Here is a 144,179-nt window from a genome sequence, read left to right on the forward strand (position 1 = left end):
CGAAGGGAGTTCCTTTGAAGGATTTGTTTGCCTGTAGGCTTCCAATAGGGAAACCTTGGTGATCTTTGATGAGCACTCCAATTCCTATATGCCCTTCCCTTTGATTTACAGCCGCATCCCAGTTGACTTTAAAAGAACCAACCTCAGGCTTTGACCACTTTTGAGTCCCTACATGAGTTGTGGGATTGACAACTGGCTCCTCTGTGAGAGTTTCCCTGTATGCTACCAGTTCTGCCTTGGCTAGTTGGTGGAGAGCAGTTGGATGTTTGAAATATTTACCATAAAGAGTGTTGTTCCTTCTAGTCCATATGCCCCTCATAGTAGCTGCCACTTCTTCAAGTTCCTCTAAACTAAGCCTCTCCACCATTCTCGACCAGATATCAAATATTAAATCACTTTGAAAAGATAGTTTTTGCACCTTTATAACTCCCTGGCCCCACACATCCTTTGCAGCAATGCAGCCCCACAGAACATGACCAGAAGTTTCAGGCTCCAGCTTACAAATCAGACATGAACTTTGTTCCACTACTTTCCTCCTTCTCAGATTTGCAAGAGTTGGTAAGGCCTCCTTGCATGCTCTCCATAGGAACATTTTAGTAGCAGGGGTTACTCTCAGCTTCCAAATAGCCTTCCAAGCTTGTTTTTCATTAACTTTTCTTGAGGTCTCCCCTTCTCGTCCACACTCTAAACTTTTACTGAGGTGATATCCACTCTTGACAGTATATCTCCCTTGTGTAGTAAATTGCCAGACTAATTGGTCCTCTCTCCCCCCAAAACTGATTGGTATAGATTTAATATCATCAATTTCCTGTTGGGTGAAGAGCTCTTTGAGAAAAGGTTCCTTCCACTTCTGCACTTGGGGGTCAATTAGATCACAAACCTTTTCACACCAACAATCCCCATCTCGAATGGACTAAATCTTATATGGATGAGAGAAAGGCAGCCATTTGTCTGACCAAATATTGATTTGTTTTCCATTCCCCACCCTCCATATGAGACCTTCCTTTAACAGCCTTAAACCTGCATGAATACTTCTCTAAGCAAAGGATGGCCCTGTCCCCACTTTGGCTTCTAACAGCCCCACTTTGCTGAAATACTTTTGCTTAAGAACCCTGGCCACCAGAGAGTTTGGGTTTTGTAAAATTCTCTAACCTTGCTTTGAGAGTAAGGCTAGATTAAAACTTCTCAAATCTCGAAACCCAAGCCCTCCCATGTCTTTGCTGAAACTGAGCTGTTTCCAATTCACCCACTGAATCTTGGAGCTATCTTCATTGAATCTCCACCAGAATTTCCTGAGTAGTTGAGTTATTTTGCTAGTGATGGAGGCTGGTATTAAGAACATACCCATGGCATAGGTAGGTATGGCTTGAAGGACTGCTTTGAGGAGAACTTCTTTCCCTGCTGCTTATAGAAATTTGTTTTTCCAGTTTGTCACTCGACTCCATGTCCTATCAATTAGTGAATGGAATGATGCCACCTTTGCTCTTCCCACCATTGCAAGTAGACCCAAGTATCTTTCAAAAGAGCCAGAGGATTTAACTCCTGCAATCTCCAAAATTTGTTTTTGAACTGCTTGGCTATTATTCCTGCTGAAAAAAATAGAGGATTTGTCTTTATTTATCACCTATCCTGAGGCCTTCTCATATATATCTAGTAAGTTGAGCACATGTCTAAGTTCCTCGGTTGAAGCTTGGCAGAAGAGCAGGCTATCATCTGCAAAGAAAAGGTGGTTCACTGATACTGAGCCTCTTCCAAAAGGGATAGGGGTCAAAACACCATAGCTTTCAGCTTTGTTTAGCAGGGCAGTGAGGGCTTCTGCACATAGAATGAAGAGGTAGGGGGATAAAGGGTCACCTTGTCTAAGGCCCCTTAAAGGCAAAAAGGACCTTTGAGGCTCACCATTAACCAGTATTGAGTATATTACAGATTGGAGACAGGTCTGAATTAAGTTGATCCATTTTGGAGGGAACTCCATTTTGGCCATTGTAGCTTCAACAAACTGCCATTTCACCCTATCGTAGGCCTTACTCATATCTAATTTCATAGCCATAAAACCTCTTTTGCCTTTCATTTTTGAGTTCATGGTATGAAAGATCTCATAGGCAACTAGAGTATTATCAGAAATGAGCCTCCCGGGTACAAATGCACTTTGGTTATGTGAAATGAGCTTAGGCAGGATGGCCTTCAGCCTGTTTGCAAGGGTTTTGGAGACTATTTTGTATACCACATTGCACAGGCTAATAGGTCTATAAATTGAGACTCTCTTAGGGTTTTTAATTTTTGGTATGAGGGTGATGTAAGTGTCATTAACCTCCTTAAGGGATCCACCCTGGTTTAGTACTTTGAGTGCGAAATTACTCACTTGTTCACCCACTACCTCCCAGTGCTTTTGATAAAACTGTGCTGGAAATCCATCAGGGCCAGGAGACCCTAGTGGATTCATCTGAGAAATAGCCTCTGTTATGTATTCTCTAGTGAAAGGGATCATTAACCATGCCTGCATCTCCAAATCAAGTTTTGTTTCCATAGCAGACAGGCAGTTTTCAAAATTTGAGGGATTGGTGGAAGTAAATAGTGAAGAGAAATAACCTGTGAACACACCTCCAATCTCTGCCTGCTCAGTGACATACCTTCCTTGTGAGACCTCGACCCTTTTGATGGTATTGATCTTTCTTCTTTGACTAGCCTGTATATGAAAGAATTGGGTATTTCTATCTCCATGCTTAAACCAGTGTTGCTTTGCCCTTTGGCGCCACTTTAGATCATTTTCTATCAATGCAGACAACACCTCCTCCTGAGCTTGTTTCATGGTAGCTAAGTGTCAGGACCCCTTGTTATATATATATATGGAAAATTCTATATACCATACTACCATCTCACTTTCATCCCACTAAGTATGATGTGGCACATTTATCACTATTAAATGATCATTTATTATATTCTTCTTTATCATCAAATAGTGATGAATATGCCACATACCATTTAGTATGATCAAAATAGGATGAGAGTGTGGTGTATAACATTACTCTAAAATTGTAAAGCATTGGTTGGGTAATCGAATATTTTGTTATATTATTGAATTAGATGTTTTTTCTATATAATTAATAAGGAAATGGATTCAAAATATGGAAAAAAAATTAAGACAAAAATAAATATCAGAAAAATTTAGTTTATTTTTTTGTTTTAGTTAGCTTCGCACCTATTGAAAAAAAAAACTGGCTCCGCCATTAGACAGCATGCATGTTTGGGATTGCTGTAAAAAAATAATAATAATAAATAAATTTATAATTTTATGGCTTATAACTTATAGTCTAAGTAATAAGATTTACTATTAAAAAGTTATTTACTGTTTGATAATCATATGTTTAAATCACTTTCAAACATGTAACATTTGTTTAAAAATAAATTAAAAAATATTTTATGAGGTAGAAATGACGATCATTTGATTTTTTTTTTAAAATATGATCATACCCTTAAAAATTTAAAATTTATAATTATCTTAAAGTTGTATGAATATTTTTATCTATTAACAGATTCTTTTTTAATTTTAATTGCATTCCAGATTATTTGAAAAAAATTAAAATGATATTTTTCCTCAAACATATTTTTAATATTTTTAAGATGAAAAAGTACTTAAATATAAAACACACAAACAACATAATTTTTTTATTAAAAAATTTTTAAAACTATTTAATGTAGCCAAAGCTAGAGGCAGTGGTGGCCTAAGCGGTGACACACTCTACTACTCTGGATTAGTTAACGTAAACAACTATTTTCTTTTTATCTCTTATTAGGGGAAGTGGTAACATTAAGGTTCGTTTGATTTATCAACTCCTCTTAACTTATTTTATCTCATCATTATAATTTTTTCAAATTTTAATATAAAATATAATAAATAATTCAACTTTTTCAAATCTCAAAATAATATTCTAACAATATTTTATCAACTCAACTCAATATCCAAACGCAACCTCACAGACGATTTAAGAAATGATTTATATTCAGAGATGAGTTGAAATGAGTTGAGATGGTTTGTGAATAATAGAATAAAAATTTAATTATTTATTATATTTTGTGTAGAAATTTAGAAAAGTTATTTTGAGATTTGAAAAAGTTGAATTATTTATTATATTTTGTGTGAAAATTTAAAAAAATTGTAATGATGAGATGAAATGAATTGAGATGAGTTTAAGTGAGTTTAGAATTCAAATGAGACCTCGTTTTACCCTCAAAACAAAAAGTCTTATTTGGACATTTAATATGTTAAAATTTTGTAAATAGTAATAAAATTATTTGAATTAAAATGATTTATTGAATTTTGGAAAATAATAAAAAAAAAAAGTTTAATAAAAATGTTATAAAATTAAAATATTGTTCGAATGTTATTTTTATTTTAAAATTTAAAAATGTTGTATTGGAAATATTGTATTGTATTCCGTCTTTGGATAATGAATAGATAATAATTAGATAAAAAAATTGATTAGTTAAAATTAAAAATTATTTTGTATTTAAGTGACGTATAGAAAGTAGATTATAAAATTTTTTAGAATATATGAAAATATCTTATAATATTGTGTAAACAAGCCCTAAATATACTTGTTTATGGTTGTACTGAGATGTTAAGACAACTGATGGGGAATTTAAGGAGCGGTGGCCATCTCACACCGCCGCAACAGATGCTTTTCAACATGGAAAGATTCTGGATCCAGTTATACGACTTACCTCTAAAATGCATGAACAAGGAGACAGGGGAGATTCTTGGTGGAACACTTGGCAAAGTGGTGAAGGTAGAAACAGAGGAAGACGGAACTGGATGGGGTTTATTCCTCAGAGTTCTAATTGAGATAGACGTACATAAACCTTTAGCAAGAGGGAGGACCATCAACTTGAAGGGGAAGACTCTATGGGTCCCTGTAAGGTACGAAAAGCTTCCTTACTTTTGTTTCAAGTGTGGTTGTATTGCTCATAGTGATCTGGGGTGTAAGGGAGAGTCGAACGGGGAAATCCAGTATGGTGCTTGGTTGAGAGCCGTGAGTAGACAAAAAAATAAAGAAGGGATGATGAGGTCTGAGAGCTTTAAGAAAACAGTGAATAATGCTAATATGGAAGACAATGCCAAGGGAAAGGAAGAAAGGCCAGAGAGGGAGAGGAAGGGTGAGTTTTATCAATGTATGGAGGAAGAGGTGGAAGTGGTTCCTGCCACTCAGGAGGTACTGGAGCAAAGGGTTGAGGAGGAGAGCAGTTCAAAGGAGCCAGGGGAAATGGGGATCTCTCAGGGGAAAAGTATAGAAAGGAGTGAGGGGTGGCTGTCAAAGGAACTTAATGAGGGAGATGGGAGTAAAGGGGTGAATCTAATGAGTAATTTGGGAAAGGAACCTTTTGAGGGAGAAAGCACAGAGAAGGGGGAGGGGTTGACTACTTTGGGATTTCTCGAGGTGGAGGGAAGCAAAGGGGTGAATCCAAACAGTAGCTTAGGGAAGGTTAGAGGTGCATGGAAAAGGAGAGCCAGGGACCAAGGAAAACAGTGTGGAAGGGCCTTGAACATGTCACCTTCGAAGAGGTTGCTGAGGTCAGGGATGGACATAGAGGAGAAGGAAAGAGTAGGTAAAAAAGCTAAAGGGAGGGAGGGGACTATGGTTGGGAATGTTGAAGGGTTTGCAATAGTAGAGGTGGAGGCTGTGCAGCAGCCCCACCTATCATTATGAAAACCTTGAGTTGGAACTGCCGAGGGCTTGGGAACCCTCGGACAGTTCAAGACCTTTGCCACTTGGTAGAGGACAAGTTGCCCAATGTTGTGTTCTTAATGGAGACAAAACTGAGGAAGGCTGGTGGGGAAAGAATTAGGAGGAGGTTGAAGTTTGATGGGTGTTTGGTCATTGAACCTTTAGGGAAGAAGGGTGGACTAATGCTGTTATGGAAGCAACCTCTAGAAGTTGAGGTTCTAAACTACTCCAGATGGCATATTAATGCATGGATTAAAGAAGTGCAAGGAAATGACAAGTGGCTTCTAACGGGTTTTTATGGGCAGCCAGAGACAAATTTAAGGGAAGAGACTTGGAGTCTACTAAGCTCTTTCAAACCACAAGAAGACAAGGGGTGGTGTGTAATAGGTGATTTCAATGAGATAGCAGCCCATGATGAAAAGAGTGGGGGAAAACAAAAAACCGAAAGACAGATGGCCAGGTTTAGGGAAGTGTTGGAAGAAGGGGGTTTGTTTGATTTGGGTTGGAAGGGGGATAAGTACACTTGGAGTAATAAGCATGAGGATGAGACATTTACAAAAGAGAGATTGGATAGGGCTGTAGCCAACATCAAATGGAAGGAAAACCATTCAGATGGGTGGGTGGAAGTACTGGTGGCTAGGTGTTCAGACCATAGGCCCATTTTGTTGCACATGAACCAGGAGCATGGAAAACAGGGGCGCCATAAGAAACTGTTCAGATTTGAAGCTGGCTGGTCTTTGGATGAGAGCTGTGAAGAGGTGATTAACTCAGTTTGGAAGGAAAGGTTGAGGGGGAGGGAGCCCTCCTTGGGGTTAAATTTCAAACTTAATGAAACTAGAGAAGCTTTGGTAAGATGGAGTAAACAAAGGGTTTCTGACCATAAAAAAGCTCTAGCTGAGAAATCTGAGTTGCTGAAGGAGCTACAAAAGAATGAGGGCAGTCATAATATAGCAACCATAAAGGTTTTACAAAAGGAGATTGGTGTTTTGCTTGAGACAGAGGATGTGAAGTGGAGGCAAAGGGCAAAGGTTAACTGGTATCAGCTAGGGGATAAGAATACTAAGTTTTTTCATAGCTGTGCAAATGAGAGGAGGAAGAACAACAGGATTCAGATGATTTTGGATGAACAGAACAGAAAGTACACGAGTCAAGAAGGTTTGGAAGGGGTTTTCAAAAGTTTTTTTGAAAGACTTTTTGCCTCTTCTGATCCGAGGAGCTGTGACATTGAGGAATGCCTTAATGGCTTAAAGGGTTGTGTGACTAGCAGTATGAATGACCAGTTATCAAAAACCTTTACCAGAGAAGAAATTGAAGTAGCTGTCAAGAGTATGGCACCTCTCAAGTCCCCAGGGCCAGACGGGTTTGGAGCATGTTTTTTTCAAAAACATTGGAACACAATTGGTGAGGAAGTTAGTGGTAATGTGCTGAGATGGCTCAATGAAAATTCCTTAACCTCGACTACAAACTTTACTTACTTAGCTCTTATTCCCAAGATTTCAGCCCCTAGAGTGGCAAGTGACTTTAGACCCATTAGCCTTTGTAATGTAGTCTATAAGATTTTGGCTAAGGTGCTGGCAAATAGACTAAAGGGGGTTCTTAATGAGATCATATCCCCTAATCAAAGTGCTTTCATCCCAGGGAGATTAATCTCAGACAATATTCTGGTTGCTTATGAGGTGTTGCATTCCATGAAAGTGAGGAAAAAAGGCAAAATGGGGAGTATGGCCATTAAGCTTGACATGTCAAAAGCTTATGACAGGATTGAGTGGTCTTATTTAAGAGCAGTGTTGGTCAAAATGGGATTCTGTGGAAAATGGATAGAGCTGATAATGATGTGTGTGTCTTCTGTTTCTTATTCTGTTCTTGTCAATGGGAAACCAAGTGGCCTAATCAAGCCCTCGAGAGGATTGAGGCAAGGAGACCCGTTGTCTCCCTATTTGTTTATCCTATGTGCTGAGGGACTTAGCTCCCTATTCAACAATTCAGATCTTAGAGGAGAGACAAGGGGTGTGACTGTTTCAAGAGGGGGGTCTCGTATAAACCACCTATTATTTGCCGATGATTGTATACTTTATGGTAGAGCCAAGAAAGAGGAATATGACAGGATCCATGGCTTACTTAGTTTGTATGAGAAGGCATCTGGTCAGTTTCTCAACAAGGATAAAACTGCTGTTTTTTTCAGTTCAAACACTAAGGAAGTTGACAAGAGATTGATACTGGAAGGAGGGGGTGCAGTGTTGAGAGGGAACTATGAGAACTACTTGGGGCTTCCTGCTGTAGTTGGGAGTTCCAAATATAATGCTTTTAGAGGCATTAAGGAGAAAGTATGGAGGAAAATCAACAATTGGAAGAATTCTTTTTTGTCTGCTGCAGGGAAAGAGGTACTAATCAAAGCTGTCCTTCAAGCTGTGCCTACCTACACTATGAGTGTTTTTCAGCTCCCTAAACAACTTTGCAAAGAACTCAATGTCATGCTTGGCAGATTCTGGTGGGGTAATCAAAAAAGTGGCAGAGGAGTGCACTGGTGTAGCTGGGAAAGGATGGGGAAACAAAAGAGAAAAGGAGGGATGGGGTATAGGGATCTCGAGAGCTTCAATTTGGCTCTATTAGCCAAACAAGGGTGGAGGATCCTTCAAAATGAGAACTCTATAGCTGCCAAGATTCTAAAAGAGAAATACTACAAAAACAAGTCTTTGCTTGATGCTAGTCTGGGACATAGACCTTCTTTTCTGTGGAGGAGTGTTTGGAATGCTTTGAGTTTGCTTAAGGAGGGTCTGATTTGGAAGGTGGGGAATGGAGAAAAAATTAAAATTTGGGGCAACAAGTGGCTTTCCACCCCTTCATCCTTCTCTATCCAATCACCAGTTTCTAGTTTGGATAAAGAAGCTAGAGTTTGTGAATTGATGCAAGGCAGAGGGGAGTGGAATACTCTTTTGATCCGAAACATTTTTAACAAGGAAGAGGCTGACCAGATCTGCAGTATTCCAATTAGCAGCATGGAGGTGGAGGACAGATTAGTATGGGGTCCCTCAAAAAAAGGCATTTTCTCAGTAAGGAGTGCGTATCATTTGGAGATGGAAAGAAAGCAGGCCATTAGAGGTGAAAATTCTAGGCATGAGGAGAGGGTTAAAGGCTGGGACAGCATTTGGGAGTTGGATGTTCCAAGGAAAGTTAAGCTTTTCCTCTGGAAAGCTACAAACGACTTCCTAGCTACCAAAAAAAATCTCTTCTTGAAGAAGATAACAGGCAATCCCTTATGCCCCATCTGCAAACTAGATGAGGAGACTATTATGCATGTGGTGTGGCAATGTCCTGCAGCTGGTGATGTTTGGTCAGAATCTTCAAGCATTATGCAGAAAATGAAGAGGGAAGAGCATGATTTGCTGGCTTTATGGGAAAAACTTACTCTAAAGCTGAGTGAATTGGAGTTAGAGGAGGTTGCAGTGGTAATGAGGGGTCTGTGGGTGAGAAGAAATGAGAGTATCTTTGAAGATATCTTTAAGTCCCCAAGTCAAGTTATCAGCATTGCACAAAATGACTTGAAAGAGTACAAGCAGGCTCTACAGATGAACAAGGTAGCACTGAGGAATAATGAGGAAGGAGGAAGCAGAACCTTGAGGTGGGAAAAGCCAAGGACAGGTTCTGTCAAAGCAAATTGGGATGCAGCAGTAGATAAGAAGCAAAGGAGGGTGGGTTTAGGGGTACTAATTCGTGATGAAGATGGAAAGCCTCTAGTTGCTGTTGAAGGTCAGAAGGACAATGTAGACCATCCTGTTGTGGCCGAAGCTCAGGCTCTGTGGAAGGCAATGGTTATATGTAGAGATCTCAGATTGGAAAAGGTCATTTTTGAGGGAGATGCACAAGTGATTGTCAAAGCAGTCAACAATGCAAGTGAAGATTTTTCTGTTTATGGTAGCTTAACTGAAGGTATAAAACATTTGTTAAAAGGAAGGACAAATTGGACAGTTCAATACACACATAGATCTAACAATGCAGCAGCACATACTTTAGCAAAGGAAAGTTTACATTCACAAACTGAATTAGTGTGGATAGAAGACATACCTGATAGCATTCAAAGAATTGTAGAGAGGGAGTGTCATTGTATTGAGTGACATTTTGATATCAATGAAGATGATGTTTATTTCAAAAAAAAAAAAAAGGAGCGGTGGCCATGCCCCCTCCCCCTTCCACCAAAAATATGAAAATACATTTATCCCCTTAATTTATTATATAAATTAAAAAATAATTATTTTTGTCCCAAAATTTTAAAATAACCCGATTGTCCTCCCAATATTTCTTTGAACAATGATTTTTCCAATTAGTTATTTTCATAAACTTAAAATCGACACGACACAACTTATTTAACCCGTTTCAAATGGGTTGAAATAACTCGCATAATTTATGTAACTTAATTAACATAATTTCACATAAAATTTAAAATCTATATTTATTAATAGCCATAATATTTAAAAAAAAAAACAATAAGACTATCTGGTAATTAAAAAATATCAATATTTTTCATATTTTAATCTATAATAAAACCAATTTATAAACCCAACAATAATAAATACAAGCATTGGTCCAGAATTACAATCTCAACAATAAAAAATAAACATATTGAGAAGTACTATTACAATCCAACAATAATAAAATTATAATTTTGAAATAAAATTTAAACGGATTATTGAAAGTTGATTTCGGATTAAGCGGGTTGACTTGTTATTGACCAGTTTATTAATCGTGTCTTAACGGATCAACTTGTTTTGATCTAAACTCATTTATATCAAACTCAAACTTGCTAATTTCATGTCGTAGTTGTACTAGGTTCACGGATTGTGTCACATATTGTCACTCCTATATATTATTTAACAAACTCATAAACTCTATACAAATTGGAGAAACTCCTCCAACCCTTCTACCCTCGAGATCATAGTTCTAATCATCAAAGCAAACTCGATGAAGTGAAGCATATGCAACTCCCCTTAAATAGAACAGGGACCTTCAATTTCCTTTTGGCAAAAATAATTAGTTTTGGAAGGCAACTCTAAAGCATAAAAACCTCATCGTTGATTGGGTCTCTTCCAAAATAGAAGAAATCCACCAAATGTTTCTAGGAACAATGATATGTACATGGGCAACTACGTATGAAGGAAAACAAACAAGGATGAACAGTGTTTATATCCTGTCCTTTTTATTTTATCAAATTGCCTGTATATCAACCATTTTTGTCTTTCTAGCCTTCAATTGATCCATCTGCAGAACATCGTGTAGCCCCAGATACTTGGACGCACAAATTCACTCGATGAATCTTGCTCCTTGACTTTGAAGGATACAAGATCATTAGATACCTCCCTTTCATCCATGTTGTGTCAAAGACCCAACTCAAGTTAGACCTGCTTAACATGATTATGGCTTTTGTGGACTGTGTCGAACTCTTGTATTACGGTTTACATTCTAGGGAATGAAGTATAAATCTTTAGGAACCTCTCCAAGGCATGGCCCTTTGGACCCACTCCTGCGGAGTAAATTCCGGTCCAGTGCACTGTACTCTTGAAAGTTTTCTTACACGAAACTAGTTAAATCGCTGATTTTTCACCAGGAGGTGTGGCCCCAAAGGATACCCCAAGACCAAAGCTTTAACCACTTGGGCCAACCCCTTGGAGTTATAAAGTATAAATCATGCTAAAAAAATTGTAGAAATGCCTCTAGTCAATAAAATAAACATGCTAAGTCACTAATTACATAAGCAAAAATTGGATATTGCCTTTTTAAATGGAAAATTAAAGTTAAGAGAAGTTTAAGGTCAAGAAAATGAATTACAAAAAAGTTTACAAACTTGCAATGTTTAATATGATAAGTTAGATCCACTTTACAATAAAGAGTTTCTAAATCTGACGTATCATATCCAGACATATCAACATGAAAATCAACTTCTTATAATTCTTTATATAAACAAGTGTTTCTCAAAATTGAATTAGGCTTCCATGAGCAAGTTCATGAATGCAAAAACCTTGCCAAACCTACCAAAATGAAGCAAATTACAACAATGCTAGCTCTACTATACCTTCACCTGGCTTAAGCTGAACACAAATCTCTTCTTAAGGATGTTCTCGGACAGCTGGTAAAAACAAAAAAACTCTTCTTCTCAAGGAACCTTCCTGTTTTTGGGTGCAAGGAACCAGCTAATTGGCACTTGTTCTAGACATACATTCATACTTATTAGGAATTCATATATGAGGTTTCAGTTTACTAAAATAACATATAATAATACCATAATAATGCATCCATAACTAAACAAAAGAGCACAATGAAAGTGACAAACGTCTAAACTCAAGATATGACCTACCAAATTTACACAATACACTACCATAGCATACACCATTCACATCACTTAAAAACATCAAGGCAGAGGTTTGAAGGTAAATCCTAACCAATGCCACTTAAAATGACAAGGTACTAAAGTAATTTTCTTCATTTACCCAAAATTCATATTCCTCATCTATCTCCTCTAGGTTTAGATGCTGACGACCATCGTCTAAATCCTTCATTCTTACTCCTCAATTCCCATCATCAGCAGCTTTTAAGTAAAGAGTATCACCTCCATCAACATCGCGGCTCACAGAGCTACCCCCTCGTCCTTCAGCAGACCCAGCATTCCCAATATCTTGCTTACTTCCACCAGCAATCCCCCTACTACCACCCTGCAAGCCTTCTCCGCTGGATCCACGTCCAAAATCAGGAAACCCTCCAAGCCCAAGCGCCCCATTACCTCCAGCATGATTAGCATCATTTTGCAGCATGTGAAGTCCTGCACTTCCACTAGAGCTCATACCAAGCTGGCTGTGCAAGGCTTGCTGCTGTTGCAGTGCTGAAAATGGCTGTTGGCCGTACATGGAGGAGCGTGCTGCCATGAGCGACTGTGATGTCATCTGTTGAGCCTGTTGATGGTGCATGTACTGTGCTCCTGGCTGCATAATTCCACCGGAAGGAAACTGCAGGGCATTGACATGTGTTAAATATAGTTTAAGAATCACTCCATGCTTTTTGAGCCACAAATATGCAGTTCAATACAAAACGCATAAATTGCACCGAAGGGACTATTCAATCCACAATAATTCCTATATAAATTCAGTAATGAGAATCCCGATTCCACTTGATTACCTAACATATTTCAGTAAAAGAGGTATTAAGAACCTACTTCAGTTGCCTAGCCAATTGGCTGTCCCTTCTTTTTAAGGAAAATGGTCTGAGAACCATTTGGTTCAAACGAAATTTTATCACGCTTTAAATGCCACAATCTATCAAGGCTTTTTAGCACTGCATTCATACATGGACTCGAAAGACTTTCAAATGTGATAAATTAGTCTTACCATTTTTAACCCTGCATCTAAGTGAACATTGCCTTGCAGCCTTTGGAAATTTCATGAGGGATCGCCAGTGCTTAATTCTCCATAGTCCCATAAAAAATAATATAAAAAAACGTCTTAACAATCTATAAAATATACTTCAAACATTGTTCTATGGTACAACTTTGCATCCGCATCCGCTTCATGACATGACCCAAGTGTGTTTCTAGTGAAACTCTGTTTCTCCCTCCTCTTGAGCCTGTTGTTCAAGTGGAACTAGGATACTTCAAATGCCAACAACAATTTTGTAAAATTTACAACATTTTATTTCATAAACTCAAACTATTCAACTTTTTCTCAAAACTTAACCATTCGTAATGTGCATTCGATTATAACCTCTTAAAGTTCCAATTCTAGGTTTTCAAGTCCATTTACCTTCCTAGGTTTATGAGATCAATTTGTGGTGCATGACAGTATCTTCTTGAATGCGTGCAATGTCTTTTTTATTTATTTATCAGTAAATAAGAATTTTATGAGAACTACGCATAAACCAGGTACACGGGGCATATACAAGAGCAACACCTAGGCGTGATTGGCTAGGGATACAGGGAACTCATGAATATTCAGACTATTGAAGTCTAAACAATCAACAAATGGAGTAAAGTGTTAAAAAAGAAAACTCTAAGCTCATCCATTAACCTCTTGCGATCTTCAAAACTTCTATCGTTCCTCTCCCTCCAAAGACACCACCATAGGCGAATGGGTACCATCTTCCATATGGCTTTGATATGCGAGTTACCAGGCAAGCCTCCCCAATTTGCTAGGAAATCAACTACCCTTCTTGACATCACCCAAGCTATCCCCATTCTATCAAAGAATTCATTCCATAAGTTCATGGCCACCTCAAATGTGTGGAACTTACAGATTGAGAATTCATCTCTTTTGTTTTTTTTTTTTGCTTTTTTTTTGGTAAGTCAAGAATTCATCTATCTCTAGTAAAAGTATTTAATATTTTTTTATATTTAGTTGGTTTTCATTTTAGACATTGGTAAATATCATAAGTTAGCCAGACTTTTCAAAAAATGTATATATACTTTTTTGACAAGTTAAAACGGAAAATTTAAAATATCCAAAGCTATCTAGGAAAGGAACAGGAAGAGCTATATAAAAGCATCCATTTCCCTTAAACTGCTTAGGTTTCCTTGCTGTGTGCCCCCCCAAAAAAAAAACCACACTTGTGGTGAAATAGCTATAGAAGCAAATCTAGAAACAGCTTAACCCATTATTTCTTTCAAATGAAAGATATAAGCACGGGTCAACTTTCAAGTTTGAAAAGGAAAACAAAAGAAAGAGGAATGCTCAACTAAGTAGCATGTATGATAAGAGAACTGAGTACACAAGTTAGATATAGAAATTATAATCGTACCTGACCGTGCATGGTAGGGGGTTGGGGTTGAGAATCTGCAATTGCAGCCAGGTACATAAGGTTTCGCTGCAGCCTTGCTTGGTTCCTGCAAAATAGATAAAAAAAACTTATTAATCCTCCCATTAGTTCAAATATATACAGGTTCAGTGCATTGGATGCAAATACTAAGCCAAGGATGAACATGAATAACTTTCTAAAATCACGCCTAATTATAGACAGAAGAACTATTATTGATGCGCCAGTTTTACATCCACTGGACTTTTTAAAGGAGTATTTTAATTCATTCATTACTTTAAGATCACAAACATCTAATCAGAAGAGGAATTAAATGTCAGATTGCGTTACCAAGACTAGGGTATTTTCTAATTAAGTGAGTAATAATATTTTTCATCAAGTTATGATAGTGCAGGAGTGATATAAACTTCTCCAGCTTTGGACTTCATTGCATAGAAGCACAAACTTAAATTATCTCAAAAGGGAAATCATGACAGACATTAGCCGGAGGACAAAATTCTTGGTTATTAGGTGGGTTAGTTGCATGCTAAGAAAACAAAGCAATGTCATGATCCATTAAATTGGAAAGTCAAAATGACAACTGCTTACTCTGCACACTCGCTAATTTTTCCTGAATTCTGGCTCTCGACAATCTTCAGAATAAGAGATTTGTTCTCATCCAGATACTGCATTCATAAACAATGAAGTAAGGAACTAATAACCAATACAATGCTAGAATTAACCATCAGTAAATAGCAAATAGCCAACAATAAAAGTCAAGAACTCATCACTTTTACTTCTGCTGGGGAAACTAATTGTGCATACATACTTTAAAAAGGTGACCTAAAAAAAATATGCTAATTTAGAAAGACCACTTTTGCAGCCAATGCTCAGGCTATTTCTTCTTCATAGGGACCACCCATAACAGAATTTTTTATTGGAAAGCTTAAAGTGATTGAAAATCCATAATTGAATGCATTGACTTTCCATTTCTGTTCTTCGAAGCTCATGTACTGCCATTATAAATTATAATATCTTTGTAAATCATAATCATTTTCCCAATATCACTAACCACCTTAAAATTACCGTATGAAGGGTATTATATCTTTCATTGCTCAGGTGTTGTTTAAGAATTTGCTTTGATCAGCAGTCCAAACTTCCACAACTAATTAATCATCACAGTATTTTTCCCAATCTAATTGCTTGATGGAGCTGCTGATCTCTTTTATTGGAGCTCTATTAAGCAAACTAAAATCAAACAATCAAGGTATACCTACCTTATCCCTGCATAACTAAAACTTGCTAAACTTCATGGTTACACCAACAAATTTTTGTTTTGATAAGTAAAATAAAATTTATTAAAACAAGTGAGATGGCATAGCCCAAGTACACAATACAACTAAGAACACCTAGTTACAAGTTCGGATCTAGAGATGGATACAAGAACATCATGAAAACTAGCCCCATTGAAAACAATAACAGAGGCCAAAGAGATGGAAAAAGAAACATCTAAGTTCTTCCAAAGAATGTTTCCAGTGTTCAGAACTCGCTGTTCCTTGCAAGCCAAACACACCTCATGAGACATAGAGAAATCATTTTCCACACGGGATTGCCTTGGAGACCTCCCCAACAAAGCAAGAAGATCCATCACCCTCCTTGGCATCACCCATTCAATTTCAATCTTGTTAAAAATCTCATCCCATAAAACCCTTGCCATTTCACAATGAAATAATAGATGTTCCACAGATTCACCACATTTTTTAACAAATATAGCACCAATCCATAACAATAAGCCTGCGCTTTCTCAGATTGTCCACAGTCAGAAACTTCTTGTGGGAAGCAGTCCAACCAAGGAAAGCAACCTTGGAAGGCATCTTACTCCTCCAAATGCATTTCCATGGAAAATGATGATGGATTTGACCAAACAGAACCTTATACAAAGATTGGTTTGTGAATTTGTTGCTCCCACTATGAACCCAAAAATACTTATCCATTTCATCACAGCCAATGCTCGCAGCATCCAACAACCTCAAAAGTTTGGAAATATCGCCCACTTTGCAATCTTGGGCATAGGGGTGATAAACGGAACGGACCGACCGTTTAGGTCCGGACCGAGACTTAGACCGGTCCGGTCCAGTCCACATTTTAGAGGACCGAAAACATTCGGTCCGGTCCACGGTCCAGGATTTTTTCGGACCGGACCGGACCGAATGAAAAATAAAAAAATATATATTTTTTATATATAATAATTGTACAATTAACAATATAAATTTTTATATATATTATTAATACTTGTTAAAATTCTATAAATTAACAATATTTTATATATATCTTCATCTAACCTATCACTATTAACAATATAAAATTTTAAATATACTATTAACACTTGTTAATATTCTATGAATTAATAAATATATAATATCAATTAGTTAATTATATAGTAATTATATAAATTAATAATATAATTTTCATCTAATTTATTATTATTGACCATATAAAATATTTTTTTATTGAGTTTGTTACATAATCCACATTAATAAGTCACTTAATTTAATTTAGTATTTTAAATAAACTTTTTTTTATTAATTATTTAAAAAAAAATTGGCCGGACCTACTGGACCGGACGGTCCCAGTCCGGTCCCTTTGAGTGTTTGGTCCAGTCCGGTCCTGAAAAATGATGGACCGAAAATATTCGGTCCATTGCCGGACCGGACCGAACCGTTTGCAGCCCTACTTGGGCATATCAATGAATTCAAACATTCCATGGTAAGGAACCATTACAGCTGTCCACAAAATCAGCCACCGACGCATTCCAATCATAAGCTATCTGGAAAAGGGTATTTCCATACGAAAACCCAAAATAACCCATATGAAACAGAACCACATAGACATCCAGTTTATCTAATATGCATTTTAGAATCCTTATCTCTTTTTTCTTTTTAAAGTATTTTTAGGTCCTTATCACAAGCAAGGGGAGACAAATTCAGAAAAAACCTCTGCAAAGGGAAGTCACTGGTCAAAAAGATCATTTCAGAAATAATATTTTAAATCTTCCTGACTTTCAGATTGATATAGATATCCCTTCTTAAGAAGCTCAGCCAACTTCCTTTAGAATGTCTATCCAAGGACCTACACCATGGGATTATGAAACTTGGAAGTTTCTATCCACAATTGGTTACGAAAGAGCTGGTTGCTGCCACTCTCCTTGTGCAGATCCTATTTCAATGGGAACTTTTCTTTTATTGGCACTGGGTGTCCGGAAACAAAGTCCCAACTAATCCTGAGGGTGCACAAGCTATCAACAAGGAGTTTCTTGCGAATGCATCTCGTGTAATTTAAGGGAAAATTGCCCAAGTCCAATGGCCTCTAGAAATTGTTTGCACCTGAGAGGGTTCGAACCTAGACCTCGGGGGAGCATACCACCAAGAACAAGGCCCTCACCACTAGAGCAAACCCTAGGGGTTTTCAATGGGAACTTGATGAGTCAATCCACCTATGCGTCTTGCTTTAATTGCTATGTCAAGAATTACTCCACATACAGCTTAGCAAGCAACTACATGATTTTCATACCTAAAAGTCCCCATTGACCAAATCGGTTAGAACTTAGAAGCAACTGAAAAATGCTTACCTAAGATAGAAGGGACATTAAGGGGATCAGTAGACTAGCCTGGGTACTGAGAATACCTCACTACTATTTATTATTTTATTATTACTTTTCAACTACTATTCACTATTATTCAATATTCTATCGTTACTTTTTCACAACTATTCACAGAATGCCTAAAAATACCTCACTACCCAAACTCAACCTTAATAAGACAAGTGCGAAAGTTCTTAGCATAAAATCGAGCAGGATCAAATGCAAGTTAAGGGAGATACGCCAAAAGATCCATTTAAGCAAGATTTTACTAATTATTTAAAACAGATCATTGTTTCCGCTGCAGGTTTCACCCATAATCATCCAGCTAGATTAATTAGTTTCCCCGAACGGACATTAGTAAATTGGATCAGGCCATCATTCTCCTGAGCACACCCATTATTTGTTCTCCTAATTTTTATCTCGTGCTAGTAATTTTGAATACACTTAGGAATGTCAAAACGCTATTTAGCTATAAACATTATCCAAGCTAATGAATGAACGGGTTCATAATGCTTATCTAGGTCAAATCTTTATATTATTTAACACGATTGACCAGATTACCTAACCGAATCATATGTGAATGAAAGATATTGAATACGTGAGAATAACATTTTGAAGTGATTTGTATAGTGCCAAGGATCCTTTAAAGGTACAAAAATAGAAGAGAAGATCCTCGAAAATTTGAAAAAAAAAAAAAGTGGACCACAGACAGAAAAGACACCGTATCATTCACAGACATTCTAACTATAACTATTAAACAACGCTAAAAGCAAAAGGAAGAAGCATGAGATAATGAGATCACGGTAAGATATCTATATTAAATCCTACATAGGATGTACTCAATACAAATATTAAAAGGGCCCGCAAAAATAAAATTTATAGATCCGACTCTTTCTGAGGCAAAATGGACAATAAGAGGATGTAATATCTGTCTCGATACTAGATTGCGAAATCTTTTTGATAATCTAAGAAAGAGAAAGGTTATGAAAGAAGCACCAAACCTGAACCCAGTCAAGTCACAAACCAAAAGAGAAAAGCATTCGTAAACCCGAAAACCCATTTACCTTTAACCACACTCATTTAGCAAAAGACCAAGTATCCTCAAGTAGCACCAAAGCAAACCAGCTCGCGCACAGAGGATGAGGGACCATAAATGCAACAAAATAACGTGTATATCAAAAGGAAAAATGAAAAAAAAAAGCTCTCAACGAAAAATTAGAACTGAATAACAACTAAAGCTGTACAAAAGCCCAAGAAGCTTTTGGGATAAACCCAAATGAAAAAGATTCGACATAACAAGATAACAAAAAAACTGCATAAGCCAAATGGGAAGGGAAGAGAAAGGGTAGAGAGACAGAGCTGGGAGGGAGGGAGGGAGGGAGGAGAAAGAACCTGTTGAATGTGATCAGTGGTCACGTTGCTGGGGTGGTAGGCTGCCGTCATGGGCATCAGGTGCTGCTGCATTTTTCACTCTCTCTCTCTCTCTCTCTAAGCAGAGTCACAAAGCCAATACAACATTCACTCCGTGCAGGAGCGGATAGAGATGCCTTCGCTTTCTTTTCCTTATATTTCTTTTTATTTTAATTTTTTACGTCCGGATTCCTAGTTCCTACCCTCTTCTCCTACGATGGCACCACCGGCACCCACGAAGAGACAGACGAGACAGAGATAGTACACACTTTGCAGCGACAGTCGACAGAGACACCGAGCTACTTCCAGTAAATATAATGTGAAACAGCTTCCGCTCTAGCTCTATACTCACCTGTCCTAAAATATTCTAAAAATGAAATAAATAATATTTTAAATAATTTTATATATTAAATAATTATATAAAAATTATGAAATTATTGTATTTATATCATCCTCATATTATATATCATGCATAATTTTTTAATATTTTAATTTTTTTATTAAATATATAATGTATAAATTATAAATAGAAGAAATCAATTAGTTTAGATACAATAAAATTAAAAAAAATAATTTTTTCAAATATCAAAATAATAATAATAATAATATTAAAAAATAATATTCTAACAATATTTTATCATCTCATTTCAACTCAACTCAATCAAACATCTAAACGTAACCTAAGTGTGACGTGTGAAGATAATAAATAATAAATTTTTTTTAAAAATATCTTTTACAAGTAACGTTGTCTAGCTTGCAACTCTAGTAATCTTATATACAGTCATAAAATGTATAGCTTCTACGTATTTTTTTTAAAAAGTGTAATCTATAATTAAAAAATAATTTTTTATATAAATCCTAAATTTATCTATTTTTTAAAAAAGAATTAATTAGTGATTGAACATCAATATCGTATTTGATGGGTTAACAAATAAATTTTTAAAAATATATATATAAATTTTTTTATAATTAAAGATATTTTTAATTAAGAAAGTTGGATTTTTCACAATTTTCTTTCTAAATATTTGAATCAAGTTATTGTAATTAAAAATAGCTACTTTATATTTTACATAAGTATGCGAATCGAATTATATTAATTGAAATCCATATAATTAATTGATAGTAGTAAATATCATAATATTAATTATAAAGAAATATCTTTAAAATAATTATATAAAATCTAATCCCTGAAATGGCACGTGATTATAATCGATTTATTTTAAATTTTTTAAATATTTTAAATCATTTTATATCCACCACCGCCCACCGGTGACACTTTATGGTAAAATTTGAAGTTTTTCAAAAACATTTATTTTTTCTCGAGAAATTTTCTCACCCGTCCATAATCACGTGACTGCTCTGTTGTCTGAGAGACGGACACAAACATCGAGAGATAGTGACATTCTTTTAAAGAGATTCCCAAGAGTCTACGCACGCGCTCTTCCCAATATTTAAATCATCTTCACTCATCACATATTATTTTTATTTTTATTTTTTATTTTTTTAAATTTTTTTAGTCATATTTTTTATAAATTAATTAATTTCATCTATTCATTATTCATATATCACATATTTAATAAAAATAAAAAATAAAAAATTTATATGTAATCATGTATTGTGCGAGAATGATGAGTAGAATTTTTCATCTGAAAAGAAAAATAATCTTCATCAAAAGTTATCTAAAATAGAGAAATTCTATTTACAATCTTTAAATGGGAATTGCATGTGCAAACACTTTATTAAATAGAAAAAATTATCATTTTGAAAATGATATTATTGTAATTTAAAAATTTTTAAAAATAAAATTGACTAGACTTATATATACAATCTCTAAACGGAAACTGTATATAGCATTGCTCCCTAAAATAATCTTATATAAATTCGTCTAATTTTTTAAGTTATAAAATTTTTAAATTATAAAACAGATATAATAAATTAGATAAAATCACATTAATTTATGATATTATTTATATAATTTTTTTATAAATATAACATGAATAAAGATATATTTACAACTATTTTACATCTAGTTTATAATATTTTAAATCAATTAATATAATTATGACACTTTATTTAAAGATAATTTCGATTTTATTTAACTACCTTTTATTTTAAATAGAATAATAAACTAATTGTACTCGGGAGGTTTGGATATAAAAAAAATATTTTAATTTATTTTATTTTATTTTATCTAATTATTCTAATTTTTTAAAATTATAACATAAAATATAATAAATAATTAAAAATTTTTATATCATTATAATAATAATAATATTAAAAATTAATATTTTATTTAATTTTCATACAAATCATCTCATATAATTCAAAACTCTGCTTGTCATTTTCCACGTAACAGTACTCATCTGAAAATGCGCCTCTCGTGTGTGGGCCCTCACTTTACTGACTCAAACACATACGTTGGTTGTATTAACTATTAAGTAAAATAATTAAAGTTTTGTTTCTAATAAACGAGAAGAAAATTTATATTTATCGTTTTTTTATTTTTTATTTTTTATATGGTATTAAATAATTTCTTAATAAATAAAATATAATAAATAATCTATATTCATTAAATGCTAATCAAAATGATGATAATAAAAGAAATGGTGAGTAGCACTACTAAATATTAATTACTAGAAGTGTAAGCCTAGTTTATTTTCAAGATTAAAATCTAAAATTTTGAAAATTTTTTATTTAATCATTACAATTTTTTAAAATTTTCACACAAAATAAAATAAACAATTCAACTTTTTCAAATTACAAAATAAAAATAATAATAAAAAAATATATTCTAATAATATTTTATTCAACTTTTTAATTTTAATCTCATCTCATCTCATCTTTAAAAACAAACGAAACCAAATGATCCGGTCTAGTTGGTCTATGAGATAATTTTTTGACTGAATCAAAAATTTTGGTCCATCCATTTTTAATTCAGACCAAACCGATACCCTTATGGACAAGACCAGACAGTTATCTATCAGTCTGAGCCAATGCAAAATGGGTCAAATATATAAAATGTCTAAATTTACTTCTAATTTGTATTTTCAGTCCAATTATACAAAAAAATTCAAAATTTTTCAATTTTAAATATCAACTATTTAACTTTATTTACATTTTCTAAAATTGTATGTACCAAACTGACCAATATCCTTATCGGTCCGGTACGAACCGACGGTCTGGTCAGATTTTCCGTTCGAGACCGAAAAACTTACAGCCAGTCTGCATGCCATCTGTACGAGAGATTATTGCTTTCTACGAATATCTCCTCTGTAGTTACCGTATATAACATGATCGAAGGGCACACTTTTTGGGAGTAAGATGTGCATGGATTTCATGTGCTGACAAAACAATATACGAAAACAGTACTTCTAGGTAAAGAACTGTTGTGTGACCAACAACATTGATTGGAGAATGAAAATTTTTATTTTTTGATAACTAACCATTATCAGTGTTTAAACTTGATGATTGAATGGTGAAAAGACGAGCAAAACTACAAAGTTCTTCACATAGATTATAATGAAACAATTCAAATTGAGAGTAAAGGTTGCGTTTAGATGTTAAACTGAACTCAACTTTTAAATGTTGAACTGAGTTCAGTTGAGCTGAGTTCTTTATAAATAGTACTGAGTTAAGTAGTAAAGAGAATTATGTAGGATCCATTTAAAATGAGTTTAAAGTGTGTTTGAATGTTAAGATAAATTTAATATTTTTTATGAGAAATTAAAAAAAGTTATAGATCCCACGTATTAATATGTTTTAAGTTAAAAAATATTGTGGGTCTCACGTGTAAGAATGTTTGAGTTGGGATGAATTTATTAATTTGATAATTGAGTATTTAGATGTTAGATTCAGCTTAAAATTAGACTGAATTCAATAACCCAAAGAAGCCTAAAATCAATAATTTTTTGATGCACTCAAGAAAGAACATGCAAACAACAAATATGTCATTAGCAATATATTAATAAAACTATCCCAAAAAAATGCTAACATTATTTTAATATACTCTTAATACCACCATGAAACTTAAATAAGCCAAGAATAGTCCTCTCATTGCATATCTGGCTAGCAGCTATTGGTTATACTGATTTGTTTGGTTTCTTAACTGCACTCAGTTCAGTTGAGTTTAGTTTAAATTTAGACCTATTTTAACATCCAAACATTTAACTCTCAAATCACTAAATTTATCTCAATTCAAAATATTTTTATACGTGGGACACATAATTTTTTTCAACTCAATACATCTTTACACGCGGTACTCACAACGTTTCTCAACTTTCCATAAATACATCTAAACTCATATTAACATCAAAACACATATAAACTCATCTTAGGTTGGCCCTACAGAATTCACTCTACTATATCAACTCTCTATTATTCATAAAGAACTTAACTCAACTCAATATTCAAATACAGTAGAGAGCACCTGACAACCCATTCTTTAGACAATCTTGACCAAAAGGTCTGGAAACTTTCTGGTGTGATTTGGATGGTGAAATCAGATGAAATGATTTTAAATGAAAGTTGAATAAAATATTGTTATAATATTAATTATAATATTATTATTATTTTGAAATTTGAAAAAATTAAATTTTTTATTATATTTTGTATGAAAATTTAAAAAAATTATAATAATGAGATGAGATAAAATATTTTTACTATCCAAACGGACCTGTTGTTCGAGCTCCTCCCATGTCACATCATCTTCTCTTGTTTAATTATATTTTAATGGGTCCCCTATTTATTAATGAATAATGCTAAGAATAAATTTTAAATATATAAGTTCTGTGCAAATATTTTGTAAAAAAATAAATAAAGAATGAGTTTTCGCACTTTCATAGTGAGATCTACTTTTTCCTTTTTTATAAAAAAATATGAACAATATTTATACGTTTGAAACTTATATATATATATATATATATATATTATTTCTTAATTCTTTACAACGGTACGATTCTGACGCAGTGTACCATTGTTGAAGATGGTCCACGATTAGTAACTTAGTCTGAGTTGAGTTAGATTGAGTTCTCTATGAATAATAATGAGTTGAAATAGTGAAGTGGGTTATGTGAAGCCTATGTAAAATGAGTTTATATGTTTACATGTATTTATGAGAAATTGAAAAAGGTTATAAGTCTCACGTATAAAAAGATGTTGAGTTAAAAAAAGTTATAAATCTTATATATAAAGAAGTTTTGAGTTGAGATGAATTTAATAATTTAATAATTTTATTTATATATTAAAATATATTTAAATCTGAATCCAACTCAATTGAGATGAGTGCAGTCCAGGAACGAAGCAAGCCAGTATAAAATAATGGGTATTGTAATCATTTCACATCATGATGAAAAGTGAAAACATGCATGTTGAGAACCCTTTTATGTCCGTCTTTCTAGTTTGAAGTAAAAGAACATTGCTACACAACCTCCATCACACTCTACACTTCACATTTTTTTAAATTTTTTAAATTTTTAATATTTTTTTTAAAATTTTTTTTGAGTTTATTCTTTTTAAATTATTTCAAATTTTTTATTCATTATTCATATAATAAATATTTAATAAAAAAAATAAAAAATAAAAATAATATAGAATGTGAAGTATTAGGAGGTTGTAAAGATTTTTTGGAAGTAAAATAGATAATATCCCGTGTAAAATATAAGATATTTTAGTAATAGATAATCGAGATAAATGAAATGACCATTTTTATCCAAAATGCAAAACATATACACCTAAATTTATTATTTCTTGAACCTAGACATTTTTTTTTTTTAATTTGAAGCCATACTAAATTATTAAAATTATGTCACTTCGGATGTTTTTCCATTAAATCATTCTAGAATTCAATTATATATAATTATTTTTACATATTTGTTACGCATTTTATTGATGTGATTTATCAAAATAATTATTTTATATTAAAAAAAAATGATGCGATTAATCACATTAGTATAATACATAAAAAAATACACAAAAATAACTGCATATAAAATTATAAAATTTGTGATCACTCCACTCACACGCAAATGATTATCCAAAGTCACATTTCATATATTCCATGAAGTAATTTGCAAATTCTGCATCCCCGTTAATTGATTGAATTATTTCATATGTCGTTGTTGGGAACAGTATTTCTTGAACTTCTTAAGAATCATACTTTATACAGTACAGTTTTGGAAGCAAATGGCGTGAATATCGAGATTGAGTGGATGTTGGCTAAAAACATAAAATAGTGAGAAGGCTTAGCATTAGCATTGGATGGATTAGTTAAATGTCTTTTTATTTTTAAATTTAACAAATATTATCTATATTTACTTCACATTAAATTAATTAAATTATTTTCATTTAAACTATAAATTATAGTAAATTCATTCCTTTTTTTTAAATATGAAAAGAACTATAGCAAGTCTAAAAATATTTTTTGAAATTATTATATTATAGATATGAGATTTTTATTCATATGAGATTTTACCATCTATATATATATATGAGATTATTATATTATAAATTGTTAGATTGTGAAAATAAAAATGAATATGATTTGGTAGAGGTTATTGAAAATTATGAAAATAAAATAAAAATTAATTAAATAATATAAATAATAAAAAATAATAATATTTTATTATTACAGAGAGTGTGATGACTAATCTAATGTAGACTTCAAGTTTTGAATGATTAGCTAAAAGTAAAAAAAACTACATATTAGTCAAAATTTGAAGAATAGAATGACCAATCTAATACTAATGCTCTGAGTGTACGAAGATTGGCTCGGGCGACAACAGATTAGCTCGTGAACAATTTAAGTTTAATATGTATATATTTGATTTGAATTTGGTTTTTTTTAATAAATGACATGTTCATAAATATTAATATAGATTCAAATATCAAACAATTAAAATTTGTATAAATTCTATTCAATTCGATTTAGATTGTGAATAAAATTTGTATAAGTTCGATTTGATTCGTTAGATTTCGTTTTGAAACTCGTAATATATTTTATATATGTGTTATATTTATTACATGTTAGTTATATTTTATATATTTAATTATATATTATTAATTTATATATAGTTTTCCTTATTTAATATATATATCTATTATGTTTCCGAAATGTATAAAGGTTAATTTGTATAATAATATATCATTAAACTAGAACTATTCATTTATTATATTATCTATATGTATTAAATAATTTAATTTATTACATTTATCTTATGTATTATTTTTTTAATTTATAACTACAAGTTATTTTATAAAATTGAGTTTGAACTCGAGTCGTTCGAGCCAAATTCGAACAACATTAATAGTTAAAAAGCCAAGTTTGAACAAGGATATTAGATTTTTATTCAGGTTTGAGCTGAATTCAAACGAGGAAACATGTTAATTGAGCTCGAATACTCTTCTATTGACTCGGTTAGTTTGCAATCACAAGCATGACCTATTTCAATGCTTAAGTCTCAAAGGATAGTAAACTTGAGAAGCTAAAAGATAGACGTGAATCCAAGAGTTTTTGGGATATATGATATCTGGCTTTGCAAATTGATTAGTATTATTTGAAGACTTTTACACCAAATACCATTCGCATGATATTATTTGATTTGTAAGATTTAAATTTTAAAATTTATCTTTCAAATCAAATTATATTACATAAATAATATGTGATGTAAAGACTTTCAAATAGAATTATTCTTACAAATGAGTAGTGATCGATATATATCCCATCAATGCCCAATGCGGGTAAGCCAGATTTATCAAGAACACACAACGACTAACCATAACCTTTTCCAAAGGGTTGCAAGACCATCAGCAACTCCATTTTCTTCCCGATAAACATTACATCTTTCAAAAGACATATATGATGAGAGATCAAGAATTTCTTCCCAAATCTAAAGATAGCGCCACGGGGCTACTAATTACGATGATTAAAGGCTTATTTGAGAATATAATTATTTTTAGATATTTTCAGACTACTTTTATTATTATTTATAAACAGTTCATTATTATTTATAAATTATTTTACTATTATTTACAGATGATATAAGATATTTTTAACATCTAAACGGAGCGTAAACCAATTCACTATGAGCATAGAATCAATCTCAACAATGATATTCAAAAGCTGCAATTAATAAGACTAAACCAAGCCAAACTTCATGGCAGAAATTTTGACAACAAAACTGTTAGGAGTGGTTTGGATTCAGAGATGAGTTGAGATGGGTTGAGATGATTTGTAAATAGTAGAATAAAAGTTGAATTATTTATTATATTTTATGTAAAAATTTGAGAAAGTTGTTTTGAAATTTGAAAAAATTGAATTGTTTATTATATTTTGTGTGAGAATTTGAAAAAATTATAATAATGAGATGAGATGAGTTGAGTTGAGATTAGTCCCACATCCAAGACTACAAGAGAAACCCATGAATGAAAAGCCCCTCCTGATTCCTTATAACTCTCTCACGGATTGCTAAGCCAGGATTTCCTGTAGATGTACTCAATAGTCAGTGAACATGCCCAAAAGATCAGGACTCCTTGTAAGCAAAAAGTGTTCAGGAACTTGAGTTGCATGAATTTTGTAGCCTTTACCAGATCGAGGACTTTCATCTTGAAGCCATAAGGTGAGTTTCCTACAAATAAAGTCTGCACTTTTAACTTACTATCTTTCCAAGAGAAAGTGGTTGTTACTAAAAGCAGTCCAAGCATGTCAGAAAATTGGATAATGCATCCTACTTGTCCCGACAAATGGGTTCCAACATGTATAAATATATATATATATATATAGTAATTAAATAAATATTTTTTAACGATGTTATGATTTTTTTTTTAAATGTGTAAGAGTATAAATAAATGCATTTAAAAAAAATGAATGAAAAAAAAAAGAAAAAACCAAATGACCTTATCGTGTAGGACCGTCCCCAAAAATTATGTCCATAAATTTCTTGCAATAGAGCAGTCATAAATAAAGAAAAAAGAAAAAAAAAAGAAAAAGAAAAGATGATTTGATGACTCCACATTTTACAAACGAGTAATGTTATAGAGAAGCTACTATAGCAGTGCATACTTTGCACTCACTGCATAGTTGTTTCTAGTTGATTGTTCCCAATACTTATTTGGAGAGATGTGTGGTCTACATGATCCCACATCATGTGTGCAAAATAGATGCTCCCAATAGTGATTTCTATCTATATTTATTCTTTACAAATACCAATTGCATCGAGAAACAAGAGAAATGCTACAAATTTGTACATTTCGGTCTAGAGCATTGATATTGGATGAACTAAATATCTTTTCATCTTTAAATTTAGTAAATATCATCCATATTTACTTTACATTAAATTAACTAAATTATTTTCATCCAAATTATAAGCAACAGTAAATCTATTCTTCTTTTCAAATATGAAAGAAATTATAGCAAGTCTAAAAGTATTTTTTTAGATTATTATATAATAGATATGAGATTTTTAATCATATGAGTTTTTATCATCTATATACATATGAGAATATTATATTATAAATTGTTGGATTGTGAAAATGAAAATGAATATGATTTGTTAGAGGTTATTGAAGATTATGAAAATAAAATAAAAATTAATTAAAAAAATATAAATAATAAAAATAAAAATAATTTATTATTATAGAGAGTGTGATGACTAATCCAATATAGACTTCAAGTTTTGAATGATTAGTTAAAAATGAAAAAGTTACAAATTAGTCAAAATTTGAAGAATATGATAGTCAATTCAATGCTAATGTTCTAAGCCGGCCAATACCATCATTCCAAATTGAGAGTATTACTATATATAATCGTAAAGTGTGCAAACACCACATAATCTTTTTTAAAAAAAAATGATATCTACTATTAAAAAATTAGTTTTTTTTTTTCTCATGTGAATCCTGTATTTACTCACTTTTTTCAAATGGATTGTGTGTTATTTGTGCAGTACTTTACGACTGCAAATATCATTTCTCTTCTAAATTTTTCCCACAGGGATACTGATTTTCAAAGGGAAAATTTGGATTTCAGACAAACCTACCTATGAAAAAACAGGAGAATGAATTCTGAAAAATCCCAGCATACATTGTAGAAAACATTCCATCATTTGAGTGATTTTCCACACTCTTTTCACTTGATGGGAAACTTAAGCACTTCTTGAACCAAAGTTTGGCCACCGATAGCGACTAATTTGGAAGAGTCGTCCCAACCAGAATCAAAACTGTTAAACAACGTGTGTTGATGTTCCTACTCTTTGATTGCCTCCAAGTCTTTTCCTCGCCCTTAGCACACACTTTTTCCTAACAAGAACAAACCAGGCATAGCTGTAAAGTAGGATTAATTCACAACGTACAGAAAAATCTTTACTTGCTAAAGGACCCATTACCTATCCAATTTTCAAACAAAAACTGATAGCGCTCGTGATCACCACTTGATCTAACATTCCATTGCCATGCTGATCTGATCTTGGTGACATGAATAACTGGGAAATGGCAACGTATTCATGATGACTTAGTCATAAGACGTGGATTGAATATATAGCATCAACCCTTGAGCTCTCTTTTAAGTACTACCTTTGCCTAAAAGATTGGACCAATTAGAAGAGTTCCCTGTAATTACTCTCCAAGCCAACTTACGCTGCATGGAGGGGCGCTTGCAAAGAATATGGCTGCCTAAGCCTCCCTCTTGAGTTGGTCTACAAAGCTTTAGCCATGATAGTCCAATGTTTTGAATACCGTTTCGGTCGAGGTCTTGAAACAAGATATTTCTGTACTGGTATCGTTTCGGAATAGTTTATATATATAAATTATAAATAGTCTGATTTGAATTGGGGATTCAAAAATGAGCCTGTAATTTGAAAAAAAAATAAATAAATAAAGGCCAAAATCTGATATATCGGCCGATACGGGTGAAATTCTATCCAGTACGAAACAAGGGTCTTCTATGTACCGACTACTCGGCCAGTGCTGCATATTTCGACCGTACAAAGCCTTTGCGTACTTCTTTTGAGGGGTGATTTTGAAGGTTTCTTAAAAAGAAATGGGTTTTTATGTAGTGTTTTGAATTTCGAACATGACCGAGACATCTTAGCAAAGTAAGTTGTCCCTGACAATAGCATTGAATGAATATTCTTTGCGTCCATTATATTCATTGCTTCCCACGATCCGGCTTTGTTGATCAATAAGTTGTGATAGAAACTTTGATGATGGTCAAGGAAACAACCGTACCTTTACAAATAAAGTAATTTGTAAGGTAAAACTAGCTCGTAAGTTAAGTACTTGACAACCATGCATATCATGTATGTGTTCATCTAAGAAACATTGTATGTATGTATGTATATATGTATATATATATTGTAAACAGTAAACATACTTTTTAGTATGGAAAAAGCTATGCTCACCGTTGGGAACTCCCGCTGGACTGTTTTTATTTTTTTTTAGTTTTTTTTTTATTTCGTGATTAAGTAAGTATTTTTTAATAATATTGTAAATTTTTTTATTTTTTAAAAAATATTTAAAGATATTAAAAAAATCATATAAAAAAAATAAAAAAATAAAAAATCACATAATGTATTAACGGATGCCCCAGCGGGAGCTCCCAGCGGTGGGCGTAGACCCACCCTTTTAGTATTGATTGGAATTAAGCTCCAAAATTGTTGGGATAAAATTAATAGATCCGGCCATGGGTATTAGTCCAGCCCATTGGTATATAAAAGAGCCACTGGTAGAATAGAGGAAGAGAGAGAAATAAGAGAGGAGCTGCCATGCACTTGGTAAGAGCATTGGCAATGGTCTAGTCATTACTAAGTCTAAAATTTAGTTAGAATCTTAATTTTTGGCTATAATATCAATTTTTGATTAAGTGAGTCCACATTGGACTAGTCATTATAAAGTTAAAATAATAATATAATATTATATATATTTTTTATTTTTTTATTTTACAAATACAATTTATATATTTTTTAGATCTTCATACTTTGTAGAAATAATATGTCTACTCTATCAATTAATAGAAATAATATGCATGCCATGCATGTTTTACCATTCAAAGAGAGAGGGAAGTGATTAAATAATTAAATATTACTTTCCATTATAAATAGTAGCTAGCCATATTTGGAGAGGACTTAAGATTTACTATTCATCAAGTCTTAAGCTTTGGACTATTGGCTAGTCCAATGTGAAGGCTTTTTCTTATATCTAGCTAAAATTTAGACTTGCATTAGCATTTGGCTAGCCCATTACAATGCTGAAAATATCAAAACCCAATTCCATGACTTTACCTGTTTTGAAAATTAGACTATTGAGTAATTCAGATACTAAAAAAAAGCAAAAACTGTGGGAAATATTTTATGTTTTTCTTTTTCTTTAAAATTTTTTTATTTCTAATAATTAAAGACTTGAAAAAAAAACACTAAAGAGTGTTGAGTTTTCTAACTTTTCTCAATCATGATGAAAATCTCAACATGAAGAGGGAAAAACGTGGTAAGCCCACATCCTGTAAAACCGAAAAGTCGTTTTCTTGTAATCATGTCGTTTTCTTGTATTTGCAGGACATCTTAACTCATCTCAACTCATTTTACTACTATTTATTATTATTCAGTAATTTTAACTCATAAATCTTATTATTATTCACAACTCATCTTATTACTATTCACAATCTATCTCAACTCATCTTAAGTCATCTTCGAATTCAAATGTCTCAACGAGACTTCTTCTATTAATAGTGATAATGAGATTTGTAACCATTCGATTGAATATGACGTGGCATAAATGGCACCGAGATTATTAAATGAAATGATGCAACTCTCCAATCAAAAGCCACCCATCACACACACACACACATATATATATATATATATATATATATATATATATATACATACTAGGGAGGGTGGCTCTACAGCCTACTATATATTAAAAAATTTATAGTTTCATGCGAGTTATAAATTTTTTAATTATTTAAAAAAATATATGTAAAACTTACATATCTTAAAACAATAAACATAAATTTTTTATTGCATAATTAGTAAAAGTGATAGTCACATAGTCACCTCGAGTAAATAAAAAAACATTTTGTAATTATAAAAGAAGTTGTATCTATTTATCATGATCAGCAAGGAAGAGAAAGTTGTAGTTCATAGAAACAAAATGTGTTGTCATGGTTGAATGTTGGTTTAGTTGTATAAAATTAAATCATTTCATCTCATTTTATATAATGATTATAATTTTTTTAAATTTTTAAATAAACTATAATAAATAATTTAACTTTTTAAAATTTTTAAATATTATAAAAATATTTTATTTAATTTTTAATAAAATATTTTTCCCATCTCATCTAAATTAAACTATTCGAAATACTTATGCCCTCAAAGATTGAAAAAATACTGATGATAGGGCGGGATTTTGGAATCCAACTCTGATGTGAACGGGGGAGAAAAGCTTGAAAAAGTAATGAACCGGATAAGAACAACAAAAATATATTTTTTTTTTCATAAAAATAATGTACGGTATATGTTAAGATATAAAATAATAAAATTTACGTATTTTCATTAATTTAAATTTTTAAGACATGTGATAATTTCACATAATATTAAAGTAAAAATCTTGAATTTGAATTCTGACTCTATATTCTATCCTATTTAATTAAATATTTCACTTATTAAACCTATTTAATAAGAGAAATTTAGCTCATAAATGAAAAAAAATGTTAAGATATAAAATAATAAATTACATTAAAGACATAATAAATTAAAAGCCAAGATCACATACGTGTATGGTCACGGTTGTGAAGAAGTTATAGATCTAGAGGCAAGAATAGTACTTAGTCTAATATCAATTTTCCAAAATATGAATAAGTGTGTGTGCAGAGCGATGTGTAGAACGATCATTTATATTGTTGAAATGATAAGATTTGATTTATAAAATTATAACATATTATCATTTTATTCGATGTACTCTATACTCTAACTTGAAAATATAATTTTTTTTATATTATATTAGCTTTATTTATTTTATTTTATTTTATTAAAATTAATTGAATTCTCTTATACATCATTTATATATCATATATTTGATAAGAAAAAAAATTTAAAAACTTAAAAATTATATATAATATATAGTATAAAGATAATAAATAAATTTTTTGAAGTTATATATGGACATTGGAGTTCATTGAATCGAGAGCACAAACTCAAAGCTAGGGTTTAGAGAAAGGAAAATACTATTTCCACATAAATGTTTTATCGAAAACTTTTATCGAAATTGTATTATATTATATTTTTATTATTTTTTTACTTAGTGATTAATGAATGTTTTTAAATGAATTTATGATTTTTTTTTATATTTTTTAAAAATATTTAAAGTGTTTAAAAAAATGATTGAAAAAAAAAGTAAAAAAAAAAAAAAAAACATTTACCTTTCGGTGGAAGATTTCGGTATTCTGTGGGTTGCTGTTATATAAAAAAAGGGCAAAACCGTAATACAATCGAGGGGAGAGAGACAGAAGTATCAGACAAGTCACAAAATACTATCCATTATTCATATATTTATAGCGACTTTGAAGTATAAAGTGACACAAAAGTGAAAGATAAAAAGTGTCAAATAATATACCATTCATTATTCATATCTCTATAGCGACGTTTAAAATAATAAAAAAGATGAGTAATGTTAGAGAGAAGTTATTATAGCAGTGTATACTTTGTACTCATTACGTGGTTATTTTTAGTTGATTGTTTTCAATACTCACTTGAGGAGATGTGTGGTCTACATGATACCACATCATGTGTATAAAATAGATGCTACCAATAATGACTTCTATCTATATTTATTCTAAAAAGATACAAGAGACAAAAGGGTGTTACGAGAGACTCAAACAATCATCTCTGAAGTAATTAATACAACACGAGAAAAAATAAAAATAAATTCATAAAGTAATCACTTAAAGATCTTCTTTAAGTCAGGACAGTCAGGTTCTGCAATAATTTGATGAATCAATTCATAGAGTATCATGTTCCCTGCCCTTCAAACCCTGCATATGCAAAGAAAAATCAAAGTCAAAACCTACCCCCGGCCACCTTTTTTCATTCGAAGTTAACAAATTAAGTATGCGATCGATCCGTAAACGTTTGTCATCACATGATTTTAGCATAAGAAGATAATTATTACGTACAGCACTTTGCAATATCACCATTCATTACAAAGTTTGCATGCGTATTTTTGAGTTATTAATTCTACTTGCAGACATGAAAAAGATGATCAATATCACTTACTGTTGGAATTCGATGTTGATGGTGGTAGCCGAAGAGTTGGCGATTGTAGCAAATGCGGTGGTGGAAAGAACCATGGTAGTGGGATCCATGGATATTGGCCTAGAAACCGAAGTGAGCGCACGATCCACAATCCTTATCTGAATGGTCTCGTCTGGAACGCAGGTTCTTGGAACAGCCGCGCTAATGCACCTCACCATGTATTGTCTCCCGCAAGCAGCGCCATTATCCCATATCCCATCTCCGGCCGACGCGAACAGGTTGCTCGACGGGAACTGTCCCTCGTCGTTTCCAAAACAAGCTGTGGCTGTACGTGCGTGCGAATATCATAACTGTGTTAGTTTTTTAAAAACGGTAACCATCATCATGTATGGATCGATTTAGTTATGTTGGGATCAGAAGCATAGTAGTCTTCTTCTTTTCCAAACCACTGTGCCGATCTAACTTACGTGTGTATGGAGGCCGGTAGCGGGCAGCTGTGCCAACATCATCAGCTTGGAAGACGGGAAAGAGCTGCAGCAGGAGGAGTAGAAATAGGCACCCAGAAAAGCATAGGTAACGAGGAGGCCGCGGAGACAGGATCCGGCAAAATTGAAGGCCTTAGGAATCTCACTGACGTCCAGATAGACTCACTCTCTCTCTCATGTTATATGACTCAGAAATCCTTTCCAACCTCTCCTGCTCTTAGCATGGGCAATGTCCAAATGTGAATGCAAGTTTATAATTTGATTATATATAAAAAAAATATCTATATTGAACTAGTTAATTAAGGAAGCTCTCCAATATTGGCGAGATACTGTTTACATGCATTAGATTATTTTATAATTTTCATCAGCCTTCGCTTTCTCTTTCCCTCGTTCTTTTCTCTCTCTTCATACCTGCAAGCTTCCTCGTCCTCTTCTCTCCATCGTTTGTCCCTCTTCTCTCCCTCGGTGGTCTTCTTCCCCATTTTCTTCCAGGCCAAATGGTAAGTCTCTCTTCCTTGCTCTTCTCTCCCTCTTCTCTGTACATTTTCTCTGAGTCTCTCTTCTCCCTCTTCTCTTATTCTGTCTCGTGCTCCCTCCCATTTTCTTTTCCTTTCTTTCCTTCCAAACAAACCAAAACTACTGGATCTACGCCTTTGAATCTCCCCGTCCAGCGAGCTTTTGTTGATGCCTGGAGACTTCTGGTTCGATCGGTATAGTTTTCTTCATCTGATTTGCTATTCTCGACAACATTTTTTTTTTCAGTTTGATATATTTTGTGGGTTTTTCGTTCTGATTTGCTTGGTTGGACTTTTGGCTGGTATGGATTTATGAGTCTTTATGATTAGCTTCTTTTCTTTTTTGGAGTTTCTGATTAGGAATTTTGGGTTGGATTTGATTGCTTTGATGATAAGGTTGTTGGTCTTTTTACCATCCATTTATTTATGGTATTAATGAAGTGCCGAATTCTTAAGCCTCATTTCCAGATAAATTTGGCTTTTTCTAATGTAGAATTTGGATTTGAGATCAATGGAACTCAACAGACGAAACTCTTCCTTCCTCTACAACATGCTCAGTCTCTGCTCTTACTCGCTAGGACCACCTCAACCCTCTTCACATGTAATGTTGTCAATTAATGTAATATCTATGATTCTGAATGTTGGTTTTGCAAGGTTTAATTGCTAGGTCTTGTTCTTTTACAGTGAGGTGGAGGTGCTCTGGGGTTCACCCAGATGACCATCCAGTCAAATCAAAGCTTGTAAGTATTCTCATACTGTGGATTTGTGTTTGATTCTTTGCTTCAGCATATGATAATTTGTATATTTGTATTTGATGTTAGAGTATGGTTATCATAATGCTCTGGTTTCTCTGTTGGTCTAACATTTGGGAGATAAAGGGCTCATTATTTGCACTTGTATAATTTGCTTTTTGGATTTGATTGTTTGATTCAAACTATTTTGAACTTTTGATGTTAGGTCTTGCTAAACTGTTTTTTCCTCTGCCCATGTGATGTAGGAAAGATAAGCTTGTATCAGGACAAACTAGAGAGGTTCATAGACTTGAGTAAAGGTACATTTGTCTCTTTGAAATTTTGACATTTGTTGTAAATTTCTCATCTTAAAATGTCATCGTGAATGGTGCTGCAAGTGCAAGGGCACTCCTAATCTTACTATGAAGATTTTACTTTATTTTAAGATGAAAGTGACTGGGCTGGGTCATTTAATATGTAGAGCATACTATCATATGCTCAAATTAGATTTTTTTTTAGAATCTCATTTTCTAATGACAATATTCTTGTGTTGGCTGTAGTTTATTTTCCTCTTAACTGATTGCATGATTTTGAATTTTTTCTTCAAGCACCACTTCGACCCTCTACTACCTTGAATTATCAGGCTGCAACACGTTTTATTGAGCATTCTTTCCCTGACCTGACCCCAGGTTAATTGTTCTTTTCTAATTTTTATGTTCATGAATCTTTAACCATTTTTAGCTCTTTGCATTGAGGGATTGCTCATTTTTTGTGCACCAAAAGCTAAGTATGAGAAATATTAGTAGAGGAGAGAGAGGCCAAAGATGAAGTATCTAGAGGAGTGTCCAATAGAAGCGGAAGTATCAATCATTTGAAAAACAATCGGTTCAAATAGCTGCCAAGGAATTTCTTGAGAAGGTAGCCCGTAAACTTTGATAATAAGGTGGTTTTAGGGGACCTCTACAGATTCTGAGCCTTTTATGTATAATTCTGGATATCATGGATTCATCTTTCCCTGTGACAGTAATAACTCTTTGAAGGGTTGGGTAGAAGAAAGGTTGGCATCTTTGTATATATGATTCTTGGGTGTGAAGGGTTGGCAAAATGTATTTGTTGAATAATTAGGTTGAGAAAAAAAAATATATATGAAGAGTATTTGCAAAATAAAAAAAAATTAAAAAAAAAATTGTCAAATATTTGGGTTCACCTAGCTAAAAGTTGATGTCATAGTTAAAAGTTGAGATTCTAGCTAAATTTTGGACTTGGCAATGGCAAGGCCATTGCCAATGCTCTAAGAGGAATAAAGCTCTTGATCTGACATGCAAACGGGAAAAATGACCCAAAAAAGTAGGTTATAGCTAAAAAGGTCAGAAAATACATAAAGCAAGGTACATAATTTCAAGGAGAAGAAACAAGATGGATAAAAGGGAAATAACTTCTTGACTCTCGGCTCCCTCTCTCTCTCTCTCTACCTGCTTCTGCACAACCAGGAGCTGAGGAATCATCTTCAACCTCTCAACTTTCATTTTTAAGAGCAAAGCAAGTAATGAGAGATCGTAAAATTATCAAATATAATGAATTTAACCCTCAAAAGACTCATGGACGTATATCTTAGTGCTGAATTACATAAATTAAGTCTCTCTTTATTTATATTTTATGCACTTTATTTACTATTTGAGTCATGGATGAGCATCGAAGCACCAAGCACTACTGTGGGCCATTCGACCTTGCTATCGGCTTTCGACCTTGACAAAAAATTTCATCAACCATTAACGCCGTTTGTGGGATGAAATGAAATGTCTTATGAACCAAAAAAAAAAAAAAAAAAGGAAAAGAGATCTCTTCATCAAAGTAATAAGTCATCTATCTAAAACTTTTCATTTTCTTTATGCAATTTAAGTTCAAATTACACGCCATACACAACATGGATAAAGCTGGTGCACACGCAGCGGCAGGTGAGCTCCCCAGCATAACTTGTTCCATGCGATTGGAGCATTAGGCAAGCATCATGCCAATCACTAGAATGTGTATATTGAGCACTGGCTACAACGGCGAGGAGTGAAAGTAACCAACACAACTCATCTAAGGTGGTGAGATACCCACCACAATTTGAGTTGCCCATGCATGGCGAGCTGCCCACCACATCTCACCCACATGGGATGAGTGTAATATCCCGTAATTTTTTTTTTTGCCTGTATTGTTCTTTTTAGTGAATGATTATTTTAATTAATTTAAATATTATTGTTCTTGTTTTAAAATTTATCGAATTTTTTCTCGTTGGATTTATTTTATAATTCTTAAGTTGTGAATTTTACTTTGAGCTTTCTTGATATTAATTAGTGTTTACATTTAAATTACACTTTGCTTTAGTGAATAATTTTATTGTTGGATTTTAATTATTATTTTATTATTTTATTTTATTTTTTCCCACGCACAGCACTACCCATGCACGTCTTTCTCTTTTCAAACTTTAGGGTTTTTTCTTATCACCCGTATAGACACACGTTTTCATCATATATTTTTTGAAGACTGCCTTGTATCCTCGCTGCAACCAGCCTCCAGAGATCACCATCATGCAGCCCCTCCTAGTTCGACGCCAACCTCCATCTCCACGCACGTAAAACTAACGCCCAGTAAACGTCCTTCACCAAGGCTCAACGCCTCACTGTGTGCCATCACCTCTGTCATGGCCTCAGCGCAGCAACATGTCATTATCGTGAGAACGTTCCGCTCTTATGTGGAGGTCGGCAACCATTGCACCACGTCTGGCCACCATCGTAGGCCCACCGCCGAACTCCACGCACCTCCGTGGACAACCAAAAATTATCTGCTTGGCCTTCTTAGGCACCTCTGTTTTTACATCTAAAAAAACAGAGCACTACCAAAAGAATCAAGACCCCACATACCTCCATTGATAGCCACTGTTTCTCGCTGGAAACGGCCACAAGACACGGTTGTAGCTTGGTCATGCTACTTCCGCGTCCACCGTACGTAAGCCCCTCTTTCTCTCCGGGTTCTCTTTTCTCTCTACTGCTCACTCTCCGTGTTTTCTCCCTCTCAGATTTCTTCTCTCTCTCTCTGAATCGCACGCCCCTCTCTCGCCTAGTGCTATCGCGACCATTTTTTTCCTCAGGTGAGCCTCGTCGCACCCCTCTTTTGGTTTCCTTTTTCCTTTTGTCGAGTTTTATGTTTACCTTTAAACAAGCAGAAACTTTACACTCTTTGAAAATATTAGCATGAAGTTTTAAACTTTATGGTCATGATACTCCTAGTAACTTCGAAACTGCCATCACACCTTTGGTCTTTGACTTTTCCGTAAAATACCTCAAACTTGTTTTTAAGTGTTTTTACATGTTGCTCTGTTTTCAGATATATTGTTACGTGGGTTTAATTTAATGAATTTTGTTTTAATGGTCTGTTTTTAATTGGTTGTGTTTTAATGAATGGGCTTGGTTTTCATTATACATTAAAAGATATGATTATATTATTAATTTGAACTATTTAGTTTTCAATGGAACTCATTTTTTTAAGTGGGCCTTATTTTATGAGATTTTAAGTAGTTAGAGTATTCTATTAATCTATAATATGTTATGGGTACTTAAGTATTTTCAAAAACATCGGTATTCATTTAGCATATTATTTATTCGATTACTCTCTTCGGTATGAATTTATTTAAGTGGCTATTGATGAAATTAGAAAGTGATAATATTTTAAGGATTAGGATAATTTTAGAAGTTTAAGAGAATAGGTTATTTTAGCATTTCAGGTTTAAATATTGAGGTACATGTTTGATCGAAATTTATGGAAGTTACGTGATTATTTTATAGGTGACGATTAATATTTGTTCGGCATTTTTGAGAAAAATTCTGAAAAGTTAAGAAGTCCAGATAAGCGGGGTTCCTATGCTAGACTTTGCATTAAAATAAAATGAACCGAGGTCCTTTTTAGAAAATGTGTATGTTTTGTTATGAAAAGAAATCTGCAAACAACCTCAGATAATTGTTTTGCATTACTCATGAGATTCTGTTTAAGAAAAAAGTATTTTCTGTCATGACTGGTGTAGACATGAGCTTATTTTTGACATTCTGTTTTTGAACTTTGAAAAAGAGAGCGAATATGAAATTTTGTGCATAAAGTATGTTTTGTGATCTGATTCTGTTCTGTTTTGTACTCTGTTATGATGTGGCATCTGAAAAACTTTTGGCATGACTTTCTGACTCTGATATGGTGATTCTGATTTTGTTTTGCTCTGATATGTGGCCCTGTCACGAGATATAATAGTGACCTCTGACCCTGTCACGGGATATAATAGTGACCTCTGGCCCTGTCACGGGAGATAATAGTGACCTCTAGCCTGCCACGGGATATAATAGTGGTTTTCTGTTCTGAGTGCAATCGCTTTGGTAACACGGTGATTTATGTTCTGCTTGGCTTTCCGCAGGATACACAACCCTACCACGGAGTTAAACATGGTCTCTGTTCTGATATGATGCTCTGATATGATATGATAAGACGAAGATGTTCAGTCATGTTGTGCCAAAGGAGTCTTTGAATATGAAAAGTTGGTTTCTGAATATTAAATGTTTGAAAAGTTGCTCTGATTTTCTGATAATATGTATTTTTGAGATTTGCATATTAATACTAAAATGTTTTGTTTCTGCATTCTGAACTCTGTGAAAATGCTCATGTTTATACACTAGTATATGTCCTCTGCTTACTGAGTTGTTGATAACTCACCCCTTATCTCCAATTATTTTTCAGATGATTTTTGAATAGACTAGCTAAGGATCATGATTATAGAGCATCGGTGAGATGATTATTTAAGCATAGTGGATTACTCATAGAAGATTTCTGAGAAGTGGCAGTTTTTATTAAGAGATTTTGTAGTATTCTGATGACGTTATATTTTGGAGTTTATAAATATATTGATGAATTGTGAGTTTTAAGTTATAGAGAGTAACTCTTCGATCCCTGTAGGACCGGTGCGTTACAATGAACTTGCCATGCAAGCGAGCTCCCCATCATAACTCGCTCCAGGCAGTTGGAGCATTAGGCAAACATCATGCCCATCACTAGAATGTGTATATCAAGCACTGCCTAGAACGACGAGGAGTGAAAGTAGCCAACACAACTTGTCCAAGGTGGCAAGATACCCACCACAAGTTGAGCTCCCCATGTTTAAAAGGGTTTGACAGTTTGGAGCTGCAAAGTATAATTTTCCCTTTTTGCTTTAATATTATATATGGGCATTTTTATCATTTTACCCCATTTTTATATTATGTAATAATAAAAAAAATTATTCAATGTTGAGAACTTTGTGTGACTTTAGACCTAGTCTAGGAGAACTCTCTTTGATCTCACAAATACCCAAAAGTCTATAAGAACACTAAAAAGCTCATAGAAAACATGAATTCACCTTGAACAACTAATATATATGACCTTCTCTTTGGGTTTTCCTCAATGAGTTTCATATATAGAATCCCTTTAAATAAACTAAGAAACAATTGAACAACTTGGAGACTAAGAAAATCCTATTTTGGATCATTTTCCCTCAACCTGTGTAGGCTATGGTATCTGAAATGTTTATTATCATTGTTCAAACCACAAGTATCTTTGTTAGGTCAATTTTGTTTAGATTTTCAAACTTCTCTTGGCAACCAGTTTTGGCCCATTAAATAACAAAAGTGCAGAAGTTTCATATGCTACAAAAGTTGTAGAGTTTTGAATTATGTTTCTAACGGCATCAAGCTTGTCTTCATCTAGTTTATATATATCAAAAGATATGACCTTTTACTCAGATAAGGTTATTCTTGAACTTCAAATATAAGCACGAGTTTTTCTTGTTTTGTGCCAAATTCATCGCCAAGTTTACTCTGAACTAAAGTTTTGAATTCCGTTCCGGTGACCATTCCAGTTGAGGTTTTGACTAGGTTTTGACTATTCCGGTGAAATGGTCACCCATGTTCCGGTGATCATTTCACTTTCAAGCAAGAAGAGCATGAGATAGTTGACTCTCGAGTCCTCAACCCGGCATGTAGAAGTTGTCATTATTTATTAATTGAGTTTTGCTGTACATAAGTTAACGTGTTAACACATTATTTATTGTGGGATCTATTTAGAATTCGTTTTAATAGTGAGATGAGATGAGATGAATTGAAATTATTTGTAAATAGTAGTGAGATTATTAGTTGAAATGAGATGAGATGAGATGAGATGACTTCATCTCACCTCTGTATCCAAAAGGGCCCTTAATGTTTAAAAAAAAAAAAATCAAAAAATCAATAATTTCTTAAAATAGATGATGCAAGATGCTTAGATATTAATGTTGTGTCAAGTATGTAAAAAATTGAAACTTTTAAATATATTTTTTTCTTTACTACGTATGTTAAAGATTAATTTATAACATGAATTTATTAATATATTACATGAAACTATATTAATTTATTAAATCAAAATTTATTATTCTATTTGTATATTAAAATAAATGAAAGAAAAAAAATGTTTGAGAATGAAATTATAATTGATAAAAGACAAATTATCCAACAAAACGCCAATGAAATACGCCCAAGCCATGAGAAAAGTTTAAGACTTATAATTTATAATTTAAGTAATAAATTTTACTATTAAATGTTATTTACTGTTTAGTAACTATATGTTTAAAACACTTTTAAACATCTTACATTTGTTTGGAAACAAATTAAAAATGTACTTTTTGAGGTAGAAATGATGATTATTTGAATTTTTAAAGATTATGACCATATCATTGAAAGTTTAAAAGTTGTAATTATTTGAAAGTTATATAAATATTTTCGTCCATTGACAATTTTTTTAAATTCGAATTACGTTCTGCATTATTCGAAAAAGTACGTTTGAGCAAAAATATCAAAATGATGCTTTTTCTTAAACGTATTTTTTAGCTTATTTGAGATTAAAAATATTTTAATATGTAACATCCAAATAACCTATTTTTTTTTTATTAAAGAGCTTTTAAAGCTATTTAAGCACTTTTTAAAACTCCTGCCGCAACCTCAAATAGATCCTATATATTCACTTGACAAGCCTATAAACCTTCAAAAGGCAAGCAGAGCCTATTCACTTGATCTTATTAAGTTTGGCTGTAATTACACAAATACAACCGTATAAAGTTTTTTTTTTTTTTGTAATTACTGAAGATATCTGGAATGGGGGTGCTACTCCTAGGGCTGTAAAAATAAACTAGAGAATTGGTCCAGACCTGTTGGTTCGGTCTGGGACTAGTTCCTCAATTTTAAAAACCGGTCATAACTGGTTTGGTCTCAGTTTTAAGTTCCTAGGACCGGGCCAGACCGGTACGCATTTTTATATATTTTTAATATTATATATAACTTTTATAAATTATAATTGTATATGAAATAATGTTATATTATAATTTATAACATAAAATTTTAATCTTAAATATGAATATTTATTTGATCATATGTTTTAAATATAAAATATATATTAATTATATTTTATGGCTTAATAAATTCTTAATTTATTTATTTTGATAAATATATTAGTAATACTAATATACATTTGTATATTAATTACTATATTATCACTAACATATACTAATAATTACCAATGGTATTACTATATAATATTAGTATTAGTGTATTACTAATATATATATATATTAATATATATATATATAAGTATAATAGATTAGAGATTTAATATATATTAAAAATAAAAAAACCGGATCCAATCGGACCGAAACCGATAAAATCAGAAGTACCAGTTTAGGAGGATAATCGGTGCAGTATTGGTTCTTGAAAATGTAAAACCAGTGTATACCGACTCGGTCTCAAAATTTGTCCATAACTGGACCGGTTATACCCCTAGCTACTCTCATCGGGACATTCAGTACCCAACAGTGGATTTTGTTTTTAGTTTTTTTCAAAACAATTTTTATGTATATTTTTTTAAATACTAAAAAACTAAACACAAATGCTTAAAAAAATGCTAATCGGTACATTTTATCCATAAACTTTGTTGATGGGAGTATCATTTTCCATTGGGGAATACGGGTGTCCGATCCTTATGGAACAACCAGAATGGTAAAATATGCAAATCCAGAGTGGGGTGTAGAAGGATATAATCTTAGAATGTACAAATTTAGCGCATTTACTTAAAAAAAAAGTAAAATTCATCATTAAAAACATAATTATTTTCATGTGAATAACGTATTTAATTATTTTTTTCAAATAGAGTGTGCGACGTTCACATATTTTAAGATTACAAATATCATTTTACTTAAACATATTAGCAAGTTTATTCTTTCCTAATGTTAGTCCACCGCCCAACATCTAAAAGATTACGTATGGGAAATATTGAAAGCATCATTTTCAGTAGTATCGGCACTTTTTTTTCCCGCTTTTTTTTTTTTTTATGCTGGAGCCATGTGCTCACAATTTTATTTTCTAAAAAGAAATAAAATAATCAACAAGATAAGAAATATGTGTTTTTGAAAAAAAATAAATTATATTAATAAGTTGGTACTGTAAACTCGTCACACTGTCCTGCCAGAGGTGTAGATACAGGTTGTTAACCCAATATAAGAGTATTAGTAGTGAGTTAGACATAGTCAAATTTTGATAAAAAATTAGCTAATTTACTTAAAGAAAAATCATGTACACTAACTTAAATACATATCATTTTATCTTTTTACTCACGTAATGAAAATTATTCCAGACATATTTGTAAGTAAAATATGATAAAAAGATAAAATGATATATTTTTTAATGAATGTGCATGGTGTGAGGCTTATAGATAATACCGCTCTTACTTAAAACATATCTACATCGAACTCAACAAGTGAAGTTGACTCAGGTCCCCACTTTCTCTAGAAAAGGGGAGATATTTTCTCTCTATGGTTGTTACCGAACATAGAGCCTTACTCTCTTAGACTCTCGTCTAAAGAGTGGTTAGCTAGAAAGGTCATTTACATTTGCCATGGAGGAGGAACTCTCTAGTTTATATGAGGGTCTAAGACTTACGGAAGATGAAAAACAAGAACTACTTACTGATGGGGCGGTAGTATCGATCATTCACATTTAAGTCCCAATCCAAGGGATCTTATTTTTTACTAAGTTGAAGCCTAACTACAATAGATAAATAAATATGACTTGCATTAAAAATTATCCTAATTTGATTAGTATGATCCAGAAAATTACTTTGCATTGTTGTTTTTACGCGAAAAATAAAATTCAACAGCTAGTCAATAATGCCAAGAAATCTGGGAAGCAATGAAATTAACATATTAAGAGCACTAGATGACCAACTTTACAAATGTTTCTCAAAAGAAAAGTAAAAAAAAAAAAAGTGTTTAAACAAAGAAAATAAGAGGAGAAGGGAATGGTTGTCGAGAAGTGGATGGGAGGGGCAGCATGTGTGCAGCACAGTACAGACTGGGAGTAATTCCCGAGACCAATGCAAGCTTTGCATTTAAAGGTTTAAATCCCATCTGATAAGGAATGAATGGAAGATCCAAACGTCAAGAACTATGGAAGTCGAACTCGAAGTGTGGCTTGTTAAATGAATATAATTTCGGATCGAAATGCTTATTTCGGTCGAAACACTTGAATTCGGCCGGAATGGATCGAAATAGGCCAAAACGGTCAAAATTTGACCTAGAACGGAACAATCCATTACACTGTATCAGTTACTGTTTTAGTACGAAAAATTCTAACCATTCCGACCGGAACAGAACGAAATTAAAAATTTTGTTTTGAATTGGATACTTATCTTCATAAATCAAAAGAAACTTATTTTGAAATACAAAATTTATATAACTTAAAAAAAGCAAAATATAAAATATAATTTTTATTTAAGAAAATAAAGAAAAAAAATATTAATATTTATCAAATTAGACTTTTTAGGTGCTCTCAAGTTAGCCCAGATTATATAATGATTATGAGTTTGCAGGAGAGTTTTCCCCCATTATGGATATAGCAGGTAGGGGTGTAAACTTGGCTGCGCATTCGGATCCTTATCTGGGTTTATAATGGAGTCCGATATCCGATTAGTTAGCTTGTAATCGAAGACTTGGATTTGTCAAAGTATCCTTTTAGAAAAGATGACTTCAAACACAAAACGATATCATTTTAAAAATCAAAACAATGTCCTTTCATAAATAAGATTTGTTTTTTGAAATGTAAAAAACAGAACAAAATAAAAGGGCAGATGCCCATCTGGATGAACCCGATTTTTCAGATTAATTTCGGATTAGGCAAACAGCCTGATGCACAATCCTAAAAGTAGGTCTAAGGCCGTTGAAAATGGTGCCAAATTATATGAATAGGTTTTGCACCCAAATTGAGAGCTATGGCTATTGATTGTCAATGACAACACTTTCACGTGGAACATTTTTTCATTCTCAACTTTCGTAAAAATAATATCCCATTTCACTTTCAAGCAAGAAGAGCATGAGGTAGCTGACTCTCGAGCCCTCCTCAATCCTTGGGCTTGTAGAAGTAGTCATTATTTATTAGAAAAATAATAATTACAGTTATAAGTGCAAGCGTCATATAATCATTTTAAAAAAAGTGAATAAATATAGAATCTATATAAAAATAAATTAATTTTTTAATAGTGGATCTCATTCTTTTTCAAACAACTGCATAATACTTGCGCACTCCACGACTATATGTAACATTACTCTATTATTAATTGAGTTTTGTTGTATATAAGTTAACATGTTAACACATTATTTATTGTGGGATCTATTTAGAGTCTGTTTGAATAGTGAGATGAGATGAGATGATTTATGAATAATAGTGAGATTATTAGTTGAGATAAGATGGTTTCATCTCATCTCTATATCCAAACGTGCCTTTAAATTTAATTTGTTTTTAAAAAAAATCAAAAAATCAAAAAATTCTTAAAATAGATTATACAAGATGCTTAGATATTAATGTTGTGTCAAGTAAGTAAAAAATTGAAACTTTTAAGTAGATTTTTTCTTTACTATGATTGTTTGCTCTCTTTGCACAAACCATGTGGTTGGTACGGGGCTACGTCCCACTTCTTTGACACTGGTTTGGGGGCAGTACTTCACTTCCATGGCCAAAAGAATGGGGAAAAAACTAAAAAGGTTAAAAATAAATAAATATTTGGTTCCAACAAACATTTATAAAAAGTAATTATAAATTAGTATAATTTGCATATGATATGTTCAAGATTAATTTATTACATGAATTTATTAATATATTAAATGAAATTATATTAATTTATTAAATAAATGTTTATTATTCTATTTGTATATTAAAATAAATGAAAGAAAAAAAAAGATGTTTGAGAATGAGATTATAATCGATAAAAGAAAAATTACCCAACAAAATGCCAACGAAATACGCCCAAGCCATGAGAAAAGAGGCTATGTGCCTGTTTAGAATTGCATTGAGAAATATATCTTATGGTTTTTAGACTTATAGCTTATAATTTAAGTAATAAGTTCTATTGTTAAAAAGTTATTTACTGTTTGGTAACTATATGTTTAAAGCAGTTTCAAACCTGTTATATTTGTTTGGAAATAAATTAAAGATGTGATTTTTGAGATAGAAATGACGATTATTTGAATTTTTAAAAATTATGACCATATCCTTGAAAGTTTAAAAGTTGTAATTATTTAAAAGTTATATGAATATTTTCATCCATTAATAATTTTTTTAAAATTTGAATTATATTCTACATTATATGAAAAAGCATATTTGGAGAAAAAGATTAAAAAATATCTTTTCAAAATGATGTTTTTTCTTAAATGTATTTTTTAACTTAATTGAGATTAAAAGTATTTTAATATATAATATCAAAACTTTTCAATTTTTCTATAAAAGAACTTTTAAAACTATTTAAGCACTTTTTTAAGACTCATGCCGCAACCCCAAACATACCCTATACATTCACTTGACAAGCCTACAAACCTGTCAAACCCTCACAAGGCCAGCTGAGCCTATTCACTTGATCTTATTAAGTTTGGCTATAATTACACAAATACAACCATATAAAGTTTTTTTTTTCGTAATTACTGAAGATATTTGGAATGGGGAGTGCTACTCCCACCGAGACATTCGATACCCAATAGTGTATTCTACTTTTTTTTAAAGCATTTTTTGTATATTTTTTTAAATATTAAAAAAATAAATACACAAATACTTTAAAAAAACACTAATCGGTACATTTTATCGGTAAACTTTGTTGATGGGAGTATAATTTTTCAATCAATATTTTAATAGAATAGTGATAGATTTAGAGAGTTTGTTATTTGGTGTTATTGAAAAGTGACAAGCTAAATTTAAAAAAGTGAATTTCCTAGTCAAAATTTGACCAAAGAATGGGTAGGCCACTATTCGATAAGGGTGGGTAGCAGGTGCCTGCCACCCACTGCACCACCCTGTTCGCCCCGGCCCTGCCTAGCCAGGGGATCTGCCCTGCACAGGTGGGGGGCCACCGCTCGTATGAAAGGGGTGCTGTAGAGGTGGGGGACGGAGGAGGCTCAGCCCCGCCCTGCCCCCGCATATATAAGGGGAACCCAGATCCCCAAGTTTTCAGTTTTACTTTTCCCCCGAACCTTCTTCAACAACTCAATCCTTCTTCTCTCTCGATCTCTCTCGTATTTGTTTCTCTTGATCAAAACTCTCTTAACAGTTTGCACATGATCTCTCTCGATCTCTCTCGTCTTTGAGCCTCTGCCCCTCCTAGGTAGATGAATCCACTGCTTCAACCCTTTTCGTCTTCTTCCTCAAAATCTCCTTCCTCTGACCAATTTCATTTGCATGACTCTCTCTTTATTTTGCAGGTTCTTGAAGCTTTTGTTTTCCGTACATGTATTTCATAAGAAACCAGATTAATAAGGAAGGAAAAGAAGAAACCAACACGTCCGCGAGCTCCATAGACTACAGAGGGCAGAGCCTGTTTCTAGATCTTCAAACGAGGTTGTTTCGCTCCCTTTCGAGTTCGGTCTGTGCTAAAACTCAGTCCCTCTTCTCTTTCGATCTTCAAACCAGATTTTCACTCTCATTTTCTTTTGGGGGGTTTGATTCCGTCGGCAAGTTCTAGGGTTTGGTTTCAATGGTTTGTCGTTGTGGTTGGAAAAATGGTGGACACTGGACACGGTACTAATCGATTGGGGAGGGGACTGGATGGGCGGGGAGCGGACAGATAGAAGTCCACCCCCGCATGGACGGGGGCGGATTGCGGGAAAGAAATCCCCACCCCCGCCCATGCGGGGGCGGGGGGCGAGTAGCACCCCTACTCTTTGATAGAGCACTTCTAAAATTTAGACTAATGCTCTAAGGTTGCCTATATCTAAATGAGTAGTGCTAGGGCTACGACACTTCTATCGAATAGTCTAATTTTTTTTTTCAAACATTTTTTAAACCCACTTAAACATTTTTACAAATAAAAAAATTCAAAAACTCATTAAAAATATTTTCTTAACCATTAAGTAAAAAAATTTAAAAATATAAATAAATAAATTCGGTAGAAATCCACGCTGGATCTACCATTTCTCTATCTAAATAAAAATAATTTCTTAACACATTTTAAAGAACCAATCGTACTATGAGGAAGACAACCAACCTCAAATGAACATATTAATGCCAAAAATTGCACAACAGACCAGAAGGGAGGAAATAATGATCTCCGGATCACGTTGGTGATTCAAACATCGATATGGTACTCTTCATGTTCATACATAAAATAATAATAAATAACCAAATAAAAATACATAAAGAGAGACATATAGATTTACGTGATTTGACATAAAAATCTACGTTCACGAGTTGTTTGTGGGCAAAATCCATTACAATTGGTGATTTTACAATTTCTCATGGCCTCTCATATTACTCAATACAATGGAAAAATCTATAGTTTCAGGAAGTTGAAGACAATGCTTCTCTTGAGAGAGATCTGGTGGAGTCGCTATATGTGGTGGAGTTTGTACGTAGAGAACTTGTGGAGAGTCCCCCTCCTTGGTAGAGATCTACTCCTTTTATAGAGATCTATTTTCTTCCTTAGAGTGATTGAGTCATACTTGCCTTGTGAAACATTTTCCTTTTAAGAGTCTGAGCCAACTGCTTTTGGTTTATCTCTTCTTTGCCTTATCTCTTCCCTACTTTATCTCTTGGCTTGATCTCTTTCCTTATTATTAGTGATAGGTTTTCAAAGAGTTAGACCTAATCAATTTAGTCCCTAACAGATGCTCGTGATTGTTAAGCTCGACTTTGTTTATCAAAAAGGTCTTGAAAGTCTTCAAGTCAATCGTGATGGAGGTAACCTGTAAAAAACAGCAAAAAAAGCAATTCTGAGAACTGTAAGGGCCTTCTAGGATGGGCCTTTGTGAAGTTTTTTTGTAAGAATGTTTGTGTGATAATTGAGTGTATTGATGATTGTATGTGACTGTTCATTGTTAGTAAAGTGCGCATATTTCCGTGCTCGATGATTGTTTTTGATTTTCGGTGGCATCAATGGATTTTGCCCCGTGTTGCGATTTTCTGTTGGTGCTTTTCTGTTTTGATGTAGATGTAAGAGTTTGTTTATAATAACTTGCACTTAAGTGGTTAGGGTGCCTGTCGACACCCTAAATCCATCTTACGCGGTTGTTGAGTCTGTCGACTCATTCCCAAAGGTAACCAGCTGGCGGCAGGAGAATGTCTCAACCACGTTGATGGTGCAAGTGGAGTCACTTGACTATAAGTGTAGCCGGATGATGCCTCGACTGCATAACTCTGGTGAGGAGAGTGTAGTTGAAGGATGATTCGACCGCGCAACTCTGGCTATGTGAGTGTAGCGGGAGGATGTCTCGACCGCGTAACTCTAGTGAGGAGAGTGTAATAGGAGGATGCCTCGACCGTGTAACTCGTGGCAATGAGAGTGTAAGGATGCCTCGACCGAGTAACTCTAGCGATGTGAGTATAGCGGGAGGATGCCTCGACCGTGTAACTCCGGCAATGTGGGTGTAGCCAGAGGATACTTCGACCGCATAACTCTGGTGATCTGGGTGTAATAGGAGGATGCCTCGGCTAGAGCTCTATCGTACCAACATAAATACCAAACAGGTTAGATTAAATAATCCAAATCACAAGTTGAGATTTGAAAACCTGAGCCATTTCGCTTGAGTGTGGTGAAAGCTAGTGACACATGGGTGATGCCCGTTGGCAACGATGAGGACACGAGATGCCTGCGGTACCGAATGGTCTGTTTTGATGACAACAAATTAAGATGGCGAGTGATGCTTGAGAGGGCCTTCACAACCAGTGTTTCATCCCACGCAGGTGATTCCCAGGGAAGTATATTCTCGAGGCCTACAACCATTAGGTTTCTCGTGGAACCTCAAGGAGCTTTGTTTGAAAATATTCCAAAAATCAAATTTGTTAGTATAAATAAAATAGCAAGTTTGAGAAAGACAAACCAAAGCCATTTGGCTGTTACTCCTAATCCCTTGTTGACTGAGACTGTTTGAGGTTTTTTTTGGGAATCGGGACTTCTGGTTGATATGCGATCTAGGTGCACTGTTAATCAACTCTTTTGTCTTCACGTTTCTAGCCATTGTCTCTACGTTTCTAGCCATTGTCTCTACATCGAATTATTTGATTTATAGACATTCTACATAAATGCATTGCTCATGGTGGAGTTGAGTTGGGTTGGGGGGGGGGGGGGTTCAAGTCGTGTGCTTCTAGGTGGAGACGTTGACCTAGTTGCTTAGTGGATAGGTGCTTGCCAAGGGATGTTGCTGTAAGTCCTTGCCTGCCATGCAACTTTGCTATCTGTGTGAACTGCTCGGGGTTGTCTCTGTGGGTGAGTACTAGTGGCAAGGAACTTTAGTGGCGAGTATTGTGGTCGAGGACCACCATGTCGGCAACAGAAGAATCCGACGAGCTGGGTGTGGTCAAGCTGGTTCTCTTAGGGTCCTCGGCAACGTGCTCATATGGTGCACTACTGAAGCGAGCATTGGTGGTGAGGAACACCGTTGTGGTCGGGAACCACCATGCCAACGACAAAAGAAGCCGGCATCTCAGGTGGTGGTTGGCGACGGTCTTGCTGGCACACGTACATGGTGCAGTCGACGACAGTTTGTGGGGTGACGTGGCAGGCGAAGCTATGGGGAAGAGGGCCACTGTGCTAGTGATAGAGGTCGTCAGCTAGCCGTGTGGCCGTTGCTGACTGGCTCACTAGCTAGCTAGTTGTTGGCGGGTGGCACTGCCTGCAGCGTGTATTGATCCATGCCTCCGTTCATCTGATACGGTCATGCCACAGGGAGGGACGCACCTTTCCGGTGTTAGAAAACACTGGCGGGATCAGTCGTGGCCACCGGCAATCTTGAAAGTCCCTGGACAGTTGATGGGTGGTTTCCCGCATGCTCTTGGGTTCCTGGCGGGGAGACCCCCGTCGACTCTATTCTAGAGCTCGGCCTAGTGGCTGGGTTTGTGCCGCACCACTCACAGAGGTGGTGGGCAACAAGCCCATCATGCACAGCATACCCTGTAGGGGGCCGTGCTGTGTGTTTCGCAAGCTGGTGCACGGGACCGTGTACATTATATGCTTGTACATGGAGATTTCGTAGACGTACCCAGTGCTTGGTGCACGTTCACAGTGCACGCCCCCTTTTTCCTAGGTCCCTCCATATGTAAATATATATCTATATATGATTTGTTCTAACAATATTTTTGAAATAAAATAATAACTGCAAGGTAGAGGAACTTATCTGATATTTTTTGTAGAAGAACTCGTGAGCCATGGAATTATTCTTTTCCCATTTTCGGTATGGATAATAATTGATCCCACAGATAGTGCCAATTGTTAATGCCAAAAATTGCACAATAGACTGTAAGGGAGGAAAGAATGATACCCAGTCATTGTTGGTGATTCGGGCGTCGATACAGTGCTCCTTACGTTCATTCATAACATAATAATAGATAACCAAATAAAAATAAATGAAGAGATACATAGAGATTTACGTGATTTGGCATAAAAACCTACGTCCACAGATTGTTTGAGGACAAAATCCACTATGATTAGTGACTTTACAATCTCTCATAGAATCACATATTGCTTGTCATAGGCCTTATCCAAGAATGTCAAGAATGTACTTCAAGAAGAAAGAAAAAAAGAAAAGTTAGAAAATGGAGATAGAATCTAGAGAGAGAATTTGAGTTTGATTGTAATTCTTCTTATGTATTATTCATAAGACTTTGTACTGCTTTTATACACTCGTCGATATTACTTCAATAATACTAATGGGTTGTAACTACAGATGGGTTCGGTTCCCATACACAGAACACCATTACAATTAAACCCACAACTCTTATTCTTAAGCCCATTCTACCAATATGCATTGCCCTAACTCCCTTCAGGCACCTAATTCGACATATGACAATGCATCCCCCCCTTTAGAATACCTTGTCCACAAGGTGTGGGAAAGTTGCCGTCTACAACCGATAGTCATGGCATCGTCTGCAGATTGTCCTTCCCAATGAACCAATAACTCCGTTAAGGCTCTATTGTTCCGCTTCCTCATCCTTTTCTGAAGTATCTCAACCGGCTCTGGCTTCAATAACCCTTATGAGTCAACTGTGGTAAAACCACAATGGAGGAATCCAACTTCAGCTTCAACTGCGACACGTGAAAGACAGGGTTGAGCTATGAAGATGCTAGAAGTCGCAGACAATAAGAAACCTCTCCCATGCGCTATAGAATTTGGAAGGGCCTTAAGAACCTCATAGCCAACTTGAGAGAAGGACGCTGCGCGACAGAGGTTTGTCTATACGGTTGTAACCATAGGTAAACCCAATCACCTTAAGAAAAAACTCTTTCTTTCCTCTTTAGATCTACAAACCTTTTCATGTGAGTATGTGCTTGTTGAAGATTTTTCCTGAGTAGTCATAAGATTTGGTCCTAGTTAAGAGTTGTTGCTCTACCTCAACCACCTGGGCCGTACCAGGCATGTAAGATAACAATCGTGGCAGAGGAACTCTGTAGAGTGCTTGGAAATGTGTTATCTTAATAAATGTATGTATAGACGTTTATACCACCACTCCGCTACACACACTGACTGCACCCAATCTCTATGCTGATCACCACCAACTGGAGGCAACTGTGGTAAGACCACAATGGAGAAATCTAGGATTTTAAGAGGTTGAAGATGATGCCTCTCTTGAAAGAGATTTGGTGGAGTCACTATGTGTGGTGGAGTTTGTACATAGAGAGCTTGTGGAGAGTCCACCTCCTTTGTAGAGATCTACTTCTTTTATAGAGATCTATTTTCTTCCTTGGAGTGATTATAAATCCACTTTGACTTGTGAAAACTTTTTCTTTTAGGAGTCTAAGGCAATTTTTTTTGGTTTATCTCTTCTCTGTCTTATCTCTTAGCTTTACCTATTCCCTTATTATTAGTGATAGGTTTTCAAAGTCTGAACTTTCTTGTTTTACTTACCGGAAATGCAATCAACTTGGAATAATATATGTATGTGTGTGTGTGTATATATATATATATATATATAGAGAGAGAGAGAGAGAGAGAGAGAGAGAGAGTTTTGACTTTAAGTTCATATTTATTCCAAGTTGTAAAATGCATCTAGTAATTTTATGCAAGTATGTGTAGAATATTGTATAAATATAGTTAATTTTGTACAATATAATATAAAATATGTTGTATTTGCCAATTGCCACGTGGATTATACATTTATGTTATACATGTATAATTTATAATTGATATTATCATGACCTAAGGTTAAATATCACATATACAAATTTATTGAATGGTTGGACTTAAAAAAAAAAAAAAAAAAAAAAGAAGCTTTATATATAGCATGTCTTCTATATTAATATTTTTTTGTTATTTTTTAAGTTTAAAAATAAACAAGACTAGTCGAATTTTATTTTAGTTCAAACTATTAAATATATTAATCAAGCTTGAATACTTTTATTCGACTCAACTTGGTTTGAATTCAGTCCTACTAATTTGTTATTAAACCAAAGTCTGTTAACAAAACCCATTATGTTAAAGTTCCTCTAATTTATGCTATATTTAACCTATAAATCCATATGTGCTCATAAAAGGCAAGAGTTGTTTCGATGTGTTTTCTTAAAATTTTCAAACTTTTATTAAGAATTTTAAAATTAGGTTTTATGAAATTTTGTGAAAGCGGTGAAACTAATTAAACTTATTTTTGAGATGTTTTTATTGAAATTTGAAAAATGATGAGACCCATTAGAAATATGTTTGGAAAGAGAGTTTTTGCAAGACTTTTTATAGTTTTCTGATTTTTTTTAAAATTTTTTTTACACAAAATCGACTCATATAAGCTTGTATGAACTCAAATAATTTTGTATTTATTATTTTTTTATAGTATTATCTCTATATATGATAAAAATATTCTAAGTATTTAAAAGAGATAAAAGGAAATTACGTTTCTAATACACATGTTATTTGAAATCATTATGAATTATATATAAAATTTATAATTACTAAAAAGTTGAACGATTCGTATCAAATTCAAACTCGCTCGAGGATTAAATAAGTTATTCGTTAACTTAAAATGCAATTCAGTGATAAGTTTGAACTTGACTCGCATTCGAGTAAATATTAATTGAAAAAAACTTGACCACCCACTATTCGCTCGAACGCGACTCGTTTACACCCCATTAGCATCATAACCCATGTCTTATATGCTTCTTAGCATACCATGCCTTTGACAATCGGGTTGTACATTGCAGGGCAGGGCACGAGGAAACAACATGAAGCCTGAACTGTTCGGATTAGTGGCAACTCCTGAAAAATTTGCAATGGGTATAGGATTCAAACTGGGGGTGCCCATTCGGAGCAGGACAACGGAACCTCCTATATAAAGGTTGGCCGAAGAGGTTAAGACAATCCAAAATCTAACTCTAACGAATTTACATTCTTTTTCTTTTTATAAAGTTTAATTTATAATTATAAATATTTTTAGACCAAAAAAAAAAAAAAAAATTTTAAACCCAAAGTGTTGGCCTAGGCCGGGGGGGGGGGCCCACCCCCTCATGGTGCGGGGAAGCGTACCCCCATCCCGCACCATGCAGGTATCAGCCCTAATTCAAATTGTAATAAGCTATCGCTTGCCATCTAGATAGTGAAAAAAAAACCCAAAAAGGACATGCAACTAATGCATGAGGAAGTTCTTCAAATCAATAAACTAAACCAGTACAGTGAATCTTATAGAATACAACAATGGGCAGAAGGCTTCTTCCTTCCCTCAATCTCCTACCACATCTGGATTTTCTATTTTTTTTGTCCTATTTTTTTTTAATAAGTAATTTCATTTCTTGACTCTCCAGTCTGAAGCAAAATTGATACTTCCCCTTCACACTTTTTTATTTTCTTTTTCTTTTTCCTCTTAGCATGTCTTTATTAATCTTACAAAATCATGATTCACTTGATACTTGTTATCTGGACATTTCCTTCTGTTCCTTCCTAATATTAGGTCCAACTCGAAGTTCCATAATTAATGTTGAACTCATGAAACCATTGCAAGAGCTGCTTCGTACTCAGGGATTCAAATATGATTCCCAACCATCCTTTTCCAGCTTCTCTGCTTTTTTCAAGACATCATTCTTTGTATCTTCTTGATACTGACTCATTCTGCAAACAATATTAATCCCAGATCAGCAAATGCAGGACATGTCAGATAAATATTTTTTGTTCTTTCTTAGTTTCATACTTGACACAAACTATAAATTATTTCTAACCACACACAGAGAGAGAGAGAGAGAGAGAGAGAGAGAGAGAGAGAGAGAGAGAGCTCAACCTTGCCAGTAGATCAACATCTTTAATCCCCAACATCCTTACAGCAAGCAAACCTGCATTGGTGGCATTGTTTATTGCGACTGTTGCAACTGGGACACCTCTCGGCATCTGCGTTATCATCAAAAGAGAAAAAAAAAAGTTTTTAGAAGGAATTTTTGGAAATCAGATCTAAAAACAAAACAAAATGTAAATACATGCAATGGGGAATGGAAACCTAATTTGAACTTGTAGATTACAGACGAGATATATTTTCTCTGAGGAGTATGATTAATTAAGAGTGACAATATGTGACAGGACCCATGAACCCAACACAAACACAACACGAAATTAGTGGGTTTGAGTTTGATATAAATGAGTTCAGGTCAAAATGGATTGACCCGTTAAGACATGATTAATAAACGGGTCAACCTGAAATCAATCCACAATAACCCATTTAAATTTTATTTCAAAATTACAATTATATCCTCTTAACCCTAAAAACTAAAAAACCCTAACTTATCACTCATCTCTCATTCTCTTATGCCGCCCCCACTCCCCAATATGCTTATGTTTTTATTTTTAGGATTGTGATTTGAACCTATGCTCATATTTGTTGTTGGGCTTATAATATTAGTTTTATTATAGGTTAAAATCTGAAAAATATTAATATTTTTGTTAATAGGTAGTCTTCTTGTTTGTTTTAGAGATATGTGAAATTATGTTAATTAGGTCAAATGGGTTATGCAGGTCAGTTCAACCCATTTACATAAAACGAATTCAAATGAGTCATCTTGTACTGACTCATTTCTAATTAATTATTGAATGGGTCAAAACGAGTCGTGTTGTGTCACCTATTATTTAAATAGGTTGTGTTAGGGTTTGAAGGTTTGACCCGTTTAGCTTAACGGGTTATATTCAGGTTGGCCTATATGGTCGCATGTTGACTTGAAATGACACGAACATGACCCACAAACACAAATTGCCACTCCTGTGATAAATAGTAACCAAAGCAATCTTATTAAGGCAGCTTACAGAAAAATAAATCATTTCCTCGTATAAAATGGACAAATAAATTAATAAAAAAGACAGCTAAAAGATTTAGGCCCCATTTGGATAGAAGTATTTCATCTCATCTTATTTCATCATTCAAAATTCTCACAAAATATAATAAACAATTCAACTTTTTCAAAACCTAAAATAATAATAATAATAAAAAATAATACTCTAACAATATTTTATTCAATTTTCAACTTTCATCATTATACAAACGGCACCTAAGAAAAACAACAAAGATTGTATTTATAGGATATGGAATCTTTACAAAACTTCACATACCATAAATGTGATTATTAAGTTAGAAAATCATATACTAGCATACTAACCAAAAATATGGTATTACCTGGACAATGGATAGAAGCGAATCAAGTCCATCCAATGCAGAAGCACGCACGGGGACACCAATAACAGGCAAGGGAGTGAGTGCAGCTACCATACCTTCAAGTCATGCCAGGGCTTGATTAATGTCGGTGAGACCTGTGATGCATTACAACACTAAAGATGGAGCATAGCTCAGATATAACTTGCCTGGCAAGTGGGCTGCACCACCAGCACCAGCAATTATAACCTGAATGCCTCGCTCCCAAGCAGACGAGGCATAAGAAAACATCACTTCAGGGGTCCGGTGAGCTGAAACTATTTTCACCTGCAAATAATAAGAATTGTCAGGTACAATTTGAATATAAAAGAAACGCAATCAATGGCTCAAGAAGTTCATAAAAGTCAATGGAATTCACCAGAAGTTTACCTCATAAGGCACATCAAACATATTCAAAATCCTTGCAGCATCCTTCATAACAGGAAGATCTGAATCAGAGCCCATAATGATCCCAACATGTGGTGTTACTGCACTCAGAATGGAAGCAACATTAACCCAATTTGCATGTGACCGTGTCACATCTAAATCAGAACAACATATTCGGGATATAAACTTTAAAGGAAAGTAAAATACTTGCAACTATAACAATCCATGACTCCCTAAGAAAATTTTATGGTAATCTCCCTCCCGCCTATAACTTTTCCACCTCAGGAAAGACTTCTGATGCAATATGTATTACCACAGAGCCTATTGCCTGAAAATATATAGTGGCATTAGATAATTATTGCGGAAATTACCTAATTTACACACTATCCTTCTTTTCTATTGAATTGATCATAATCACTACCTGGATTCCACAAAATTGTGCACACATATTTTCACCTATTCAACGTATTTAATCAAACTGATCAACTAAATGCAGACTTTTGATGACATTTCAATTTTTATTTGGATAACAAATTTAATTTTTTTTATAGGTACATTTACAAAAAAAAAAAATTGCATCAGACATCATGAACAAAAACTACTGACCCTTCTAGACAAACTTACTTTTAAATCCACCAGCAGCATGCCATTCAGTAGGTAAATATGAGGACAGTCTAGAGCAACTAACCTGCGGAAGGATAACTGGAGCATTCTTCCTTCAGCATTGCTTTTAATTGTTCTTCCACTTCACCCAACGAAGAGCCAACAATGGTGACATGGCCCATCTTTCGCTGCTTTCGCATTTCTGCCAAGTCATTATCTGCAAGTGAGTTTTCAAGTGGAGAGAGAGAGAGAGAGAGAGAGAGAGAGAGCAGAATCCAACCTGGCTTATCATACCAATGAACAGTAGCCCTTGGAATACTCAATGCCCTTTTGATTAGTTGGTGAGCTAAAACAAACCCAGACTCACCCTGAAATTTTAAAAAATTGGCCCAATAATCAACATCCTACCATTTGCATGTCTTCTGAAGCTGTGTTTATTTCAATATAAAGCATTCGTATTGAAAAAACATTCAGTGAAAAAATGACACAGTTACCATTGTTTGATTCAGAATGGGCTGGACTAACATGCCAGAGATGGCCTTGAGAGAGAAGCTTTAAATGGCGGAAAATGCTTTATGCTTTGAAAAAGCATTAAAAAAAATTCCACTTTGAAAGACATACAATATTTTCTTCTCATTTTGCTAGTTTTCCATTGAACAGGTAAAATTGTTTTTGTTGCTAAAGATTTTCAATGCACTAAACTCCATTTTACGAGATACATTTACATTGACACAAGCAAACCCCCAAACATTATTCTTAGTGATAACTTTCAAGCATTTTGTTCAATATCCATGGCCAGATACACACAAAAACACATAATTTATCAACCAAAACGAGGTTTCCAAGATAAAATAGACGGCAAATGTGTAGTTTGCATCTTGAAGATTTAAGCATCCTTTTATTTTCCTCATTCAGAACAGTACAAGCGTAGACTTTATCGTATAAACTTGGTGCAACTTCAAGAAAATTCAAACATAAAATTGTCAGACTACAAGTAAGCTACAGAATATGTTGTCAACCCCATGATCCACTTTTTGAAAAACGGACTTTATTTTCCAAATTTTCTCCACATAAATAAATGACTTCATACCATCATCACAGGTACATAAGCCCCCCCTCCCCCCCTCCCTCCCTTTTTCTTTCTAATGCAAATCCAAAGTAAATAGGGGAAGAAAATGGGATTATAATAGAAAAAAGAACTTTACCTCATCTTCGCCTAGTATATTGTACATGATGGCAGCAGGAGACTTCATTGATGGATCACCAAGTGGAAGACCGGCAACAGCCCGCAAATGTTGTTCATATTGTGAGGTGTAGCAAGACTCAATTGTGTGATGACCACTATTGTGTGGTCTAGGAGCCACTTCATTTAACAGAATCTGTCAGGAGTTCAGAACATGTATAATTTGTCAAAAGTAGCAAATTGCAGAAATAAGGGATAAAATAAACATTTTTTTCTAGAGAAAAAGGAAGCAAAATGCAGTTCAATAAATACTATAATACGTCAACCAATACACAACCTGACCATCCCCAGTCAAAAACAGTTCAACTGCAAAAACACCAGCACCTTCTAACGAACTCACGGCTTTGTAGGCGACATCCGTAGCACGGTTTCTGATGTCCCATGTCACATTAGCAGGTGCCTTGACTATGTGACAAATATTTTCCCTGCAAGATATCAAAGATCCCCACTGAATATGAACAGTGCAAAGTTAACATGTATTGCCACCAGGTGAAAGCTCCTCACATACTTTTAACACAGATATATGGCAACGTAAACATTGAATACAAATCTTACCTGTGAATGGTCTCAACAACAGGATAGCACAAGATGGAATCATCTCTTCCTCTTGCCACAATGACAGCCAACTCCTATAGTCATTCCCAAAAAACAGTAAGAGAAAATCCATAAGATGCTATCTTTCAGACTTTTTAAAGCAAAGTGAAGAATTAATATTTAAAAAAGTACTTTTCTGTGAAAATACCAAAAAAGAAATGCCAAAGAAATACCACACCGATCATGTGAAAGCATAAAATGAATAGTCTAAACATTGGATTCCAAATCTATGATCTTCACATAAAAGCAACTTCAAAGTAAAGAAATGATCATAAAATAGTAATGACAAAAGCTGCAGCAAGATAAATATGATTAGCAAAATGGAATGCAAATAATCAGACTTCTGTAACAACCTTAATATTGTATAAATGCAAGTAACCCCTAGGGGTTGGCTCAATTGGTAAAGGCCTTGGGCTTGGGGGTATGCTCCTTCTACTGGAGGATTTTCACCTTGAATTACCCGAAGTGCACTTTCGGGAAACTACTTGTCGAGGGCCTGTGCACACCCGGGATTCGTCGGGACGATGTTCTCAGACACTAGGTGCCAATCAAAATATAAATAAAGCAATGAAGTATGAATGCTTAGAATTCAAAATAGATAGGAGAAAAGGCTAAAGAAATTAATTAAAAAGCTCTGTGGTAAATGGACAGTAGTACTTCATTACATTCTTTAGAAGAAATAGCTTTTGAGGCCACAATATCAATTAATTACCTAGAAGGTTTAAAAAAGAGATTTCAGGATTAGCAACTTATGTCTTTTATTTTATTTTATTTATAATTTTCTAAATAGAAGTGGCTACAGAACTTGTTTTCAATTTCACAAGCATCTCCATTGCTCCTGAAGTATGCTAGCAAGCAGTTGATGCATGTGGGATCACACACTCTACACTACCAAAAGAAAAATTGGAAGCTCGCTGCTTCCCTACAAAATAGATGGTTATATCTATTCATGCCCCAGTATCATGCAAGTGAACCAGGCATGCACAATTGTAGAATTTAAAAAGGTGAAGCACTTCGAAGAATACTTACAAGTTATTATTTTGGAAGAAAATTATTTTGCAAATTAATCTTATATGTCTTGCCTAAAGTTTGGAACATGTGTTTCACATTGCGGCATCCATAGAAATTAAATTAAATAAAAATGCAGATTGAAAAAGCAAAATAAACTGTCTATGTTCATTAACCTTTACAAAGGGCGCCCACTTCTCAACATATAAACCACGATCAAATCCTCCAAGAGCTGCAAAAAACAAGAAGTTCAAAGGAAATATAAGTATCCACAAGTACAAATTTACAAAACAGAAACATTGGTTCATGAAACTAAGAGGTTGTACATACATAGCTCTACATGACAATAATGTCCAATACAATAGGAACAATAACGATCACTCAAATGTGATGGAACCATCTAAGGGTAGCAATGTTTCCATCTGATAGAAACAATCTAAGATAAAGAAAGGCTTTCAACATACCAGAATCAGCACGCTGGAAATAGTCATTTAAGGCCTCAAAACCAGGTCACACTGATTTTGTTCATTTGTCTCCATTTGGAGCCCAAAATACCCAACTTAAGTGTGCATAAAGTAAGGAGTTTTATCTCTACAAACCATGTAAATTTATGCCCTCTCTATTTTTATTTTTATTTTTTATGTCAAGGAACCTCTCCAAGGCAGGGCCCTTCGGACCCACCCCTGCAGAGTTAACCCCGGTCCTATGCACCGCACCCTCAGAAGTTTCCCTACACAGAATTGGTTAAATCTCTAGCTTTTCACCAGGGGGTATCGCCCCAAAAGATTGTTTGCACTCATGAGGTGTTGAATCTTGGACCTTGAAGGGAGTGATACCCCAAGACCAAGGCCGTCACCACTTGGGCCAACCCCTTTGGGGTTTACCTCTCTTTAATTGACCAGCCCAGAAAGATTATAAATAATGATGTGGACAAATGCAAGCCTCTTCCCTCTGCATTCTTCCACAAGTATCTGATGTATAAAGCCAGTTAATAAACTGAACACCTTTTTGGAAACGTACTAAATATAGAAAGCCAATTAAACCTAACATAAGAGAGTCATCATCACCTGATCAGATTTCCTAATCTCAATAATGTTGATTTTTTTTTAAGTGAACTCCTTTCTAAACCTTACAACATTAATTACACAAAAAATATATAAAAAAAGCCCAGTTTGAATGACATAAATCTTTTTTGCTGTCATCTACCAGAAATGGTAAGACATCAGCATTTAGATTCAAAAGAGAAAAGAAGGCATAGCAAAAGTCCTTTTTTTCCAGATTAATTCTGATTTCATAGCCCATGTCCTCAGTGCCTCCTACACAAGAAAGCACTATCTACATTATGACTCAGTCTCCTCTGAGAATATATTTTCTGAGCAACTTGCTTGGAGGCCCATAATACTGTACAATATTATTTGAAAGAGGTTGACCTCCTTGCTTTTCTCATGTTACAATCCTCTTCATTCTGGGCCCCCTTTCTTCTCAGTCCAATAAATTGCTGGGATGTATTAAAGAAGACATTGTGAGTAGGGCTATCAAGAAGATCATTTCACAACCTCAAAATGCATTTCTCAGAGATGAATAAATTATGGACCCTGTGCTTATTGCTAATGAATGTTTGGATCATACACTTTGGTCAGGTAAGCCAGGGGTACTCTACAAATTATATATTGAGAATGCATATGATCATGTTAATTGGGAGTTTCTGTATTATTTGCTTGAGAAATGTGGTTTTGGGGACAATATGACGATCTTGGATAGCACATTTTATTTCTATGCAGGCTTTTCTCTATTGATGAATGATACTCCTCTTGGCTTCTTTTTATTTTTATAAGTAAAATATTATATTAATAAGAATAGGCCTAGTCCGAGTATACAAGGGGTATAAAAGAGTTAACACCTAGTTACAAGAAAGAAATAGACACAAGAAAATCAAGAAAATATAGACCATTGAAATCTACAGCTTTAGCCCAAAGGAATAAAGTTTTAACAAAGAAGAATTAATCTCCTCCAATGAATATATATATATATATATATATATATATATACATAGGAACCATCTTCCACACAGCTGTGATTTGTGGAATACCACCCAGATTCTTCCAGCTGGCCAGAAGCTCAATCATAGCAGCAGGCATAGCCAAGGCTAACTCCAATCTTCTGAAGATATCATCCCATAACGCCTTGGCGACCTCACAATGCAATAGAAGATGATCCATAGTCTCCCCATTCTTCTGCACATACAACACCATTCCACAACAATCACCCGGCATTTCCATAAGTTATCCATAGTCAAATTCTTGCCCAAAGAAGCTGTCCAAGCAAAAAATACCACCTTGAGTGGCACCTTATTTCTCCAAATATTTCTCCATGGAAAGTGGTTGTTCTGCAGATCTGTGAGAGTCTTATAAAAGGAATGAACAGAAAAAGTACCTTTTCTAGCACGTATCCACCACATCTGATCAGTTCCCTGAGATTTCAATCTCATGACGTACAAGAGTCTGAAAAAATCAGCAAAGCTGCAGCCTTCCCAATCATGGGCCACCCTGATAAAGCTCACATTCCATTGGATTGAGCCACCAGATATCTCCATGAGGTCCGTCGTTGATGCTTCCTTTCCACAAGTAATCCTGAAAACTATAGTGAATGTGTACTTATGTGCTCTATCTCCACACCATAAATCATTTTTTTTATAAGTAATCTCCAAACCATAAATCATGCCAGAATTTTATTCTAGATCCGTCTCCAATCACGATTCTAGTGTGTTGAGCAAAAAACCCCCAACCTCTTCTAATGTGCTTCCAAACTCCTACTCCATAAACCCCTTGTACATCCCTAGTGCTCCCCCCCCCCCACACATACTCCTATACTGCTGGACTGCCATTCACCAAAACTGAGAACCTCGCTGTAGAGATTCTAAGAGCACCATCTTTCCCCAAATCTACACCTCCCAAGCAAGTATAATTGGAAGTCCCAAATAACGTGATCATAAGCCTCCTCCATATACAACTTGCATAAGATGTGTAGATCAACGGATTTTAATTTACTATCTAAACATTCATTCGCTGTTAGTATTGGATCCAATATTTACCTTAGGGTTGGGTGGCAGGGCACTGCCACCCACAACCCGTCAGGGATCCGCCTGGTTGGGACAATGGCCTCCACCCACAGACAGAGGGCATGCGGAGGCATGCCCGCACTTAGCTAGGAGCAGGGGGCTGGGCCCCTGGGGTTTACCTCGTCTGCCCTGCCCAACCCATATATATATATATATATATATATATAAATACACACACACACACACATATGTTAAAAAAACAATTTTCTTTAGTAAAACAACACCGTTTCAGGGTTAGGTTTTGTCTAAAACTTAACCCTCCCCCCCGCGGCATCTCTCTCTTTCCTCTGAGTCAAGGCCAGTTCTTCCACTAGGGGGCTTAGGCTATATATAAATACACACACACACACATATGTTAAAAAAACAATTTTCTTTAGTAAAACAACGTCGTTTCAGGGTTAGGTTCTGTCTAAAACTTAACCCTCCCCCCCGCGGCATCTCTCTCTTTCCTCTGAGTCAAGGCCAGTTCTTCCATTAGGCGACTTAGGCAATTGCCTAAGCTCCGGAAGAAGGCCCAAAAAAAAATTTTTTTGAGTAAAATTAATTTTAAAAAAAAAGACCTAATTAAAATATATAAATTAACTCAATGAGAAAACATCAAAAGTATCAAATAGATATTATGTTATTACTAGTTTTAAAAGTATTTCCATTGTAATAATTATCTCCCGTACTCTCCTTATAAAAATACATTTCTCTTTTGTCATTATTAGTTTAATATATAAAGTGAAAATTATAAATAGCAAAATCTAATTTTCGAGTGTTCATAAAAAGTTTTTGTATTATCCTTTGAAGAGGCAAGGGCCAACTTTTTCCCAAATGCATAGATTGTTTATAGAACTTTATTGAAAATAATGATTATAATTGCTTTTAAGAGTCTAAAGCATGTCTTGTAAAATTAAATTTGATAAAATCCTCTCTAAACAGATAATTTTCTAACAAAGATGAAGTCGGTTATTAGTTGAAAAGATGATATAAAATTCTAGTAAGTAATTTACTTTGCAAAAGGATAGGAATTATTTTTAAATAAAAAGGTAATGTAAAAATTAAAATTAAAATTATTTTATTTTATTTTTTTAAAATTAAAAAAGCCTCGCTCAAAATTTCCACCTTAGGCCCTACAACATATTGAGCCGGCCCTGCTCTTAGTCTCTCTTCCTCTCACCCAAACCCTCACGGCCCCACCGTCCATCGCTCTTTCTCTCTCTGAGTTTGGTGGTGGATTTTGATTTTTTTTTTTCGGTTGATTTTTGGAGGGGTGGGCGAACGGTCGTGGGGGCCAATCCGTCCCCCGGCATCCGGACGGAGGCACTTGCCCACGGGAGGTGGTGCTGAGGTTCAGTGGGCAGGATCAGGGTGGGCACCTTCCCCTTACAAATGCGTTTTGGGTCTCGAAACAATCCTCCCCAAGACCTCCCCCCAGGTGGTTTGCTAGAACCTTCGACATAATCTTATACACTTCATTCACAAAGCCGAAAATCCTTAATATTCAAAGCTCCAACTTGCTTGGAAATAAGCGCAATAAAAGTGGCATTGAGGCTTTTTCTCAAATTTATCAAATGAGAAAAATTCCTGGAAAACCTTCATCAAATCATCCTCGCCACTTCCCAACAAGATTGGAGAAAACCCATAGAAACCGTCTAGACTAGGTGCTTTGTCTTGGTCTCAAAAGCTAACCCATCAAGTTTTGGCCTCCACACCACCTACTTGGTAAACAACTATTCCAAAAAACTAGCGACATGCTCCTTAATCACTAGAAACTCCGTGGAAACAACTCCATCGATGTTCAACATTTCAATGGCATTAGTCCTCCTAAGTGAGTTGGCCACTCTATGGCAAAACTTCGTACTTTGATCTCCTTTCAACTATAGTACCCAAGATTTTTGACACCATGAAATCTCCTCCAATAAGGTAACCCTCTCAATTTCTGGAACAGGCTGTCTTCTGAGAGAGTTCCTTCATAGATAGTGTCCAACCCCCCTATGCCCTCTCTACCTCATGTAGCTCCTTCAATAGAGACTTCTTCCAATTGCCTATATCTCCAAAAGATTGTGCATTCCATATCTTTAAATCTTTTTCTAAAGCTTTCAGCTTACCTACAAAAATGAAACTTGGAGTGCCATAGCCCATGGATCGTATAGGAGGACCAGTATTGCTTGACCCTTTCCACAAAACCATCGGTTTTAGCCACATATTCTCAAACTTGAAGTACCTACGTCCTCCGCGAATACCTCCACAATCCAACAAGATAGGAAAATGATCCAAACAGAGTCTAGTTAGTCTTTTCTGACATAACTCCGGATAATGAGTTTCCCAATCCAAGGAGACAAAATCTGTCCAATCTAGATCACGTTTGATTGTTCGACCACGTGTATGCTCCACCCATAAGAGGAATATCCACCAAACCCAAATCAAATATAAACTCCGAACTCCATCATTGCAGGCGGAGCCTACTCTCTCCCTATCTTTCACTTGAGAATCTTATAACATTAAAATCACCACTTATGCACCATGGCATGTCCCACCAACTATGCAACCCAGCAATCTCCTCCCATAAAAGACTTCTTCTGCTGTCTAAATTTGGCCAATAAATTCCCGCAAAAGCCCACATAAAACTATCTTCCACATTCTTAAAGTAGCATGCCGCTATATACTCCCCAATGTACTCCTCAATTTTATCCACTACCCTTTGATCGCACATAACTAATACTCTACTTGAGGCCCCAAGAGATGCAAGATAAACCCAGTCAACATATGGACAGTTCCACAAGCTACGAACGATGCTTCATGAAATAATTCCCATCATAGTTTCTTGCAAACAAACAATATCCGCCTTCCACTTACGAAGTAGGTTTTTTATACGAAGATGCTTATTGGCCTCATTAGGCCTTCGGACATTCCAAGATACAATCTTAGGCTTCATAAAGAAATTGTCGCTTTGGCTTTTCCTCTGCTTGAGCTACCCTCATAGTTAATAGACCAGGTCAATCTCTTTAGCTCCCTCTATTTTTTGGAACCCGACTTCTTAATCTAAGCTTGTCTTGCTTCAATGGCAGTGAGCAATTCCATAAATTCAAAACCTTCACACTCAATCCCCACACAATTTTGGATTTTTTTTCTTCACCTTGTGTAACACCTAGTCAAAGGAAAATCCTTGAGGCTTGAGGCAAGGTGAATCCCTATATCCATTGCTTATTGTTATTTTCATAGAGGTGTTAGCATAATGTTATTAGCTATTATTTATGGGGGCTTTCTCTTAGACTTCTCGGTGGGGGTAATAAATCATAGGGTGCTTAACATTTCTCATATCTTGTTTTCAAATGATACCTTGATATTCTATGGGGCAAACCTGGACCACAACACTTTGTAAGGGCTCTTTGTCTATGCAATGAAGTTATTTTTGGGCTGGAAGTGAATTTGTCTAAGTCAGAGATGGTTCCTGTGAGGAATGTTTCTAATGTGAGTAGATTGGCCACATTATTGGCATGCAAGGTATCCTCTTTCCCTATGAAATATCTAGGACTCCCTTTTGGGAGTCTCTTTAAAGGCTATTCTATTTGGGAAGCTATAATTGAAAAGATCGAGTGTAACCAATTGTATAGAGATGTTACGGCAGGATTGTTTATGGAGAAGGCTGGGTGAACAGTTCAAATTTCACCTGGTATGGTGATATAAAGCAAAGTTTTAAAATCCATTCCATTTTGGCCGGAATGGCCGAACCTTCCCGTACTAGATCAATGATCGGAACACTAAACCCTTATATTCTGTTTTGTCCATAATACCGGACTATTTCGGAATTTTTCACATGTTACGGATATTTCGGGGAAAATTTACATTTCGGCCTGAAATAAAATATTTTTAATTAATTTTCCAACAACAGAAACCAGTTAGGCATGAAAGGCGAAATCGCAATTTTAAAGCATTATGCTTTTATGTTTCACATGCCACACAGAGAGGGAGAGGTGCTTTTATAGTTGATGTTGAGTAAATCTTTACTTATTTTTTCAATGTGGGACAAGCTTCCAGCTTTCATGCGTAGCAATTTTGCTTTTTTATTTTTTTATTTTTTTTATGGGTGGTTTCCTTTGCTTAAATGGGACATAACATTAGAGAACAAACTGGAACAGTATATTGCAAACAAAAATTAAAAGAAGAAGAGAAAACGGTATTTTAAACTAAGCTGTTATTAACAAATAATCTTGAGACTGATTAGAGATGAAAAGAGTTTTTTTCCTTAAATAGCTATTGAACAGCAAATATAACGGTCTAAAAAATTTAGAAAAACTAACAAAATGTTGAAGTTAACATACACAATTGAGTAATTTATAGAATTACCGATAAATAGAGTAACAACCAACTATTTAAGTTTCCATTAAATTTCTATAATTTATAAGAAATTTAAGTTTAAATTACATACATTTCTATATATATCTGAGAGTTTGTATAGATACACATATATAAAGATATTCCCAAAATGATACAATGGTATATACCGGTACCAAAATATTCCATTCCAATGCCTCAATTGAAATGGTTACCAAAACGGAATTCAAAACTTCGATCTAAAGTGTGTTTTTGTTTAATTGTGCTCTCCTAGGGAAGCGGCTTTGCCTTACCAATATGAGAGAGAGGCCTTGTGGAAAGCTGCAGTAGATTCAAAATTTGGTTGTGTTTGGGGTGGGTTGTGCACTCATGAGGTACATAGGCAGACTGATGCTAGGATAGATAGATGCTATATGAGCAAGAAGAGCAGAAAATCATTAGACAACCTCTTACAATATTGTGTGATTGTCAGTGCCTTATGGAATGACTTCCTCCTCTGTTGAGTTGGGTTAGCTTGGATTATGCCAAAAGGATAGTGGACCTCTATGCCAGTTGGAGAGGGTTACATGGCAATCCACAAATTGCAGCAGAATGGGAAATGGTTCCTATTTGTCTGGTGTGGTGTTTCTTTTATCATTCTTCCCTGCAAATACACCACATATTGCAAGCGCGTGATGGAAGAGCTTAGAACTTTTTTCTTCAAGACTATTTCTGTGGGCAACCTCTCTAGATTTTAATGGGCAGAGTCTTCATAATTTTCTTGTCTTTTTTCCTATTCCTATTTATTTGTTCCTCTTGCATGCTTCCTATGTACTCAAGGATGTGTTTAAAGTTTTTCTAATAATTTATTAACTTATCAAAAAATATATTTGTACAAGTAACATGATAAAAAAAAAGACCATTATGTACACATGACACCTTCGCCTCATTCAGAGCATTAAAAAAGGAAACCTTTTAGTTGAGGGACAAACCATTAATAGGAAGACTTCCCTTTTTGGATAAGATTGCATTAAAGAAAAGCACACATGGAGTGCAGTCCTAGAGTTACAGGATGTATACAAAAGAAACAGCCAATAGAAAAAGCTAAATAGACATGAAGTTAAACAAACATGCAACATATATGGAGTGCATCATGAAAAAAAATAACAAATGATAACTAAGTTAAGCTAGATGAAAGTGTTGTTATGCATCTTGAAATGTTGAAAAAGTACATTTTCCTCTTACAAACAAAGATTTCAGTACCGACCAAAGAAATCAGCATCCAACAGCCATGGTATTACATTGACATGAATGCATACATGTAACGATCTGGGAAAAGCACTAGCCACATTCACACTAAAACCCCAAAAAGATTTGTAAATTTGAAGTGTCATTACAATCACATTTCCATAATTCAGAATCACCTAGTAAGTGGCCAATGTGGGACTTAACACCTATGACTACCCTTATAACTTACCCACTCTAAGCAGATTATTCATATGTCCAATGTGGATCTGGAGTGCTACAATAAATGCAACCTTCAGTTAACTAGTTTTATTCACCTCATTTGGTTTGTTAGCTCTTAACATAAAGAACTCTATTCCAGCCACAATGTTTTGAATCCTTGTGCATGTAGAACAGCAAACAAGACAAGGCAATAATGTGCTTAATTAACGGAAGAAACAAAAAGATAAATACAGACATTACAAGGCTAATAATTCCAATTGAATACCAAATTATAAGAAATCCCTACAAATATTGAGCTCAATCTTTAAATGCTGAACATGTTACCAGTTACAGCAGAGGGGAGCTCCTCCTCACTGTTAGCAACAGCATTTCCACGCCCATCATAAGCTAATCTTTTGCTCTTAATCATGAGAGGATAACCAAATAGATCACCTGCTCTCTTGGCACCTTCAAGATCATCTATCTGTTTTAGTCATGTTTCATAATAATCAAATTAAAATACCTTCCAAGATATTTAAAAAATAAAGTTAAGATATTAGCAAATTCCTTCAGTTGCATACTGATAAGTAGTCTACCTGCATAAACTCAGGAAGGGGAATGGCATGCTGAGAAAAATGAACCTTTTGGAGATATTTGTCCTGTATGAATCAAAAATGTATCAACTAATTATTTCGATAGAAATGAGTAAATAGCTATGTAAACTTACTTAGAATAACAAAAAGGATAAACAAAATTCTAGCCCATTGCCAACTAAACTTAAATGTGGTCAGAAACAAATTCCTAACTTAGTCCAATTACAAAAAAAAAGTCAAGCCTAGCTCCAAAACCGTGATAACTACCACACAGATCTATTTACATTTGCCCAAGTATTTTTTTAATGAAACCAGAAACACCCCCCCCCCAAAAAAAAAAAAAAAAACTGGAATTGAAACTTTGAAACTAATGACATGATAATAAAGGAAGAACCTGAAATATGTATGTAATACCACAATAATGAAAAAATGAATAAGAGAGAGAAATAAAGATGTGAGCACTGGAGAGCAGATAGTATGCAAAGATGAGGGTCTCTTCAAACAAAGGTACTCAAAACCATCAGTTATCCTAATTCAGCAGTTGAAAACAACTAGATCTTGATTACCTATTCTATTAAAGAGCTATCCTGAACCTAGAATATTATATATGAAATCCAAGACAAATTCAATGTGCACCACATCATATGAATATATTGTTTCCAACCCTAGATGAGAGTGCCAGTTCAGTTGTATAATTGCATTACAATGACAATAGAAGTTAAAAATCAATCCTAACAATTATACACTTCCAAGAAATGAACTCTTTTCACCTCCCCCCTATACCTCAACCCTAAGGAAAAAGGAATGTTATTGAAAATGCATCATGTCTTGGTTAATTTGCATTAAATAGATAGTAAATGTTAAAATGTATTTATAGAGAAACTGCCATTCCAATATATCTTGGCAATTTGTTACCATGTTGTAATGCCAGAAACAAAATCCAAGACTATGGAAAATCCACAGTGGGACCTAAAATCCACAAGGATCTGCCTTTGTAATGGTGCAAAACAAAAGGTATTTCCTATTCCATACGACTTCTTATCTGTGGTCATATTTTGCAAGATGACACGGTAAATCAAAATCTTCAAGATTAAAAAACCATACCTGAATTATTCGGATCGTAGAGGCTTTTGGTTGGCAATCCACTCCTTGTTGCTCAAGCATCTCTAGGGTTGCAACGTCAACATGTTCAATTTCTACAGTCAATACTCCACACCTATCTACCACAAACATAGATATATTATTAGAAAATAATAACAAAAGAACGAAGAAGAAAAAGTGACAGCTATGAACATAAATGTCAACAAATTTGCGAAAATCGAACCTCTTTGCAAATTCCTGGACCATGGAGCTGTCATCAAAGCTTCCAACCATATGATAATAAGCAAGTGCACTCGCTGGGCAGTTCTCAAGTGGATCCAAAACCATTATTTTGATTGCCATTTTTGATGCTGCTTGACATAGCATACGACCTAGTTGGCCTCCGCCCAGGACACCAACTATCATTTCAGATACTCCATGTGTTGGTCCATCATCTTTCCTGCATAAATTAGTATTGTGGGGGCGGAGAGATTTTGTGTTAGAGAAATGACTTCACCTACGGTCAAGATGTGTAAAACCTAGTTTTACATCCTCCAATCACAAATTCCCAACTAAAGGTTCTGTTGTGGCGGCTGGTCTCACCCCAAATGGGGTGGCCGGCCATCCATGGAGTGGCTAGGGTGGCCGGGCAACCCTAAAAGGTTAAGCTGCCACCCAATTTTTTATTTTATTTACAATTTTGACAATGCTGTAAAGATTTTTGATTCAGCATGCGTGCATTCATTTTAGTCATTAATAAAAAGGTGGTGCATCAAGTTTTTATTCAAAGGCGTAAAGGACTGATTGAATATAAATTCTAGATAATCTCACCTCCCACAATTTTCAACTAGTGCTTTCATATAAGTCCATGCTAACAAAAATCAATATGTGAGAAGAGAAATGAAACTAAATCCATATTTCCTTTCTCATCCATTGCCTCGCTTTCAACCTCTTATAAAGAAGCGGTGAAGAAAAAAAAAATGTCAATACGTTATCATAATAAGAAAATCGGCTATCATTTCATAGATAAATAAAATAAACTAAATCCTCTAAGATGAAAAATATAGTTTTTTTTTATCCAAGATGAAATATATAGTTAATCATTAGCCTAATTAAAAACCAAAATTGCTTAGCATTTCCTATATAAGTACAATTTATTATTTTCTTCTATGTGTCTTCTAAAGCCAAAAAATGTACCGAGATTTTGGGTCAAGCTGATAGCCAATCAGTGTCTAATTTATTCAAAATTCCAATATTATCAAGCAGAGAATCATTTCGAAACAATTTAAAAGTTTCAGAAAACATAATGCTTTCGAAAAAGCTTCTCGCAGTTACCTTTTACTAGCAATTTCGAGAGCAGAAATCGTTTGCTTCATTCTTTTTCCGAAAAAAAAAAAAAAAAAAGACGAAATTACTTTACCTGGGCGAGGTCTCTCGAGTGTCGCGCGCAGAAGACCGACAACCCAAGACTGGATTTATGTGCTTCGAAGACTGCTTCGTTAGCGCCAAAGAAGAAGGAAGAGGAGAAGTTCGAAGCTTTTCTTTGGTACCGTGGTCCATGGAGAGGCTCAGTGAGCTTGCGCTTGTTCGCGGAGCCAAACAGGCCCTGAACCTGAGATCCGGAGCCAAAAGAGAGTCGACGCTAGAGCTTTGGCTGAGCATTGCAATGTCAGGTTTGAATTCGATAAGAGCGGCGCTCTCTCTCTCTCTCTCTCTCCGTGTGAGATTTCCGATTTCAGCCTTCAGGCAAGGATGATGAATATGGATCGGGTTTGTATATGGATCGGATGTGATCCACAATATGTTCATGCTTTTTTTCCTTTTCCTTTATTGTCATTCTTTCATACTTTTTATTTAATTAAAATTTAAATGGTTGACAAAATATAATAAATAGCATTTATCGTATCTTTTATGCCAATATCTCGATGCATTTTGTCAAATTCAAATTCAATGTACTAACCTTAATAAATATAAGGACAATTAAATTTCTTATTTTCTGTTTGGGTAGTGAAGTATTCTGAGAACACTCTATTATTATTTATTATTTTATCATTATTTTTCACTATTATTTATTATTATTTATTATTTTATTATTATTTTTCATTTACTTTTCACTATTTTTTATTACTATTTATTACTATTTAATATTTAATTATTACTTTTTATTATTATTCACAGAATATCTAAGATCACTTCATTAATGAGTTGTCAAAATCCTTACCAATTTGAAAACAATGACGAAGTGTTAGTGAAATTCACCAAAAATATCTTGCTCCATTAGATGGTGCTTATTATAATGCCGATGACCAAAAATCTTGAGTCATGCCATAAATGTAATAATAAGCACATAATTGATATGTTAAGAGTTACGCTGATCACAAATTCCTATACTTGGGCCTTAATTCCCTTGTGGGGAGATCAAGAATCCATTCTTTCATAAGTATTTTGGATAAGGTGCGAGATAGACTGAGAAATTAGAAGCTAAAATTCATCTCTCAAGCTGACTTGTAAAGAGCTACTAGTGGGGCCAACAACTTCAAGAGCACAAAATTCAGTGGGTGAGCTGGAATAAGATGAGGAAATCAAAAAGCGTAGGAGGTCTCGAGTTTAGGGATTTTGAAAATTTCAATATTACTTTGCTTGCAAAGTAATGTTGGAGACTAATTCAAAATCCATCCTCTCTAGCAGCACAAGTTCTTAAATGCAAATATTTCCCAACAACCTCTTTCTTAAAAGCAAAAGTTGGGCACAATTCATCATACTTATGGTAAAGTTTTATGGCTGCAAGACACTTGCTTGAAGAAGGGCTAACCTGGAGGATAGGAGATGGGGAATCAGTTGCTATATGGAAAGACAAATGGATTCCTCAACAGAGCACTTTCAAGGTCCAAAGTTCCATCAGATTTATGCCGGTAGATACTAAAGTCTCAACTCTTATTGACAAGGATACCAATTAATGGAAGTACTCTCTAATAGATGCAATTTTCTCTAAAGAAGAAACTAATCTAATCAAAGCTAATCCAATTAGTGCTTATAGCAGACTTGACAAGTTGATATGGAGATGTACCCCAACAGATGAATTTAATGTGAAAAATGTTTACCATCTCAAAACAGAATTGGAAGAGAGGACCTCAGGACAATCATCTGCTGGTTGAAAATAGAAGGATACCTGGACTAAGATATGGCACCTGGGCATCCCAAATGCATCCAAAACCTTCCTATGGAGAGCTTATCTAAATGCTCTCCCAACTAGATCTAACTTAATGAGAATGAAAGTTGTTAACACTTCTTCATTTCCAGTTTGTAAGCAAGAACCTGAAACCACAGAACATGCTCTTTGGGAGTGTCCCTCAGCTGGAGATGTGTGGGGATAATGTGCAACCAAGATCCAAAATTTTGGTTTCTATAATAAATCTTTCAAAGATACAATTGAAGCTTTGTTTGGGGTGTTAGAAGAGGAAGAAATTACTGAGTTTGCTATCACAGCTTGGAAGATTTGGAAAAGAATAAATGATTTTGTTTTCAATAACAGATGCATTCACCCTAATATCCTTGTCCAGCAATCAAGACTACTTCTAGAAGACCTCAAACAAGTTTGACATGAAACAAGGAGTTTGCTACTACTATGGACTCCAATGGAAGATGGAAGGCTCCACCAAGAGGCAGGGTTAAAATTAATTGGGATGGGGCTTTGGCCAAGACTCAATGCAAGGTTGGCTTAGGTGCTATCATACGTGATAAGGGTGTTCAACCGGATCGGTTTTTTTCCGAATCTGGTCCGAAACCCGGAAACCCGGGTGCATCCGGGAGGATAACCGCCCGGATTACACACGGGCGGTTAAAAAGCTTCCGGATCCGGTTATGTGACCCGGTTATCCGTAACCGGGTCCTTTAAAATGAAAAAATTCGCATCTCTCTCGTTCTCCTCGTTCTCTCGAATATGCTTCTTTCTCGAATCCGCTTCTCCTTGTTCTCGAGAATCCGCTTCTCTCTTGCTTAGGGTTTGCAGCTTTCTTGTCTTCTCCAAGCTTCGAAGTGCTTTGCGCATCTGAGTGAGATACGCGGAGGCTACCATCGAATGCTTAAGGTAACTTTCTTTGTACTTAGGGTTTTCTTTGGACTCCGACCAATTACAACTCAAACTCTTCATCACATTTATTAGGTTTTCTGCCTTTTTCTTTCGTTTTGTTGAGGTTGTGGTTTTGTTTTGATTCGAGATGACTATCCTCGTTCGGCGGCTCGAGTTTGGTAATTTTTTTTTACTCCTTTCCTTTTTTTTTTCTCGTTCATTTTTTGTTTATATTTTCTTTACATCTTTATATATATATATATATATATATATATATAAAATTAATCTCTAAATATGCCCATCTGATCTTTTTTTTTTTTGTATTTTTGTTTATTAATCTGGATGACTATATATCCTCATCGAGCAACTTGAGTTTGGAAAATTTTCAACTCTTTTTCCTTTTCTTAAATTGTTATAATTTCTGATCTGATCAGTGTTCATCATGTGTTTAGGCTCTCTGTTCCTTCTGCTAAGGATGTTTGGGCTCTTTGTTGTAAAAAAATTTAAAGTGTAGTCTTCCTGTTCTCAATTTCATGGACCTGGTTCTTACCATAGAAGGGTATTTAGAAGCTGCACATTTTGAACTCTTCTTGGTTATTGCTAGATTTTTGTGGCTAAGACGCAATAAACTTATGTATTATGGTTTTTTCCAACATCACTCTGTCATTTTAGATAGCTAATGTTTTTTTGGAAGAGTTCCAATCAACTGTTCAATCTTCATTTCTTTAAGATTAAATAGAGCTTCCCTTCTTCTCTTTAAGATTAAAGGGGAGCTATTAATTTCAGCAAATGGTCCTGTTCCTCATCTGTCTTCTAACCCTGACTTTCCCCAAAATGAAAGTGGTACATTTCTTTCAAATATTAATTAGTTTATGAACTTCATGTCTTCTAACCCTGCTTCTCTTTTGCTGGATTTATGAACTTCATGCTAGTTCACATGTCAATGTGCACCTAATGATCATACTCTGACGGATGTGGGATAGATTATTAGTTTAAAACGCTGAGAAATTTGTCACAGCAACGTGATGTATGTTAACAACAAGTAAACATGGACCAGGAATTCATGGAAGCAGAATCCAATTTGATATGATAGTAAAAATCACTTTGACATTTTAGGTTGTCAATGGCATATCCTTGCAATAAACTTGCAAGTGTGACCCATCTTCCATTTCTTTTAGTTGACCTCCCTGTTTTTCAACAGCTTTTTGTCATTGGACTTCTTTTTCTTGTTCGTCTTTCTAGATCCACAGTAGAAGCAGCACCATTTTGGCCAACAATTACATGTCTTCCCAGGAGGTTTCTTCTTGATTGGGGCATCATATCCATAGAGTGCCAGCCTACTGAAGACTAATGATGCCATATTCCTGTGGTTTCCATTCTAGATTGCTATCAACATTGATGCCATATTCAAGATGTGAAGACTAATGCATTTTGATTTTTGTAAATATATGTTTTAGTTTAATTAGTTGTGATGTATTATTATTTATTTTGTTCTTTGTAAATTTATGTTTTAGTTTAATTAGTTGTGAAGTATTATTATTTATTTTGTTCTTTGTAAATTTATGTTTTAGTTAATTAGTTGTGATGTATTATTATTTCTTTTGTTTTTTGTAAATTTATGTTTTGCATTGTGATGTAACAACAATATTATTTATTTTGTATTTTTATTTATTTTGTTTGTTAATTGATTTTTTTTATAAAAATATTTTAAAAAGTGTTTAAATTATCTTTTTAAAACAATATGGGCAATTTAAGCATATTAGAAATTTTTTTTTTTTAAAAAGTGCTATATAATCATTTTTTTTAAGTTTTAAAGTATTTTTTTAAAAAAAAATAAAAACCGGATTTATCTGGTTATAACCCGGATTAAATCCGGTTATAATCCGGAACCGGATTAAATCCGGATATCCGGTTATCCGCCCAGATTAAATCCGGATTAATCCGGACTGATAATCGTCCGGATTTTAGCATCCGGATTCGGATCCGGTTATAGCCAGATATCCGGATCCGGATCCGGATGAACACTCCTAATACGTGACTGGGAAGGTAAAGTACTAGCCTTTTTTAGAATGAAAAATGAGTTATTTCTTGATCCTTTATTGGCAGAAGCCTTTGCAACCCTTCAAGCCACTCTCTTTTGCAAAGACTTGGGATACAAGGACATCATGTTGGAAGGGGATGCTTTGCAAGAAATCTAAGGTCTTACATCTTCTGTGGAGATTGACTCTTATCTTGGTATGCTTATTTCATACACAAAATCGACTTTGGCTACGTTTGATTCATGGTCCGTTCAACACACAAAGCGTACTAATAATACAGTGGCTCATGCCTTGGGTAAAAATGCTCTTGGTATCAAGGATTCTATCATTGTACTGGAGACAATTCCTTCATGTATTCAATCTCTTTTACAGAGCAATGTGAATAAAGTATGCTTTCTATAAATAAATAAAATCGCTTTTAAATTATCTCGCATTTGCATCAAACTATTAAAATTGATGCTTTGCATTATCGAACTACTAATAACTAATAAAAAAACCACCCATTAAAATTCAACTTTTAAGATTATGTCACATAAAAAATTGTATTCTAAAGATGAGATGAATGTTAAATTTAGGACATTCTTTAATCATTTTGAGAAATAATCGATGCGGTATAATAGTAAGAAGATTCACCGTTAATTTTTTTTTATCTATCAATGGCAAATCTAATTTTATTAAAAATTAGATTAATTTATAAAACCCAAATAGCAAATATATTTCATTTTATATTTAAAATATAAAAAAATAAACAAACTGTAACACCCCGCTCCCCTACAGTTAATAAAAACGTCATTTCTTGAAACTATATGGGAACCAGAGTGCTACTACTGATCTTGACGTAAATATTTTCTTATTCTTAGTATCAAGTACAAAGATTCCTTATAATAAATAAAATCGTTCAAAATATTGAATTTATAAAAGAGACTATGAGGAAGCGCTTATTAAAACTTCTCAAACTTTGTACTATAAAAATAACTTAAAAGCTCTATACATGATCTAGGCCTCTGTCATGCCTCACTGGACTAAGTTCCATCCTGCAGCTCTACCTTCATAAATTTTCTGACTTGGAGTGGTTTAAAAGCTTAAAAAAAAATTAAAATGAATCGAAGACTTAATAAGAAACTCATCATAATATAAACATACTTAACATAAGTTTTTTCGTAAAACATTTTATGCTGAGAATTTAAAATGTGATTATTCATACGTATGTTTATGACATGCATGACTTGTCTTGAATTATCTTATTTATCTGACTTATCTTATTGGCCGATACACTTAACTATATGTGTAAGGTTATGCACCGACCCCACATTATGTGGCCACAAGGGGAACTGCGAATAATATTCTAGCATACTATGGTAGACCAAGCTTAGGTCCGTGGCTTGTACGTTCACCCATAAATCGCATTAGTACTATGCATCTAAATGACCATCTTATTAACTGTTCTGAACTTATCTCACACTTAATCTTATAAAAGCTTACATATCTTAAACAACGTAAGATGAATGACATACATAGTACGTATATAACTATAAAATGTAGAATTTGAACAAGATACGAAATTAACATGATCGTATGATAAATGACATGCTTGCATATATCATGATACGCGTGGTACATAAAACATGGCTATCAAGGAATGACTTTAATAATAATCTATTTAAACTAACTAATATTTGATAATCTTAATTTATGATCAAGCTACTTACCCCGTAACACTAATTTTAGAATCTTGCCTCGTAGTTCTCTACCTATACGAAATACCATATGTTACTAACTTTCTAGGAAAACTTGCCATAATATTCTATTTAATTGAACACATACTATGAAAAATAATTTAATAGTTATCATGTTATATACTAATATAATATAATTATTCTTTAAAATATCTTCACTTACAAATTATCTAATTAGGATTTATTTAGTGAAGTAATTAGGCTTTATATAATCTATTAAAATAAGTTGCAAAAACCCTAACTCATAAAATAGTTTTAAATTTTCTTATGATTAACATGATTATTCAGTTGTACAAGGAATCTAATAAATACTAATATCATTTAAATATTCTTAACACATTTTTTTTTTAATTTTCAAATTACAACTTTAATAGCATAATTATATCAAAACCAATTAAGGTAAATAGCGGAAATTCATTTTATACAATAGACTTAGCGAATTTAAAGTGCTTAAAATAAAGATTAAACACTTGACTATTTACTATTGAAATCTAAATGTAAAAATCTTAATACTAAATAATATAATTTACATCCTTAATTATTTATGCAGGGAAAAATAAAGTTTTTGGACTAATATGAAGTAAACTAATCCCAACTTAAAATCATTTTTGTAACAATTAAATCAAGCGCAACAAAGAGTCAAGACCACCGTAAAAACCAAAATTTTGAATTCTGTTCCAGTTGAGGTACTGAAACAGAATATTTCGGTACCGGTACGTTTCGGGATAGACATTATATGAATAAATTATATATATAATAACTATATTCTAAAATAAATGGGAAAAAATATTTTGTATTTCTTAAGAGAGAAAAAAGAATGAAATGAAACTCGTTTATCTTTATTCTTTTATTTTTCCTTAAAACCTACCCAAAGTAAAAGCATTTCAGATATCGCCTTCCTATTTAAATCAATCAATAACCATCTCAAAGAGAAATGAAAACAAGCATCAATGTCCAGAAGTTCTATTCCAATGTGCATGAAGAGAAGGGCCTAATTTTGATACAATGATGTGCAAAATATAAATCCATAGCTTAATGACAAATTGACAACCCAAGATTCGTAAAATCAAACTGGAGCATAGGGAGAGAAACTATTCATCACTTCCAAACAAAAATAAACAAAAAAAACATTGATTAATACTAGGTAGTGGGTGGGTGCTTTCAAAAAATAAATATGAAGATACAAAATTTATTTTAAATAAGGGGATATGGGAATGGGGATTCTGGGGTCGTCGACTCGTTGGAGCTGCATCGTTGGTTATGGAGATCGACGATTGTTGAGCGATGTTGGCATCGTTGTGGAGGAGTTGCGGATGTATCAATGGATATTGGATTTGCCCCTTTTCTTCATTGAGATTGGACTTAGAGAGCTACGGGCCATCAACTATCAAGGGGAAGAAATAGAATCGAAGAACCCAGAAGGAGAAAAGGCATCACTTTGCTGGTATAATTACAAAAAAGAAATGGGCATATGAGATATTTACAAAAAGACCAACCCAAACAATTTCGGATCGAAATCATCATTTCGGCCAGAATGCCGAAATCCAGCCGGAATGGACTGGAACGAGCCAAAACACCCAGAATTCTATCCAGTATGAAACATAAAGCTCCATCATTCCGGTCACTGTTTCGGAACGAGAAATTCTGGCCATTCTGGCCTGAATGGAACGATTTTCAAAACTTTAGTAAAAACACTAGTCAAAAACCATTTTACCCTGGCTTACGTACTAAGGGGCAGAAACGTAAAAATATTTAAAAAGGGTCTACAAGATGGTTTACGTAAAGAGCACAGAGAAATAGGTTAAAGGATAATTTTTTTAATAATATTTATTTGATGGTTTACGTAAAGATGCTACTCATCATTTATTTTTTCATCATCATTTCTTAATCCTATGATGATTAGATGATTGGAGACCATTTATTATATTTCACTTGTGAATCTATCATCTAATGCCATATCATAGGATGATAAGAGGATGATGAATAGATTTTTTCTTTTTTGAAAGTCTGAAAATCTAAAAGGCATCCTTAACTTAGAGAGCAGTCGACCTCCACTCAAGAACAAAAGGATGTGTGGCAGAGCTTACCGAGAGAGAAGGGAGAGTGTGGCAGTAGATCTAGGTGGCTGAGCCAAAAATACGATGGTGGCTAGTTGTCTTCCTCTGTGCGTGGTGGTGAGTGTCTGAGGTGAGAGATTTCGGTGTTGTTGGCTAGAGAAAGGAACGGAGGAGGGAAGGAGAGATCTAGTGATAAAGGCTTACCGAGAAAAGAGAAACGCGACGGTGGTTGCTGCTACGGGTTGATGGTGGCTCACGAAGCAATGGAAATGAACATGGGTGGTGTTCCAACACTATTTGTAGCGATGCAAGGTCGTGAGCACGTTGGATACACGGCTTGGCAGTGCAGCAACGCCTACTTGGTGTGAGGTGGTGTTTTACCTTGTGAATGTAGCGACGTGAAGGGCTAGTGGAGGAAGGTGGATGTCGGTGAATACTAATATTTGCGGTGTGGAGGAGAGGACGTGTGATGGTGGCTTGCTCTGGTTTCCATGGTAGGGGAATTTACATGACATTGTTAGATAGAGAAAACCATCCAAGTGGAGAGAGAGAGAGAGAGAGAGAGAGAGATGCTCACGATGCTACAAGTTTGGGCATGCATGGCGTCACTAGCTGTACGTGGTTGGGATTGGTGTAACGCGGGAGTGCCTATGGGGATGCAAAGCACTTCACCGTTCACGTCAATGGCATGTCTTTGTGGAAGGTTGCACATGGTGGTGCTGCATGGCTTGGTGTTCAGGCTTCAATCGAGTGTGGCAATGGAGGATTCATTGGCGGCGTTGCTCTATTTTTGTTGTATAAAAAGAAAGGTTGTGTCCTTATCAGATGTGCTGATTTTGGTGGTTTCCAAATGTGGAGGAGGTCCTTTACGTTGGGTTGCTCCATGTGATCATGGCTGCTCTTGGTGCTTGGAGGTTTTCTTGTGGTGGTGGAAGCTTGAATGTGGGGTTGTGGCTTGTGGCGCCTCCAGAAACTTGCGGTTCACGGGAAAAACGTGTGGGAATGCTTCAATTTGGGTGATCTTCACAGTTTTTTCTTGCGAGGTGGGGGACCTATGTTGGAGGGAGAGGGCTACGGTGGTTCTTGTTTGATGAATGTGTTAGCTGCGTAAGGATGTTTTGTGGTGGTCTAGCCACAAGACCTTGGTTGGCGTAAGGGAAGAATACTGTGGGAAGAGAAAATATATATGTACACACGAGGTTTCTGTGTGCAAGTCGATTACAAGATAGGAAATCTTTCAGACTAAGAAATTATCCTAAAGAAGATGGCAGCTTGAAGGGGAGATAATGTGGAGGGAAGAACAATATAAAAAATGAGAATTACAGTGCGTAAGTTCAGTCGGTTACGAATTTAGGAAACCCTTCAAAGTAGGAAATCGTTTGCGTCCGGGAATACGTGCATGGGGCTTATATATACACGAGTAGATGGGTATTTGAAATGGAGTTTGGGCCTTACATTGGTTTTGGGTCTAACAAATGGGCCACCTCAAATTATCTATTTTGTATAAAGAAAGGGCTACGTCCCAGGAGAATGATTCCTCATCATGCCTATGTATATATATATGTTTCATTGAGAGGACGATTCCTCGCTATATTTTGGGGATACATGAAGCCACAAGAGAGGGTGATACCTCCCCATGCACATACGAACTCTTTCAGTATTTCCATGAAATATATTCCTTGCATATCTAATGGTGATACCTCCCTATCTTCAAATTTTATTGATGGTCTTGTCATAGTTGCCTAACCTACCCATGGTTTCTTTCTAGGGACCATTGACTTTGATGCAGCTTCCGACCTCGGTATGACGCCTGAGGAAGAGGAGTCAATCCCGCTCGAATCTTGACTATGGAGCCTAGTACTCGCCTTTGCACTAGTGTTCGTCGTTGCTACTCTGTACCTTTCGTAGTATGTTTATTAGCTGAGCAGAGTGCTCGTTTGTAACTTAGTCAACCGCCTATGATGACTAACCCTATGTATCTTGAATGATATTTTGAGGTTATGAGGGGCGAGAAACCCATTTTTGCATGATGCCTAGATTCTGGTACATATACTTATGTGTACGTTGTTGTGACAACGTGTTCCATTTATATTTTCGTTGTGATTGAATCAAATTCCATACATGTGTACTTTCCTCTGGATTACTACATGCCTGACTATTCCTTTTTGACCAATCGGTCAGCATTTTTGGCACCACGATACCTCTCATAGTCTTTCATGAGGGATGGGGCGCCACATAGGAACTCGGCATTGCCACTTGGCACTTATGCATTGAGAATTCGTGTGTCCGTTAAGTTTCCAAAAGAGAGGCAATGATGAAGGGAAGCTCGACATTGGTAAGAGAATGCCACTTGGCATCTTTGCACGAGACGACCCTTAGACTACCAAGGTAAGCAATGGTGAGGAAGAAGAAAGAGAGAGGCTCGAGATTTGCAATCCTAAGCCACTTCGCACAAGTTGGTCATTGTGCCCTGTGGAGCAATAGCATTGGAATAGGCAAAGGAAAATTTAAAATTTGGCTAATATCACATGTTTTGCATTTTCCATATTCCATTCAAAATCTATTTCCACATTGGATTATTCATCTATTAATCAAAATAATAATAAGATATTATTAATTTAATATTTTTTATTATTTTTTATCTAATTTATTTTTCTCGTATTTTGCAATTCTATCGATCATATGTTAATTAATAATCAAATTATAATTAAATTATTGTTTAAACAATCGTATTTTCAATGGTCATTTAACACTAATAACTACAAATTTTTATAGTAGTGTTCCATTTGGAGATGCTATAGAGAATGTTAGGGTCTGGGGTGAAAAATAATTATTCAATAACTTTGATATGTTGGTAAGTTTCAAAACAATTATTGATCTAGACAATGTCTTCATAAATCAGCAAGGTATTCCTCCAACGTCCTAGGCCGGTTTCAAAAGCTGAAAAAAATGAAGGGAAAGAGAGATTTTGTGCATGGGACCTGTGAAAAAGAAAGATAAAACAAGTTTTGCTTGAGCTTTAATAGTAGGTCAAATACAATCCAAGCTCTTGAAATACTATAGTTCAAAGCCAAATATATTTGGACTTGCCTAATCCAATGTAGGTGTTTTTGAGCAAATATTAGGCAAACTTTTGGCTAAAGCTTGGTTTAAAGTTTTGGTTCCTTGGAGCCATTTCATCAAAAGCTTGGTCTGATTTAAATGTGATGAGATGATGTGTGATTGGTGAGATTGGAACTAGAAATAAGATGAAAATGGTGTGGGCTAGGGGCTAATTTGGCGTGATGCACATGAAGGTACATATGTGAGTCGATTGGTGGTGATTGTGTAATGACATGTCTTTGCCTCTAATGACATGTGTTGGATCAAGACTAAACTTCTAATTTAGTCTAAGAATGATGAAAAACAATAATAAAAATATTAGGGTTCAGATAAAAAAGGTGAGAAATAATTTAAAAAGGAAATTAAGTTTAAAACATGGTTTAGATATCACTAATTATGTGTAAGTTGATTAATACTCTTAACTCAAGTGGCAAATTTAATTTAGGTCCAAAGAAATCCTTAGGGATGTGAGATACTAGATGGGCTTGAGGGAAACCAATGATATGGTGTATGTGGGCTTCAAATAAAAGTGTAAAAAATGAAAGACAAGGTTTTTGAGCCTTGTTGGGCTTGAGGGCCCTTTTGTAAATCTTGATGTGGGCTTTTGGTGTGGGTCAATGAGTGGGCCTTATGTCCAGATTTGAGGGCTAAATAAAGGCTTTAAAGGCCAACTAAAATTGGGCCCACAAAAAGCATGTTTTTCCAAGGTTGGGCCTAAGGTCTTTAGTACCACTAAGGCTTCAAGTCATTCTCACACTTGGGCCTAATTCCTAAGACTCTTCAAGAGAGGCCTATGACAACATAAATCCTAATGGGTCAGGCTTTTAGGTTCTTATTCTTGGCCCAACACAACTTTCTTTAACACTCTTGGGCTCCTACCTAACACCGTCCATACTTAAGCCCAAAAGAAATGCCAAGTGTCACTCTACTATTGGTCTTATGGCAACTAAACCAAAATAAAATACTAAAACCCTTCCAAGAATTCTAGCTAAGTTTAAAGTGTGATTATAATGCTAAGAATAATCCAAAAAAATTTTTTTTTTTTCCAAAATTGTTAACCAAGATTAAGGGAGCTAATGGCTGAGTCTTAATGGGCTTTTAGGTGGGGTGTTACAGCTTTTCTACCTTGCCTACCATGGTCGAGTTCCTCATCTCTACATCGTTCTGAGATATATCAACCAGATTCCCATAGAGTGCTTACTCGCCCAGATGTTAGACTAGCTGCACTTGGTGTCTCCTGCTGCTGGTTCCTATGACCATTGGAGTGCTTCTCGTCTTTGCTTTACTTCAACTTTACGAATGGTCTATCCCCTTTGGTGATAGGTAGGGCCCTCACATCCTCTCGATCTCTCTCACTCCCTCTTCATTGCCTCTCTTGGAAACTTAAGGGACACAATAGATTCTCATGCATGGGTGCCAAGTGGCAATGCTGAGTGAGTGGAGTGTTCTTTTCCTATGAATGGGGTGTGCCTCTTCCCTTTCCCAACCGTTAGTCTTCAAAGGGACTAATAGAAAAGCTTTTGACACCAATGATTACACTGACTACCTTGAATCTGATTGGCTCCTGGGTGCACGCACGGATCCCCTTTGTTTAGCCTCATCATTAGGTTTTTTAACTTCCCATGTGTCTCTTCAATTTTCCATGGCTTCCATAAGTGTGGTTCAAATAACTCCAACCTCTATAATGGCGCCACAAACTTCCCATGACCTATTAATGGCTTCTTACCTAAGCATTTACTTACCCACAAGCATGTACTTCATTGATGGATGATGGGTGGCATCATGAGTGGATTTCGGCCAGCCTCTTTCCAATTTCCTACAAAAAGAATCACAAGTGATCCCATCCTTTATTCGACCAACCCTACCAACCAAAGTTAAAAAAAACCTTAAATAGCTTGGGTGGTTATCCCTTCTAGATTCCAAGGAACACAAATTAGAAAGATCCTAAAAGTAGTTGTCTCTCTTGCCATGTGTCAAAAGATATGCTATTAAATTCATAATCTTAGTTCATAACAACTAATAACCTCGGTCCATACAACCTAATTAATCAACAATAGTGGAATTGATCAAATGATATCTCTCCCAAATTGAGCTGTTCAATGGCCAACTTCGTGCTACCTCCAAGCCTAAGGTCCAATAACTAATAAAAATTAAATTGAGTCCAAAATTAGTAAATTACGACTTCAACCCTCGTTTTCACTTGGAGTATCACATCAACTTGCAGTTCAAAAATCATTGACTTTGATAAAATAATATTGACTGCCTTTCTTTCAACCCAAAGCCCGTAAAATTGACTTTTAACACGTATTAATCTCAAATACGTCAAGCCTAACATAATATTTTAACCTTATACTTCCAACACGTAAATCAGTAATTTAACAATCTCATAATGTCATGCAAAGCCATAATACTAAAAATCATTACCATGATCTAAAATAATTCATTTTTTTGAAATTTATCATTTCCTCGAAATATGCATACATAAAAGCCATCATTTATGAACATCTCATTTATTAAATGAATCGAGTATATATGAGCTAAGCTCGAACTGTTCACCAGCTGCTTTGTTCATTTGCAGCCCTACGTTGGCGGGATCACGATGAAGATGAACCCAAGGTAGTGGTAGCAACCCAAGAGCTTGAAGATGAAGATGCATGTAGCATGGGTTCACGATTTGGGGTTTTATAGTGTTTTACAAGTCTGGTTTGTGCATGGATTAGGTCTCACGTTTGGGTTTGGTTCATTACACACAAATGGCTAGGTCCAATCTTATGGGCTCGGCCCCAAGTGTCCTATCAGTTTTCTTTGGGTCCTTATTAAGGCTCTAATAAATGGGTTGGGCCATTTAATGGGTCCCACTAAATTCTAGGGATTGCCCATTTACATTTTTTTTCTATTTATTTGTCTATTAAGTCATGTGGCTAAGTTACTAAACAACACTATCTTAAATTCCCAAATGAGCCTAAGTGGTCAAATAAAAATACTTTTAGGCTCTTAAATAACTCTTGGGGCCTAATACTAATTAAATATGGGCCCATTGGTTCCATAAATACTAAATGGGCTTTAATGAAATTCTTGAGCCCAATAAAAACTATTAATCCACCATAATAAATTTTGGGCTTGTGGTCTATTTAAAATTACCCGATAAACCTCAGTTGAGTTTCCAAAAATATTGGCCCATTAATACCATCCAAAGTCATTTGTTAAACCTTAATGCGTCTTAAAATAAAATTTTTGGGCCTATGGTTCTAATTAAAATTTCTTATTATCCGTAATAAATTATATCTCATGAGTTTATCCAAAATAACTCATTAAACTTGATTTAGGTCCAATAAAATTATCTTAATTTTGACCTGATTAATATTGGGCCAAGTGGTTACACAGCCCATCTGCCCGCCTTCCTGCATGAGGTCGGGCTAGCAAGTGGATCCTGCGTTTAACAGGTTCCAGATGGGTATACCCATACGGCTGCCCGTTATTCTGGAGCTTGTTAAACAGGTTCTAGACTCTTCCCTTTGGCACCTACTCAATCTCGATCTCTCTCAACTCTCTCGTCTTTCTCAAATCTCATCATTGCCCGTCGTCGCCACTACTGTCTCTCTCGAGTCTCCATATTCGTTGTCGTAAGCCCTCCCTCTCTCATTGTGATTGAATATATTCTTCGGTTATTATGTAACAAGCCGAGTAACTTGGGCCCAATCCAAGCCATGGACTATCCTTCAATCATTTTACTACTTTTACCCTTGTGTGTTAGGCCTTAGAAAATTTTACTGGATCTTTAGATTGTAACAGGTAGTGGGCTTAGGCCTGTAGCATAAACTAGTTACAGATTCTAGTTTTAGTATCTTGTTGTTACTTTTAACCCAGACCCAATACGTGGGTTATATGTACTGAGCAACTTAGCTCTGAAAAGGCATCTAGAATCATTAATGAAAATGTTTTGCTATTCTCTTTTCTCTCTTTCTCTTGGAGGCTAGGTCAACCTTGAATCTGACTATTTTTCTTATCTTTTCTCTTATATTTTCTAGCCACCCAAACACCTACTATCAGGTGTGTTACATATTAAGGACTTGGGATGTGATTGTTTATGGAATATGGAGGTTGGGACTTGGGATTGTGTTTTGAAGTTGGATTTATTTGATTAAGGACTTGAAATTGATTGTTCAATGTTTTAGAGTTGCAGGTGAGATTTGAGATTTTATTTTAATTTAGGGATTCAATTTGAGTTACGGCCTTAGATTGAATTGCTATCATTTTTGCATTGTTTTCCTATTAATTTAGAGATTCAAATTTCCCTATAAATTGCTTAGCTTGTGACTCGTGAGATTATCACTTTGTGTTGTTTAGTTTGTGAAATTACGTTGTCTTCAGTGTCTAATGGACAGTGAGTGTGCTTAAGATACAATTAAAAATAGAGAAATAATATTTACAATCATAGAGAAATTTGTACTGTATCTAGCAGTAATCTATTACCTATTTTTTGTTTATGTTGAAGTTTATTGATTTTTCAATTTAATAAAATAGCTGGCTTATTTTTAGTACCTAATATATTCAAATATATGAAAACTTAAATTATTCCTAATTTATAATATATTATTAATGTGAAATCATCAGTTGTCCTGAAATCTTAAACTGATGGGAAGATATAGATTTTATTATTTGTATTATATTCTTAACACTCCCCTCACATGTGAGCCAGTCTGTAAAATCACCAGTTGTCCAAAAAATTTAAGTTGGTGGAAAGAGGTAGATTTTGTTATTTGTATTATATTCTTAATACTCTTCCTCACGTGTGTGCCAGTTTCTTCCTCAATGAGTAGGTCAAACATGTGAAATATTTAATTAAATGGGTAAAATGTAGAGTCAGGGTTTGAATTTAGGACCTCTTTTCTGATACTATGTGAAATCACCAGTTGTCTAAAAAATTTAAGCTGATGAAAAGATATAAATTTTATTATTTGTATTATATTCTTAACAATTAATCTATCGATATTAGCGACGCATTGATGTAGCATGAGTGATTGATTCATGAAAAATGTATTTAATAGTTAAATATTTAAAGTAAATCCATTAGAACAGATTTGTACAATTTTGAAGAGTAGCAAAAGATGGGTAACCCAACATAAATTCGTGACTCAACATGAACATGAATTATTTGAACTTGACTTACAAGCTTTTTATTCGAGTCGGGTTAGAGTTGACCGATTGATGATCCAAACCTAAATAACCTGACACGAATCCGAATGACTCGACATGAATTGATACCGCTACATTCAAACTCGCACAATTGATGATTCTATAGTATTAATAGTAGTAATAACAATAGCAATGGTGTATTAAGGAAGATGATGAAGATCTGTCACAATTCCAACCGAAGCAACAAATCAGCAGCAAATCAATAAATCAGCAGCAAATCTGTCCAGCAGTAAATCAAGGGATTGTTTGAAAATTATTTGTAAATGCTGTCAGTTTTTGATTTCCTATGTAAATGCTTTACGTTGTATATTTCCATAGATAGCTCATTCGAGACTTGTATTTAAGGCTAATACGAATTGCAATATTTGTGTGTTCAAAAATAAAATCAAGTGCAGTAACTTGTTTCTTTATAGTGTTCTTTATGAAGCTAATAAAATCCGATTTTACAAGTGGACACCATAAATACTTATACTTTATAGATATATATAAGTTATGTTATGATGCAACCATTTGGGCAATATAAGCTATAAAAAGTCCTGAAATGAACCAATACAGTATTAACAAATATCAAAGATATTTGAAAATAAGTTACATGAATTTCTTCAAAAACATTTTTCTAATATTGGTTCCGATTTTACCAAAATTGACCTATGATTTAAAAAATATAATAAACTAAAAAAAAATTAAAATTCCTTTTTTTAAAAGAACTATTTATACAAAATATAAATATTTTATTAAAAAGTTATTGAGATTAGTAAAAGCCTATATCCCTTACTTTATATAACAATCTTTAGTTATTTAACTACATCAAACAATCTTTCAAATTAATCAAGACTCTTTAATTTATAGTCACTCTTATATGATACTCTTGTAAATGCCACATCATGAGATGATGAGAGGATGATGAGAAAATGAATGATGAATAGATTTTTTTCTAATTAATAAGATATTAAAGAATAGAGTCAAGCTATTTTTTTTTTTTTTTCTCATCAAGCATGCATTATATATATTAATAGAAAAAGATACTACATTGTTCAAGGATGATCCTTTCCACTATCTATATATAGAATACAATTAGGAATACTAATAAGGGGTATTCGACCAAAATTCATTTCAGTCGCTGACCATTGTGCCACAGAGTACGCACACTGATTCTGAGATCGGTGTATTTTCCTAATGCTATTCAAAGGCCCGTTACTTACCCCACACTGTACACCGGTGACGTGGGTTAGCCACATGAGTCTCTCTACTCGGCTTCTAGGCTTTATCAATTAAACAACCTTGGTTCTTCCCCTCAAGTGAATACTAATATAAATCTCTTTCCATTCGAACTCTTATTAGTTTTGTACCTGTCTCCCCAAACTATCTTATTAAACTCTCAACTATTTCTCTCTATATACTTATGTCCTTCACGTCCTCCGCAACATTGATTGAGAAATTTGGAAATTTCGTTCAAAAGCAAAATGCAGAAGGGTTTAGTATTACCCTTATCTCCCAATCCCAGCTTCAGTCTTTGTCCACCTTCAAGCAGATTCGCAGAAGTCACTACCAAAGTTACCGAAGATTTTGCGGCAAAGATTTTGATGCTTTGATACATTGACAAGTTTCAAACGTAAAGGGGGAGAGAGCTTTAGCCTACGTTTGGGTAGTGAGGTAATTTCAGATGACCCATGAATAATGGTGAAAAAGTAATGAAAAAGTAACGAAAAAGTATTGAATAGTAGTGAAAAGTAGGTGAAAAATAATAATAAAATATTGAATAGTAGATTGATTTCCACTACCCAAACACAGCCTAAACTAGGACTCTGAGAACTTCAAACTCAGACAAAAGAACAAGGGGGAGGAAGAACATAGTCAAGAGAGGGAGTCACCAGAAGTTCAAAATAAGGGGGAAAGAGATCAGAGTTCGGAGAGGGAGTCCCAAGTCAAACGTGTTTTTTTTCTTTTTTTCTCAATGACTAACTCGTGATGTGGAGCCCTATACTGGGGCCACAATAATCCCACCAGTGCATAGAAATTTAATTTGCAGTTATTGTATTCATGATGTTCAATTACAGAGTTATGTATGTGATAATTTGCAGTTCATGGTCATCTTGCTTGTGAGACATTTCTTTGATTTGCTTAAAGGTGGAACAGAAGATTATCCATCCCTTTACACTTCTTACAATAAGTAGTTTATTTTCAAATTTGCAGCTGCTTTTGTCCCGCGACTGCGCTGGACCATTTGAACTGAATTCCTACTTCGAGTCGCTTAACTTGATCATGTTCTTGCAATTTGCAGGTACTTATTCCAAAGGTTAGTGGAATTATCCTGCCAATGTTGAGATATTGATGCGTATAGTCACATCAATTCAAAACACCATCAGAAGGCAGTATGAGGTTTGTTCCTTTCTTACTACCAAAAATTAATTCAATTCATAGAGAATGTGATCTCAATTATGTGTATGAATAGGAACGTTAAATAAAACTATACGACAAGGCGAGTTACAAGCTATATGGAAAAAAGGTTTTTTGTTTTCACTATTACCAAATTGTTTTCAGTAAGAAGGATTCTGATTATGACACCTCAAACCTAGGTGGACGGAGACAATGAAGAAGATGAACAGCATCAAGCACCATTCAGTAAGCTACTTACTCCTAATGTGTATAATCTTTACTAGTTCTTAGTTGAAATGAGTTAAGATGGTTTTAGATGAGTTGAATAAAATATTGTTAAAATATTATTTTTTAATATTATTATTGTTTTGAGATTTGAAAAAGTTGAATTGTTTATTATATTTTGTGTAAAAATTTTAAAAAGTTATAATGATGAAATGAGATGAATTGAGATGAGTTTTCAATTCAAACCGAGGCTTAGAATTCACGTCATTATCTGCTAAACGCCATCTCAAGTCTTTCACAAAATGATATATTTCTTCCACATCTCCAACCCCATTTCCCACTCTACATGCCATATGACAGAGGGAAACCTATACAAACATGAACAGATTGCATGAAACGTTCAAAGCTTTGTGGCTATTGGTAGGGTGCCAATCATTGCCTTATTAAGGTTTCTAAATTATGGAGAATCAAACATAAATTCTTCAAGATAAAAAAAGAAGAAGAAGATAAAATCACATGGCATACCTTGGGATCTTTCTGATAGTTTACAGCTAATCGGTGATGGTGGGTAGAAAACAATCCTCAACACTGCACTTTGTGTACAAAATGTTGAAGAACTGATATGCTGTCGAGGGCAAGAAATCCAAAAGTAGAAATAAGATCAAGCAGATGCAAAATTGAAAATATTAGAGAACACTAAATTTGCATAGAATTGATAATTAGTTTTTGATCATGACTCCATGTAAAAGTTACAGAAGAGAGGATTTGTGTCTAGACTACAATCAAGCCATTTGAGTTTGCATTCAAAACCCACCTAAACTCATCTCATCATTACAACTTTCTCAAATTCTCACACAAACTATCTCAATCCATCTTTACTATTCACAAACCATATCAACTCATCTCTGAATCCAAACAACTAATAAATTGACCTCAAAAGTGATAATTACAAGGACAAATCAATGAATTATAACATGCTCATGAAGAATGTTTGGTGTTTCAGTTCTGCATGTAATCTCTATACTACCCAATAAAATTATTCTACAATAAAAAAAATTTGATCTGCTGAGAACTCTCACCAGTATTAACGCTGTTTTTGAAAGTTTAGTCAGAAAGGTACTTTGGCCTGACACATGTCTGTTTGGCACCCATCCAAACAAAGATTTGGTCGACAGCTCAAAGTTTTCTGCAGGAACATCAATCCCTACCTGGGAAGAGCGAAGGTTGAAAACTACTAAAAGATAATAAAAATTACAAAATGCATAACAAAAACCAGAAAAACCTTGTCTGTGCTAAAATTACAGCCAAACACACTGGGCAAAGAAGAGTTGATTTTTCACACATATTTGGACCGGTGAGAAGGATGAAGCTGGGATCAAAGTTTTAAATACCGTACTGGACGCCATACCGGTCAAGGCACTGGAACAAAATATTTCGGTACCAGTACTGTTTCGTGATAATTGATATATGAATAAATTATAAATATATAAAAATTATATTCCAAAATAATAGTTTATATATGAATAAATTATGTATAAATATATATAAATTATAAATAACCTAGTCTGAATTGGGGGTAAAAAAATGAGCTTGTAGTTTGAAAAAATGAAAAAAAAAATTAAAGGCCGAAATACATGCCGGTACAGGCCGAAATATCGGCCGGTACGACTGGTATTTGGGTCGGTACGAAATATATGTAATACTTGTACCAGACCAGTGGCCGGTAGGGCATATACTAGCCGGTGTGGTACGGTATTTATAACATTGGCTGAGATGACCAGGACCCCCAATTGTAATGTTGTTGGGGACAAATGTTCTCTTGCCTAAAGAATCACTTCTAAGTACAAGATGTCCCAAATTTTTTTGTTGAAAAGAATGGCACTTCATCTGGATTTGATGAATCTAAATGTTGGTCCTTCATAGAAGTCGCTCGCAATTGCAAGATTGATCAAAACATCCAGCTCTGCAACATGTGCCAATTCCAGTCATTCCAAATAAATATATATTTGTCGTATATACTACAAGATTTCTTCATGCACCAAATGAATGATGCACAAAACTTTGAGCTCTGAGTAACAAAACATCATTTCCAATAAGGTATTTTAGTTTTGGCTACCACAAAAGTTGATACTAATACCACAATCTGGAAATCCACCATTTCAGCCAAAAAACGGGAGCTCTGAGTAACAAAACATCATTTCCAATAAGGTATTTTAGTTTGGAAAACTTTTCACCGTGAATTTTCCATTGGAGGCGTATTTCCAGACTTGTTTATCTTCACTTCATTCACAACTAATAGGTAGCTTTAGAATATCTAAGAAAAAAAAATCTTGTTGAAAAGGCCGAGACCAATCAAACAGATCAAAATAGCCACATTAACAACACAAACCCAAGGTTAATACTCACACCACTTACTAAGCTACATTTCATTCATTTTAAGGCTTATTAAACTTCAGAGAAAGTAGAAACTATAATAAGCAACAATAACATCAAGCTTTTCATATCATAAATACCTATTTGCATACTAGCTACAATAAATCACTAATGAAAAGAAAAAAAGATATGGTCAAACAAAAAAGAAAGACCTATGAAAAGAAAACTTGTTTGAACAGAATGCAATAAAAAATGGGCTCAGAATATGCAGGACAAACTACCACCACATTCATAAGTTTGTGAGAAATCTACGTTGAAATTTGCAAACATTTTAGAGGGCAAAAACAAAATATGATAATACTCATGATCTTAAATTCCATTGCATTCAAAAGAATTACATCTGTTATAGATAATAGCTTCTACTAACCTAGCTCGCCTTGACTTTGGAACATTGTCTTTAATTTGGAACACAGAGGATTAGCATTAACACCATATTTAATCTTGAAATTGAAATTGGACCTTGGAGCCTACTGGCTCATAAATTTAAGAATGGAAACCATGAGTGTAGAATAAGGTAGTGATAAGAACCTGTCTTGTTGACTTACAAAGAGTTTATTTCATGATCATTACTGTGAAATTGCATTTTACATTCCATGATCGCCAAACCTTTAGTCAACCTTTGTGCCCACTGCAACCAAATTGCTTGCCTTCTAGCCCATGAAAAAGAAGCAACTCTGGTTATCAGCAACTTCATAAAGTTGTAATCAATTCAAACTGCACTGATCTAAATTGGTTCCCAGTCCAATACCCAAATAGTTAAACGGAAGCATATGATACAATAATACATGGCTATCAAGCATGTAGAAAGGTACTCACTGCACCTGTGATACCCCATATGATAAGGATAATGGTAGGTGGTGTATGGGATCTCGCATTGTCTGGGAAGGAGAAGTTCTTGCACTTTATAAGATTCTAATAGGGCTCTAATTGTATCATTGATTAGTCTTTTTGGAGTATAGGCCATGTGGTTTGGGCCTTTCATTGGGACGTTACAAACCACATGGCCTATACTCCAAAAGGACTAGTCAATGATACAATTGGAGCTCCCTTGGAATCTTATAAAGTGCAAGAACTTCTCCTTCCTAAGCAATATGGGATCTCATACACCACCTACCCTTATCCTTATCATATGAGGTATCACAACACCCTATCATGGAGGTTAATGCACTACACTTCATTGTGACGAAGATTTCGATTAAACTACATTTTTAATTTTCTACCCATATACGTAATATCATTTCAGAGCATGTTTAAAAAACTAACTTGACAAAATAATGGAGATACAACTAATATACATGGTGCTTAGAGCATTGGCAATGGGCTAGCCAAATGCCAATGCAAGTCTAAATTTTAGTTATATGTGAGAAAAAGCCTCCACATTAGACTAGCCAAAAGTCTAAAGCTCAACACTTGAGCTACAGTAATTCTTGGGTGCTCTCCAAACCTTCAAGTTACTGTTCACGCTGGAAATGTATATTTTATTATTTCATCTACCTCCCCCTCTCTCTTTCCCTCATTCTTTTCTCTTTCTTCATCCTGAAAGCTCCCCATTTCCCTCGTTCTTTTCTTTCTTCATCCCGAAAGCTCGCAAATTCTTCTTCAACTCGCAAGCGTCCCTTTTGCCGTCGTCTTCCAACCTAAACGGTAACTCTTCCTCGCTCGTCTCTCCCTCTTCTTTGTGCATTCTCTTTGAGGCTTTCCTCTCCCTCTTATCTTTCTATTTTCTCCCATTTTCTCTTCATCTAGTGATTAAATTGCTATGTGTTTTGTGTTGTAAGGACCATTGATGTGTTGTACCCCTTTCCTTGCCAGTGAATCGTCGTCCAAAAGGTTGTGCGATTTCCTCCACAAATCTGCCACTACCGCGATTTGGGTAAATGGTTTGCTATGCATTTAGATCTGCGGTTGTGTGTCAAAAATCTGGTTTTTATGAGTAGCTATTATGAACCTAGAAATGGGTTTTTCATAGATTTGCAATCCTCTTATTTTTGTTATCAGGATTGCTGGAAGGGTATTGATTCTCTATTGTTTCTGTTCATGCATACTTGGTCCATTCACATGCTCAATTGTGATAGTACCAAGGAAACCACGAGGTAAGCTTTGTTTGAGAAAACACCTCTAACTTAAACTTGTCCGAGTAATGCTGAACGTTCAGTTTCCTTAATCGTGCTAGCATCACTCCTTGATGCTCAGTTTCCTTTAACTTCAAAAATCACTTGGACTTTCTTGCTTTCCTATCTTCCTAATAAGATGCCCCCTCTTGTAACTTGTACTTCTTATTCCTTTGGTTTTCATTTTTCTTGTGAAATTTTTGTGGAAGCCAACATAGGAATTACATGTCATGGCTAGATTATTGATGCAAAGATACTCCATAATACTGTCGTATGATGCTGAGATACTCTATATATGTCTAATTGCTTTATTGGACTTGAATATTGGATAACTTTTCTGACTCCTTGAAAATTTAATATTTTTTAAGGATGAACACACATTTTGATGATGACCTCTTCTTCACCACTCTCTTACAAAGTGGAGGAGAATGTTGTAATAGCATCCCAACGCAATATTCTAAAGTTGTGGTCCAAGCAACCCCCAACGACGGTGAAAAAAGGCATCCTTAAAAAAAAGTTCAAAGATGTGCATCTTTCACTGTAGAGGAGGATAACCTCCTCGTTTCGGTTTGGCTCAACATTAACATCGATACGATAAGGGGTACTGATCAAAGTCCACTCAAATGTGGGAAATAATTACCACACTTTATCATGAATATAAAAAACCGAACATTGCCAACCGTTCTGAGGGCTCTTTGATGAATTGGTGGTCCACGATTCAAAAGTGCACAAATAAGTTTTGTGCATATGTTGCACAGGTAGAGTCATTACACTCGAGTGGTGCAATAGAGTAAGACAAGGTATGTACTATTTTCCTTTAATCATGCAATTATGTAGGACTTATTTATGAACTAACAAATATTCCTTCATCTTTGTAGATTGAGAAGGCAAATATGTTGTACAAAGAGATGCTAGGGTGTAATTTCACAATGGAGCACTGTTGGTATCTTCTGAGATACCAACCAAAATGGTAACAATAGATATCCACCCTTGGTAAGAAGAGGAGGCCACAAGAAAAATTGTTCGGTGAAGTTGCTGTTGATATAGCTGAGGAGGACTTGGAGGTTCTTGCTGAGAGACCTCCAGGCAAAAAAACTGAGAAAGAAAGGGAGAGGAAGCGGAAGTTGATGGAAGGCAAAGATACTGAGATCAAGATTGGCTTAGCTAAAATGACTCAGGATAGAGCGACGACCATGGAAGAGCGGAGAAATGCTATGTTGAAGGCAGACCACGAAAGATCAGCAGCATTTGAACTAAAGAAGAAGAATTTTGAGGCAAAGATGATGATGCTAGATCTAAGTGGTAATTTGTATTGGTAAATTGTGAACTGGATATTACCTTTTGTACTAGAAACTGTGTTGGAAATTATCTTTTGATATTATATGGACTATTTTGGTAATTTGTGGATTGTGTTAGTATTATGTGGACTATGTTGGTGCCGTGGATTTTTAAGTGGTGTGCAAGAGTGTGAGATTTGTGTTTAGAAATTTTCCATTAATTATGGTCGCATTGGTAAATCCGCTAGGTTTATATCCTTTTCCTCCATTTCATCAGCCAAACTCACAACTTCCCCAATTTTACTCAGAGACCTTTGACAAGAGTGCTTAGAACTGTATTGTCAGCTTGAAAACCAAAATTTAAAATTCTTGCCAAGACAGAGAACCCCAAATCCACATGGTTTGAATGGCAGAAGCAGTTAACCAAAATATTGAGAGTATAAACATCGAGAGCAATTTCTAACAAATCCATTTGTTTTACAAGAGTGATCACAGTTGAGTGATGCTTCACTCTTACAATTGTTGTCAACAATTGATTAAAATAAACAACAAAAGGCAAAGGGTGCATGCGGACCATTCGATCAAACAAGCCTAAAGCAACTTCAAGATTCTTGAAGCTCCCAGTTTCGCATTGATGATCTCTTACATATTCTCGAAATCTGGTGGAAGAGTTGGTAGCAAGACTACGCGATAGTAAGTACTTGGAGAATGGAACGAAAGATGCCATACACGGCGATAATCAAGAATTAAATGATTCGAGAAGAAGAAATGAAGTTAGTTTATAGATTTAGGAGTGGTATCCATTGATTATTTCCAGAAGAATGAAAAGCATAAGAAGCTCTGATGAAATAAGCCAAGGAAGAAACACTATTACTCATCTTCATCGTCTCCGGCTCTACCTCCCATTTTCACAATCTTTGAGTTTGGAAACCAGAATATATTGAGATATGTTCCTGAATCAAGAACTTCTTCACCATAGATATTTTCCCTAATTCACCATACATGGATATAACTCTTCAAATTCACCATAGAAACCAGTATTAAGAAGTCAGAATATGGTATGTAATGAAAATGACAAACCAAAGCAAAAATGAGAAACCACAGAGATTGTGAGCAGATGGCAGTGATGGCCGAAAGTTCATCCAAGCGCAATCAAAATGGGTCTGGAAAGGGGGATTGGCTTTTATGGAAATCAAAACTAAAGGACATTTCTCTTTATCTAATGCCACCATTGGCATGCTAGGTTTTTGTTTTAATATACATTTCTTGAAACATGTTTTATACTTTATCTCTTATGTTTCCTTTATGAAGGAGGAGATTGAGTGTTTTGCTCAACCTTTCAAGTTTTCGTTGGTATTGAAGTTTCTGTACAGACGGCCATCACTGGACCATATTAGAGCCTTCTGTCGGTGACATTGGGGTTGGCTGTTCAACCGGTGATTTCAGTGATGGCTAATCCCAGATCGGTCTTTGTAAGGTTGTCTAATGAAGAGGATTATATTAAAGGTTTTTCACATGAGCCTTCGGAAATTGATGGTGTTCCATATCGTGTGTTTCAATGGTCTCCTGACTATGTTGAGGATCAAGAACCATCCTTGGTTCCGGTATGGATTTTTTTACCTGGTCTCCCTCCGAATTATTATCATGAATCTTTCTTGAGGAATATTAGGTTACCACTGGGGCAGTACATTAGACAGGATAATTGTACTCTCTGTGCTACGAAAATTGATGGTGCCCGGGTTTGTAAAAAGATGGATATTTCTAAGCCTCCTATGGAAGAGTTCTGGATTGGTGTTCCTAACCAGTCTATGAGTTGATTACATTCTGTGGCATTTGAAACGCTTCCAGCATTTTGTTCTTGCTGTTGCAAGGGCACAATTTGAAAACATGTACTCAAGACAGAAAGAAAAATCAGGGTGGGGATGGCAAAGTGTGCACGACTTGGGGTAGGAAGGTTAAAAAGACGAATGGCGGGGATGGACTTAATAAAGAGATGGGTTTGAATGCTGAGAAGCCGAGCTAAGAGTCCCTGAAAGAGACTGCCATTAACTAGGAAGATGTTGATAATAAAGATTTGAAGGACTCAGTAGTGGAAGAACAACAATTGGTGGTCTGTTGCGGTGAGGGATCTGTAGTAGCGGTGCAAATGGAGACATCTTCACCTATCTTGGAGTCTGGTAATGAGAACCCTGGAGTTTCCCTAATGGTAGAGGGAGTTGGTGTGAATACAAGATTGGAGGTTGGTGGTGCAGTTTCTTCTAATGAGGAGGAGGATGGTTAGTTGCAATCTGAGAAGGGTAGGGATGTTGATGAAGTGGAGGTGGTGCTGGTTTGTGATGTTAGGGGGGCAGGGGAAAATGTGGAGGTGGAGGATGTTAGACTGGAGACAATAGGTGAGATAGTGAGAGATGACGAGGTGGAGGATGGTTGTTTGGAGATTGTTTTGTGAGCTCAGTTAGACTCTGAAATGAATATAGGACTGAAAATCTGGGCAAAGGGAAAGCATGTAGTTCGGGCTCGGAACATATGAGTCCGAGTTCTATGAAACTGAAGGTGCGGAGATCGACAAGGGCGGTAAGCAAGCCCTTTAAAATTAATTTTTGATGCAGCACATTTTGTTTTGGAATTTGAGGGGTGTTAATACGTCCCAAAAGAGATTGAGGTTTTTAGTTAGGAAGTACTTGCCAGGTATCGTTGCCGTTGCGGAACCTTTTTTAGCGTCATCTCGTATGAGTGTTTTGCAGAGTAGATTAAACATGGTCGGTAGTACATCTAATGAAGAGGTGGGTGGAAAGATCCGGGTTATGTGGGCGTTAGGTATTCAGGTCTTTGTGTTAGATATTTCAAAGCAACATATTACGGTTCTCATGTTTGAAGGAGATAAAAGTGTGTATATTTCTCTGGTTTATGCGAAGTGTTCGCCCATTGAGAGGAGGGAGCTGTGGCATTCTCTTGTAGCGACTACAGATGATGCTGTGCCTTGGATTATTGTTGATGATTTCAATGTTATTCAATATGATTCCGAGAGGAGGGGAGGACATCCTAGACCGGTTGCTGCTATGGAGGAGTTTAATGAGTTTATTGAGTCTATAAGTTTAACGGAGTTAAGGTATGAAGGCAATCAATTCTCTTGGTTTAATGGTCAGGAGGGTCTGGCTCGTCGATGGTCTCGACTAGATCGGTCTTTGGTGAATGCCAATTTTCTGGATGTATTTCCGAATGCATATATGCAGTATCTTTCTCGTAGTACTTTGGATCATGCCCTAATTCTGATTCGACTGGATGTGGTTAGTAGTTCTTATGGGTTTTCGGCATTCAAGTTTCAACAAATGTGGGCGACGCACGAGTCTTTCTTGAGTTGTATTACTGAGGCATGGGAGGATGAGATTGAGGATCATGGCATGGTGTGGCTAGCTAGGAAACTAAAACGTTTGAATTCTGTACTCTAGGTTTCGAATCATGATGTGTTCGGTAATATTAAGAATCAGATTGTTTATCTAGAGGAGAGGTTGGCCAGGTTAGAGGTCAAGTTGTAGGAGGAGTTTAATGATGGGATGAACAAGATTATCTTGTTACCAAGGCCGAAATTGTAACACCCCGCTCCTTTCTTCTAACGTATGCTCTTTCTTTCTTACGTAAGGCTCATTCTTTCTGACGTAAGCAAATTTGACTTCGAGTCTTGTCATGCGTGCCGAACCACGATGGCGTGTTTCAAAAGATATTATGTGACTTCTAAGGCACGTCCAATGTTTTAAATGTGCTGAAAATATTTACTAAAAATATTTATAAAGAGTATTTCCAGTGTTATTGAACTAAGCTTGGTTTTAGATACGACAATTATAATATTCTTGAAGTGCTCTAAAAATATTATAATTGTCGGAAATCATTTTAAAATGATTTCTACTATTTAAGATATTATAAGATTTAAATTATGTTAAAAGTTTTAATTAATTAAATGGTTTTATTCTCTTAAAGATATTAAATAAGACTTCATCATTTTATTAATGATGAAGGAATATTATTTTAAATAATATTCTACCTTTATTCATTTCAGTGCTTTTAATTAAGTTAATGTTTACGCATTTTCAAATCAGTATTTTAATTCCCCATCATTAGATCGTTTTGTAGACCCCAAGACGAAGGGACATGGTTAAATATCCAAACCCCTCTTTCTTCTCCCTCACTTTTCCCTCTCCTCTCTCTCTCTCCTCCCTCTCCTTCAGCGTACATCGTACGCAGCTCCCCCATGCCCGATTCCTCCATTGACCAGCCCAGCGCCGCCGTGCGCTGGTGAGCCTCACCGCCCCGTCCACCGGCACCTTCTCCCTTCGGTGAGTTCTCCCATGCCGGCCTTTCTCTCTCACGCTCTCTCTTCCTCTCTCTCAGCAGTGCACAGCCCTAATGGGCTTGATGTTGCTGCACCGCCGTGCGCCATCCTCCGGCACCACCACCTCCACGGTAGCTCCTCCTCCCACTGGCTATCACCCTCTAGCGAGCTCGGCCCCCTCCATGCAGCCACCTTCTCCACGTGCACGTACACAGCCTTACCCATGCACGGGTTCACTGTGCACGTCCCTAGCGCAGTCGTGCGCGACCATCTTGGCCACCGGACACCACCACGAGCTCATCTTGGTCTCCCCCTTCCTCCTCCCTTGGACCCACGACCGGTAGCCTCCCCTAGATCCACCACACGGGACTCCTCCACCGCATGGGTTTCTCACCTTCCACCGCTGTGCACCGCCACCCATGGTGTCCAGCCACCGTCATGAGCCTCCTCTGGCCACCATTGACCTACCTCAACCACCCACAGCCCCGATCTACCCCTTATGCATACTCACTCTCTCCCACTCTCTCACAGACTCTCCTTCCTTCCCAAGCTCGATCCGCCATCGTAGGCCACCGTGACGCCACCCCGATGCCACCACAGCTCCACCAGCAACACCCTAAGTCTCCCATTGGAGATCCACGACCCTAGCTCCTCCACGAGCCACCGTCTCTTAGACGAGGAGTGCCACCTTGGCACCACCACTAGACCACCACTCCAGGACCACGACCTGACCCTCCTATGCCTAGGCCCGCACCTCTAGCCACCTCCAAAAGCCAAGGCAGCTACTGTACGTGGCTAGCCGCCACTGTACACGGCTAGATACGCTGTGTACCGCCCCTCACCGCCACCACGAGCCCTTCCAAGACCACACTTAGCTATCCAAACGCCTAGACAACTATTGTACGTGGGTTAGCGGCCACGTACGATCCTTCCGACATCATCAATTGTGATGGTCAGCGAGCAACGCACGGGTTATCCCGTCGATGGTATAACCATCTATCCCTCGTTAATTATGTTATTAGTTAATTGATTAGGTTGTGGACTGTGCTGTTAGTATTTGTGGAGTTTGCTGTGTAGTATAAAGATGTGATGTGCTGTGTATGTGAAGTGTTGGGCATATCTGTGTAGTGTGCTGTGAAGTATTGGGCGTAGTTGGGAAGTGTGATGTGAAGTGTTGTGGACTGTACCGTGAATTTTTGTGGATTGTGTTGTGTAGTGTGGTTATTGAACATGTGTTGAATGAGTGACGTGGCATTGCGCGGATTGGGAAGAGAGTGTGTACTATCATGGCGTAGTATGGAATAAGGAGAGTATATGTAAAATATACCCTCTTGGCGTAGTGTGGAATGGGAAGAGTACACGCTTAGTGTACTCTGTGTGGCGTAGTGTGTATGAATGGAGTACACGTACTCCACGTGGTGGAGTGATGCACCATATAGCGTGTATGCCATAGTGGTGATGTGGTGTGGTGTGTGTGAAAGGAGTATACGTGGAGTGTACTCCATGAGATGTAGCGACACACCGTGTGGTGTGTCACAGAGATAAGTCTGATTATGTAGTTGATGGGCGTAGAACGTGGTGAGTTGTGTCGGGACTGTGGAACAGTGTCCTAAGGTAGCTACGATGTGGCTTGTAGTCTGAGGTGACAGGTGTCACCGTAATTGACTTATAGCTAAGAGTATGGGTGTAGTAGCAAAACAAGTATCAGAGTAGTGTAGTGGAAGCATGACTGGGCAACGTCACGAAGTGACGTGGTTACTGACAGTCGTGCTTGTGATGGGTGAGAAGTTAGCGTAGAAATGACGTAGCAGGATGTCAGGTGACGTGACAAGGTCACGGTGTAGCTTGGGAGTAGTCTCGAGCTATATGACGTGACATAAGGCGTAGTTGTGAATGGAGTCTTGTCGTGTTAAGTGTTGGGATGAACTGTCAAAATGGACGGGTAGCGTGAAGAGTCATGCTAGCAGGGTTAAGAGAATGTTGGTATCGAAGTATGGTGCTTGTTTACACAAGCAGGTGATCAACGTGTTATATGTTGATCTTAGGTGATAAAAGGGTAAGGTACATGTGTAAACTGGTGAGACACATGTACTGGACAGATTCACCATATATAATGGGTAATCTGTCCTAAGGATAGTTACACGGTACTTAAGCCTCAGAGTTGGCTTAGAGCCGTGTGACTTGTATGGATGGGAATTGTAACGCCCCAAACCCGGATGGTCTGGAGACTTACTACCTGTCTCTTAAGAACTTATTTTCCAACACAACTAAAATAAAACTCAAATCTTTAATAGCAAAACTCAATATCAAGAGTACTAAATAACCACCTTGAAAACTCCACAAAGTCATTACTGCAACTAAAATAAACTAAGGAGTCCGTAATCTCTCGGTAGTCATAACAACCCAACCAAAATTTCATAAATCTTACTGAAATTCAAGATATTAATAAAACTCAAAGACATTAAAACTAAGAACACCAGAAGTCCTTCTTCTACCAACATCTCCTTAGGTTAAACACAAACAGCAATCTAATCCAGGTCCTCATTTGAACTCTCCACATCATCTGAAAAATATCATAATGATAGGGGGTGAGTTATCAACAACTCAGTAAGTAGAAATCATATGCTAGCGTGCAAACATGAGCATTTATAAAGTAGAGCATGCAGAACAAAATATTTTCCAGAGTTATCATGCAGAACATAACATATTTTCAAAAGTAACAGAGGGATGGTTTTAAGACAAGTAAAATCCATAGTGCTTTGGCATAATATAAACTGAGTATCATCATCATATCAAAACAGAGCATCAAACAGAGCAGAGACCATGTTTCACCCCCGTGGTAGGGTTGTGCTAACCCCGGTGGCCAAACCAGGCAGAGACAGAGGTGAAATCTTTCCTTTATTCTTCTCGGAGCCTCGAGTGTGCACACATGAAAGACCACAATAAAACCACTTTGTTTCCAAAGTGGGTGCACTCAGAGATAGAGAAGTTGGTACCAACCCAAACAGAGCATAGCATAACAGAGCAGAGCAGAGCAAAACAGAGACAGAGTCAGATACGAAAACCAGTACACCATGCCAAAGGTTTTCAGATGCTATATCAAAATAATACAGAGTACCAAAACAGAATCAGATAGTTTACACACGCTGAACACAAAAGCCAGAACATCTTTCTAAATAAATGCACAACTTTTTATATTCTCAATATCGCTCTTTTTCTAGATTTCAGAAACCACATGACAGAATTTAGCTCATGTCTACATAATGCATGTCAGAACATATTTTTCCTTTTCCACACAGATTTCATGAGTATGCAAATAAACGACCGAGGTTGGTTTTGTTTTTCCCAAGTTCTCATTTCATCATAAAAATATGCAAAGTTTTCAGAAAATCAACCTCAGTCTCAATAATTCGTGTAAGGCCTAGCATAAGAACCCCGCTTACCTGACTCCTGCAGCTCATTATCTATGACTTGAATACGGTCTCTATCCGTCTCGTCACCTATTCATAAAAATAATATAAACTAAATATCAAAGTCCAACAACACAAAATTGGTCTTAGACAACTTAAGACCCAATTTCTAGACCATAATTCAGCAAGTTTAATTAAACTCAAACAACCAAATAACAATCTGGACAGCCCACACTTCGACCCAAAATATTCTATACCAATCTCAGTATTGTCCAATACAAGCATCAAAACCAATGTCAACTCCGATTATCACTAACTCACACTTATTTCAGCAGCTCATACTCCCAAGCAATCGTCAATAATTTAACCAAGACGACTCTACACACTACTCTCTCTCCGTTCACAACTCCACAACAGGAAAAAAAATATCTCAACACTTCTAGATGTTAAAAGGCCCCAACAAACCCTTCTAAACATTTCCAAAACATCAAACCAAGCATCCAAAAATATATCATCACTTCTTAAAAATCACCAATATTCACCATGACCAACGTCAAACTCAAAACACCAATATTTAAACCCGAAACAGCCAACAAATTTCATAGCATAAACCAATCTCACACAAACAACTCCATCATCCAATCCAACCGATCTCCTTACTCCTCGGACTCAGTCCGGCACAACCAATAAATTCACAGTAAATATGAATTAGCACAGAAATACATTTAAATATCAAAAGTTCTTTGGGAAAATACTTACAATGCTATAATATAATTTTTGAAAGGTCACAGAGGTGCTAGAAGCGGCAACGCAACAACAAAACAGTGCCAAAAGCATTGTGGCCGTGGATCTCAAAAATCCACTTTTGAATGGGTGTAAACGAAGACCCAAGATTGCTAGGGTAGGGCTTAGGGATGTCGGTGAAGCTAGTGGTGGTGGTGGTTGGCCGTGGGTGGTGGCGCAGAGGGCGGTCGAAGTCTAAAATATCCAAAATGAAAATATTGATGGTGTGGCTTCACCGGTGACAGATCGGAGGTGGGGTTGGGTCCATTGAGTTGCTAGGAGGTCGAAGATGATGTGGTGAAGAGATGGTAGCCGGAGGTGGCGCGACGGCGACGCAGCAGCGCAAGGAATGCTGTGGCTTCATGTGGTGCGTGGAGGCTAACGGCGGCGCGGCTGGGGCTAGAAACCAGAGGGAGAGGTCACTGGTGGGTGGGGGTGCTGGGAAGCCGGCGGTGTCGACCACCGCCGGCGCACGGCGGCGCTGGGGTGAGAAGGAGGATCGGCGAAGAGAGAGAGAGAGGGGGTTTGCGGCGCGCGGGGAAAGACCAGGAGAAGAAGGAAAAAGAAAAAAAAAAAGAAAGAAAAGAAAAGAAGAAAAGAGAAAGGAAGAAAAAAGAAAAGAGGAAAGAGAAAATGTAGGGAAAGAAATGAGGTCTAATCCTCACATCTTGGGTCACAAAAAAATGATCCAACGGAGACGATTTTAAAACAGCAAGTGAAATAAAATAATTCAAACGCAGTGATTAAAATGAAAATAAATAATTAAATCCAACAAGAAGTCAATTTAATATGAAAAGAAAATTAAATGCATAACAATAATTAATATTAAGGAAACATGTCAAATTTAATTTTCACAAATTAAAAATCATAAAAATAAACCCACTAAAATTTGAAAATTTAAAACAAGATAATCTAAGTTTTAAATTAATAACAAATAATTATTCAATTAAAAAATACACTAAAAATACGGGGTGTTACAGGAATGATGATTTAGTATGGGCTAAGATGCATAGAGGTAGTGACGGGTGCATTGTCTAGGATTGGGATGCATGATTCCATCGGTCGGAACAATGCTTTGGAATGTGGTTAGTAAGAAGAGTAACACGAAGGTCCTAGTGTCTTAATCCTAAGGTGAATTATGGATTCACTTTAGTGGATGAGCACTCGAAGCAAGCCCTTGAGTTGGAAGATAGTGACTGTAAGTGGTCCCCGAAGTTTTTGAATGGTAAAGTTCACATAAGTGCACATGATAGAAAGAGTGTGTTCCAATTGAAGTGTAGCTCTATTTCTAGTTTAAGTTGCTTATGCATTAGATAGAAAATGACATTAAGGTTATGTGTATGCATGTAGGTTGTTTTCTGACACGCACATGAATGGATTACATGATATGAAAGTAGCATGGAGTCCAGGTAAGTATTATGTTCATACTCTTCTAGAGTTTTCTAAAAGAAATGAAAACGAAATGCTTTTCCTTTACGATGCTTTACTAAACGACACGAAAGACATTTTACGAAAGCATGCTAAGTGTTCAAAAGTATAAGTATGTACGGCCCCTCCTCGGTAGCCCCTTTTTACGCACCCAAAGTATTAATTGTATGCATGTGAATGGATGACTATACGCTGTATCTATTGTATGTATTTTCCAAAGAAAAGAAAAGAAACTCTGAGGCCTGTGCCTCGAGCTTTAAACTGATACTTTTATGGATGCTACAAACTGATGCTTTTATGAATGCCATGAAGTGATGCTTATAGATGCCATGAAAGACAACATTTAAGCCCATGCTTTTTAAAAGATGTTTTTCCATGAATGAAAGGATTGAAAACAAAGAACTGCCATGAATGAAAGAAAGAAAGGACTGAAATGAAATGAACATCTTATGTATGAAAATATGTAACGGCCACACAAATGAAAGAAAAGGGTACCAATAAATGGGCGAATTGCAATGCCGGGTACGTAGTACTGGTAGTGCACCCAGTGCTGCCCCTATGAAAGGGATTCCCAACCCGTGGCCACAGGCAGGATCCGGGTCCAAAGGAAGACTCCTAACCCCAACACACGGGGCGTAACAGTGTGTACCGGCCTATGAAAGTGATAAGAAAGAATGTATAAATGCATGAATGCACGCACTCTTGAAGAAATGAAGGCACTGATGGGAGAAATGTTTTACGACAAGAAAGTCCTTTAAAGAAAAACCCCGTCCAGTGACGTTTTCAAATGAACGCATGTATGCATGTATGTATAGTATGTATGAATGATGAATGCATGAATGAAAACCTATGTTATTATATTCTAACTGTATGAAGTAATGCTTACAAGTCATCAACTCACTTTAGTTTTTATGCATGTCCCTCCCCCCCACAGGGACGGAATGAGCAGTACGCGTCAGGATGGACACGACTTATGGGAAAGAGCACGAAAGTCTAGGCATGAGATTTTAATTGTACGAGAGGCCTTTTTATCGTAAGATTAATATTTTCCGTTGTAAACCTCTTTCATTCTAAAAGCACATTTTATTTTATAAACATAGAGTCTTGCACCCTGGGTATGCAAGTAAAAAGTTTTGAATCGAACGGTAATTCCCGTTGTCCTTTCTAAATTTTTTTTATAAAAAGTCCCACCACAAGGACGGGCGTTACAGAAATAGATGTGTGATCTCATCGAGAAGAGGTACAACTTTGGCAATAAGTGAAGCAGAGTTGGTTCTCTAATGGAGAAGCTTCGGTTCGGTTTTTCCGGACACTAAGTAGTCAACGTAAAAAGGTGGAGCATGAAATGAAACTTCAGGATGGCAGCTGGCTTAAGAGCACTGAAGAGTGCATGAGGGGGCGATGGAATATTTTAAGAAGTTTCTGAAGTATAATCAGGTGGAGGAAGAGCCGAATTTATCTAAGATAATTCAGCCGGTTATTTTAGCGGAGGATAATAATATTTTGGGTCAGCTCCCTTCAATCCAAAATGTAAAATATGTAGTGTTCGACATTCTAGTAGATAGTAGCTCGGGTCCCGATGGATTTGGTTCTGGTTTCTATCAAACTTGTTGGCATATTGTCAGTAAGGATCTTGTCGAGGCAGTGCAGGAATTTTTTTCGGGTGCTGCTCTTCCAAGGAACTTCTCGGCCTCATTCTTGGTGTTGATCCTGAAGGTGGTTGAGCCTACAGGTTTTGATAAATTTCGACCTGTTAGTTTGTGCTTGGTGTTTTATAAAATTTGCTCCAAAATTTTGGTTAGTTGTATTTCACCTCTTCTTCCAAGTCCGGTGTCGTTGGAACAAGGGGCTTTTATTCTTAACAGGAGTATCTTTGATAATATTAGTCTTACTCAAGAGCTTGTGCAGAGTATGCACAAACTAGCTCGAGGAGGGAATATTATACTTAAGATGGATATGGAGAAAGCATATGATAGTGTGGCTTGGATTTTTTGCTGCACGTCCTTGCTTCCTTTGGTTTTTCCGCGAGGTTTTGTGGATTGATCAATAATGTATTTCTCAAAATTGGTTTTCGGTTGTGATGAATGGTGTTCCTAAAGGGTATTTTCAAGGGGGAGGCGGTTGAGACAAGGTGACCCATTGTCACCGTATCTATTCATTGTTATTGAAGAAGTTCTATCTCGTTTGATAAAACAACAATTCCTGAAGAAGAAGAATGGTGCGTTCTCTCTTCATTGACAAGCCCCAGTTATTTCTCATTTATTATATGTGGATGACATTGTTATCTTTGCAAATGGGAGTACCTCTTCCGTTCGGGAGATTTCAAAGACTTTTAACACTTATGAACGGTGGTCAGGACAAAAGGTGAGCCCCTCTAAGTCCTCTGTTACTTTTTCAAAACATATTGTGTCTACTAGAAGGCGGAGGTTATTGAGGCTACTGGGTTTTGTGGAAGGCCAGTTGTCGTTTAAATATTTAGGAATGCCCATTTTATCTGGTCTATTGAAAGTTGTGCATCTTGAGGATATAGTCAGTAGAATAAAATATAGAATGGAGGGATGTAAAAACAAAATCTTGTCGAATGGATCGAGGGTGTTGCTTCTGCGCCAAGTTCTTATGAGTCTTCCCATTCACTTGCTTTCTACAGTTCATGCGCCCTATCAGTGTTGAATAAAACCAACAAAAGTCTTAAGTAATTTTTTTTTTTGGGTGTGAAGGATGGCAAACCAAGAAAACTGTAAGGCCCAGTTTCTTCATCAGTGGCCCGGATCAGTGCGTGTAAATGGCCCAGCCATTTTATTGTCTAGTGAGACCACCGAGCGGCGTCGTTTTGGGAGGTATGTTTATCTCCTCTGTTTTCCGTTTCTTTCTCCCTTCTCTTCCGCAGTTTCGGTTTCTTCCGCACGTCTCTCACGCACGTCGCCTTCTTTTCTTTCGGTTTCTTCTTATTTCTTGTTGCTGCGTTAGTCTGTGGGTTCCGATTCTCTGCCCAAGTTTCCTCAAGTTTGGTTTCTTTCTTGCGCAGCACTGGTTTCGGTTACCGTTTCCTGCATTCCTCTGTTTTCTCTCCATTGTGCATTTCGGTTTTCCTCTGCAACACACGGGCATCACTTCGCATTCCCTCTATTTTCAACTGGTAAGAGTTTCATCTTCATTCCTTTGATTTTCGGATCCCCTTGCTGTAGTGTGCAGTTTCTGCTTTTGGTATTTATTTTTTTGATGTTTCTCATCTATACAGTTTTTGGTTGCCGTGAGTTTGAGTTGCATTTTCATCGGTTCTTGGGTCTCCGTGGCTTGTGATTCCTAATTATTGGACTATCGGTTTTCAGTTTCTCGTGTAATCAGTGAAGCTAATTCCGGAGAATCTATTCTGTTCTTTCACTGGTAAGCCATGCTCGGTCTCGGTCTTACACGCACGCACACACACTTCACCTCAAGTCAGTTTATTTCACTTCAATGAAATATTTTGGAAGTGTAGTTGTGAGTTCTCAAGCACTTTTGGTGAATAAACAAAAACTTTGTTTTGGAATGGTCTTGGAATTGTGAATTATTTTGGGTTGGTCGAGCAGTAAATCGAGTAATGCTTGGGATTGTTTGGGGGCTGTTTTTGTGCTATATGAGTTTCTATTTGACCGTTTGAAGTGGAGATTAATAGTTGGAGCTGCATTGTGGTTGAGTTGTGATGATTGCTTGGAGTTAGGGGCCTTTGAGGTGGGGTTGATATTTTTGGTTATTTGTGTTTGACGTGGTTTTTGGTGGGTGTTTTGGTAATTGTTAAAATTAGAATATGGTATTTTCGGGTTGAAATGCGGGCTGTCCAAATTACTATTAGTAGTATTAGTGAGTTGTTTTTGCTATACTATGAGTTGAGATTATGAGTGTTAATTATTAGATAGACGTTATGTCAATTATCGTCTAATACTCAGCGTATCTATATTATTTTTATGAATAGGTGACGTGATTGATAGAGATAATTTTCAAGGCTTAGATAATACGCTGCAGGAGTCAGGTAAGCGGGGTTCCTATGCTGGGTTTTATACAAGTTAATAAGACTGAGGTTGATTTTATGAAAACTTGCATACTCTGTGTTGTGTTGGGAACTTATGAAAACAAAGATCAACCTTGGTCACTTATCTGCATTATTCATGAAATCTGTGTGAAAAGGAAAAATATATTCTGACATGCATTGTGTAGACATGAGCTAAATTCTGTCATGTTTCTGAAATCTGGAAAAAAGAGCGATATTGAGAATATGAAAAGTTGTGCATTTATTTAGAAAGATGTTCTGGCTTTTGTGATCAGCGTGTGTAAACTGTCTGATTCTGTTTTGGTACTCTGTATTATTTTGATATAACATCTGAAAACCTTTGGCATGGTGTACTGGTTTTCGTATCTGACTCTGTCTCTGCTTTGCTCTGCTCTGCTCTGTTATGCTCTGCTCTGTTTGGGTTGGTACCAACTTCTCTGTCTCTGAGTGCACCCACTTTGGAAACAAAGTGGTTTTATTGTGGTCTTTCCTGTGTGCACACTCGGGGCTCCGAGAAGAATAAAGGAAAGATTTCACCTCTGTCTCTGCCTGGTTTGGCCACCGGGGTTAGCACAACCCTACCACGGGGGTGAAACATGGTCTCTGCTCTGTTTGATGCTCTGTTTTGATCTGATGATGATACTCAGTTTATGTTATGCCAAAGTACCATGAGTTTTACTTGTTTTAAAACCATCGTTCTGTTATTTTGAAAATATGTTCTGTTCTGCATGATAACTCTGGAAAATATTTTATTCTGCATACTCTACTTTATAAATGCTCATGTTTGCACGCTAGCATATGATTTCTGCTTACTGAGTTGTGATAACTCACCCCCTATCATGATAATATTTTTCAGATGATGTGGAGAGTCCAAATGAGGACCTGGATTAGTTTGGTGATCTTGGTTAAGCTGAGGGGATGTAGTTGGAATGAGGACTCTTGATGTTCTTAGTTTTTAATGCCTTTGAGTTTTAATTATATGTTTGGGTTTAGTAGGACCTATGGTGTTTTCAGTTTGGTATGTTACTATTACCGGGAGGTTATGGACCCCTTTGATTTATTATTATTGCATTAAAGTTTATGTGGAGTTTATAATGAGATTATTGAGAAGATTTTAGATTGATTTCATTTATAAAGTTTTTGGAGAATTTTTCTTTGGATGTGTTAGGAGACATGTCTATGAGTGACAAGTAGTAATTCTCCAAGCCACCCGGGTTTGGGGCGTTACAAAAACATTGGAAGTCTTGGTTACGTGGGTGCCAGGTTTTTGGGCTTCTGACGGCTGAAGGGGGTATGGGCTTCCATAATTTGCAGGATGTGCAAAAAATCTTTGTTTATGAAATTTGCATGGAAGTTATTAACGGAGGACTCGCTTTGGGCTCGGTTTTTCAAAGCTAAGTATATCAAGGATTAGCATATAATTTCCTTGTTGCCTCAGGGGAAGGGAACGAGGTTCTGGAAGAAAGTTCATTTGTGCATTCCAGAGGTTCTTAGCAGATCTAAGTGGAAACTACGACAATAAAATGTCTCGTTTTGGTGGGACAGGTGGTTGGAGGATGGCCCCATTGGTGCGTTGCATGAGAATGTGGAGTGTCTAGATATGGAAGTGAAAGAATGCTGGGTTGAAAATGAGTGGGATGTGGATAAGCTAATTTGGTTAATTGGGGAGGAGAAAGCAAATGAGGTGTCAAGAGTTTTACGTAAGCGTATAGATGGGGAAGATGTTTTAGTATGGACTGAAAACACGACTGGGCAGTTCACGACCAAGAGTACATGGAGTTGTATTCGAGTTCGGGCTCCGGTAGTGAGGTGGGTGGACTGGATGTGGCATTCTTGTCTTCCAAAAAATATGTTAGTAACCATGTGGAAGGCCTTCACAAATTCTTTGAGTTTGAGTGTTGATGCAAAGCTGCATTCAGTTGGAATTTTGTTTGTCTCTAGATGCGATTGTTGCTCGATGGGTGGGTATGAGGACTTGAATCATGTTCTTGCGACTGGTAACTTTGCAAAAGAATTGTGGAACCGAGCGGCAGGACAAGTGGGGCTTGGTCGGTTATCGACCTCATCCTGGGGGCAACTAATCGATATGTGGTTTATGAAAGCTACAAAAAGTTCGCAAATGGGGCAGTTGTTGGGGCTCTTACCTGTTGTCATCACATGGCTTCTTTGGCTGAGGAGATGTCGTGCTCGAGTAGAAGGAAGAAGTGAGTCTATCAATCACGTGTAGATGCAGTTGAAGTACTGGAGTGCGAGAATTGGAGATAAACTAAAATCTACTAAGCAACAATCGGTGAGGGATACAAAAATCTTACAGGATCTTCAAGTGCACGTAAAGGGCCCGAAGTAGAGGAGTCCTTGTCTGGTTCACCCCGGTCTCGACCGGTTGCAGGAAGAATGAAGTTGAACGTAGATGGTGCTTCGAGAGGGAATCCGGGTCCAGCAGGAGCAAGGCGTGTCTTGAGGAATTCGGATGGTAATGTGAAGATGGCATTTTCTGTTAGTCTGGGAAATGGTACTAATAACTTTGTAGAACTGTTGGGGATTTTGCATGGTAATATTCGGATTGTTCAAGAGCAGGGGTTTATTGTTCTAGACGTCGAGCTTGATTCTTGGGTGGTTGTTCACTAGATAAAAGAAAAGAGATGTAACACATGGTATCTAGAGGACTTTTAGGAGGAGGTAATGGAGGTCTTGCAGGGACTTTAATGTTTATATTTATCATATATTCTGAGAAGGGAATAAATCTGCAGATTTTCTAGCAAGGATGGGGGCGAAAGGAATGAATGGGGAGTGGTGGTCGGCTCAGGAGTTGCCTCTTCTTCTCAAAGGAATTTGATGGCTTGATAAAATTGGTTTTCCATCTATCCGGTTGGTCTAGCCATTAGTGTGGGTGGAGGTTTTGTGCAGGGTCTTTTGGTTGTTATTGCTGGGTTTTGTTTGGCTTTTCTATTGTTGGTGTTGTTTTTTTGGTTGGTTTTGTTGATCTGTATTTTCATTGCAGTTTTTTCAAGGTTTTCTTCTGCCATATGTGAGGGTTAATAAACGTGAGAGGGGATCACTATTGGACATGGATGGCTTGCAGTTATGACTGGTCAAAGATAAGATGTTTAAATTGAAAAAAAGAAGATGACGTTGACGTTAAAAACCAAAAGATTTACTGAAAAAATGAAGGGATTGAAGGAAGAGCTATAATTCGGCGAGGAATAACGAAGCTCACAATTTCTGCAATTACAGAGTTCTTTTTATTTTCTCTAATTTTTAGTTGCTGAATTGTTATTAATGATGTTGAATTCGAATTCATGTTTGAGAAATAATTGGATTATTTTATTAGTTATGATTTGCTAGTTTTCTTATTCTAGTGCTATGATGTAGTCATTGAATACCCTTTATTAATTACAATTGGATGATTTCGATTTTTATTCTTGCAATTTACTGGTCATGAATTGCATGCTTAAGATGTTGAATGAGTAACGAAAGTTGAAGTTTAATATTAGTTCGTAAATTCATCAAACCTTGGCAGTGTAGTTTAGAAATAAATAAACACCCTTGTGACCTACATTCAAGAACTCCACAAGGCATAATGAATTCATATTAATTTCTGTAATCACGATAGTAGACATAAAATTAATATAAATATAGGTGTTATACTTTGAAAGATGATATCACATAAAAAAGGAAATTCGGTCATTGTAATTTGTAAAATATTAATGCAAGCAACCAGGTTTAAACTCATTGAAGGAATTCAATTGATGGAATTCAATTGATGAAATCCAAGTCCTAAGAACCTTTCATATTTTCTTTTTCAGGTTAAGAATTTGCGGTCAGTCACATCAATTTGGGATCGTCTAAATAATATAAGAAATTTTATAGATTGGTATTTGAATCTCCTCCTTATGGAAACGATATTCTTTTTGCCGTGTTCTACTTGTCACGACCCATACACTTGTGATCATAGAGTCTAGAAACCATATATAAAGAGAGAGACTTTGAATAAAAATCTGTTTTATTGCCATATCCATCAAGAACATGCAAAAGATTTTAGAATAAAAACATAAGAGAACCAAGTTATGAGGGTCATAATTCAATCTCTTTCCGAAAGAGACAATGAATTGCTATCCACATCTATGTATACGACGGGGTAACATATTTACTTGTACAACGCGTGAATGACTTTGAATATTCATGAAACTTAAAACATTAATCAGCACCTATTATTTCACATTGATTTAGACCGATTGGACTCACATCTTATGAAAAACAGTGCCCGCCTTAACTCTCAATTAACTGTGAGTCGATCGTGTGAGGTGCTTCACTTTCGGAGTTGGACAAAACTTCTCACATGGCAAATCATCGGTCCCAAGACATTCGTATCTTCCTCTAATTAAACAACCTTTCTGCTTATGAATTTGAACTAAAAAGGCCTAAAATCCACATTAATAAAACCTTCATTGAGAAATATATATTTTGACAACCAATATTCATTATTTATTTATTTATTATTTGATAATAGTAGCTTCTTTCATTAATAAAAAATGACTACAACATAGAATCTAATCAAATAACTCGTGCAATACATTCGGGATAAGATCCTCACCAAATTATCAAATCATCTATATTCCATGCAAATTTAGCCAACCCATGAGTTGCACCATTGCCTAAACGGCTGCTGTGTTGAATAGAGCAACAACTCAACATTAGCTGCTTGATCTGCTGCACCAGATTGCCGTTGAGAGATCTTGATGTATTGTCACTTTGCACTTCATTCACCATTAGTAAGGAGTCACTTTTAGTAACCAAATGTGAGATTTCAAGGGGAAAACAAAGCTGGAGGCCTCTCAAAATTGCTAGCATCTCTATTTCAATTGGGTCATTTACTTCATTTTCCTTTTTACTAGCCAAGAAGATGATTTCCGCCTTTGCGTTTCTGAGAATATTCATTATTTCTAGCTAGCTAAAACGTTCATCTTAGTTGTGGTATGAATGCTGCAGGCTGGTTGCAGAATAATTGCAAAAACAATTATCTAATTTAAGACCTTTAAAAAAGAAATACCGAATAATTTTGAATGTTTAATCACTGAGACAAGTAATGTCTTAGAATACAGACATGTTTCAATCTCTTTCTATCTCATTTCAATATCATTCTATCTCATTTAATCTTATCTCAATATCTAAATACCACAAATTAATATAAATATTTTTAATTTTTTTTATCTAATTATTATTTAATTATTACAACTTTATTAAAGTACTTCTAAACAAAACATAAAAAATAATTTAATTTTTTCAAATATAAAAAAAAATTATATTAAAAAGTTATATTTTAACTCTATAATATATTCTTATTCAGTTTTATCTCTTTCATTTTTCAAAACACCAGAAAATATTTTTACTTTAACAATTTCTAACTCATTTCATATCTACTACTCAAATATATCTCACTATTATTAACAAACTATTTCATTTTAACTCACAATCCAAAGCAGGTCTAGCTCCTAATTTACGTGGGATGGTGGTTTTTGTTTCCACGTGGTGTTGAAATGCATTCACTTTCATATATAGTTGACCACTAGGATTTCTTATTTCTTATCATGGAAACGATTAGAAAAATGAAGAATAATTAAATAAATAGATCTTACACTCAAGGGATTGGGGGCCGAGAACTGGCCGGAAGTGTGAGTCCAAAGGATATTCCGAAACAATTTCTATCTCATTCCATCCTATTTCATCTCACCTGATCATTTCTTTCTTAAATATCATTTAAATATAAATATTTTCAAATTAATTATCACCACTTTTTTTAAATTAATTATTAAAAATTATCCAAACTTCCAAATAAAAAATAAAAAATAATTCAATATTTTCAAATCCCAAAATAAAAGTAATATTAAAAAATAATATTTTAATTTTATAATATTTTTTATTTAATTTTCTTTTCTCTCATTTCTTGAAAACTAAAAGATACTTAACTCAAACTATCTCACTACTATTCACAAAAATCTCATAATTTCATCTCATCCTCTAAACATCACCAATAAAAGATAATTAGGGATTACAAGGGGCATGTGTCGTTCTTGGAAGGTAATCATGTTAGGTAATTAGCGTGTAGAAGCTCCATACACTCTCTTTAAAAAGAATAGAATCTATTATTAAAAGATTTCATATAAATTTTATATTTATCTATTTTTTTAAAAAAATACACAAAATTTACAACATTTTAATAGTGCAAATATCACTTATTTTCTTCGAATTTTAGAGGTCTTGCAGATTAAACCATTTGTGCCTAAAGCTCATTGTTGCAAATTGGTTAAGTAGTTTAAGCCACCGTCGGGATGGTATAAATTGAATACAGATGGTAGTAGTTTCGGAAATCCGGGATATTGTGGCATTGGTGGGGTTATTCGTAGTGATTCAGGAGGTCTTGTCCAGGCTTATGCCTCTCCCATTGGTGTCGGTTCTAACAATAAAGAGGAACTTTTGGCGCTTCTCCAAGGTTTGAAATTTTGCAAGGCTTTAAATATTTCTAGCATCATAATAGAAATGGACTCGATGGTGGTGTTATCGTGGTGGTTGAGAGGGCATTGTGGTGTGTGGTACCTAGAGGATTTTTGAGAAGAAATAATTGTGTTGACTCGTTCTCTTCAATGCCGGTTTCAACATGTTTTCTGTGAGGGCAATAGGGTGGCGGATTGGTTAGCCAAGGAAGGTGCCTCAGGCGCCGACTTGGCTTTTTCTAATAATTATGTTTTGCCGCAGGCTCTTCTGGGCTTGCTCTGTTTGGATTTCTTAGATCTTCTATCTTTAAGAGTTTAGTTTTTATTCTGGTTTTTGTGGTTATTGTTTGTAGTCAGTTTATAAGTTTGTCCTAGTTTTGCTATTCTTGGTTGTAGGCCTGATGGGTTTTCTCATGGTCCTTTCTTGTCACCGTGGTATTCCTCCGCTATAAGTGAAAGTATTATTAATAAATTTGGGATGGGTCACTATTGGACATGTGACTTTCTGCTTTTGAAAGAAAAAAAAAAAAGAGAAGAAGAAGAAGAAGAGCGAGAAGTCAGCAAATGGGGGGTGAGGACCATTATTAAACTGTGGAAAGTGACAACATTTCTAGCTTTTAGGCAGCGGTTAACGGAGGGATCAACGCGCGTTGTCTACCGCTAGCAAACTTTTGATTATTTAGAAAAAATGTTTTTATAAAAATAAAGATTTTATAAAAATAAATTCATATATAAATTAAAATTTATTTATAACTTTATGTGATACTTTAAATTTATTTTATAATATAATTGATCACATCTATTTATAAATTGATTTTTATAAAATATTTTTGTAATTAAAACATCCATCTAATTCCCGTTTTGAAAAAATAATTCAATTTTTTCCAACATTCTAAACCTGTTTCTTTTTATTTATTTATGCTCAGCAACAAGCACGGCCTATAATCACAGTGCACCATTGTCATAGACTCATAAGGATTTTTTCCCTTCGTTTTCTTCGACACACTACCTCATGATGGACAAAAGTCATGATATTGAAGAAGATAACGTAACGTAGCTGCACTCTATGAAGCCTCACATAAAGGGTGTCAACACACTTTGAACTCGTTGATGCAAAAGGACGCTCTCATTCTTAACAAAACTTCATTTACGTCCTTCACCGACACGCCCTTACATATAGCAGTTCTGCATGGTCACCTAGAATTCACTGCAGCTTTACTCAGGAAGAAACCTAATCTCGCCGGCTGAAAGGACTCGCGGGGTAGAACTACCCTTCACTTGGCTTCTGCGGTGGGCCACGCCGAGATTGTGAGAGAATTCCTGCAAGCAGATACATATGTACTTTGCCTGGCTCGTGATCAAGATGGGAGAAATCCTCTCCACTTAGCTGTGATGAGAGGACACATAGAGGTAATAGAAAAGTTGCTTAATTCCAAACCGAACTCGATCTTGGAGGATCTCGATGGAGCCAGTGTTTTGCACTTGTGTGTTAAATATAATTGTTTGGATGCTCTAAAACTGCTAGTGGAATCTGCTGATGACAATGGATCGATATTCCCTCAACTCCAAAAAAAATGATGGTAACTCCATATTGCATTTAGCAGCAAACGGTAGCTAGTTATTTTCCATAACTATACTGTCAAAAATATTCACTCTGTTTTCATTCATCATTCTTTTTTCTTTACAATCGTTTGTTACAAGTATATAAGACAGGAATAAAACTTCTATTTTAGGCTATACAAATGAGATTCCCACAATCATGCTATCATGTGAAGGAAAGAATTTCTTTCCATTCATTTTCCTATAATTCCTCTCATCTTCCCATATATTACAACTCACACCAACACTCCCCCTCAAGTTGATGCATACGGATCCTTTATGCACAACTTGACCAGTGAGTTGTAGAAATCTTTGCTGGACACGGCTTTGGTAAGTATATCTACTAGCTAATCTTCAGACTTGACAAATGGGAACCAAATTGTCTTAATCTCTAGGTTATGTTTAATGAAGTGCCGATCTACCTCCACATGTTTAGTCCTATCATGCTGAACCGGATTATGAGAAATATCTATGGCAGCTTTATTGTCACAAAAAAGACTCGTCTCGGATGTGGGAGCAAAACCAATCTCGGTTAGCAACCTTTTCAGCCAAAGAAGTTCACACAAACCCTTGGCCATCCCTCGGAATTCTGCTTCTGCACTAGAGAGTGCCACCACCTTTTGTTTCTTACTTCTCCATGTCACAAGGTTTCCACCAACAAATGTAAAATACCCTGAGGTCGACTTCCTATCTGAGATGTTCCCGGCCCAATCTGCTTCTGTATAGCCGTCGACTTCCAAATGATCATTCTTAGAAAACATGAGGCCTTTCCCTGGAGAAGACTTCAAGTATTTTAGTATCCGAGTTATAGCCTCCATGTGTTCCTCACTTGGACAATGCATAAATTGACTCACTACACTCATAGCATATGCAATATCTGGACGCGTATGAGATAAATAAGTCAGTTTGCCAACTAATCGTTGGTATCTCCCCTTATCAGCTGGTTTTTGGTTTGGATATAACCCAAGCTTATGATTCTGGACAATTGGGGTATCCACCGGTTTGCACTCCAACAATCCAACCTCAGATAATAAATCAAGGACATATTTTCTTTGGGATAGAAAGATGCCTTGGTTTGATCTAGCAACCTCTATTCCCGAGAAATACTTTAGCCCACCTAGATTTTTCATTTCGAATTCACTCGCCAATTGCCCTTGGAGTCATGATATTTCTTCTTTATCATCTCCTGTAATAATTATATCATCGACGTAGACAATTAAAGACGTTACCTTGCCTTGCTGTCTCTTGAGAAATAACGTATGATCTGAGTTGCTTTGTTGGAAACCATACTTCTTCATTGCCAAGCTAAATCTCCCAAACCATGCCCGCGACGATTGCTTTAACCCATACAAAACTCGCTGCAATTCGCACACCTCATTAGTTCCCGAGGTCACCGAATATCCTGGAGGAAAGTCCATATAAACTTCTTCTTCAAGATCATCATGAAGAAAGGCGTTCTTCACATCAAACTGATGTAGTGGCCAATCCAAGTTCACTGCAAGAGATAACAACACTCTAATAGTATTTAGTTTAGCTACTAGTGAGAAAGTTTATTGGTAGTATACACCATATGTTTGTGTATACCCTTTTGCCACGAGTCTTGCCTTGTACCTCTCTATAGATCCGTTAGCTTTGTGTTTGATAGAAAACACCCACTTGCACCCGACTGTTTTCTTTCCTCTTGGTAATAGCACCAGGTTCCATGTCTTGTTCTTCATTAATGCTTCCATTTCTTCTTTGATTGCTTGAGTCCAATTCGGGTCTTCCATGGCTTCCTCCACCCTTGTTGGAACATGATAAGTAGAGATGCCATGCATGAAGGTCTTGATAGGTTCGGTCAGCCCTTTGTGGACACATAATTTGCAATGGGATATCGTGATCTTCTTCCCTCAATATCTGGTGAGTAGCGGCTTGGTGGTTGGCCACGATTGTGCTTGTGAGGTAATACATAACCAGAAGGAGATTCCATGATATTGGCGTTAAAAGAGCTTACCTCAGGGTCATTCTTAGGAGCTGGGTCTTCGGGTACTGCAGAGGGGAAAGAAATTGCAGCTTCGTGATTAAGTTCTTGATGTTCAGGAGCTTGAGGGGCACATGTTGATTGCATTCGGCTCCACATGTACTTCGGACAAGCCTGGCCAATCTAGTTCCATCCATTTCGGCTCTTCATGTCCAGTCTCCCCCTGTAGAGCAGAACTAGGTGGAAAAAATGTTTTTGTTTCCATAAAGGTGACATCCATGGAGACATAGGTGCGACGAGAAGTGGGATTGTAGCATCTATAGCCTTTTTGATGAAATGCATATCCCAAAAATAAGCACCGACGAGCACACGGGTCTAGTTTAGTCCACTGGTTTTTGTGGAGATGAATGTAAGCGACACACCCAAACACACAAGGTGGAAGCATCAATACTGTGGGCAAGGGTGTATGAGCTGCTAGGGCTTGTAACAATGTTTGGAAACCCAACACCTTAGAAGGAATTCGGTTAAGGAGGTGCACAAAGGTGGTAACGGCATCAGCCCAGTACCTTTGAGGAGCATGAGCACCTAGCAAAAGAGCTTGGGTAGTCTCAAAAATATGTCGGTTTTTTCACTCGGCAATACCGTTTTGCTGAGGGGTCTGGGGGCATGAAGTCTCATGAACAATGCCATGGTATTCGAGATAGTCACGAAATTGGTGATTAACAAATTCACCACCATTGTCCGATCGAAACACTTGAAGCTTAGCAGAAAATTGTGTTTGCACCATAACATGAAATGACTTAAACACACCAAAAACTTCATCTTTATGTTTTAGCAGATACAGCCAAGTCATGCGAGTACAATCATCAACAAATAGCACAAACCATCTGAACCCGGACACAGTAGTAATAGGGGAAGGACCCCACACATCAAAATGGATCAAAGCAAAAGGAGTATCTTTTTTATTCGGACTCAACGGATAAGACACTCGATGACTCTTTGCTAATATGCAGGTTTCACATTGAAAATTAAAATGTTTCAACTGATAAAACAAATATGGAAACAAGTGTTTCATGTAAGTGAAGGACGGGTGTCCTAAGCGACGATGCCAAAGCCATATTTCCTTCTCTTTGACACCAACATAATGGTACATATGATGTGCTCGGCCCACACTAAAGTCTTCCATATAATAGAGCCCCCCCCTCCCCCCCTCTCAGTACCACGCCCAATGATCTCCTTGGTGAGAATGTCCTGGATAAGACAAAAAGTTGGATACATAAGCACAAACAATTAAGGTCAGATGTCACTTGGCTTACGGAGAGGAGCTTATGAGATAGTCATGGAACAAGTAAATTATTGTGCAGATGCAGAGTAGGGGTTAAGGCCACAGTGCCTGCCAGTGACAGGGGAAATAACGCCATTAGCATTGGTGATATTGGTTCGTCACAGTAAGGAAGTTTGTGTGAAATCCTTAGCGGCAAATGTCATGTGGTCAGTGGCACCGGAGTCCAGCAGCCATGCACCACAGTCATCATCACCAGATGAACCATAACACACACAACCAAGGTTACCTAAGTCAGAAGAGGAGGAAATGTCCGAATCATTGGCAATTGGTGGTGTGAAAGATAAATGAGGCTCTGCAGTAGCCACAGCTGCTGTACCGAGACCCTCACCTTTGCAGGCCATGTCACGATGTTTCTTAGACTGGAGATCATTCCACCAATTAGGATACCCATGCAACTTAAAGCAAGTTTCATGAGTATGCCTTGGATGGCCACAATGGGTGCATTTCAAGCCCTCAGATGACACACGAGATTTCTGCTTCCCAAGTCGAAGTCATTTGGTGGCGAGATCAGTGCCAGGAATAGCATCTACGCTGCTAGTGATCATAACAGTCTGACGACTTGCTTCACGATGGACGTGAGCATAGGCTTGCAACACGGTAGGGAATGGATGAAGCTGTAGCACGTTGCATCAAATCTTGTCCAGTCGGTCGTCAAGACCATCCAAGAAAACATACACCCTGTCTTCTTGAAGGATGGAATTATGCTGGTGAATATCAACTGCACATTCCATTGGATTAGGGCGCCGGAAGTCAATCTCACGCCATAACCCTTGAAGATCATTGTAGTATTGCTCTAGGGAGCCTCCAGCTTGTTTAAGCTGCATTACACGACGTCTGAGGTCATAGTGTTAGGGACCTCGGTCAAGTCCCTAAACACTTGGTTCGCCAAGCCAATGGTAGTCTTGTAGTGACTGAAACCTTGTTCCTCTCTTGCTTGGTCCACGTTCAATGATGGTCAAAATGGCCAATAGGAGATGGTGAGGTTAAGTGTTTAGGCTAGTATGGGTGTTGGAATGATGGGATTTGGTCAAGGAAGTGCATGGCTAGAATGATGGTAGGGGCGCACGACACTAGTGTGGAGCTAGGGTTGGCGCCACTTGGAACTTGTGTTTAGGGTTTGGGAAAGTGAGATGGACGGCTAGGGTTTGGAATGTGGTTGATGTGTTGGGCGGCTAGGGTTAGCCGAATTGGGTAGTTGAGTGAAATTAGTAAAGTTTCCTAATTTCTTGGAACTCAAATGGGAAGTGTATATAGCCGGCTATGGTAAGGGTGTGGTCAATTAGGGTTCCTAAAATGTAGGAACACTAATTTTGGTAAGTAGAGTGGGCGGCTAGGCAAGTCCCAATATGGCAAATGTTTGCCGAATTGGACTTGGCTTGACAAGAGATGATGTTCAGCTAGGGCAACAAGAGAGAGTCAATCAACTTATGGAAAGTTGACTAACACCTATGTTGGTCGAAATCTAGAGCAAAAAGGATTGGAAGAGCAACAATGGTGAAGAACCTCAAGAACAATGATGAACTCTCAAGAACAAAGTGTAGAACACTATTGCACTTGAATAAACAAATGAACAAATAAACACAATCAATTCTTGATTCACGAATTGCACAAGAAATGAATAAACCTCATATATTGATAAATCAATTTGGGATTCACGAATTGCACCCAAATTGTCCAAGTGCAAAGACATCAAAAAATGATCTCTCAAACAAGTATTCTCTCACTAAGAGTTTTGCCAAAAGATCCTAAAACAATTGCATAAGGTTCTATTTATAAGAAAAACAATTTGGAAACCCCTAATAGGTCCCTTCAATAAAATAAATAAATAAAATAAAATAAATAAAGTAAACAATATGATAGTGGTCATGGACCAAGTCTAGCCATGGCATGCATGGCCCATGATGGGCTAAGATGGTGCATGGTGGTCTCGGGCTGGTCCATGGTCAAGTGGTGCGTTATGGCTTGCTGATGGTAAGCCATAGTGGTGCACGACATGGCCTAGGCTGGTGGCCTAGGCGTTGGCTGCAAGGCATGGGCTGGAGCCATGCGCTGGATGGCATGCCTGGTGGGCATGCCACTGGCCTGCTCTGTAAGGCACGGGCTGGAGTCGTGCGTTGGATGGCATGCCTGGGGGCATGCCACTAACCTCGCTAGTGTGCGGTAGGATGGTGGGCTTGGGCAGGTGCTGGCGTGCGGCAGGCTGGTGGTTTGTGCTTGCGCGCGCGCGCTGGCTGGACTGGCTGGGCTGGCTGTGCGGCACAAGGGTGTGGGCATGGCCTTGAGGCACTTGGGCGCGCGCAGGGCCCTGCGGCCCATTAGCGTGCGCACGGGCCTGCGCACTGGAATGTGCGTGGGTGCGCGGCGCGCTGCTGCTCCCCATGCCAAGTGCATGGGCTGTGCCGTGCGCATGGCTGAGTTGCGCGTCCGGGCTGTGCTGTGCGCATGGCTGTGCGCGTGGGCTGAGTTGCGCGTGCGGGCTATGCCGCGCGCATGGCTGCGCGCATTGCCACACACATGGGCGTGCGGTTCTTGGCTGTGCGCTTGGGCAGTCGCCCACTAACCTCGCTAGCCCGCATGCTGGGCGTCCCGTGAGTGGTCTCCCATGGGCCAAGGCATGGTTGAGGGCCAGCCAAGGTGTCTTCCCCTACCATGACTAGGGCATGTGCGGCTTCCCTAGAGGCAACTCGACGTGGGGGTCTAACAATCCCCCTCTCTTCAAGTATATCGTTGCCCTCAAGGATAAATTCAATAAATCTTGTCCTTATATCATCATAATCTTCCCAAGTAGCCTCTTATCTTGGGGCTTTACTCCACTTGATCAGCACTTGCCACACACTTTGCCTCTTTCTTCCTCTTGAAATGACCCTATAATTAAGGGCCTCTTTGGGTTGCAAGAGCATACGCCCTTCATCATCAAACTTGGGTAGCTCTTCCACAATGAGGCTAGGATCCCCAATTCTTTTCTTGAGCACGGTCACATGGAAAACCGGGTGTAGTTTGGAGGCTGGGGGAAGTTCCAACCTATAATCCACTTCACCCAACCTCTCAAGCACCTTAAAAGGACCATAGTATTTCTTGGCCAACTTCAAGTTAAGTTTCTTCCTCAAAGTCATTTGGCCAAAAGGTTGCAATTTTAAATACACATAATCTCCAACTTCAAAGGCAACCATCCTTCTTCCTTCATCATAGTACTTCTTCATTCTTTGTTGGGCCTTAGCAAGTTCATTTTTCACCTTTGCTAAGACCTCATCTCTAGTGATCAACTCTTGTTCAACTTCATCATTCTTGGTCGTGGCCCTCTCATAATTCACTAATATTGGTGGTGTCCTTCCATAAACCACCTCAAATGGACTTCTTTGTATGGAAGCATGGAATGAAGTGTTATACCAATATTCCGCCCAAGACAAGTAACTCCCCCACCTCCTTTGCTCTCCATGACAAAAACACCTCAAGTATTGCTCGAGTGTTCTATTAACCACTTCGGTTTGCCCATCGGTTTGTGGGTGGTAAGATGAACTTGCCTTCAACTTGCTTCCTTGAAGCTCAAACAACTCCTTCCAAAAGGAACTCATGAACACTCTATCCCGATCCGTGATAATGCTTTTTGGAAATCCATGAAGCTTCACCACATGATCAATAAAAGCTTTGGCCACACTCTTGGCCGTGTAGGGGTGAGTAAGTGGAATGAAATGCCCATACTTACTCAACCTATCAACCACAACAAGTATCACCTCAAATCCTCCACTAATAGGTAGCCCCTCAACAAAGTCTATGCTCAAATCTTCCCAAATCAACTTGGGAATGGGTAATGGTTGAAACAACCCGGATGGGGGTCTTGTCTCATACTTGGCTTTTTGGCACACATCACATTCGGTTACAAGCTTCTTCACGGCCTTTTTTATTCCTTCCCAATAAAAGAAATGCTTAATTCTTATGTAGGTTCTTAGCCAACCCTAGTGGCCACCTTCCTTTCTATTGTGAAAATGGTCAAGGATCTTCTTCCTCAAGTTAGGTACATTCGGCACATACACATGACCCTTGTAGTAAATCAAACCATCATTCACTTTGAATCCCATAACTCCATTACCCTCAGCTTCTAGAAGTTCCACTATCTCAATGGCTCTAGCATCAATCTTTGTAGCTTCACGGATCTTGTCCCAAACCCTCCATTCGGCCCCACTCAAGGCCAACATAGATGAGTCCTCTTCTTCATGCACTAACCACATAGGGGCGCACGACACTAGTGTGGAGCTAGGGTTGGCGCCACTTGGAACTTGTGTTTAGCGTTTGGGAAAGTGAGATGGACGGCTTGGGTTTGGAATGTGGTTGATGTGTTGGGCGGCTAGGGTTAGCCGAATTGGGCAATTGAGTGAAATTAGGAAAGTTTCCTAATTTCTTGGAACTCAAATGGGAAGTGTATATGGCCGGCTATGGTAAGGGTGTGGTCAATTAGGGTTCCTAAAATGTAGGAACACTAATTTTGGTAAGTAGAGTGGGCGGCTAGGCAAGTCCCAATATAGCAAGTGTTTGCCGAATTGGACTTGGCTTGACAAGAGATGATGTTTGGCTAGGGCAACAAGAGAGAGTCAATCAACTTATGGAAAGTTGACTAACACCTATGTTGGTCGAAATCTAGAGCAAAAAGGATTGGAAGAGCAACAATGGTGAAGAATCTCAAGAACAATGATGAACTCTCAAGAACAAAGTGTAGAACACTATTGCACTTGAATAAACAAATGAACAAATAAACACAATCAATTCTTGATTCACGAATTGCACAAGAAATGAATAAACCTCATATATTGATAAATCAATTTGGGATTCATGAATTGTACCCAAATTGCCCAAGTGCAAAGGCACCGAAAAATGATCTCTCAAACAAGTATTCTCTCACTAAGAGTTTTGCCAAAAGATTCTAAAGCAATTGCATAAGGTTCTATTTATAAGAAAAACAATTTGGAAACCTCCAATAGGTCCCTTCAATAAAATAAATAAAAAAAATGAAATAAATAAAGTAAACAATATGATAGTGGTCATGGACCAAGTCTAGCCGTGGCATGCATGGCGCATGATGGGCTAAGATGGTCCATGGTCAAGTGGTGCGGCATGGCTTGCTGATGGTAAGCCATGGTGGTGCACGGCATGGCCTAGGCTAGTGGCCTAGGCGTTGGCTGCAAGGCATGGGCTGGAGGCATGCACTGGATGGCATGCCTGGTAGGCATACCACTGGCCTGCTCTACAAGGCATGGGCTAGAGCCGTGCGCTGGATGGCATGCCTGGGGGCGTGCCACTAACCTCGCTGGCGTGCGGCAGGATGGTGGGCTTGGGCAGGTGCTGGCGTGTGGCAGGCTGGTGGTCTGTGCGTGTGCGCGCGCGCTGGCTGTGCGGCACAAGGGTGTGCGCATGGCCTTGAGGCACTTGGGCGCGTGCAGGGCCCTGCGGTCCATTAGCGTGCGTGGGCGCACGGAGCGCTGCTGCGCCCCATGCCAAGCGCATGGGCTGTGCCGCTCGCTAGCTGAGTTGCGCATGCGGGTTGTGCCGCGCGCATGGCTGCCCGCATTGCCACAAGCATGGGCGTGCGGTTCTTGGCTGTGCGCTTGGGCAGTCGCCCACTAACCTCGCTAGCCCGCATGCTGGGGGCCCCGTTAGTGGTCTCCCACGGGCCAAGGCATGGTTGAGGGCTAGCCAAGGTGGTGTCTTCCCCCACCATGACTAGGGCATGTGCGGCTTCCCTAGAGGCAACTCGACGTGGGGGTCTAACACATAGACCTGAGACGTGTCATTACCATCAAAATAAGTGGTAGCAATGGAGTCCCACACCATTTTTGTAGTAGGAAACCGAATACAATTTTCTTTCAAAGAGGAATCCATGGAGTTAATTAGCCAGCCTTTGACAATGGCGTTATCTGTGCGCCATTTGTGAAAGGATGGATTCGTCGAAGGTGGTTGTGGAATATCACCATTAATATATCCCAGCTTGTCTTTGCCCGAGATATACATCTCAACAACTTGAGACCAAAGAGCACAATTGGTGCTGTCCAACTTGATGTCGATCGGAGCAGCAGAGGGTTTGGTGGATAGGGTCGGTGTTTGGACTTTGGTAAGAGCTTTAGTTCTTTCCATTCCTTTTCCTATAATTCCTCTCATCTTCCCATATATTACAACTCACATCAACATATACATCATCATGTATATGCATAAATTGAGGAAGTAAATTTATAAATTGTACAAGTCCATAATTATTAACCTTTGGCTTCAGGAAAGGTATTTTATCATAACCCCCGACCTTTGGTGGTCATATGGCTATTGTTGTCTTTATCCTAAACTCATTCTTTGCCACCTTTTTGTTCAACCGGCCCTTGTACCACAAACCGGGTTTTATATCCTTTTGGCTCACTTTTAAGCATATCCAACCTTTTTATAGGATTAACTCATGACCACTCGATGATAGGAACCAATGTGAGCCTAGTCTTAAAAATCTTTTAAGTTCCAAATGGGCCAATTACAAGATTAAGAGCCAAGAAGATCAAGGAAGGAATGCAAGGATTGGTGCAATCCACTTGGGATGAAGCTAGCAAGAGCCCAACACTCAAGATGGGTTTGAAAGAAGGAGAACCAGTTTTGATCCACTTGATACAAACTATGGAAGATAAGACTTATAGTCATTGTTTGGGCCTATTGTTACTGAAGGTTTTCAATTTGTTAAATGATTTATTTTATTAGTTTGGAATAAGTGGGCTTGAGGATGCTTGACCCACATATGTCTTATTTTTTATGAACTAGGATTTTGGGAATGCCTTGTATTGTGGCCAATGGCTTATTTGGAAAGTTACTTTTTAGGAACTAAGGTTTCAAGAAGTTATTGTAGCAGAATTACTGTAGCGCGATACTATTCATTCAAGGGTATTTTTGGGAGAAAAAGTTTTATTTTGGCTATGGTTTTAATTAGGTTTCAGTTTAAATACTCTTTGTAGCCTCATTTTAAGGTTTTAGACAATATTGAATTTTCATTGTGAGTTGAGTTTACTCATCTTGTTCTTGATTGAACTTTTGAACTTATCAAAAGTAAATCACAATATTTGTGGCATTCCTCGTAATTTGGGTTCTTGAGACATGTTCTTCAACGGGTCTAGATTTTAATATAATCTAGGTTTTTGAAACGAGTTCTCAATGGGTCTAGATCCTCCATCTATTGACTTGATTTTGGCTTTCTTGAGTGAGTTTTCAATTGATTGTGAGTTCAAGAGATTCCATTCTCACGGGTTCATATCACTCGAGGGTCTAGAATTTTGACGCAAATATGAGTTCACTCGGGGGTTGCTTATTCAGTGCTATTAATTAGGCTTTTTGCAGTACTAATTGGAAGTAACGGTACTACTGATATGTTTATTTTATGCAGACAATAAAATACTTACTGTTAGTATCTAAAATTAAAGGAGAGGCCAATGCCATAAACAGGATTGGTAACACCACTTTGGATGTCTTAGAGTTAGGCCATAGAGATTTTAAATCTCTCAAAATCCAAGACATGCTAATGGCAGATGGTGTTCGAAGATCTAAGGATTCAATGTTGGTGGCCACTGTAATTGCAACCGTTACTTTTCAAACTCGGATCAACTCTCCGGGTGGTGTTTGGCAACAAGATTGTGAAGGTCATACAAAATTTTAGAATTGTACGGGCAATGCAATTTTCTCTGATATCAACCCAAATGAATACGAACTATTTTTGTCTTTCAACACCACCTCTCTTGTTGCAGCTCCGTGCGTTGCACTTCTGGTCACCATTGGAATTCCTAAGAGAAGCAAATTAACTTTTTATATGGCTTTTGACATTAGCCATGCTTATTGCAGTCATGTTCTTGCTATCTACCTATTTTTTGGCTGTGGATTTGATGACCTCAGATACTGTTAAAGAAAAACCCATGATCACCTGGATTCACTTTACATTATCGGGAATTTGGTTGTAACTGCTTGTGATTGCTATTGTGATTCTCATCTATCGCCTGTTAGTTTGGATGAAGTTGTTACTCAAGTGCATACGCTGTTTGACAATGAGTCCAACAAATTAATGATGTATGCGGTTAATGTTTATGATTAGAAAAATTGTATGGAAGTTGAAATCATCATCTTGAGTTGAGATCTATTGGATGCAAATCTTTGTTGTCTATGTGAATCAGTTGGTTTCAAGCCAGATGGATAGGGTTTTTAATTATTGATGAATTATATTCTGAGCACATGATTATTCAACTTATTAATTTATTTGATCGATATATAGGTCCATGCAGGTAGTATTTAGTTTTGTTTAAATTCATAAAATGATTAATGGTGTACTGCAGATCACTTCAAGAAAAAAAACTATTTATCATCATTTTTCGCATCATCCTCTCATCATTCCACGATACATCATTAGATGATACCCTTGATTTTATTAAAAAACTCTTATGGCGAAGCAAATCAAAATGCCTTTGATCAACATGTAACTGATGAACAAGAAAAACTCAAGAAACTATTATTCTAAATCCCCAAAAGATTCACAAGTAGATATGTTCTTCAAATAAATACTACTCCTACTAAATTTGTTTACGGAATTTTTTTACTGAATTGTATTTTATTTTGTTTTTTATTTTTTTTATTTAATGGTTAAGAATTTTTTTTAATAAGTTTGTAAATTTTAATTTTTTTAAATATTTATAGTAATTTAAAAGAAGTTTAAAGAAAAAAAATGAAAAAAAAATTACACTGTTTAGTATCCATTCAGTATGGAACTTTTTGGTGGGAGTAGCACTGCTCTATTCCTAATCCTAAGAGGTTATAGATTTCAAAGGCCCTAAGGTGTATGCTAGTTCCTTTAATTTGATTGCCCCATGAGTAAAATCAATCTCGAATTATGAATATGATCAACATGGGGCAATAACATCAAACTAGTGCTTTTTGGAAGATTTTATTATCAACAAAATCCATAATATAGTAACAGAGTGAATAAGTTGAATGATTTAGTCAGTGACTCATATACACTATGACAAAATTGAGTTTTTGTTATGGTTTTGAATTTGTGACAATCCTAAAACCGTCACAAAAAATCATTTTCTATGACGGTTGCAAGCAACCTTCACTAAAGGTAGACGAGAAATGGTTTTACGTTCAAACGATAATATTGTTTCGTTCGAACGTAACCCAGACGATGTCATTTTGGAATGATTACAATCGAACGTATAAAATGTTACATTCGAATAGTTGATGAATGTTCGAACGTTAAGCCCACTTACGAGCGAAAGTGCTAATTATTTGTTTAAACGTTCGAACGATAGTTATTAACGTTCGAACGTGAACTGTTTTAAAATAGAAAATCAAATTTCAAATTAAAAAAGATTCAGAATTCAAATACAAAAATACTAGATATATTAAATAATATTGTTCAGTACATAAAGTATAGAAAAGGAAATATATTAAAATATAAATACAAAATATGATAAAAGTTCAAAACACTCAGAACGTATTGTTTACAAATGTATGAAACTCCTTAATCAATGTGTTGATCTTTTCGTTTAAGATATCTAAACAATGACCAACCTTGGTGACACTCTGTTTTATATGCATGATTTGTCGGTCGATGTGCGCAATATTATCTGAGACCATCACATCAACCCAAGCAGGGCGCACATCCCCTGTAGATGTACACATCCGCTGCTGACTAGTACTTCCACTATGGGGAGCAACATCGGGCCCAAACTAGATCGGAGGAACAAGATCAGGGATAGGTTGAGGCTCACGCCGAGCATGCTATAGAGAATATTGAAAATAAGTATTGTGTGTGAACAACTTGATTTTCATTGAGTATTCGCATACAATTTTTAGTTAGAAACTAGAGATATAAAAGGAACATTTATAGGAATAGAAAGAATAGAAAGAATATGCTATACAAGCTATACAAATAGCTATAAAAATAAATAGCACGATCAGTGCTCTTGTAATGATGTTAGAAATAATGTCCTGAGTCAATGTAATCCCATAGTTGGAGGCTGATTATGTGATTGCATTTATATGCCCCCACAAGAATGGTGTACCATCTGTTACGCGAATCTTGGAGTAGAGGAGTTGGAAGCGTGAATGATAGAGCGACTTGGTGAGTAGATCAGCTAGTTGGTCTTGAGTTGGAACGTGAGCAACCTTTAGATCTCCACGAGTAACATAGTCACGAACAAAGTGAAGGTCAATAGCAATGTGTTTCATGCGTGAGTGCATGACAGGGTTGAGACTGAGGTGAGTGGTACCCACATTGTCGCAAAGCAATAGGAGTGGTTCTGAGAGAGGAATACCAAGTTTAGGCAGAAGGGACTTGACCCATGCAATCTTAGAGGTAGCAGCTACTAGGGCCCGATATTCGGCTTCTATTGAGGATCAAGCTACTGCCTTTTGCTCCCTAGTTCGCCATGATATGAAATTTGAACCGAGGAAGAGAAGATAGGCAGTGGTGGAGGTTCGGTCATCTTGATTGCCTACCCAGTCAGCGTACAAGAAGGCACGAAGTTGAATAGGAGATGATTGTTGAAGCAAGATGCTATGCTGAACAATATGCGTCAAGTACCGTAAAAGACTCTTGGTAGCTTGCCAATGAATGGAGCTGGGATTATGCATGAATTGGGCCAGTTTGTTGACAGCAAAACTGATATTAGGCCTTGTGAAAGAGAGGTACTGTAAGGCACTGATGATTCGGCGAAACTCAGTGCAATCCACTGGAGGAGAGCCATCTCCAAGATGAAGCTTGACGCTGGTGGACAAAGGTGTGGTCATATATTTGGCACCATCCATGCATGTGCGATCAAGTAGGTCTTGAACATATTTTTGTTGAGTGAGGAAGAGACCCTCAGTGGTAAGGATGACCTCGATTCCCAGAAAGTAGTGGAGAGGTTGCAGCTCTTTTAAGGAGCATTCAACCCCAAGCTGATGAACAAGTTGATGAAGATGAGTTTGATTATTACCTGTAAGGATCAAATCATCAACGTAGACGAGTACATCTATGGTGATGCCATCGAAATTGTAGATGAAGAGAGAACAATCCAAGGCTGAATTTTTGAATCCCAGTTGAAGCAAGCTTTGACGCAGAGCAATATACCATGCATGTGGCACCTGTTTAAGGCCATAGAGGGACTTGTGAAGTTTAGACACAAAGGAGGGATGAAAAGAGTCTACAAAACTTGCTAGTTGCTTCATAAACACCGCCTCATCAAGTGTCCCACGCAAGAAAGCATTGTTAACGTCAAGTTGAAATAGAGGCCAGTTTTGTTGTAGTGCTAGGGAGAGAAAAAGGCAAACAGTGGTAGGCTTGACTACCGGACTGAATGTTTCGCCATAGTCCAAGCTGGGGCGTTGATGAAAACCCTTTGCAATGAGTCAGGCCTTGTACCGTGCAATGCTTCCATCTGGGTTTCGCTCGAGCCGAAAAACCCACTTGTTGCCAACAAGATTTTGAGATGGATGAGAAGGGACAAGAGTCCAAGTGCCATGCCAAACCAGGGCAGTAAATTCCTCTGACATTGCCTGTAGCCAATTTGGATCCTTGATAGCTTGAGAAACGCACATTGGCTCAACTGATGGAGTAACAGGGTGTTTGGTGACCAGATAAAGTTGTTTCGGTCGGTAGATGTTGTTCATGGAGCGTGTGACCATTGGGAGAGTGCTCAAGGGAGGTAGATCCTCTGGTGGAAGTTGGCCCTCTGGTGGAGGTTGGTCCTCTGGTGGAGGTGGTGATGAGGAAGTACTATCTGTAGAGCAAGGGGCAGTGATACTAACCTCAAGTGAAGTGGGATGAACACAGGGCACATGCTACGTATGGGTGACTGCATGAGGAGGTGATGCATCCGAACCTTGTACTGGAGAAACAGGGGCAATGGAGGTACTCTTGAGGCAAGGACATGATGGACTAGTTGGCACTAGAGGTGAATCGGTTGCATGAAGAGGAAAGGTATCTTTAGCAAAGGTAACATGACGAGAGACATAGGTGCGATTAGTGTCCACGTGAAGACATAAATAAGCACTTTGAGAATCTGAGTAGCCAAGGAATACGCATGGGAGGGATTTTGGTTTTGGTTCCATTTTGTGGGTGTTATATGGTTTTAACCAAGGAAAGCGGAGGCATCCAAATGCGTGAAGTTTAAGGTAATTTGGGGGTCGATTGAAGACTTTTTCTAGAGGACTTAGCATGTTCAGGACTGGGGTGAGTAATCTATTGATTAGGTAGATGGCTTTCTTGAATGCGAAAGTCCAGTAGGTTAATGGATGTTCGCACGATGGAAGAGAGTTAAGGCAGTCTCAACAATATGTCGATGGCACTGTTTAGTAGTGTTGTTTTGTTACGGCATGTGGGGGGCGGTAGTTAGATGACTAATGCCTTGAGAGTTGAGGAATGCTTTGAGTTTGAAAAATTCCCCACCATTGTTAGTGTACAAGTTTTTAATCTTGTGACTAAATTAGCATTCAAGGAGAGGAACAAGCTGATAGAAAATGGGTGCAACATCGGATTTATTTTTTAAAGGAAAGAGCCAACAATACTTAGTGAAGTGATTAACGAATAATACATAATATTTGAAACCACTTTTGTCAACAACTGGGGCAGGACCCCATACATCAGCATACAAGTATTCAAGAGGAAGGTGACTTGTGAGAGATGTGGTTGAAAACGGAAGCTTGTGTGATTTATTTATATGGCATGAGACGCAAGTATAGTTGGACTTCTTGGAAGACAAAGGAAGGGACGTGTGACTGAGGAGATGCCGCATGATTTTTAGGGAGGGATGTCCGAGACAATTATGCCATGCATCGAGAAAGACTTGTGTACTAGCAACAAGAGCCGAGAAGGCTTGCTTATTCGGATTGGCCAGTGCAGGGAGCAGATACACACCTTCAATGCAATTACCTCAAAGCAGTTGCGCCCCCGTGATCAGATCCTTCACAAGAAAATGAGAGTAAAAAACTTCAACAGAAACACGATTAGTTTTGGTGAAGCTGTGAATGGAGATCATATTTTTTTTAATTGAAGGAACACATAAGGTGTTATCAATGATGAAAGAAAGTATAGGTGCAGAAAAACACATTGAGCCAACGTGAGTAACTGGTAAACCTGTGCCACCACCAATGATAACCTCATCTTGTCCATGATATTTGGAGTCAAAGTTGAGGTTGGAGAGATCAGTGGTGATGTTGTGGGAGGCAGCGGAATCCATGAGCCACTTTTTCTCTTGACCAGTAGTGGTTGTGCAGTTGACAACGGCATCAGGAGAGTGCAATTTGTTGCATTTCTTGGTTGTGTGCCCAATTTGATCACAGATTTGACATGTAGCGGCAGGGCGATTGTTGCGTTGTGGAGGTTTCTTTGTTGAATTTCTGCGATTGTTGTTCTTGGGAGAGGAATTTCCTTTGTGGAAGGAAGCGTTTGCGGTGGCCACCAGTGTTGAGGAGGTGGTTTCCAGACGTTTAAGATAGGCTTCATGTCCAAGGAATAGATCATGAAGTTCTTCAAACATAAGGGAGGTCTCACAAGCCCGAATCGGAGCCACAATGTCACGAAACTCAGCACCAAGTCCATTGAGGACATGAAGGGTAAGATCATCGTTGGTCAGGGGGTGTCAATGAGAGCAAGTTCATCCGTCGTGGCTTTGATGGACTGCAAAAATTTAGAGACTGAGCAAGATCCACGTTGATTCAACATGAGTGTTTCCTTTAGCTGCATCACCCTTGTCCGTGAGTGGTTTGCAAACAGGCGAGCAAGGGTGTCCCATGCTTCTTGGGAGGTGTCAGCCATGGCTATAACGGGCATGACATTCTCAGGCACAGACGAGAAAATCACATTGAGGAGAAGCTTGTCCTAACGGTACCAGTGAAGGTATGCAGGGGACATGGAGGAGGTGTCTGTGATAGAGGAACTATTGGTATCTCACGGTGGACATGGGAGGGAGCCGTCCACGAAACCATGAAGATCATAACCAATCAAGAGGGAAGTAAATTGTGCACGCAATGAGGGAAAATTTGTGGTTGTGAGCTAGATAGGCAGTTGAGAGGCAGTATAGATGGCGATATGGGAAAGGGTGTGAGTATTTTCTGGGTTGGAGATGGGTGGGGGACCAGAGTTGCTCATGGATGAAGTCATGATAAGGGCCAGGAAGGAGATTCTCGTTTGAGATTAACGAGCTCTGATACCATATAGAGAATATTGAAAACAAGTATTGTGTGTGAACAACTTGACTTTCATTGAGTATTTGTATACAATTTATAGTTACAAAGCAGAGTTATAAAAGGAATATTTACAGGAATAGAAAGACTACAAAGAATATGCTATACAAGCTATACAAATAAATAGCACGATCAATGCTCCTGTAATGACGCTAGAAATAATGTCCTGAGATCACACAATGATCAATGTAATCTCATAGTTGGAGGCTGATTATGCGATTGCATTTATACACGCCCCCTTTCTTGTCCAATGCTTCGACAGTGTAAGGTTATGTTGACGGGGCATTTGCTCAGTCAACCACTCCTCCGCCTGGGGTGGCACTCTCTAGTCCCGTAATAGCCAGGTAATGATTACTCCATATGGGAAGTTGTCAGTAGAGATAATGCTATCCTCGTAATAGATTCTCTAAAAAATCGACAGTAGCAAGTCGATGGGCTCTCCGCATGCCACTCATATGAGGAACTGTGTGCGAGTCTGACTGAATTTGGCCTTATGTGTACAGGATGCACGTAAACTGTCACAAAATACTTTCTGTGATGCCTTTTTCGTGATGGTTGTTGGGACGGTATCAAACAAGTTTTTGTGACGGTTTGCTTTTTTTTTTTGGACGGTTTCATCCATCACAATTGACCAAATCTGTTTTAGTGTCGATGTATGCTATTGTATGGATTTCGGTAAGTATCGTCAATTTCTACTAGAATTGGATGAAATAATACACTGAAAACCCAATATGTCGACACTCTTTTAAAAGCAAAAGTTGTTTCGTCGTTTGAGATTTATTATATACGCCATATATTAATAACATGCAAAAATATGCATATGATAAGATTAGTGGACTAAAGGCTTGAATTATTACAAGCTAGCTAGCTATTTACGGCTCGAAGATATTATTAATTTGTAATCTTTGATAGAAATATTGGATATTTTATATGATAAAACTACAGAATGTTGACCACGATCATGATTTTTCTTAATCATGGAAGTGAAGACTTGTGAATGATATATTGGTGTATATATGATCTTTAATACCCTAATAGAAACAATGAGAGAACATATTTTGAAAAATGTCGTTGGTAGAAATCTTCTCACAATCACTAGTAGTTGTTGCCCAGTTGACTAATACAAGAGAGGGTGAATTGAGTTGTATTTAAAAAATATGCAATTATAAACTAAATATACAATATAAAATATGAATAAAATACGATGCAATAGTAAAAATAAAGAATAAGGATAAGATGAAGCAAACTCAGTATTTTAACGAGGTTCAGCCTTATTGCCTACATCCTCGCCTCAAGCTACCCCTTGAGGATTCTCAAATTCACTATCCAATCTCCTTCATTTGGAGATAGAAACCTATTACACATTTGAGCAATACCGCTTCAAAGAATCAGTGTAGAACACCCTCTACACTCGCAATCACCTTACACCTGGTGATTCAACGTCTATTCCCTGTGTAGAACATATTCTACACACATAAGGGTTATACACACCCTTTTACTGATACAATAGCTGATAGTGGGTAAGTTATTAGAAAACACTCCTTAATGAATGGAATAAGAACAACACAGTGCAAAACTATATCTCTCTCGAAATGAACAAGGGTTAAAGCTAAATGTTTAGAAAAGAGAGATTGAAAGCTTTAAATGAATGTTGTAAAATTTGCAATAATATGTTCTCAATTTAAAGATCTCAAATGAGCTATTTATAGGTATATGAGACTTTAATTTCAAATTTAAAAATATTCACATGTCAAAGACAACATCATTCACTTTTCAAAATTTTCAAATCAAAATTTTACTTTCTTGAAATTGTCAAAGACAATATCATTTACTTTTCAAAATATTCAAATTAAAGTTTTACTTTTCACAATTGTAAAAAAAAACATTATTAATTACTTTTCAAAATATTCAAATCAAAGTTTCTTCTTCTTGAAATTGTCAAAGATAACATCATTCACTTTTGACAAGTTTCAAACAAAACATGCACATGTGAAAAATGCAATTTAATGTTTTATGAGAAAATATTAATTTTGACCCTTAATCCAATTTCGATTTTATCAAGAGATTTACAAAATTACTCTAAGAGCTTTATTTGTAAGCTTGTTCTCTTTCTTGCTCGTTTGATTTGTTGATGTGCTTGGCTTCATTGTGTAGATAACTTGAGCTTGAGAATCCTTTATACTTGAATTCATTTGTTATCATCAAAATCCATATGTAGATATGTAATTATATGAAACTTGAAACTTTGGGTTCAACGGTAGTAAAACTCCTTTTAATAATTAATTATTAGAGATATATAGTGAATTAATTCAAAGGCAAGCTGAAGGTGTTGGCTAGCTACTTTGATATTATATATAAATATATATATTATGGGTATTTTAAATAAGTTACGTAGTGTTTGATTTTCTCTAAATCTCTTTTTGTAAGTTTGTAAGGCCATCTATGTTAATATATAATAAAGAAGATTCAGAATTTCTCAATTATCCCCAAGTTATTCCGTTACGTGTTTGGTTAACTGAGCACATCACAAATTCATTGAGAAAAAAATGAACTACGTAGTGATCCTCGCTATGAGATAAATTAAGGTGTGTCCTCAATATAGCAAATTACACATCTACTTTTAGCTAGAGCTACAACGCTCTTAATTTGTGCACACTCAAGAGGCGCGCGCGCAGCACTAAAGAGGATCGATAAAAGTTGTAATCAATCAACAGATCAAAAGAGAAATGGAAAATATTACTCATCCTCATATTAGCAATTATTCTTTTAACATTTTTTAAGCAAGTGCATGCATGAGAGAGGGATGATTCGCAATTTCATATGGGACTTGACCAGTTAACTAAGTACATGGAAGCGTAAACTCATGAGAGATTAGCATAAGTTTACCCAACTTAAAAATTATGTCGACAGTGATCATGATCTGGTTGACATTTCTAGTGCATGAAATATTGGGAATGCCTTATTATATTAAGGTTTTGATCCGGGGCGGCCCTGTGGAGGTGGGGGCGGTGGCTCAGGGGGCCGTTGGCTTGCAAGTTTTGCCAACTCAACTGGTTTGAATTTCATTCGTTTAACAATGATAGCCCCAGATAATTCGATCTCATTGGTTGCTTGTATCGACCTGATCCCCAACTTCTCACCTGGAAATTCCAAACGAACGAAACAACAACGTGTACACATTCAAAGAAGCAATTAATAATATAAAAAAGGATATTAACACAGTGCACTTCGTAACTTTAATGCCACTATAATTTTGGGTTACGAGGTTATTCTACCATGCTGCATGTTGCCACAAATTTCACAAAACATTGTACAACTCATCCATGAGGAGAATTCTTGGAGGATATTAATGATCAAATGGTCCTCAAGTTAATAGTATTTGCCTCCTTATACGCTAGATCATGTTGTTCCTAATTGATTGAATATTGGTCCTCAAGTTCATGATAGAACCAATTTTATGTATCTCTCATTTAAGGTCTTGATCAAGTTCTAGACAATAAGGTCCCGTTTGGATATAGAAAATGTTTCATCTCATCTCATGATATATCTCATCATTATAACCTTTTCAAATTCTCATACAAAATATAATAAATATTAATTCAACCTTTTCAAATCTCAAAACAATAATAATATTAAAAAAATAATATTCTAACACTATTTTATTCAACTTTTAACTTTCATCTAAAATCATATCATCTCATCTCACTATCCAAAAGAAGCATAAGTATATATGGCAGAAAGTATATGATTCAATTTTGGGGTCTCTAATTTTCATTTCCAAGATATGTACTTTGGTGTGCAGCATCTACATCTAGTATGATACCCCATATGATAAATATAAGAGTAGGTGGTGTATAGGGTGCCAAATTGTTTGGAAATGGGAAATTCTTGCTCTTTATAAGATTGATCTTATGTGGCTCTTATTGTATTATTAACTAGTCTTTTTAGATTATAGACTATGTAGCTTGGGCTTTCGATTAATGGAACGTTAGAAATGAACCTACAATGGACTGGTCTCATGAGGACGTCGAGACTATAAAAAGGACATTATGATATCTCATATGATAAGTAATAGTAGGTGGTGTATGTGATCTCACATTATTTGGAAATGGGAAGTTCTTGCAATCTCTTTATAATGTTCTAATGAGGCTCCAATTATATAATTGACTAGTCATTTCGGCATATAGGCCATGTAGTTTTGATCTTCCATTGGGGCGTTACATTTAGTAGCTAGTACTATTGAAGTGTACGCAGAGCAGTTGAAAGAAAAAAGGTTCTCTCCCTCTCCCGATCTTTCTATCATTATACATGCACACTCAAAAAACAAAAAAACAAAAAAAAACGTACACCAAGGTGAAGCCACAATCAATAGATATATACATGTCAAAGTACAAATAATACAAATTTTAAATAAAGATGAGCTAATCTTACCTGTGAAAAACAAGCTCCAAGCAAGAAGTAGGGTGGTAATTATTAGTACAAGAAAACCAAGAAGGTTGTTTCTCTTCGCCCCAAACCTCATATTCATGCCTTGTGGAAGAGACGTCCTTGAATACCACTATATATATATATAAATGCGGGGGGCCATAGTGTACGTTTGTTAATGTTGCGCAGTTTCAAACCTTCAAGCCCTGGATCCATTTATATCATGTAGTCCTCCTTTACTGGGTCAAATTCGGTTAGCAGCTAGGTCGTGAGCTTGGAAAACTGATCTCGGTGGAATGGTCATGAGTACTACCTTATATATCAATGCAGTCTGGTTTGCTTTCAAGACTAAAATTTAAAATTTTGAAAATCTCTCATCTCATCATTACAATTTTTTCAAATTCCTATATAAAATAAAATAAACAATTCAATTTTTTTAAATTTTAAAATAAAAATAATATTAAAAAATA

The 144,179-nt window shown here is 36.3% G+C and overlaps 4 protein-coding genes and 1 long non-coding RNA gene across 7 annotated transcripts in view; 1 reads left to right on the top strand and 4 right to left on the bottom strand.

The window, feature by feature from the left end:
- LOC118349204 overlaps positions 1-592 on the bottom strand; it is a 774-nt gene extending 182 nt beyond the window's left edge. The window contains exon 1 of the mRNA XM_035692806.1: positions 1-592. This exon is cut by the window's left edge and continues 182 nt beyond it. Coding sequence (XP_035548699.1) covers positions 1-592 — 592 coding nt within the window.
- Positions 593-11,968: 11,376 nt separating this feature from the next.
- LOC108992613 (GRF1-interacting factor 1-like) lies at positions 11,969-19,855 on the bottom strand. Its single transcript, XM_018967213.2, has 4 exons — positions 19,522-19,855; positions 15,099-15,175; positions 14,496-14,580; positions 11,969-12,715 (listed from the first exon to the last, which is right to left on the bottom strand). Exons 1-4 carry the CDS (start codon positions 19,591-19,593, stop codon positions 12,281-12,283), a joined length of 669 nt encoding a protein of 222 aa, XP_018822758.1. The 5' UTR covers positions 19,594-19,855; the 3' UTR covers positions 11,969-12,280.
- Positions 19,856-34,789: 14,934 nt separating this feature from the next.
- Positions 34,790-35,698, bottom strand: LOC108992621 (EG45-like domain containing protein 2). The gene is made up of 3 exons (XM_035692807.1): positions 35,669-35,698; positions 35,240-35,303; positions 34,790-35,097 (listed from the first exon to the last, which is right to left on the bottom strand). Exons 1-3 carry the CDS (start codon positions 35,696-35,698, stop codon positions 34,790-34,792), a joined length of 402 nt encoding a protein of 133 aa, XP_035548700.1.
- A 580-nt stretch (positions 35,699-36,278) lies between these two features.
- LOC108992638 lies at positions 36,279-37,186 on the top strand. Its single transcript, XR_001996367.2, has 4 exons — positions 36,279-36,373; positions 36,457-36,512; positions 36,770-36,823; positions 37,112-37,186. It is a non-coding gene; the product is annotated as an uncharacterized LOC108992638 (long non-coding RNA).
- Positions 37,187-56,667: 19,481 nt separating this feature from the next.
- Positions 56,668-74,849, bottom strand: LOC108992651 (phosphoribosylaminoimidazole carboxylase, chloroplastic). Of its 3 annotated transcripts, XM_018967252.2 has the most exons (16): positions 74,488-74,849; positions 73,312-73,527; positions 73,092-73,203; positions 71,991-72,053; positions 71,740-71,878; positions 62,708-62,763; positions 61,485-61,558; positions 61,207-61,354; positions 60,892-61,065; positions 59,967-60,054; positions 59,772-59,888; positions 59,087-59,184; positions 58,867-58,984; positions 58,682-58,776; positions 57,305-57,411; positions 56,668-57,138 (listed from the first exon to the last, which is right to left on the bottom strand). In XM_018967252.2, the coding sequence occupies exons 1-16, from the start codon at positions 74,727-74,729 to the stop codon at positions 57,045-57,047; spliced, it is 1,941 nt and encodes a 646-aa protein (XP_018822797.1). In that variant the 5' UTR covers positions 74,730-74,849; the 3' UTR covers positions 56,668-57,044. The 3 variants fall into 3 exon arrangements, with proteins under 3 accessions (XP_018822797.1, XP_018822798.1, XP_035549502.1); XM_018967253.2 differs by lacking the exon at positions 74,488-74,849 and having other exon boundaries at positions 73,092-73,207; positions 73,312-73,443; XM_035693609.1 differs by lacking the exons at positions 71,740-71,878; positions 71,991-72,053; positions 73,092-73,203; positions 73,312-73,527; positions 74,488-74,849 and adding an exon at positions 64,965-64,986.
- Positions 74,850-144,179: the final 69,330 nt, after the last annotated feature.

The sequence above is a fragment of the Juglans regia genome, chromosome 8 (assembly GCF_001411555.2).
Source record: "Juglans regia cultivar Chandler chromosome 8, Walnut 2.0, whole genome shotgun sequence".
Classification (NCBI taxonomy): Eukaryota; Viridiplantae; Streptophyta; class Magnoliopsida; order Fagales; family Juglandaceae; genus Juglans; species Juglans regia.

Coding starts and splice junctions, on each gene's coding strand:
- LOC108992613 (XM_018967213.2), bottom strand. CDS start 19,593: ATGCAGCAGCACCTGATGCCCATGACGGCAGCCTACCACCCCAGCAAC. Junction 15,176..19,521: donor CCACTGATCACATTCAACAG/GTTCTTTCTCCT, acceptor TTATGAATGCAG/TATCTGGATGAGAACAAATC. Junction 14,581..15,098: donor AAAATTAGCGAGTGTGCAGA/GTAAGCAGTTGT, acceptor TCTATTTTGCAG/GAACCAAGCAAGGCTGCAGC.
- LOC108992621 (XM_035692807.1), bottom strand. CDS start 35,698: ATGGAGAGAAGAGGACGAGGAAGCTTGCAG. Junction 35,304..35,668: donor GAGGACGAGGAAGCTTGCAG/GTATGAAGAGAG, acceptor CTCCTGCTGCAG/CTCTTTCCCGTCTTCCAAGC. Junction 35,098..35,239: donor CTACCGGCCTCCATACACAC/GTAAGTTAGATC, acceptor ACGCACGTACAG/CCACAGCTTGTTTTGGAAAC.
- LOC108992651 (XM_018967252.2), bottom strand. CDS start 74,729: ATGCTCAGCCAAAGCTCTAGCGTCGACTCTCTTTTGGCTCCGGATCTC. Junction 72,054..73,091: donor CTACGATCCGAATAATTCAG/GTATGGTTTTTT, acceptor TGATTCATACAG/GACAAATATCTCCAAAAGGT. Junction 60,055..60,891: donor ATATACTAGGCGAAGATGAG/GTAAAGTTCTTT, acceptor TTAAAATTTCAG/GGTGAGTCTGGGTTTGTTTT.